Below are 112,435 nucleotides of genomic sequence, written 5' to 3'. Positions count from 1 at the left end.
CTCACATTTTCAGAACCTGCACCAGTTGCATGAGCGATTTCATCAGGTTCAGGGAAGTATAGAAGACCTAAATTAATTGGTTGGTGTGGATCTGTAAACCAACTGATAAGAGTGTCCACGCGATATGTGCTATTCATTTCCGTGAACCAGTAAGCATTAGGAATTATTTTGTTTGGTTTAACGCCCTTCACTTCACCAGTCCCGCATGGCCAGACGATTGAACCTGAAAAACCACCTGCATTTTGATTTGTAACATAAATTGGCTCAGCACCGACGTCATACCAAAACGGATCAACGTTGTCCCGCCTGTTGGTTAATGCAAAATATTCGTTCCATATAGAGTCATAGAATAAATTATGGACAATTCCGTGGCTTTCAGGGTACAATCCAGTTAATATTGAGTAATGGTTTGCGTAAGTGACCGAAGGAAAAACGTTCATGACATATTTAGCTTTAACACCGTTTTTTATCATAAACTGAAAATGTTCGGTTTCTTCCTCTGGTATCAAGTTTAAATAATCATATCTGAATCCGTCCATGGAAATTAGTATCAATTTTGGCAGTGCAACTGCGGATGATAACATATCAAATACAAATATTAAAATAAACCATCTCCAGCCCGATACAAAATGTGCAAATCCCATTTGTTGTTGTGTTGATTGTGCAATTTCTGAAATAAGATGAAAATGTTTCAACAAGAGGGCCATGATGGCCCTGAAATCGCTCACCTGTACATAGGCCCCTTGGCTAATGCCAATTTTAACCCAGGGGCTTTTATTTGAACAAACTTGGTGGAAGATGTTTCATGATAAATATCTAAGCTGTAACTATTTGGGGTTCTTATAAGAAGATTTTTAAGTTTTTACTATATAAATAAAGGAAAAAAACAATGACCCCCACCCCCCCCCCACCCGGAGCGGGGCCAATTTTGATCCCAGGGCATTTATTTGAACAAACTTGGTAGACACCCACTAGAAGATGTCTCATGCTTAATATCTAGGTTCTAGTTATTTGGGATTTTAAAAGAAGATTTTTTAAGTTTTTACTATATACAAATAAGGAAAATCAATGACCCCCCAGTAGGGGCCAATTTTGACCCCAGGGCATTTATTTGACCACACTTATTAGAAACTGACTAGGTTATGTTTCATGCCAAATATTTAAGCTCTAGCTCTTGCGGTTTTCTAAAAAGAAGATATTTTAAGTTTTTTTCTTTCGGTTGCCATGGCAACCAGTTCTGCTTGGAATTAAATTCTTTGAATAAATTTTTAAGTTGACTACCAAATGAACATTCCTGTGAAGTTTGGATGAAGTTGGCTTAGTGGTTTATGAGATGTCGTTTAAAGTAAAAGTTTACGGACAGACGGACGGACGCCGGACGAAAAGCGATCACAAAAGCTCACCATGTCACTTTGTGAAAGGTGAGCTAAAAAGGTTAAATGTCAACTTTCAAGCTAAATTAAGTTATAGGAGCATCTTGATCCTGTCTTTGACAAGAGTGGGTTTTACTAGGCTATTTTTTAATGCGCGTGTAAGCGCCAATTGTGATTCGTTGTGCTAGTAAAACCCACGAAATTGTGGTGTATTTGTGCATGTAATACAGCAGGAAAGATGTAAAAATATATGCATAAGTATATGATAAAGACCGTAAGGCTTTCCGTGAGCTATCCAGATAACTTATTCAAACGATCATGTAGGAATTAAAACCCACACTGGTTAAGGACAAATAATAACATAATATGTAAACGCAACGTTTTGACTTGTCTTTGATAACCGCCATATGAACACATCTGCGGATGTTTCAAAATTGTATTAGTTCATATTAAATGTTGAATTCTGCTTAAGCCGGTGCTAGGGGGCTTGATAGTACCATCCATGAACAGGCTCAATCAAACCGAGCCTGCAACATTTTTAATTGTGACGTGTTGGGCTTTCTTTAGGGATTCTTATTTTCTCTATTTGAAATCGTATGAATATATTTAAAAATTGGAACCCGGACAAAATATATAACCGTTTAAAGATCCTGTAACACAATTTTCTTATGGTTTTATATCATAAATATAATGCTCAAAATGAAGATTTATCAATATTTCAAGTTCCAAAAAACTTTATTTGTAAAGATATTAACGAATTTACATTTTCATGTTAATAAATGGCGGTAATTAGAAAATCTTTACAAAGTCTAAGTCAAATTTTGCAATAAGAAATTAATGCATATATTTTAATGATTACATATAATTATAATGTGCACAAATTGAAATATTTGCAGTACATATTTTACATTTTCTTCGATGCTTGAAAATTGTTTTAGAAGCATAATTATATACATATATAACATTTAACAACCTTAATTACAACATACAGGAACTTTAACGGTTACAAGGTCGCTTACTTTGCTTGCATACCCATGTGGGTCAAAGACACCCAGGAAAGTAAAACTCTTTAAAATAAGGAAGCTGTCTGATTAGTTAAGGTACGGCTCAAGATCTTAGCATGTCTGAAATTATGCACGTGGGGCAGCTAGAATCTTAAGTAGTAAATCACGAAAGTATTTTATAAATCAATCAAAACAAGATTAAAACGTATGTAATCAATAGAATGCCGCTATTATCAGGTGATAAACATTAACAAGAGGCTCACCTGTATATAGGCTTTTATTTGAACAAACTTGGAAGACACCCATTAGAAGATGTTTCATGATGTTAAGTTTTTACTACAGCCAATTTTAACCCAAGGGCTTTTATTTGAACAAACTTGGTAGACACCCAAAAGACGATGTTTCATGTTAAACATCTTACCTCTAGCTCCTTGGGTTTTTTAAAAGAAGATTTTTTTTAAGTTTTTACTATACATATATAATTAAAAACAATGACACCTCTGGGGCGGGGCCAGTTTTGACCCTAGTGCTTTTATTTGAACAAACTTTGTAGGCACTTACTAGAAGATGTTTCATGCTTAATATCTAAACTCTAGCTATTTGGGTTTTTTCAAAGAAGATTTTTTAAGCTTTTGCTATACACATATAAGGAAAATCAATGACCCCCGGGGCGGGGCCAGTTTTGACCCCAGGGCTTTTATTTGAACAAACTTTGTAGACACCCATTAGAACATGTTTCATGCTAAATATCTTAGCTCTAGCTCTTTGAGTTCTTTAAAAGAAGATTTTTAAGTTTTTACTATATGCATATAGGGAAAATCAATGACCCCATGGGGCGGGGCCAATTCTGACCCTAGGGCTTTCATTTGAACAAACTTGGTAGACACTCATTAGAAGATGTTTCATGCTAAATATCTTAGCTCTAGCTCTTTGGGTTCTTTAAAAGAAGATTTTTTAAGTTTTTACTACAATGTATATGCATATAGGGAAAATCAATGACCCCCTGGGGCGGGGCCAATTCTGACCCTAGGGCTTTCATTTGAACAAACTTGGTAGACACTCATTAAAAGATGTTTCATGCTAAATATCTTAGCTCTAGCTCTTTGAGTTCTTTAAAAGAAGATTTTTTAAGTTTTTACTATATGCATATAGGGAAAATCAATGACCCCCTGGGGCGGGGCCAATTCTGACCCTAGGGCTTTTATTTGAACAAACTTGGTAGACACTCACTAGAAGATGTTTCATGCCAAATATCTAAGCTCTAGCTCTTTGGGTTTTTTAAAAGAAGATATTTAAAGTTTTTTCTTTCGGTTGCCATGGTAACCAGAGTTCTGCATGGAATTAAATTCTTTGAACAAAATTTAAAGGTGACCACCAAAGGAACATTTCTGTGAAGTTTGGATGAAATTGGCTTAGTAGTTTATGAGGAGATGTCATTTAAAGTAAAAGTTTACGGACGGACGGACGCCGGACGAAAAGCGATCACAAAAGCTCACCCTGTCACTTTGTGACAGGTGAGCTAAAAATCGTCAGTATTATCTATTATTATTATAACTTTGATAAGAGATAAGTTCTAGCTGTTTGTTTTAAATTTAAGAAATATATCAACGGAAGAAAATTTAATTTCGGTTTCATTTTTTTCTTCACTTTTGTAAAGAACGTCGATTGCAATCACATTCACATGTGGCCGGTATATTGTAAAAAACGTAGTACCTAGAGCTTTATAAAAATCAAGTTAAAGGCTCTGATAATTTTACATTAACAAAGTGTAGATCTACTGTATACACAAGATAACGTTCACTTCAGGAATAATGTCACCTGGATGTAGTCATTATATACATCAACTTTCTCATTGATTTCAGTTAGAAATAGCAACAGTTTTTTATGTTAGAAACGATAAATGTACGCAGTATATAAATCACCGCAGCATGTCAACTAAAATGTACAAATCAACGTTTAATCATGCTTGTGTGAATTTACCAATATATGTTTGAAATATAATACACTGAAGATCAAGATTCTATATTTAGCAAAATGTTCTTCCTTGTTGATCTTGTTTATCATATTTTTTACTTACATCACATTCATTAAAAGTTTAAACTTTTAAAAAAAATGTGAAAAAGTTAGAATATTATTGCATTTAGAATCTAAATGTTAAAGATAAAAGAATTTATTACCTGTCGATCTTGCACGAATTAATTTTAACCTCAACCTGGCCAACCGTTGATTGTCGCTTGTTTTTACATGTCTGTTTCGAGGCGTTCAATTAAAAAAGGGGAGTAACTATGGCTGTCACGGGTACTACATGGTCATGCAATACATCGTATATTCAATGAATATGTGATTGACAATCCTTACATGTTATCTTGTACGTGACTAGACTCAGGGTGGCATCATGTGTACACATGGGCATGTATGGAAGCTTGAATTGACCCCCCGAGATGCCGTGGTCCGTGATAATTTATATGTGGTCATGTTGATATATATTAGTGCGACATGGCGTGCTGTATCATGGTTTTGATGGAGAAACATAGAATCTGTACAACATCTGTATCAGACCATGTCGACATAACTTATGTCTATTATAAAACAGGACGGGGACCATTTGAACGTCATAATTATTATCCGGAAACTAAATCCCGCCCATCGAGTAATGACTGACGTGTTTTTTAGTTTCCTTTTAATTTCATTTGTACAATACTATAACTCAGAATAATACATTTGGCTGCAAACTGAAATATCATTTTAAAGGTGTCCAAACGTCTTGATAAGTGTATGTATAAACGTATATAAAATACTAGTATATGGTTGCTAACCAAGCACTGACTAGAATAACTGTCACGGTTCGGAACTGTTCACTATTTGGGGGCGATGATGTGTAAGCGGCCGGATAGCTCAGTCGGTAGAGCTGCGGTACGGTATTCCGAGGGTCCTGGGTTTGAGTCCCGGTCAGGCTGCACATTTTTTCACCCTGTGACATAATTTATTTGGTATAACTGCTAGTTAGATAAAAACGCATATACAAAATGCACTGCAGAAACGGACATATACCAAATTTTATATTTAAACACAAATGACCTTTCAAAGTGTCTACCAATATGCTCTTCAAAGGATGAACCATTCAAAGATTTTGGTTTGGTGGGAGGAGTTTACTTTCCGAATATTAATTGGGTCTTTCCGACAGTGCCCATGATGTTAATACGCGGTGATATTCTCCAAGAAGCAGATATAACAAGGCTTGTCGAGATAAAATACGTTGACATAGCTATTATTGATTCCCATTAACTCCATTACTGACAAAAAAACATGTCGACATACCTTGAAACAAACGTTGCCCATACGTCTTTATTATCTCACCAAACAATGATAGAAGACGTCATGTCGCGTAAATATAAGTCGACATGACGACACACGAGTAATCACGAACACGGCATCTAGGGGGTCAATTCAAGCTTCCATAGGCATGAGAGCTATTTGATCAGACTTGACTTGAGATCATATATGAGACAAGACATGACGGGGTGTGCTATCATGAACAAGTTTAACAACAAGTTTATTTATCTTTTCCCAGAAGGTCATAGACCCATGTGGTACAATATGCAAAACATATAATATGGCAAACGTGCAAAACTGACATGATCTCATACATGCATTGCAATAGCACATTTTACATAGGAAATGAAAACATATACAATGTATTTATTAAATGATTTACCTGCTTATAGTAATTCACATTTTCGTCTTATGTGTCAAAAGTATATATGCAACATACGTTTTACGTGTGACAAAAATCAAATTGTACTGACTTTACATATTAGATTGGATCTATCACTAGTAAATAAGATAATTTGATAGATTAAAATCTTTCTCAATTGAATATTGAATTAAATCATGTTGATAACGAAAGTGTGAATTTTACATACATTTTATATACTGCCTATACACCATTGTTGTCAAAGCATTTATTGTGCACGGGAGATAATTGCTATGGTCTTATCGCTCAACTTGTAACATCCACCGCACTATAGCTTTAACAATATATTGATATACAATATAAATTCTTAACATAATAAACTGCAGTTATCTAAAATATGGAACAAATTTGTATCTAAATGTGTATTGTCAAGACAATTTTTCTAATAAACTACTTTGTATGAAGAATAGATTTAAAGCTTAAGGGGTATAATACAAGATTAGCCACTCGGTAAGTTGCTCTATAGTCTAACGATGTATGTTTACTAATGTATTTCCTCATTGCCAGATCTTGCCATCAATGGCAAGATATGAGGAGGTACAATTAGATAACAGCAGTTTCGCTTGTAAAATAACATCTAGATATACATATATTTGAGCTGTGAAATTATATTATATAGGATGTATCACACATTTATATGACTGACATAGAGGAAATATCACACATTCATATGACTAACATATATTGACCAACATGTCAATTGGGAAAATGATATAATAAGAGAAACATACAAGTAGTACTACAATTCTAGCTTTAACAAAAGTATAGACAGATATAAACATCAATAACATACTAATCAGCTCCATATAAAATATCTGAGCGCATCACGAATGCTCTTGAAATATATATTCTCAGTTTTCTAATTAACAATCGATTTTCAGTATTCATTAATTCTATAAATTTAAACATATTTGGAGATCTCCAGTAACAAATTGGAATATATTGTGTTCTTAATTAAGAGTACATTCTACATTGTAATACAAAATGGAATTCATCTTCTAACACATTTGTATTCAATTACAGGTACATTGACAGGTCTTGCGCATCTTCCTGTTTCAATACATAATGTATGCGAGGAGCAACGCAGTTTTGTCATACAGTACATAATTTTCTTATACCTATACATTTTAAATATGGCTGTAGTTGAAATTGTGCAATACATCTGTAAAATAAAGCTCTAGATGAATAATTTAGTCTACCAGTCCAATTTTGAATAATTTGAATTTTAATTCTTTGTTTAACTTAACTAAGAAATACATTTGCGTTTCCGACATTTTGATAAAACCATGCATCATTAAGGCCAAGGTTACATAATAAATCTCTTACCAACGAACACCAGTTTTTCTTATTAGGAAATTGTTCTAAATCATTTTTCAACATTAGATATACCTTTGCTATATATTTGTTTTCATTTTGTTTCTTGGTGCAGGTAAGAACACAAACGTGCGTTTATATATTTTATTAAGCTAGTCACAACTCATTCATACAGAGCTAATACATAGAGCAGACTACGTATATTTACTAAGCATGCACAGTTAACATTATAACTAAAGCACCATGGATAAGTCTGTACTTAGTATGTTAATCAAATACTGTCACATCTTTTCTCTTTTACAAAAATAAGAAGATATTTCCAATGTTATTCAGTTCAGAATACTAAATCATTAAAAAAATGATGACTAAGAAATACTTAAAAAAATTAACAAATCATGACCTCAAAATCACAACTGTCGGAAAAATAAGCTGTTACTGTTAATAAAGTACATTTATACACAGTCTCACAATTGCTACAATTTGCATATTATGTTACATAGTCCTTGTATTTCACTGGCATTCGAATAACTCGACCTGATCTGGTTTTAATTTCGGATTGTCCACCAGTTGATTTAACGGGAGGTTCAACGGGAGGTAACTCATTACTACTAGCATTCGTAGGTAAATCGACAGTTTCTTCCCTTTCCTTTTCATTGAAATGTTCGTAAGTTTTCCGAAGCTGACGTCGATTTCGATTTATCACCGTACCATCCTCCTTTCTTATATCATAAGAACGTGTTTGTGGCTTTCTTACAACAATGCCCTTTTCCCAGGTTTTGTTTCGTTCCTGGGGCTGTATTCTCACAGTTTCCCCGGTTCTTAAACGACCTAACGACTTCGCATTTCTGTCGTAATAACGCTTTTGCCTTTGCTTACTTCTGTCAAGATTCTCTTTAATATTCAATGGTATACTCGGTTTAAAATTCAAAGATCTTTCCGGAAGCAATGTTCTAGTTTTCCTGTTCATGAGTTGCTGAGCTGGACTGTAATTTGTTGATTGCTGGGGTGTGTTCCGGAAGTTCAATATCGCTAGCATTGGGTCCGTGTGAGAATGCTTTGCCTTTTTCATGATACGTTTCGCCGTTTTTACTGCGTTTTCCGCCTTTCCGTTGGACTGCGGATATCTAGCTGATGAAAATATATGATTAAAGTCCCATTTTCTTTCAAACGATTTGAATTTCTCAGATTTAAATACGCTTGCTTGATCGGAGACAAGAAATTCTGGAATTCCATGTCTAGCAAAATGTTGTTTCAGTTTGCCAATGATTTCTTTCGAGTTCGATTCGTATAGCCTGTCAATTTCAAAGAAATTACTAAAATAGTCAACAGTGACCAAATAATCTTTTCCGTCAAACATAAAGACATCAGTTCCAACTTTAACCCATGGCCTATCCGGTATATCATGATTGATCAATGGTTCTTTGGTTTGTTTTCTTTCTAAAGATTGGCAAGTGTCACATTTAGTGATGTAATCTTTTATTTGCGATGTCATATTTGGCCAGTACACACATGATCTTGCTCTTTTCAAACATCCTTCAACTCCAATATGTGAATGAATTTGACCTAGAATTTCTGACCGCATACTTTTAGGTATGACACATCTATCTCCGCGAAATATGATACCATTATCCTCTGATAATTCATCTCTCACTGCAAAGTATGGAGAAACCTCGTTAGGATGGACACCGTCCCAACCATTTTTTATGCATCCGATTAATTTCTGAAGAGTCGAATCTTCAGCAGTTGCTTGTTTAATCCGTGCTTGTCTTTGAGATGACATATTAGTGGATTCGATTTCTTTCTCGTAATCTGAAAGTAATACTTCTTCAAGTGATGTAGCTTTATCTTTGGTCAGATATGCTCTTGATAGTGTATCCGCAATATACATATGTTTGCCTTTCTTATAACGAACCTCATAGTCATATGTTCCTAATTTTAGAAACATTCTTTGTAATCGTTTTGGTGCCTTGTACAAACTTTTCTTGCTAATAATTTCCAATGCTTTATGGTCATTTTCAACAATAACCTTTCTCCCATATGTAAATTGATGAAATTTGGTCATTCCGTACAGGATACTTAATAGTTCCTTTTCAATCATTGCATAATTCCTTTCTGCATTTGTTAAACTACGGCTTGCATATGCTACAGGCTGACCTTTCTGTAGGAGTACACAACCAAGACCGGCTTCTGAGGAATCCGTTTGAAGGGTAACTTCAGACTCTGGGTCAAAATATCGTAGTACAGGAGCATCGCACACTGCCTGTTTGAGTGTGTCAAACGCTTCATCATGGACTTCTGTCCACTGAAATACTGCATCTTTATGCGTCAATTGTCTTAACGGCTCACATAGTTCACTTAGCTTATCCAAGAACTTCGTTAAGTAGTTAACGAGGCCTAAAAAACGTTGTACAGCTTTCTTGTCTGTGGGTCTTGGCATGTTCATAATTGCATCTACTTTAGACGGGTCAGGTTTCACCCCTGTGTCTGTCAGCAAATGTCCTACAAACGACATTTCGGTTTTGTGCAATTGAAATTTTTCTTTATTTAGCTTAATATTTCTCTCTTGGCATCTTTCTAGTAGTTTTACTACGTTGTTGTCATGATCGCGCAATGCTTCTTCGTAAGTTTTACCCTTTCCATAAATGATTATGTCGTCTGCGATCGCTTTTATACCAGGTAACCCTTCCAAATTCCTTTCCAGGTATTGTTGAAAGTACTCTGGTGCTGGTGAAATACCAAATGGCATAACAAGCCAACGATATCGTCCAAATGGCGTTTCAAATGTTGTCAAATAGCTTGACTGTTCATCTAGCTCCACATGATGAAAAGCATTTTTAACATCGCATTTTGAAAATACTTTTGCAGAATTCAGTTCAGACAATACATCTTCAACCACTGGTAGCAGAAAATGATTTCTTTTCAAAGCAGTGTTCAAAATTTTTGGATCTATACATATTCTAAGCGCATTTGATCTTTTCTTCACAATTACTAAACTTGATATCCAGTCTGTTGGAGTGTTAACTTTTGCTATTTTGCCCTTGTTCTCAAGTTTCATTAGTTCTTTTTTAAGTTTTTCTTTCATTGCAATCGGAACCCTTCTGAGTGGCATTTTCACAGGTTTCACTGTATCATCAAATTCCAAGTGTAGTTTTCCCCGAAATCGTCCTTCGCCCTCAAATACCGACGAATATCTCGTTTCAATTTCTTCCATAGTTAATTTACAGTTCTTATCAACACTGACAGGACAAATGTTATGATATTGTATCTTAATTAAATCCATTTTCTGAATTGCCTCAGATCCTTATAACGGAACAGCCGTATCATTTTCAATTACGATAAACCGCACCTCGTATCGTTTTCTTGTCCTGGGATTTTTCAAAACTAATTTGCACGTACCACAAGCTTTCATTTTTGATTTGTCATACATTGATAACGTAATGTTAGTTTTCTCCATTATCTCGTCTGGCACGTACAACCTAGGTAAAATATTTGCCGTAGCTCCGCTGTCTAATTGAAATCTCACAGTTTTGTTTTGATTAGTTAATAACATGTTTGCGAAAATTTTCGTCTGCACCTTTTGATTTTGATTCAACATCAAAACGTCCTCTTCACTTCCTGACGATGAGCTCAAATTTAAATGTCTCACGTGTGGTCTTTCTGACTTCACTTTGTGATGTTTACGCGATTTGCATTCTGAAGCAAAATGATTAAATTTGCCACAAGACCTGCATTTTTGTCCAAAAGCCGGACACTTTCCTTTAGCACAATTTTTTCCACAATATTTGCACTTTTTCTTACTACTTTGATCATTTTTGGCAAGCAGTTGTTTGCGTTTTGGCTTTACGACTTGCACATCTTCGTCTGGAGATGCATGTTTAGACAACGACTTTACTTTTGAGGATGATGCTTCTGCTGCTCTGCACATGTCTATGCATTTATCTAGGGTCAATTTATCATCCTGTAGTAATCGTTTTCGTAACCCATTATCTCGAATTCCCAGTACTAGCCTATCAGTTATTAATTCATTCTCTAAGTCACCATAGCTGCATGTTCTTGCAAATTTCCGTACTTTACTGAGATAAGTATCGAAGGTTTCTGTCTCACCTTGCACGCACGTGTGAAAGACGTAACGTTCGAATGTCACGTTGGTTTTGCCAACACAGAACGTTTCGAATTTATCGATGACAATGTCGATATCATCCTTGTCTGTTTCATTTGCAAAGTCAAACCCGTCGAATATATCCATTGCTTCTGACCCTATGCATGTTAAAAATGTTGCTGCTCTCAGATCCTTTGGTTTCAAATTAAGTCCAGACGCCTTCTCATAATTAATCCAGCCACGTCTGAATTTTTTCCAGTTTGTTGATACATGTCCGTCTAAATCCAATTTCTGCGGGAATGGAATCAACGACGGCACAGCATTTGAAGGGTGTGCAGCGGGTGATGGCGGCTCGGCCTGTTCATCGGCACTCATAATTGTGCTGATATGTTCAAATATTAAACTTTTGCACGTAAATTAAAAGATTAATAAATCCACCACTATACGAATTATGCTTTAAGGGTCGCATTTAGTCCTTTTTGCGTATATGAGCAGTCTTATACTTCTGACACCATGTTTCTTGGTGCAGGTAAGAACACAAACGTGCGTTTATATATTTTATTAAGCTAGTCACAACTCATTCATACAGAGCTAATACATAGAGCAGACTACGTATATTTACTAAGCATGCGCAGTTAACATTATAACTAAAGCATCATGGGAAGGTCTGTACTTAGTATGTAAATCAAATACTGTTACACATTTGTACATATAATTTTTATCCAATATTTAACAATGTTGAAATAACGTAATGACTGAAGTGAAAGTCTGCCCAGTTCACCGTATATGAAATCATTTTGTGTTGATTTTTTAACTCCAAGTAACTGTTTACAAAATGATAAATGAGTTCTTTCTATAGCATTACCGTGCATAAAACCCCACACTTCACTGCTATAATTCAAGATTGGTAATACTAATTTATCAAAAAGTTCTAATCTATGTTGCACAGAGATATTTGTAAATTTATATAAGTACTTGTTCATTTTAAATATAGCCTTTTGTGCTTGACCCGAAAGTGTGTTTTGTGCTTCAGAAAAAGAACCTCCAGTAGTGAATACAATACCTAAGTATGTAAATTTATTGACAACTTCGACAGGACGGTTATTATAATAAAAACATAGTATCAGTAGACAATCGGCCGCCTTTACGAAAAATCATAATTTTAGTTTTATCAGTGTTAACAATTAATTTCCACTTATTACAATATTCATATAACATATCTAGACTATTCTGTAATTCATTTTCAGTGTTTGCAAATAAAACAATATCATCCGCATATAAAATAAGAAAAATTTTAAACATATTGACATCAATACCTTGCATACCACTATGTATATACATGTCTTCAATATCATGTAAAAACATAGCAAATAAAAAAGGTGATAAACATTCACCCTGACGTACCCCTAAAGTACAATTAAATGGTTCACTTAAAGAGTTACAATATTTTACTTTAGATTTAACTGAGTTGTACATAGATCTTATAATATTCAACATTTTGCCACGGACGCCTAATTGTATTAATTTCAGCCATAAGTTGTCTCTTACAACATAATCAAAGGCTTTACTAAAATCAATAAAAGCACAATATAATTTTTTACCGTTATTAATCACATGAGAAATCAAACCATGCAAATCAAATATATTATCTACCGTGCCCATTTTTTTTGTCTGAAACCTGACTGGGCCTCAATATATACACCATAATTTTCTGCCCATTCTACCAGTCTACAAGAAAAGCATTGATGCAAAGCATCAAAGGGCGTCCAAGCAAGAAATTCAGCAAGTGAAGATGAACTAGTACACATATGATGACAAGATATTCTTATAAACTACCAGAAATGTATACCACTTATGAATGAGCGGACGAAAGACATTGTTCATTATGAACTTTGATTGGCATGCTAGAGATTAGAATATTACTTGTTATTTCTTTATGATCGTGGTTATTAATAGCAACGGATATACATGTATGCAATCATTTATAATCCATATGTGTAACGCATGATCAACACGTACCACACATTTGTCCCTTATTATGTACATGTTATCGCTATTAGCGAAGACCCCCTTAAGGTATCTGTTCACACTTTAAGTTAGTAAAAATATGACACTGGTTATATTACCATGTTGATCATGTTGAGCATAATTGTTTATTATACAATAATTGTAATATCTATTAATTTTAATTTTAAAAAAATACAAATTTTATGAATATAGTTTTCTTTTATTCTTTTTTGTGTTTTATGTGCTATTTTAATACTGAGTTTTTACTACTCTTTTTTATTAAAATTGTAAAATAAATTTTAAGAATTCAATTGTCATATTGACCGACGATTATAAGTCAAAGCTTAACTGGAAAAAGTCAGTAAATTATGGTTTATCTTTCAATATATAATATTGTTTATTCTTAAACCATGTACATGTACATTGTATTTTTCTTTATCATTTTTTAAATTATCGATCAATTGAATAATTCATAAAATCTAATTTGTAACTTTGAATAATTCCTCGGCATCTTTACTAAACACGGATAACAAATTGAATAATTAAATAAAATGTTTCAAAGTTGATAATGTCATTTTAATACCATAAAAATGTACCTTTTTCTCAATTATTGTACATATCACGGATTTATATTACATATAAATCCGTGTACATATTTATTGTTTTTATCTCATATAGATAAAATGAAACATGCTATTGTTGTTTTTTTTCTAATTGTAACGATATCAAACATCTACTCCAAAACCGGGAGAGACCGGACAATAAACGTGTGGTACTATTCGCCGGTCACTAGTAAATCCTGGTCAAAATAGACCGGGAGAGACCGGCATTTACCGATAGGAGTGATAAAAAGATATATCTATAAATAGGTTTTTGGAATATTTAGGTCATCAACTGATCATTCTAGGATACATGTACAACAATAACATGCCATGACATGATAACCGACTGTGTACTACAAAATGATAAATAAAAAACCCCGAAGAGCGCGATTTATTGACGGAAAAGGTTATTTCATTTGTAAATGTTTGCATTGCGAAAATTCATTGTAACATATCGCGACATTTCATTCTTATTTAATAATCAAGCACCCTCATACCGATCGGAATTTTCGGCTTTTATTATGACCGACTAAAAGGCTCGAGAAGTTGCTGTCGCCCTTTCACAAAATCTGATCTCATTCCATAAGAGCGCCGCGCTTCGGCGCGGACGCCAATTATTTAAAACACGTGAAAATAATTTACCTAATGTACTCAATAATGTAATTCCTCTATAGTTATTTTCATCATTAATATTGCCTTTTTTATGTAGGGGTATTACAAATCCTTCAGACCAACTTTCTGGGAAGTATCCTACTTCAAATATTTTGTTAAACAAGTTTAACAAAAATGGCATTAAAACATGTTTACCATTAATAAAGAATTCGTTAAGGTATTTATCCGGACCACTACTTCTATTTGTCTGCAGTTGACGAATTGCTTTAAGTAAGCACTGTTCAGTAATAGGGACATTCAATTCATGAAACATTATATTAAAATCATTTTGTTCATACCTCTCTATAAAATACAAAACATCTTCATCAGGCCTAAAAAAGTGCTTCATGTGCTTCACCTTGCTGGACGTGTTACAGTATACAGTGCCATCCATAATTACCTTTACACCCCTTGAAAAAATACATTTTTGTTTATATACAAAGTTTTCATCCATTTCACAAATATTTTTGTATCAATTTAGTACAAATTATTGCAACTATTGTAAATACAGACGAAAGTTACTGAAAATCCAGGAAATAACAGCAATTTATTCATATTTAAATACACTTTTAACGGAAACTGAAATTAGTTAAAATTCATGCGCACAGATGCGACTTTTATCTAATATCCAACGGCTATTACTTTCATTTGCTTGTTCAAGTTTTGCCTTTGACCTAGTGAAACACTATTATCTATTTCTAAGATCACAAATTTATATTTTAAGACCTTGCGGTCCACAAGAGTGTGTGCTTTTCAACTGGAATTTATTGGCATGTCATACGTTTTTGGCAAGGGTTGAGGTCTGGCAACTGAATTTGATATCACACATACAATACATGCTTTTCTTACACTTTGCTATTGTATGGGTCATGTGATACTGCATAACATCATAACTAATGACAACAAAACCAAATTTAATCATTTTAACATGATTGCCCGGTTAAAGCTGTAAAATGTTGCACGAGTCTCTCTTGTTAATGGTTTAAATGTGAACAGGCAACTAACAACCATTAATTACCCAATGATGTGCTGAATGTAATTACTATCTCTCTCTCTCTCTCTCTCTCTCTCTCTCTCTCTCTCTCTCTCTCTCTCTCTCTCTCTCTCTCTCTCTCTCTCTATATATATATATATATATATATATATATATATATATAGATAGATAGATAGATAGATAGATAGATAGATAGATAGATAGATAGATAGATAGATAGATAGATAGATAGTAACTACCACAGCACATCATTGATAGACATTTCTTCCTCAGATGTTTAAAATATGTACACAAACAGTTAAACATTCAGGGTTGCTGTGACCTTGACCTTTATGCAACAGGGCTTTTCTAATCAATGAGTATGAATATTATTTATAGCAAGGCTAAGGGTTGGTTCTCTACTTTGAAACGGTTTTTAAAGTCAATGCCACTATTGCCTCAGACTTAACATATTAATGCAAAGAAACAAACAATAAGGGTGTTTTACTCAATGACATGATCCTATAAAGTTTGAAGGCCATGGTTCTATTGTCCTATTGTTCTCACATTATTGGGAAACAAGTGATGGTTTACACATTCAAAGTCACCGTGGCCTTGACCTTCATGCACCTGCACCAAAAAAAAACAAATATGGTCTTTTACTCAAAGCAGGTGATGATCCTATAAAGTTTAAAGGCTGTGGTGTGGGTCAACTGATTCTATACGGTATTTATTGAGCAGAAACCATTGAAAGGTCATTGTGACCTTGACCTTCATGCATTGGCCTCCATAAACAATAGGGGTATTCTACACAATGAGGGAGATCATCCAATAAAGTTTAAAGGCTGTGATCAAATGATTCTCTAGTTAGTGAGTACGCTCCCTTCGCAGCTCACTGAATACACTCACGTTACTTCAGACAATTGAGCGATAGTGGAACATTCGACCGATGCGCAGGAGAGTAGTTAGTGAGCAGAGGCAGTGGTCTACTGGCCGACTGACAGACATTTGGGATAAAGTATATCCCCTTTTCTCTGAGAAGGGGCATAATAAAGAAAACAAACTATTAAAATATCAATACAATTGTATTACAGTTTTATTCACATGTCAATAAATGTTTTGCACTTATGATATCTTTCATGAAATGAATTAGGTATTCCCTTTTTTAACACAATAAGTTATAACAAATAAATATACTACAATATGAATATATTTCGCTTATTTGCCCATTTAAATTACAAAAATTGTTTATTAAAGCAAAGCTCCAATAGGTTATCAAAATAATGTGCATATTTCACTATGTATATGGAAAATTATGCTTTCAAAAAACTGAAACCTTTTCATTAAAGCCACACTAGTTCTCAAAAACAGTATCATTACATATCAAGACATTAACAGAACATAAACTGATCCAGACACAATATGATACACAATAGACCTCTCCTTTCCAATACTTGTATTCTTGTGCAACTGATAATTGACTTACATCTGATCTATATTTGAGTACGGAAAGTATTCACACAGCAGCATAAGAACATCAACAACATTATATCAAGAGGATGTTTTTTTTATTTGAGTAATCTAGAAGTGCCACTGTCATGGCGTGAATTACCTGCATACCAGTTTGTCAGAATCAACATGTAGTCATTTAGAGCTCAAGGACAACCTCCTTGCCAAATCTGACGATAGTAGGCCAGTTACTTGCTAATTATGTATTCTTCATGTTTTAGTGGCGAAGATCAAAGTGATATTTTCCTTTGACCTACTGACCTCAAAACTGAAACTGCCACTGCATGACTTGAATACCCTAATTAAAGCAGCTTTGCCTGGGGTTGTTTAATGATGAATATATGAACATTATTAAATGCATCAAATGTACAAATGTCAAAATCAATACACTTTGAACAGGCATTCTTAAGCAGTGAACAAACAAGCGTATTGTAGTAGAGGACCCTGTGACCTTGACCTTTGATACAGTCACCTAAAAATCAATAGGGCTCATCAACTAGTCATAACCAACCTCAGTACCAAATATGAAGACTGTCAACTATAGCATTCTTAAGCAATTGAGCGGAAAAGTTTTTTAAACTTAAGGACCTTGTGACCTTGACCTTTGACCCAGTGATCTCAAAATCTATAGGGGTCATCTACTAACCTTGACTAACCTCCATGCCAATTATGAAGACTGTTGGTCAAAGGAATCTTTAGATTTTGGGCAGGCACGCTTTTTTTAATCAAGGCCCTGTGACCTTGACCTTTGACCCAGTGACCTGAAAATCATGACTAGACTCCATGCCAAATATGACGACTGTAAGCCAAAGGAACCTTAAGTTATCGGGCGGACAAGCATTTTTTAGTCAAGGCCCCTGTGACCTTCACCTTTGACCCAGTGACCTCAAAATCAATAGGGGCCATCTACTAATCATGACTAACCTTCATGCCAAATATGAAGACTGTGGGTCAAAGGAATCTTAAGTTATTGGCCTGATGGTCGGACAACAAGCTGATTCCAGTATACCCTCCTTACAACTTAATTGTGCGGGGTATAATTATGGCGTCTATTTTCACGAAATATGATAAAATTCCATATATTTTCAGGAGCCGGAACAACTTTTAAACAGTTTGTTTTTAACAAATATGAAGTATATTTGACTGATATAGCAACATATTTCATGGGTAAAGTTACATAAATTGTCTTTATTCTTCCAAAACAAAATATGAGTGGGACAATTTTTTTATACAGTAAAAAAATTGTAAAAAATAAATACTCCATACATTTGAATAGCTAATAAGTTTAGTAAGAAAATCCTAAATTTCAAATTTTAATAATCTGAAACTGAGCAGTTTAACTAGAATGCCTGTATGTACATGTTGACCTGACACTACACTGGAAACAAAGGGAGGTAATTATGGATAGGAACACAAGTGTGATAATATGTAAGAAGTACTAAGAAAATTCTTCTTTTTTTTCAGAAAAGCTTTAAATGTTTGGTATCTTGTTAGTTTCCAAAAAATACTCATTTGCCATATAGATGGACTTTCTTTGCTTCTTTTGCTATGTTGGCAATTGGTACATGTATAATTATAGTGAATGGAAGTCAAAATATTACTTTGTTTACATTTTGCTGCCTTTACAATACATTACTGCACATTTCGTGCTACTTTTTTCAGCTGTTACTTTCTTCAACTGTTAAACACCTAACATGCTATAAATTCATTTTTTAAAACATTATTAAACATGTTTGACATTTCTAAAGAATTTTATAAATACCAGTATGGATTTCTTGTATAAAATTTTGCACACTGCACTTTTTCAAATTGTAAGTGCAAAGTAATAATTAAAATTATTTACACAATTGTGATAATCATGCCCAATTTAATAATCAGTACTGGTTATTATAATAATAATATCATAAGTCAGAATACAGTGTCAGTTAAACATACCACAATAAAATCACCACAAAAATCACCAGAAATGCCGCAATGTAACATGTATTATTGTTTATTAAACAATTTGTATTACTATTATATATTATATAAACATAGCAGATATCAAACTGCAGCCATCAGTGGCATATATTTACCCCTATGATATGTCTTTGGCCCTTATTTAAAATTCCAGGCTGAAAAATCCAAAAATTCTGTCGAAATATGATGGCTAGTGTTGTGGCATTTGTACAGTGAAATTATTTGATGTATAACAAAGAACAGTATAATATTTCAATCTAACATATCTTGAATAGTTTCTAAAATCAAAGAAAAGTTACGCATAGAAGAGTATTTCTCTATATATTCCATAATTCTCACAAAATTGTTTGCAAAACACCTGCAATTTATGCAAGGACCCTTGATTATGATGCTTCTGTAAAAGTTTAGTAAACGTATTTGAAAAATGTAGCAGGAGTTGAACACAAAAGTGTATTTCTCAGGGGCTTTTTTATTTCGAAAAAACAAAGGGCAATAACTCCACAAAAAAGTTTTGAATCATAAAACCACAACAAAAAGTTTGAATTGTAAAACACTGACAAAATTCACCAGGAAACATGATGACACAGCTTATGTGAATTTTTGGTCAAGATCTGTTGAGAAATGTCGGAGGAATTGTTCATAAAAGAAATTGTTTACACCCGCCCGCCAGCCCCCACTACTGAAGGAAAACTGGTATAACATATTGATTTCAATACATGAGATCAGAAAAATTAATCTTTATCATCATGATAATATCAAAATTCTAACACAATTTTCATAATTTAACAAATAATAATACATCAACTCACCAAAAACAAACATGTTGATAAAAGAATTGACAGCAAAAAATGGCATCAAAAGAAATAAAATCATAAACATTTAAATATGTAGCATTCAATCCTTTTCACATAAGACTTAGTAACACAAACACATCAAAAATAATTTAACATGCATAACATATAAACCAACACTTCACATATAAATCTGCCTTTTTACATATAATCAACACGTCAAGCACATTTAACCCAACATTTTACATATAATCAAATATGTCACATACAATTTAACATGTCACATACCATCAAATATATCACATCCAACATGTCTATAAAACCAAACATTTCTTATATAATGGAACATGTCTAATATGTAACATAAAATACAGCATGCAATAGATAGGTAATAGTTTGGATAAATAGAGCAATGAAAAGAAAGGAAATATTTTTTTAATTTTCAGGTCATATTATCTTAATAATTTATTCCATTTCTGAAACACATACTAATGCACCAGTCCAATAATCCCAGGAAAAGTGTTAGGGAATAATAAGGAGTCAACAATGGTGTATCACCAATCCATTTAACCAGCAAAAAGAACTGGTATATCATAAAGGATTTCTCAGGTTCTAGTATATAAAAATATCAGACTTAAGACTACATTAAACATTTATCACAAAATAAAAAGAACAATAATCTGTTACACAAATGTACAGCAAGAGCGATCAGTATCACATATGTCGCATGATGATAGCAAATTAAGCAGTTGTATTGAGGGGTGACTACATACTTTGTTCCCTATATGTTGCTGTTTTTTGTAGTATGTTGCAGCTTCTGTATAGCTGGCAAAACCAAAAACCACTTACAGACCAAAATGCCTGGTTTATTCAAGGGCCATAACTCAGTTGAAAAACAACCATAATTGTTAAATATGCACAAGTACTTGAGGTAGTGTTCAATCATGTCACTTTTCATCCAAATTGCATTAGAAGTATAAGAGAAATACTGTAGTCCATACAAACTTTAAAAATACAAATCATTTAAGGGCCACAACTCTTGACAAAATCATTGAACTGGATAATGCTGATAACTTGGTGCTGATCATTCCTGTAAAGTTTGGATGAAATTGGACCAATTGTTTTTAAATAATCCAGGCAAGTTTTGTGATTAATGGACAGACAGAGGAATGGAAGCACAGACAGATGACAGAAAAGTGATCCATATATGATAAGGTGATAGAAAAATGATTATAATGTAACATAATGCAATATGTAAAATGACAACATGCAAACATAATTGCTTTCATAATTGAACATAATTGTTTTCATTATGGTTTACATACAATAAGATTACAATAGAAAACATAATATCATATAATTATGACTTCTAATGAACTTAATTTTAGTAAAATCAACAGATACAATAGCTTGCAATAAAGTTTATACCATTATAATGCTGAGTAAATATGGAATGATTTTTAAAAATTTCTTCCTTGACCTATCTATGATCACAATTTCATGTCACATTTCAGGGCTAAAAGTCAAAAAAGTAAAAAAAAGTAAAGAACAAATTCTACTTTTGTTGGCATTTTGGTAACCTTAAGTGTTACTTGTATTCTTTATAGAAGTCAAATAAGTGAGGAAGCTGTTCACCTAGGTTATGTTAAATCAGTGGTTCTTTTCGGGAGTCACTCATGCTTAAAATAATGCAAAGAGAGGCCAACTGAGATCTTTCTCCACTATTTAAGCTGGAATGTCATTATATAATATGATCTTTAAAATGTGTATTATGTTACTTAAAACTCAACAAAAAACGGTCAGTGCCTGGTCCACAATCACCATGGAATTTTTATAAAAAATACATCAAAAACTTTCGTGAAACTTATGTAAAATTATGATAATGGCAATTAATAAGACTGAATATAAAGTGTAAAACTAATAGATCTGTAATAAAGCAACAATATATGCTGGTTTTCCCCTTACAAAAATAAATTTTGATAATAAATGATAACATATGTATTTCCCTTCTTTCTGTCTCACTTGAGAAAGTTGGGTGAAGTCCCTCAAACATAACAATAAAAAAATAAATTTACCTCATTCTGACAAATAATTTATATAACCTATGTTACAAAACTTGTACATAAAACCTACATGCAGGTACTACTTTGAACTACTTAACCATGTTATACTATGCAGATGCTTTACTACTATGAACTACTGGACCATGTTATTCTATAAATTTATAAAGCTAAACCTTCTACACCTATTAAAAGCAGCAAATGAGTATTTTGTTGACATAATTCATGATGTGTTAAAAACAGATATTTTTACATGACTGTACAGTTTTGAACTTTCTTCAGAAAGCCTTCAGTTCCAGGAATCATTCTTACACAAAATTGTTTAAGATAATTTTTGTTTTTAATAGTTTTCTAAAAATTGTAACTTATTTAATATGTTCCCTTGAACTCTTGTTACATTAAAATAATATTCATAGATATATCTAAGGAAAATATAAAACCAATCAATTGATATCTAAACTTAAAATTCATCATCATCATCTTCACTATTGAGCAAATGGTGTGTTGGGGATCTAAGGGAAGTAACTCCTGTAGATCTATTCTTGCCACGAAATACAATTCTTGGCATTTTTCTGGCATTATGACAGGCACAGATGGCAAATATCCCTGCTAGTGTCACACTAAGTCCAACTACGATAAGAACTGAAATAGAAAATAGAATCTGAACTTATACTGCATCTTAGTTGACTCCAAACCAAGGGTTCCACTAGGTATTTTTTTTAGGAAGTCAGGACTTCCTTTTAAGGAATTTTTGAAGTCATGAGGAAAATTTCTGGAAGTCAGTTGTTCTTTCGCGTATAATTTTAATGTTTCAATGTTTGATTTATAGTATGGGATGATACAGGTAACAGCAATTATTTTAATCACAAGCTTCTAAAAATGTCATTCCTTTGTAATGTATTAAGTTCAAGGTACCTTCACATGATTGTTGGGTAACAAACCCTTCTATCAATGAAAGGTATCTCTCTACAAATCCAATATTAAATTTAAGATATCTGTCTATAGATAATGGTCCTAAAGGGATACAAACAAGAGCTGTCAGTAGGACAGCATGCTTGACTATTCTCAGTGCTTGAAAGTAAAGAAAAGCCTGGATATTGTAACAGTCAACAGAGGAAGATTTTATTCCTAAAATACAAATAATGTACATGGCATATTTATTATTCTTGGATAATGACCAAAGAATTTGTGCACAAAGGGCCTTATTTCATTTTAAATTCATGCCTGGAAAATTACCTTGAATTGTAAAAATTAAAAAAAAACCTGAATCAAAATTCAAGTGAATACAATCAGAAGTTTTATGGAAGATTAACATTGCAAGCAAAACTTTATTCCTTATTTACAAAGGGCTATAATTCAGTCAAATCCATGTCAGAGTTAAATATTTTGTTAGATTTTAAGCCATTTTTAAGATTTCTATAACAGATGTTTACCAGTCCTGTGTAGGTAGATTTTCATATTCCTATAGATTTTAATCATCTATTACTATAGTCACAGATTCTGGTTCATGATAAAAGAAAACCTGTACATTGAAAGCTATACTTTTTTTTTTTACCATTTTGCATTACACATTTTTTTTAAATATAATGTTGACAAAATTCTAGGTATGGCTTCAATTGTCACTGTCCCAAAACCGTTAACAAAGATTAGGAAATGACTGATAATAAAATTACTAAGAAGGAATACAAACTTACAAGAAATCCCTGTCATTGAAATGGTGTCCTTGACAGATATTTCTCTCAGTAAACCTTTCACGTTGTCAAGGGAACCATTATTTGGTGCAGGTTCAATACCCAATATATGGCACATCAAAGGGTAAATATCCACCGAGTTAAACTGTTCTGAAACATATCCCTTTTTAAAGGCTGGCCCCATCGCTATGAAGAAAGGTCGCATATTTGGCACTATGTGAGGGTCGTAACCATGGACACCAACTGAAAACAGATATGTAAAAATCAAATTGTTAGGTCCATTATGCCTTAGAAATGCTAACATGTTTATTTCCCAAAAACTTTTTATTTATGGTATCTTGTCACAGTTTCAAAACAAATACTCATTTGCCATACACATAAACTATCTTTTGCTTATTGTGCTCTGTTGGCGTTAGTTTAGTTAATTAGTATATTGTATTGAAGTCAAAATACTACTCATTTTACATTTTGTTACCTTAACCACATACCAATGCATGTTCACCGCTACTTTTTTTAGTTGTTGAATACCTAATATGCTCTAAATGGATTATTAAAACATCTTTAAACACATGTTTAACATTTTTCTAAAGAATTAAGAAAATATGGATTCATGGAACACATTGTATAAAGTAACTTACTGGTGGTATAAAGAAAGCAATAAAGCTCTCCATATGATTTCTGATGGATTCTATTACTTGATAGAATATCTGTGTAGATTTATTATACCCTCCAAATTTTTGAAAAAAACAAACAAAAAACATTGCTGTTTCTTTGTATTTAACATTCAAAGCTACAAAATGTATTGCACTTAAAAGATTTCCATATTCTACATAAAATCATTTACAAATCTGCCTGAATTACATGTATATATGTTGAAAAAATTTGGGCCAAAAATCAAAAATTAAGACTGTAGGTCTAAAACAAAATATTGTTTGTTTCCCTTCCCAATCCATACCCACAAAAAATCTGTCTAAAATATAAAAAGACTCCTTGTATAAACTAAACGTTTCAGGCAAGTTCTAAATAATATTTACAGAAATTTCGTTTTTGATCCGGGGTTATTTATCAATTATATGAAGTAAATTATTAAATTAAAAGGAATAATGGGAATATAAAAACTTTGACTTATTCACTCACTGTATACACTTGAATGGGCATAATGTCACTTTAAGCAAGTGAAGAAATAATAAACTTACAATGAATTGTATCTAGGGAACAATTACAATTTATACAGTGACCAATATTCACACCTTACTGAAACTTTTAATTTTACACTCAGTTTGGAAAGAGAAAGTTTTCACTCACAACTTTCGTAACTATCTTGACTGTTTTTATCAGGAAATATAATAACTCCTTCCTGTGACCCTGTTAGCACAATTGGAGCAATTCTTTCACTTGAGCTGTAGTGTAGCTTTTTCAATTCATCTCCTCCTTTTTTATAAACATTTAAAAAGCTAACATTTTGAAGAGCATTCAAAATATTTTCTTCTTCACCTGAAAATAAAATAAATATTGATATATTGTGTTCTTTTTGTAAAACAAAACAAAAACAAGAATCTGTGTTTGATAAACACAAATGCCCCCGCACTCACTGTTGTCAATAATTTAACTTTAGAGAGTGAAGTAGCTAATTTGTATGTGTCTTCTCATCTGAGCATGTTTTACTCTATCCTTCAGTATCTTTTCCATCTTGATTATTTCTCTCAAAAGCCTTTAGCTATTAAACTTGGTAAGTAAATGCCTTCATTTATTGTTAACACGTTTTTAAATGATAAGAAAGGACAATTTGTTACTAAGAGATGCAAGCAAATTATCGCAGTTCATGAAGAAAACCAATCATGTGTAGATTGGCACCCTTGACCTTGACCAACTGACCCCTACCTCTATCAAAAGGAAGAATATCATGCAACTTATTTTCCTACCAAATATGAAATAAATCCGTCAATAAACAGAGGCTGTATGGGCAAAAGTGTAAAAAATCTATTTTTAGCACTGGTGACCTTGACCCAACTGACCCCTAACTCCATCCAAAGGAAGAATATCATGCAACTTATTTTCCTACCAAATATGAAATAAATCTGTCAATATATAAAGGCTGAATGGGCAAAAGTGTAAAAATCTATTTTTAGCACTGTTGACCTTGACCCAACTGACCCCTAACTCTATCCAAAGGAAGAATATAAAAGTTATCTTCCTACCAATTATAATACAAATCTGTCAGTAAATAAGGGCTGTATGAGCCAAAGTGTAAAAATCTATTTTTAGAACTGGTGACCTTGACCCAACTGACCCCTACCTCCATCCAAATGAGAATACCTCAATTTTATGTTCCTACAAAATATACAAGACATCTGTCGATAGAATAAGGTTAATACACCTGTGAAAGAGTAAAAAATCTATTTTTGACATTGGTGACCTTGACCCAAATGACCCCTTACTAAAGAAAAAGGAAGAGGACCTCCCTTGGTATGACTATTATAAACATGAAAGACATTAACTTAAAAATAAAGGCTGTATGAGCAGAAATGTTTAGATTTATTTTTTTACACAAGTGACGTTGACCTTGACCTAGAGACGCCTAACGCCACAAAAAATTAGAGGACTGTTAAAGGTATCCACCTACCAAATATGAAAGATATCATTAAATAAATTAAGTAATTAGGTGAAAATTTTTGATAAATCCAACTTGGCGGAATAGGTTAACCATACAAGGCCCTATTTTCAAAGTGATAAGAAGGGAAATTTAATACTGGGAAAATGGATGGCACATTTATATACCTTGGCAATATCATGTAAATTGTATTGATATGTAAGTGTGAAAATTATTAAGCCATTAGTTCAGATAGAACATAAGATATTTCCAACTTGCCAGTTTAGGTTAACCATTATTCATTTTCTAAGTGCTGAAAAGGGCCATAACTTGGTGCAAATGGAAGCCATAGTTATGTAACTTGCCCAGATAATATACTTTGTATGGATTAGTAAGTGTGTAAATTATGAAGCCATTGGTACAGGTAGAACTTAAGAAAAATCCAACTTGCCGTTCTAGGTTAACCTCGTACGGACGGACGGACGTCTGGCCGAATTGGAATATTGTTATTTTCTATTGTTTAACAGAGGGCCAATGACCCCCTATTCTATTGTTACGGAATGAACTCTTTTGTTCTGTTTACAGTTAGATGGCCCTCTAACCCTTTTCGGTAGTGCGGACAGACGGACGGACTGTTCAATTACTATATGCCTGGGGGCATAAAAATTGTTTTTCAATTATTTCTATTTATAAAGCAACACAAAAACTATTAAAGCAATAATATAACAGATATTACATGTTACTAATAGAACATTAACAGACACTTCAAACACTAGAGCTTCTGAAGGGTACTCTGCTGGTTTTGGTCAGGACACAAATTTTCTACCCTTGTGACATTCAACATGGTATCATGAGGGTATAATACTTGGAGTCAGTGCAAATTTGTCCAATGCACCAATTTAAAATCAGACGTCAAGTTTTAATATAATGGGGTAGTTTGTCAATCACCATATAGAATACTAGCCTTAATTAGGCAAAAGATAGTAGCTCAGTCAGTAGAGCTGTGGAATAGTGTTTTACAAGTTGGTTTGAGTCCTGAAAAAGGTTCATCAAGTTATTTACTTAAGTACATGTTTAGAATTTTGTAAACCTGCAAAAGATTAATTTATGTTGTACATCTTACAAATTATGCATTTCTTATATTTAAAAGTTCAAAGCATGTTCTTACCTTCCTCTGGAAATATATTCACTGTCATGTGATTTCCATTTCCCCCAAAATTTTCAGCCCCAGTTTTATACCAGGATGCATTTAGATACTTATCTAGCAACACTGTTTTGTCACTTGACTTATTTGTAAATCCATGATCTGCTGTCAAAATAATATTAATATCATCAAGTAAATGTACTTCTTTCAATCTCTTAAAAAGGTAGTCTAAAACTTCATTCAATTCTCCCTTTATAAAATCCAAGACTTTTTCAGAGCCAGCACCATATTTATGAGCAATTTCATCAGGCTCAGGAAAATATAAAAGTCCTAAATTTATAGGAGCTTCTTCATCTGTGAACCATTCAATCAGTTTATCTACACGCACATGAAAACTAATATTACTAAAGGCATTAGCGTATGGAATTACCCTGTCAGGTCCTATTCCTTTCACTTTTCCTATTCCAGCTGGCCAAACAACTGACCCAGAATTTCTCGAATTACCTGCCTTTTTATTTGTAACATAAATTGGTTCAGCACCAACATCATACCAGAATGGATCAACATTGTCTCGAGCATTATCATACAGATAATATTCTTTCCAAAAAGCATCATAAAATCTGTTGTGGACAATGCCATGAGTTTCTGGATACAGTCCTGTAATCAAGGTGTAATGATTCGGGTATGTCACAGTGGGGAAAACATTCATAATAGATTTTGCTTTCACACCATTATTAATCATATACTGAAAATTCTTAGTTTCATTCACTGGAATCAGATCAAGGTAGTTGTACCTAAATCCATCCATCGATATCAACAGAAGTTTTGGCAGCTTCGTAAAACTTGATGCGCCGCCAAGCATAAATATTATGTGACAAATGCAAGGTATTAACACTTTTGTTAGATCCATGGTCTCTAAATTAGATTTCAAGTATTTCCTTAAGTCTTTAACGGTCTTTATATTTTCATATTATAGTGAATACAGTACACATAAATTTCTATATCTGTTTTCGGTTCCACTTGTCATTTAAAATTAAGTGTCATGACTTTTCGCGACATTTCGTTTATACACATTATTTCCTACCAGTGTAATTATTGGAGATTGTCAAGTCTATCACGACATTTTGATAGAGCCAATTTATACTTCTCCACCTCTCAAAAGAGAAAAAAATTGGAAAAAAGAATGAAATCAATATGTTTCTAATTTTCTACTCTGGCCGGTTTATTTACGGAAGTGACGTCTCAATTATCTACTTATAGTAACCTAAAGAATTAGAATTCTCGCAGGAAGCGACAAATTGAATGGAATGGAATGGAATAGAATAACTTTTTATTTAAACCAATTAAGGGCCATGTTGAAGGCCGACTTTGCCCCAAAATGCATTTGTTTTTATTTCTCGAAAGTATTTTAATTTTGGTGTCCTGTTATAGCTTCCAAAAATTTTGATCGAGGACCTGACTGATCGAGGACGTGTCCAATCACTCTACATGAACCCCATCGTTTGCTTTTCCTGCTTTTTGCAACAGTGATTTAGTATACGTTGACTACATGTATTTAACCCATTGTCTTCTTCTCTCACTATAAACATTTTAACCATGACTAGAATGTTCTTACAGTCTCACCTTCCTGGCATATTAAAATACGTACCTGGACTATATTTTGCTTTTTGTCACCTTTTACTAGTAACAATCCGACGCTCATTTAATTCCTATCTATAACACTCGCGAGAGGAATTGACATAATTCTACGGTGGCACAAATAAAGGCAACATGTGTGTATTTTTATTTATCTCGTGCGCACGAGATAGCTTAAAGTCGTGGGAACGAGATACTATGTCGTGGCCACGCGTTACTAATTAAGTCGTGGCCACGTGATAGCTAAGTCGTGGGCACGAGATACTATGCCGTGACCACAAGTTACTAAGTCGTGGCCACGAGAGGAACATGATACTATGTCGTGGCAACCAGTTACTAAGTCGTGGCCACGAGATACTAAGTCACGGGAACGAGATAACTTAGTCGTGTGCACGAGATAATAAACCAATCAGATTACACTATATATATTATGATTTTTTTAACTTTAAAAAAATCTGTATTAAGTTTTACATGCAACAGTAACCTGTTAAAATACTGAAGATATTCCCTTTGAACATGTCTTTAGGATCATATTAGAAAGTCACCTTCCAAGGCCCATCAGACATTCATTTTGACTATAGCCCTTTGTGGGGACAATTTTGTGATCGAATTGGTCAGTTTTTACGTACTACGGCCTGTTAATCTTGTTTATACGATAACATGAGTAGGAATAAATCCTGGTTTATTTTCTTTGGTAGGGACATTGCCCGTGGACAGTAGATAGCCTATAAGGATGTTTGAGGTCAAGGTTACCATGACACTTCATGTAAAATCTTTGTCTGATGAATAATTTAGAAGGAATAAGTCATGGTTTATATCACCTAGAAAGATCATTGCACCTGATCAGTAGATCTATTAATTTCGAGGTCATTGAGTCAAATATCAGGGTCACAATGACGCTAAAATGTAAAATTATTGACCATCAATAACTTGTATAAATTGCTTTTAAATACAGGTGAAGTAGGGGCATCCTTGTACTATAGCACATGTCTAATTAATTAGGAAAATTCATATAAATGGTGTAATCTGATTGGTTATTTATCTCGTGGCCACGACTTAGTAACTCGTGGCCACGACATGGTATCTCGTTCCCACGACTTAGTATCTCGTGGCCACGACTTAGTAACTCGTGGCCTCGACTTAGTAACTCGTGGCAACGACTTAGTAACTTGTTAAAGAGGAAGAAGGTTTCAAATTACTAACCATATTTATATTATTTTCTGTGTTATTAACTTGTTTTTGAAGTTTTAATAGTTGGCCAGCGAGTGACTTCAGAACTTTTGCAAAATCCTTTGAAATTGTTGTTGTTTGAACCATGTCGCTCTGAAAGTCTTTGACTATCTGCCCTATGAGTGCCTGTTCGATATTGTAATATAAAAATCATTGAATAAAAGTATCTTACTAACTTACTGTTTGCAAAAGAAAAATGTTTATAATTAAATAATAGATCCTTGTGTATGGAAGATGGATTAATTTACTATGTGAAACGGCATCTTTTTCATTAATATTGGTATCTTAGGTAAAATGAAATTGTACCTTTACTTCATCTAGTTCAAAGGATAACTCTTTCCCATATAATGATGATTTATTGGATACATTTAGCACATGTCTACAACAAGTTTCATTCTTGCACACGCTAGAGAATAGATCTACAGCACGTTGTTCTCGTGCATGACTTTGTTGAAAACCAACGTCCATGGGAAATATAATGGAAGAAAATATCTGATCTTATTCATTCTAACTATACTAAATGAAAAACAAAGTATACAATTCAGTCTAAATGAGAACTGATAGTCGACTTTTATTGTTGTGTCAGAAATTATGTCGGTAAAACAAATGGATATCCGACACCTGTTCATGAAAGATACCATTTGATGTCCTGTGGCAGTAAAGGATAATACTGATATTATACAAAGTTTGTGAGACATGAAAAAAAACTACAAGATAAAAAATAAAGTCAATATAAACATTTTAATAAAAGAACTGATGTAAAACACGACAAGTAAAAGTATATTTAGACATCGTCCAGCGAGTGAATTTTACAGCATAATCTTCATCCTACCATTTAACTTTTAAAGATTAGGTCGTAGTTTAAGATTTCTCTCCTAATACGCTATAGGAACAGTACCATAGAAGAAATTAACACCAGATACTATTATTATTCATCATGATAAGTACAATGTACATAAAATTGGGAAAATTTGATAATCTAGAAATTTGTAGAGTTTGATGGATGGATTTGATATTAATGTTATAATCAGGATATTAACTTTGTTTGTTAAATAAACTTCTTTTTAAGCAGCATTCCCCAAGATTCATGCTAATTTTTGATTGTTTTTAAAAGCACGGATTTATATTGTGATATAAATCCGTGTTAACAGTAAGATATTGTGGAGTGAACATGCAAATTTATAAAACTTTAATTTGTGAACGGCCTTTACAATCCACGATAATTACCAAAAAAGAGGTTTAAATATCCAAAATTAGTCCTTACTGTATACCTAGCTAATGTCGGATAATAATAAAACACCGGTTAATAACTCAACATCGACAAAAACAAGGAAAATAAACGTCCAGCTACCTCGCCTTTGTTATCGGACTATACACGAGTGTTTCGTGCAATAATGTACATGGAAGTAATACGTGTGTAGAGACAAAAACAAGTCAGTCAACAAAAAAACATAGACAGCGGGATGTGCAATGTGAAAGTGACTTAGAAAAGCTACGAAAACTATTCTAATACATATTTGAACAATGGCAATTCCCACCACAACCACCGTTCGCATGGCTCCATACATGACAAAGCCCACCCACTCACAATTTAATGGCGGAGCTTTCAACAATCCCTACCCAAAACCATCTTGGGCGTCTGAACTCCTAGACGAGGTCAAACAAATTAAGCAAAAAAGCTAACAGTCAGTTGGTGACACTGTGAGTACTATAAACTCTAAAATAAACAGCTATGGAATCAAAAATCAACCAATTTGGATTTGCGTGGTCACAGAAACTGAAAAACTTTGTGAATTTACAGCAGATATGAGCGAGAAAAATACTGCAGAATTAAAAAAAAAACCAACTCAGAAATAAAGCAAAATGAAAAATCATGCCAATACTTTAGAAAATGAGAACACTTGAATTGAAATCACAGGAAGGAAAACCTTAACACAAAAACTAGTTGAAAAGAAATGAATCAAATGAGGGAACAATCTTATGTTCTATGGCATTAAAGAAGGCGGAAGTGATGAAAATTGTGTAAATCTATAGTAAAATCAATAATGACAGACAAATTGAAAATGGACCCGGAAGAAGTAGAAAGGAATTACAATCGATAGAGCGTATCGGATGGGCAGAATGACGTCATCAAAAATCCACCAGACAATTGTTGCCAAATTTCACTACCCTAAAGAAAAGGATTAAGATAAGAGCAAGATCGTTTGAATATGCTGGAGATCTTAATTCGGTAAAATTGGGGATTGGCGCACAACTACCAAAACAGCTGCGAGAAGCCAGAAAACCACTTTATCCTGCAATGAAGAAAGCGAAAGGTGCTGGAAAAACACGTTAGATTTGTTGGTGAGAAGTTGTTCATAGATGGAGAAGAATATATTCCGGAAGTGAGTTCTCAACATTAGAAAGGTCAAGAAGAAGAACATTTTAACCATCATATCATGGAACATTAACGGATTAAAGCGTAAAATTAATAGATTGTGACTTTTTGGAATATATATCTGGATATGACATTATTTTTCTTAATGAAACATGGATAATCAATGAATGACACTTCCAAAAATTTAAATTAAAATGATTATTGGTGTAGAACATATCTTTTGGTAATAAGTCCTCAAAACACTAAAAAAGGGAGATTTAGGCGGAGGTATTTCATTTTAATTATAAATCAAATATCAAGAAATTTGTTAAAGTAATAGAAAAAAAAATAATCATGGAATTATTTGGGTTAAGATAAGCGCTGGTTTGTTTAAACTTTGAAGACGATGTTATATATGTCATGTTTATTATACCGCCTGTTGACTCCAAAAGTATCAATGTATGTAAACTTTGATTTTTTTCGAACAATTAGAAATAGACATCTTGAAATATAGCGATCTAGGTAAAGTCTTTGTCTGTGGTGATCTAAATAGTAGAACATCAGACAAACCTGATTTCATAGAATTTGATAAATATTTGGATCATAATTTGACATTTGTAAACACACGTGATATCACAACGCGCGTAAACAAAGATCACGTGATTGATAGTTATGGTAGGCGTTTACTCGATACCTGTGTGTGTGTGTGTTTGGGTTTGTTTACCCTCGCCACCGGAAAGAGACCATATGGGCGAGCATATACTTCATTTATAACCTTTTAAAAAGGGGGAGCTGATGTTTAATTACTTATTGTTATATCCGTACATGTGTTTATGTGCATACCATATCCCCCATGACAGGGTAGTCTCTACGTTACAACGCTCCTGCCATGGAGGAAAGATGGGGCAAATCCCTATGGCATTTTTCCGCAAAAACGTTCTAAAAATTAAATATTAAAAAGCACTTATGATGGTGGGAAAACGGCCTTATCTTATTTATCACTGTCTATGGTCTATAAATTATTATGATTCTAGATATCACAATAATAATTAATCTTCTATACTTAAACAAAATTCATAGAAGAATAAGAAAAAATCTAAGTCCCAAATATGGCTAATAATAATAACTTGGGTTACCCATAATGTGATGAAGATAGTCTTATGTAACATATTTTAAGAAAAATCTCATGCTTGAGTGAACCCTTGATAAACGTATTGCTCCCATATGGGGTCACGGGTATCAAACGTTTACTAGTATTAAGGATACTAGTTTATATATACACAGGAATAAAAAAAGATAGATAATAAATAACCACGGGGCGGGGGGGCAAGGATATAAACAATATGGAGTCTTTTTTGACATTATGGGTAAACTGGTAGCCAGCACCTCCCAATTTTGATAATAACCATGGAACTGTTATGGTAAAAATAGTCCTAGTGGCACAGCCTAATTAAGAAAATTAATTCAATTTAAAATTCAAATATGCAAAATAAAAATTACCCCAAAATAAATAAATAAAAAAATAAACTTCTCCATAGCACCGTTTTTCAAACGGCACTTATTGGGGGCCATTTTTTAAAAAATAAAAACAAATAGGTTTTTGGGTACATTTTACAATCTTGCACTATAAAAATTTAAAAACAAAAAATTTTGGGTGAAAATTAATAAGTTTTGTGTTTTCTTGGAACTCCCCCAAAAAAGAATGTGCGGCTTAACCAATAACAAAAAAGTTTTGTTGTTAACTCCTTGTTTTACGAAAAGTTTCATTTTACCTTTTAAATTATTTTTAGTACACTTTTTTGCTGGAGAAATTGGGCTCCCACACGACTAATAAAATATAAATTTAAGACATAATGGCCAAACCCCCCTAAAATGAGTTAAACAGCAAAATATTTAATTTAAGAAAAAAAAAAGAATAAATTTTATTTACCAAAGTTGGAACCAATCTTTTGTTTATTTTGTTTTTCTTTAATTTAAAATTGTTTTCAATTTTTACATTTTTTAAATTTAGCAAGAGTTTGTTTTAAAAAAATTTTGTAAATTTTGTAAGTTTTTAAAACCGAACACCCGCTTTAATAAAGTTAATTTTGAATTGGTTTAGAGAGGATTGCCTCCTTTGTTTCATTGGCCGAAAATTCTCTGTTTACAAAATAAGGAGGTCAATCCGATTTTGTGATAATTTGCAAATTTTCTTAATTTTTTGGATTGACCCTATTTCGACAAGTTTGTCGCGCGAACGGGATAGAGATTTAGCAGGTGCCCGTTTGCATCCAAATGTATACGTGGGTTTTTACCAAACTTTATTTCAAAATTAAAACAAATATGATAGTTAAAATGTGGTGGAAACGGCCTTATCTATTTATCACTGTCTCATGGTCTATAATTATTATGCATCTAGATATCACACATAATAATTAATCTTCTATTACTTAAACAATTCATAGAAGAATAAGAAAAAATCTAAGTCCCAAATATGGCTAATAATAATAACTTGGTTACCCATAATGTGATGAGATAGTCTTTATGTAACATATTTAAGAAAATCTCATGCTTGAGTGAACCCGTGATAAACGTATTGCTCCATATGGGGGCACGGGTTCACGTTTACTAGTATTAAGGATACTAGTTTATATATACAGGAAATAAAAAAGATAGATAATAAATAACACGGGGCGGGGGGGCAAAGGGATATATACAATATGGAGTCTTTTTTGACATTATGGGTAAACTGTAGCCAGCACCTCCCAATTTTGATAATAACCATGAGACTGTATGGTAAAAATAGTCTAGTGCACAGCCTAATTAAGAAATTATTCAATTAAAATTTTCATAGCAATAAAATTACAAAATAAATAAATAAATAAACTTCTCCATAGCACACCGTTTTCACGGCCACTTATTAGGGCCACTTTTAAAAATAAACACTTAAAATAGGTTTTGTACACTTTATACAATGGCTGTGCACTGACTCAAAAATTTAAAACGTAAAAATATATGGTCGAAACTTACATACAGTATCCTGTCAAACAACTGGTCTATTAATAGCAAACGGCCGTCTGCTAAGCGACAGTAACAGGGGTAACTTTACATTTTGTTCAGGTAGAGGTTTAAGTACCGTTGATTACTTGCTATTGAATTTTACTGATTTTCAATTATTACAACATTTTAAAATTGAAGATTTTAACGAATTCTCTGACCATTCTCCTCTCTCATTTTCTTTTGTAAAAAAGAAAGAATGTACATCTCGAATAGCAGAATCGGGTATTCATCCCAGCGAGGATAAGATTTCGTGGGACGAAGAAAAAATACCCCTGTTTAGATCACAACTTTTAGATAGAAGTGACGATATTTTAAAACTTACTCAAGAGGTCATAGATCAACCAATAGACCACGTGGTACAAAATATTTCACAATTCATATCTGACAATGCATTCGATGTGTTCGGAAACAAAGCGAATTTTTAAATCATAAACGTGGAAAATTAAGCAAAAAATGGTTTGATAAGGATTGCTTCGAGGCAAAAAAGGAATTTAAGAAAGCACGTAATGTTTTTAATAGGCACAATACAGTTGATAATCGCCTCCATTTTATACATACGCGAACGCGTTATAATAAAAATTAAACGATCTGCAAGACATAAGTTCAAAATAAAAGAAGGCTTAAGAATAAATAACTTAGCTAAATCTCAACCCCGGAAATTTTGGCAAAACATAAAAAATACTTATAAAGATGATAAAGAAAAGACTGATACATTAAATGTTGAACAACTATATGACCATTTTAAGGCACTATTCGGCGAGGAAAGCCAAAATGAAAATCAAAACTTTTTATTTAATGATAACTTAATTGATGAAGATCTAGACGCAGAAATTAATGAGTGCGAGTTACGGGAAGCTATATTTTCTCAAAATAATAATAAATCACCAGGCTATGATAAATTAATATGTGAAATTTTTAAAGCAGCCTACGATATCATGTCTCCATTGTTGCTTAAACTCTACAATAGATTGTTTATTAAATAGTGAATATCCTAAAGTTTGGGGGGAGGGTATCATAACGCCTGTTTTCAAAAAAGGAGATGTTAATGATGCTAAAAATTACAGAGGGATTACACTTATTAATATTCTTGCGAAAATTTATTCCCAGATATTGTTAAATAGACTTAGTAAGTGGTCAATAAAACATGATAAAATTTGTAGTGAACAATTTGGTTTCCAAAAAGGAAAATCAGTGTCTGATTGTATTTTTATTTTTCATGCAGTTATATCAAATGTTCTAAATTCGGGTAATAAGTTATATTGTATTTTTGTTGATTACGAAAAATGTTTTGATAAAATAGATAGATCGTTTTTGTGTGGCAAAAGCTTATTGCAGAAAATATTAGCACGCGATTTGTTAAAGCAATGAAATCAATGTACACTACTGTAAAATCATGTGTAAGGTATAATTCTACATATTCAGATTTTTTCAATTCTCATATAGGCTTGAAACAGGGAGATCCGAGCTCACCTCTGATCTTCATGTTCTTCGTAAATGACCTTATAGACAATATTAACACTGATTTAGAAGGTATTTTTTACAATTAACGAACTTAAGCTTTTTCTCATTTTATTTGCAGACGACCAAGTACTTTTTGCTAAATCCCCTGAATCTCTACAGGCAATGCTAACGGATATTGAAACTTATTGTAATACATGGGGTTTGAAAATAAATACATCTAAAACAAAAGCAATGATTTTTGAAAAAGGCAGGCATACACAGCACATTTTTTATATTTACAACACACCAATCGAACTTGTAGAATCATTTAAATACCTTGGAATTACCCTCTTTAAAAATGGCAATTGGTTTAGAACTCAAAATAGAATAGCTCAACATGCCTCATTTGCTTTACATAACCTGTTTAAAGTATTTAAAAATATAGAACTGCCAACATATCAGAAATGTAAATTGTTTGATTCTCTAGTCGGTTCCATTTTAAATTATAATTCGGAGATATGGGGAATGCACGATGCTAAAGATATAGAAGTTATTCATACTAAATTTTTGCGTAGAGTCTTAGGGGTTAAAAAATCAACTAACTTGTCAGCACTTTATGGTGAGCTTGGTCGTTACCCGTTACATATTACTAGAAAACTTAACATGATAAGATATTGGTCAAAAATACTTAAACTTAATGATGCATCACTTGTTAAGCAGACGTATTTACTTCTTAAGTCAGACACAGATGTTGGTCGAAATTATAACGGAAAAAATTGGGCTTCTTTTATCAAAGACACCTTGTCAAGTCTTGGCTTTTCATATATTTGGGACAATCAGTTTGATATAGATATACCATATAATACTATTAAACAAAGATTAATTGACACCTTTCTACAAAGTTGGTATGCATCTATCAATAATTCACCAAAGATTACAAACATATTGTATATTTAAACATTCTTTTGAAATGGAAAAGTATTTAGATTATGTCCAAGAAAGTAAATATAGAACTGCTTTAACTAGATTTCGAACTTCTTCCCATAATTTATTTATAGAAACTGGTAGATACGAAAACATTCCTAGAGAACAGCGATTATGTAAATCATGCAATATGAAGCAAATAGAGAGTGAATACCACTTTCTCCTTGTGTGTCCCAACTACCGAGATCTTCGAACAAAATATCTTAAAAAATACTACTGCCATTGGCCTACTATGAATAAATTAGATAGTATCTTGTCGTCAGACTCAAAGAAAACTATATGTGCCTTAGCTAAATTTTTGTATTGGGCAAATCATAAACGTATATCTTAATCTGATATTTTTTCTGAAAAACTATATTGTTGATAAGTACAAGAATTATTTGTTCCCATATTAACTTGTATTCTTCAGAAAACTTGTGTATAATTGTTAACTGCTATTTTTCTCACTGTACATGTGTATCATTGTAAATTGGCTATAAGCAATGTATTTTGTTTTATGCTTAATAAAATTCGTATTCGTATTCGTATTCGTATGCAGTAGAAATTTATAAAACTTTTATTTGTGAACGGCATTTACAATCCACGATAATTACCAAAAAAAGAGGTCGAAATATCCAAAATTAGCCCTTACTGTATGCAGTAGAAATTTATAAAACTTTTATTTGTGAACGGCATTTACAATCCACGATAATTACCAAAAAAAGAGGTCGAAATTAATATCCAAAATTAGCCCTTACTGTATGCAGTAGAAATTTATAATACTTTTATTTGTGAACGGCATTTACAATCCACGATAATTACCAAAAAAAGAGGTCGAAATTAATATCCAAAATTAGCCCTTACTGTATGCAGTAGAAATTTATAAAACTTTTATTTGTGAACGGCATTTACAATCCACGATAATTACCAAAAAGAGGTCGAAATATCCAAAATTAGCCCTTACTGTATGCAGTAGAAATTTATAAAAACTTTAATTTGTGAACGGCATTTACAATCCACGATAATTACCAAAAAAAGAGGTCGAAATATCCAAAATTAGCCCTTACTGTATGCAGTAGAAATTTATAATACTTTTATTTGTGAACGGCATTTACAATCCACGATAATTACCAAAAAAGAGGTCGAAATATCCAAAATTAGCCCTTACTGTATGCAGTAGAAATTTATAAAACTTTTATTTGTGAACGGCATTTACAATCCACGATAATTACCAAAAAAGAGGTCAAAATATCCAAAATTAGCCCTTACTGTATGCAGTAGAAATATTATGGTGGTAATTATTGCAAAATTGATCATATTAGCGTTATAAAACATCGCACATAGTATGTAAATTATTACTTGAAGCTAGAACCTTTTTTCTTTTCTTAAAATTTCAGTACATTTTTCTCATGAGCTAATTAATTCATTTAATAATTATACGAAGGAAAACGTTGATAGGTGTTCCATGTGTTATCACTGCATTTTATTAAAAGTTTCACAATAGTTTCCTCTGCAAGTTAAGTATGCAGAATAATATGACAATTAAGGGGAGATAAATCAGATAGCATTAATTCTGCTTAGCAAATGTAAATAATTTTACCGTACCCAATTAACAAAGTTTACTTCCGGTTTACTAATGGCTTCCCTAGCGACAGGTGCTCAGGTGTGATAAATAAATTTGAAAACTGAAGTAAAACGTTTTTTATGGGATAATTGAAAAATAATGTAAGTTAAATATTAAAATCTACATTTTTAACGGTACTTTTTAATTTCTAATTATTAACATATCACCAATAAGTTTTGGCTAGAACTGTTTTTGACAACATGAAAAATAACGTCGAGTTATGTATATAAATATACCTTATTGTCATACTAAATACGACTGTAGTAGCTCAAAATTCTTTACTGAAATATTGAAATTATTGTTATTTAATGTCAATAGAAAGAGTATATGTTGCCACTAACATTATCGTTATACATGGAGCTATAGGCTAAAGTGCTATAATCGGTATGTTGAAAATTAAACTTATTGAAACAAAAAAAGGATAATTATAATAAGTATGTAAACAATTTCAATTAATATTATTCAACTGCAACTAAACGCTCTTTTTTCGCCGTCTGGAGATGACAACGATTGATATTCTACTTTCTTAAGCCAACATCGTGATTCATCTCTAAACAATTGCTGTTTCTTGGTTAAAATCCTCGGTTAAAACATAAAATAACATATGCATTTTTAAGTTTCACACAATTTGGAAAAGTGCCGTACGACTAGACAATACAGTGTGTCTCGTCTAGCCGTACGTGACTCACATACGGCTAGAACTGTTGGCGAGCCGTGTGGGCCCGTACGGATAGCCACTTCCTTCTGAGATATGTTTGATCTGGGTCAGTATCTTGGTTCTATTTCCCAAATTTAAATAGCTCATTGCATAGTACAATTAATTGTGCATAGGCTGTTGTATCAAAGAATATACCTTTGAAATTTAATTTTGTTTTTGTTACAGTGAAACAATGACGAGTGCAGTGATAGAACCACGGGGAATCCCCACAATATTTGGGGAAGTTCTCGAGAAAAATGTCACTTTCTGTGTTGACACATCTGGCAGTATGTATAAGGGAATAGAAATGGTAAAAGAACACTTAAATGAAACGCTACTGAAGATGGGAAATTCAGGAAAACCATACATGTTCAACATTATTGAGTTCAATTCAGAAGTTACTCAGTGGTCAGACAAACTAGTTACATGCACGCCACAAACTGTTAGCGTTGCCAAGGAATGGATTAACAAACTTCAAGCTAAAACTGGTACAAACACTAAAGAGGCTTTACTAACAGCTCTTAATGACCCACTTTGTGATGCTGTTTATCTTGTTACTGATGGACTGCCTGACCATCACCCAGCTGACATTCTGGACCATGTTGCCAGTATCGGAGGCTATAGAGCTGTTCACTGTGTATATTTATCAACTGAAGAAACCACAGAATCAGCTGCTATTGAATTTCTTGAGGACTTAGCTATTGAATCTTATGGTTCATTTCATATTGTTGCTTTGACAACCCATGGATGTGTTGAAAGAATAACACCAATTTACAGAGCAGAGCATGCAGCTGAGAGAGTCATACGCACCATTAATGGAACTGTTCGACCAAATTTACAAAAATGTAGTGTTGCAACAACATTACAAGTTGACCCTGATGACAGTGTTTCCCTTGCACCTAGAGTTATGCACGGAAGATATCCCCCCTGTTATGGTCCACCTTTAGGTCCCTGGTGTGACTGGCTTAGCACCCCATATAGATATTACTACCCATATGCCTGGAGTAGATACAGGCCTGCAAGAGGTTGGTTAAAGTCCCAGGAGCAGATGATTGAGAGTATAGAAACATCAGGCCTCTCACCTGCTGCTGGTTCCCTGCTGATCAACAAAGCTGTCCTTGCAAGACGTTTAGATGATGGGTACTTCTATAAAGCTACTGTCAAAAGTCAGGTCAGTATTTTAATTATCTGTAAGGCTAATAAATGTGTCTTTGAATATCTATGCGGTTTAAACACTAAAAATATGTTAACAGTGTATGAGTTTGAAGATAATTCTTTGTATATCTTTTCAAATGCACATTTTGAATAATTTATCTTAATATTAGAATTTAAGATTTTCTCTTAAGATTTCTGAACAATAAAATGATACTTGTTCACTTTACAATACAGAGCAAATTTGATGAAAATGTAAGTCAATATATTGTATGTATATGTAAAAGTTTGTGTCAGATATTCTGGAAAAAAAAACTTATGATGCTAAATTTTCTCTACAGATTTCTTAATTACTACACCTAAAATGATATTATCTCATCTATATATTTATAAGTATAATCATTCATTTGATGTTGTCTAACATTTGTTTTGTTGTTGTTGTTTTTTTTCTCTTTGAATTCTGACATCATACTTTTGTGAAATGACATACTAGTGACCTCAATTCACTTTTTGCTGAATAACTCTGATTCTCTGTCTGTTAACTTTCATAGATTTCATTCAAATGTTTTCTTTTTCTTTCATTTCTAAATAATGTAGCTATTATCATTTATATATTGTTATTATTACTAATGATACTGATAATGCCATTCTATATCAGTGGAATCTTTAATAATCTTTTGATGACATATCATAATACAAAACCTGTTCAAGACAGCAGTATTATTGCTGTTGGGGTTTGGGTTTTTTTTAATCTAGTGCAAGTATTGCTTTAAGCTAGGCCCCCAGGCTCTAGAGTATTACCTAATACAACAATAACCATCAATTCTTAGTGCAAATTGAAAATTTAGACTTCATGTAAATGAAGACAAAGTTTCCTGTTTCTTAATACTAAATATACATTTATAAAATACAGGTTTGACTGTATGCATGATTTATTTTTTTAGTTAATCTTATATAACATTGCCCTTGTTATCTTGTGGTATGAAAATTATAATACACTTGTAGCCACTTATTAAATGTCTTGTATAATGTTTAATTCTCAGTATTAATCTCATAGACTTGGCCACAAATGGTAATAAAATATTTTTATACGATGATATTATTTTCCATGTATATAACACAAATTATTTCACTAATCCAGCAGCTACATATTATATATTGTTAAACATATGATGTTTATTCGATTATCCTAGGCAAAGCAGGATATAGAGGGTAATTGTATATTATAACATAAAATTTCTAAATTTTTAAAAATTATATTTAACTTACATATACATATTGGGGGTTGACTGTAAGACTGTTGTAAGTCCTTCTTTATTTCATATAAGTTACTGCAGTTTTGCTGTCAACCCTTCAGGCTTGATATATGAAACAGCATTGAGTTGCTTTATGCACTTTTCTAGGACTAGATTATGAAGCACTCTAAAAGTAACAACTCTAAGCTTTCTGTCTTTTAAATAATATAGAATCTACAGACAATATATTAAAATCACGCTGTTACAATGTACTGCTTTTTGAATATTTGTAATTTTTATATTATATATAAGCTTTTATTTTATTTTCCTTATTTTTGTATATGATGTAGATAAAATATAAGTGATTCTTTTTACCTTTTACATTTTAAATACATTTTTAGAACAGAAAATTTGATTTGTCCAGGTTATTTGAAAAAGTTTTTTTGTTTATACTTAAACCTGTAGAATACTTTAACTGGTAGTTTCAAGGAGTATATAAATTAACTTGTATTCTTAGAAATATATATCTAGATTACTAATGAAATGTTAATGACACAGAGTTGAACGACATCAACTGGTTTTCAAATGAAATATGAGTGAACTGCCATATCTGAGCTCTATATTAAACAACATGTAATTCAGTGACAGATTTTCTGATTTAAAGTATAACAAGTCAGTTGTTTCTTTACAGAAATGTTGATCAACTGGTATTTTTAATTATACATTATTAGTAGTATCTTAAATGAATGTAAATCATTGCATTTATTACATCTTATGAGATTGCGAAACTGTCTGCATTTTCTGATTTATTAATTTAGTTAGTTTTCTTGTCAAATTTAAAATTGACTGGATAAATGGAAAATTTACTGAAAATTGACTGCTTTTCTAGTTAATTGTAACTTAATTTGACTGGTTTTCTAGTTAATTGGAAATTTGACTGGTTTTCTACTTAAATGGAAATTTGACTGGTTTTCTAGTTACTAGGAAATTTACCTGTTTTACTTGTTAATTGTAAGATTGACTGGTTTTCTAAATACTACATTAAGGTAACACAGGCATTAGATATCAGACAATCAATGTCCATCATCAATGTTAGTTTTATTTAGACATCTTTCAAGAGTATTTACTCTCTCATTGATTATCTATGGTGATAAGTGGCAAGGTATTGATCACATGTTCTCAGATTTAAAGCTTAGTAACATTATATCCACTTGTCTTTGTAATTACCCACTGTCATCAAATATTCATGTGTCTTAAATACAGTGACATAGTTGCTATGTCAGAAAAAAAGCCATAGGTGTATTAACTAATTATATTTTGTTGTTATGGTAAATATTATATAATTGTTGCTAAGGAACTTCTGTTTATTTGTAACTGGTTCACACCGTGCATCATTTGACAATTTATTTGATGAAATAATATTTTGTATTGTACAGTACAATCATATTTAGAAAAATATCTCAAAAGTAAAATTGTAGATTATAACCAGATTTGTAAATAAAGAAATTTACTATAATCACTTTCATATCAAAGACTTGTGCCTTAGTATAATCATCATCTGCCAATTTGTCCAGCTTACACAGTTCATAATGTTGAAATTGTAGGGGATATGTTTATTCATTAATGAATACCCTGGACCAGGCCTGCATTGTATTTCTAGCCCATTCAACTGAGCATTCAATTTTAAAATATCTTAACTAATTTACCTTTTGTTACATTATTTTACTATAACAATTAGATACTTTGTGACAAGTAAAATTGTTTTTAAAAACATTTGATACACAATTAAATGCTTCAAATTTTAAAAGTTTTTCATTCTTATTGTGGAACCTTTGTGTTGACTACATCAAACAGTGTTATATATTTACAGACTTTTCAAGCAATGTTCTGATATTGACACTTGTATGTGTACACACTACTATTGTTTGTATTGTCAATTAATACAAGTATTGTGCTATCGAGCCTTTTCAAGTGGTGTTGAAACTGTAATACACAGCTAAAACCTGACCGACTGTTTAAACTTCTTATTCCTGATCATACTGTAGACTTTACTGTAGAGATATATTGATTTTATCTGGTCATTTTATCAAGTCAAGTGCGTTTTTTTTCTTATAAATTTACATCTAGAATTTATGATGTTTGCATGTTTGAAATATAAATACACTTTGGGTTCATATCTTATCTAGAAAACTTGAAAATTGTAGAGCTTTGATTTCAGTTTCTGTAATTTAAATCAAATTAAATGATGATAAATTTTTCTTTGAAGTCGTGAAATGTTGTAAAAGTCTTTTAGTTTTTTTATGCTTTCTAACTTGAATCAATTAATTTCCAATTCACAGCACTTTATTCACACAAAATACCATGTTATTTTGTTACAATGATTTATTAATTGCAAGTGTTTAATAAATTACAGCTAGATAATAAGATAACTTAAGTCTATCATATACAAATTTTTTAATTTTTTTTTTGTATTTTTCAAGGCCTTTTTATGAAAGAAAACATAAATTATGATAGTGAAGGATATTGAATTGGATTTCATTATTAGAACATTGCACCTTTGTATTACATACACCTGCATATAACATTAATCAAACCACTTACATTAAGTGGTTTTTACTTAAATGATAAATGATGGTAAAAAATAATTTCACCTGTAAATTTCATAGGTTTTAGTGTTTGAAATTATTCTTTGTCCAATAGAATTGCAGTATTTCAAATGAATCGGAACACATTTACTTTGGTAAAACAGCAACCTGTTAATCAGTCTAGTATATAGACTGTTAATAAAAATAATTTAAAACACTCAGCTGGTTAAAATTTATTAGTATGTATGTATCCATGGAAACTGACCAGACTCTTTTTGCATAGCTTGTCCATTAATCATTTATATCCGATTGTAACAAAGGTGAGACACAGAAACCAAAATACCAGGGCATCAGGACAAACGCAAAAAAGTCACCAAATATATAACAAATTCAATATCATAAGCATTTTATTCAGGTTTCTTTTTAAGAGAATTTAAAACAACCCAATTTCATCCACACTTATAGGGCAATCAGATTTATGCAACTTTAGATGCATAGGTCATGTAATGAAGTTAAATTTTTTGCATGCTAATTTTTTTAATGTTTTTTTTTTACTTTTAAGATTATATTTATCATTAATTCAGGTTTTATCAGACAAGTTTTTGGTTGGTTTTGGTCCATGTAAACATGGCAAGTTTACAGAAACAGCGTACCAGGACACTCATGTATTTGATATCATTGACTATGATGATGCAAGAAGACATACAATCTTGACAGGGGATAAGGTGTTAGCCCCCTGGGAGCCCGAGGGTGAGAGATATGGACCCGGAACTGTACTAGAAGGTCATGAGAAACGTCAAGCTGAAGGTAGGTGTTCAAATGTATACATTATATAGAAATTCATAGAAAGGACACAGTTATGATATTAAAGCAATTCACTATTAAAATATGATAAAACAATTTTAATATTTTAAAATCTTTCACAAACTTCACAAAACAGTTTTTTTTTTTTAATTTTGATTATTATTATTCTAACTTATTCCAGCCAAAGGTCACAATGATCATCTCAAAATGATTGTAATGTAGCCAATTTTGTTATTTGTAACCCTAATAAATACACACAGTTTATTACATAGAATAATATGTTAAAGGGACTCCACTGAGGTTTTTTAACATGACTGGACTGGAAATAATTTTTTGGGATTAATGTTGAGTTTGACGTAGGTTTAGATCAGTAACTATTATGAAAATTTCAGGTGATTTGTTCACTTCATTTTTCCCAGGATAATTATTATGCCCCCCTTCGAAGAAGAGAGGGTATATTGTTTTGCTAATGTCGGTCTGTCTGTCGGTCTGTCTGTCTGTCGGTCTGTCTGTCGGTCCGTCGGTCTGTCCGTCGGTAGACCACATGGTTTCCGCTGATTATCTTGAACAGTATTTATCACAAAGTCTTCATATTTCACATAGTGATTGGTCATCACTAGTAGATGACCCCTATTGATTTTGGGGTCACTAGATCAAAGGTCAAGGTCACAGGGGCCTTAAATGTCAAAAGGGTTTCCGTTGATTATCTTGAAAAGTATTCATCACAAAGTCTTCATATTTCACCTAGTTATTGGTCATAAGTAGTAGATGACCTCTATTGATTTAGGGGTCATTAGGTCAAAGATCAATGTCACATGGGCCTTAAATGTCAAAATGGTTTCCGTTGATTTTTCCATAATTGAACACTTCCATGTACCCATTTTTGGCAAGTTTCTGTAATAAAATTACCAATTATGTGAGTCAATGGTTAGAAAGGGGGGTATATGTGTCGTTCGACATTCTTGTTCTAATTGTGACAAATGGCCAAAAATTAAAAAGCATTGCAAGTCAAATAGGCTAAGAATATATTTTCAATTTATTTCTGAGTACATGTATTTTCCTTAGTTATCTTCTGTATATCTTATTGTTTTATGTGCCCCAGCTCATATATGTAAGAAATTTATGATTTAAGGCTTTGGACCTCAGTTGAGTTCCTTTAATATTCACAAAGAAAGATGTTGGCAAATGCAGTAATGATTTTGATGAAAATAAAGTAGTATGCAATAATGGACATATCTATTACTTTTTGGCATAAAATCCATTCCTTTTTTGCATAAAATCTGTTACTTTTTGGCCAAAAAATCATAACTTTTATGATTAAGTTCTGTGTTTTTAACTAGACTATAGTATTCTGTGGTAGTTTCCATCATCTATTAGTTGATATTTATTTGAAAATTTGCTTTATGCAATGTGATGGGCATAATCATGTTTATTATATTGCTTTAGGGATTTTATTTGTCTTTATTATAGTTGAAAAAGAAACTGTCATAGGTAAAATATGGCGCAAGAAAATATACTTGTTGATTTTTTGATTTTTTTTTGCTACAAAATAGGTAATGGTAAACAGGGCAGTAAAAATGTAATGTTGTGTAAATTAGCTTCTGTACATTGGGGGAGAATCAAATTTGTGTTGATTTTTGTCATTCTTTTACAATCATGTTTTTCATATAAAATTTAGTTTGTTTTTATTATTTTTGATTTTTTTTAGATTTTTATGCTTTATAAAAGGATAATTACAAACAGTTTCCATCAAACACATAAATACAGTAAACATATTTTGAATGGCATACTATACCAAATAAAAGTTTAGATTTTAGTGATATATTCTTGGAAACTTTGGTTCTGAATTGCTTGTTAGTTATCTACTCCTGTCACTCAGCTAATATTTTATTGTATGGATGAAAATATGTCACCAAACATTGCTTATTATTTATTGTGTTTATCAATATTTTATTGGATTTATTTGGCTGTGTATGTTTTATATATAGTTTGTGAATGCATTGTAAATCATATCTTCAGGAAGGGGGGGGGGGGGGGCTACACAGCTCTGGTATATTCATTTTAATGAACATGACAAACAAGATTTAGTATATTATAGTGTTTACTTGATCCTTTCCTTGTATGATAAGGAAAGAAATAAAATACCTCATTTTATTGTATAATGTTTATTTTTTATATTTATTTTTTTTATTACTCTGAATGTTTCATTATTGATACCACTATATACATGTATTGTATATTATATTTAGATATTTATTTCACCATTTTTACAGCCAGATACAACATTGCAATAAGATGTGGTAAACTCATTTTCTCATTATATATAAGGCTTAAGATGGCCAGTTTCATGTTGTTGTGTGTTTCCTTAGTTACCATAGCAACCAGAGTTTTTGTTCAATTTTTTAGATTACCATAGCAACCAGAGTTTTTGTTCAAAATTTTAAGCTATGGACCTATGGATAATAATGCATTAATAATAAAACACCTTCCATATACATAATTGCTTCATATAACTGTAGACAGTAAACACTTTGACATAGTTGCTATGGCAACTTCAAAAGTTAAATAGGTATTACAAAAATAATGTCAATTGATTTTGGCAAAATCTCTGGTTTTTGATATAATCATTCAAATCCCAGTTAAACATGTAATGTTTTATTGTATCAGTCTTTTAGTTTAATTATGTAGTAATGGTCACAGTTTTCAGTGCAGTCTCACGTTAATTGTGTCTTTTGTTTGAGGTCAAGGTTATGTCATTTAAGATTGTACATTACAGTGTAGCCGATAATAAAGATTCAGTAGTCTGTTCTTAACAAAAATTTAAATTGAGTTTTTACTAAAAAAATGTTCACATGTTCATAATAAATTTATAGCCGTTTCTGTAAGATTTTTAGCCTTGACCTTAGTGCATAATTGATAGAATAAATGTTTACATATTAATGAATGTATAACAAGGTTTACATTTTGGTTATCCAAATATAACATGTGGTTCAGTGTTTAATTACTTTAACAGTCTATTCATAAAGAAGTATGGGAAAATGATATATACCCCTTAGTTACAAATACTCTAGGTTTCTTAAATTGGCAGTCATGCCAACATAGAGTCAGGCCGATGTTCAAACTTAAGACTCAGCACTGTTCAAAATATATTGCTCAATTCTAGGTTAATGGCAGACATGGCATTTATTTTGTCAAAGGGGATAGAGCCAGAACGCAGATGTTCAATATTTTTCAAGCTCCCCGTCTTTTTCCGAATAAAAATTGCCAGTTTTAAAAAATTTTCTCTGTTTTTAATTTACAAATTTAATTCAAGTGAGGTGCAATGATGATTTACCCCAAAATGTAATCAAAAAGAAAACTGTTTTATTTATTATCTGAAATAGTCCATTTTCTATTTATCAAGTAATTTAAGGTCTATTTTTGATCATTCAATTTTGTATGTGCTCTATATACTTATGGTCTTTCGATTCTTACTGTAAATCAAACTAATATCTAAAAGAAAACATTGACCAAATTGACCCTATGTGAAATCTGATTGTATAATTATATATTTTAATTGGGCTTTTCAATTTAGTTTAAAAAAATATTTTTATTTCAATATAGCCAGAGATTTACATTTATATTGTTACATAATAAGGTTACACATTTCATATGCACATGAAACTGGCCAGGGCTTGTTACAAATTTTATTTAGCAAATCAGAGCATTTTCATTTTAACACAGATTTTCATTTTTGCTTTCTGAACCCCTCTAGTTTCTAACTGTAGAAGGTAGAATAGATATGGACACATATTTTTGTTGGCTTCATTGGCTAATTAATATAAAAAAATGTTTGCATGTAATATATTAGCCAGATGGGTCTTCAAGGTCGGAGAGTATTTCTCTTAATGGAAACCTTTCATTGGTTAGGTCTGTGATTGAGTTTAGAATGAAATATAAGATATCTTTCATTGGCTGTTTTGCTTTAGCCAATCAAAAAGTCAGTCCAATCTTGAGCATATGATTGGTTAACTCAAAGTTCAAATCAACCAATGAAAGGGTAGGGTTTTGTTTATAGTGCTGTCTTCAAATGTGATTGGCTGGATTCTCTTGACTCTATCTGTATGGCTGGTCATCTTGAAAAAGAAAATAACAGAAGCTATAAATCTACCTTTATACTATTACTAATACGTTTGTTCTTGGGTACATTTTATGTCTTTAGCTGAATGGTAAAGAAATAAAAAATGTTAGTTGTGACACCAAACAGGGGTTCCATTTGTTTACTGACAACTATGTGTTTACAATGTTTTAATATGGTCTAGGTCATAATATAACATTTATTTAAAGACAAGGAACTACCAACAGTTGAACTTGATAAGCTGTCTATGTTGGTGTCCAATTGATAATTGATAGATTCATAAGTATTCTGTTGAAATCATATATTAATGCTGTTACAACAAAACACATTACGTCATGTTCAAAACCCTTTCACAATTATCAACATGAACAAAATGGTGTCATGTGCACCTGATCGGACAAAGACATGATGCCACACAAATCTCAAGTTATTGTTGCTAAAAAATGTTCCGTTATATTATGTTCCAGATATGGTTAAACTGTAAGGATGGCATTATGTAAAATATCATTTTACTTGACCTTCTGGAACTTAAAGTGATTAACTTTTGCCATCAGTTTTAAGAGCCGGGGATCTTGTGTAAACTTTTGTGCAATCTGACAAGGCTCTAAATATGATGGCTAACCCAACCTTAATTTTCATCATGTAATCCCCAAAATTGATCATGGACAGTTTCAAAAATGGAAGCTGGACAAGTTTATTTCGAAATACAGCAGACGGAGGGTTAAGACTACCACATTTTCATTTCAACTTTGAGTTTTGACATGCCAAGTAATCAATAACCAGTTGTCATAGTTATATACATGTATACTCCTATGAATGATAGAATGCAAAGTAAGGCCGGGGTTAAAAATTGCCTGCCCTTGAGGGAAATTTTTTTTATATTAAATAAAATTAAATCTTCTTTTAAAAAAACCCAAAGAGCTAGAGTTTAGATACTAAGCATGAAATATCTTCTAAGTGAGTGTCTACCAAGTTTGTTCAAATAAAAGCCCTGGGGTCAAAATTGTCCCCACCCAGGGGGAAGGTCCTTGTTTTTCACTATATGTGTATGGTAAAAACTTTAAAAAATCTTCTTTTAAAAACCCCAAAGAGCTAGAGCATAGATATTTATCATGTCTATCTTCATCTTTTAATGGGTGTTTTACAAGTTTGTTCAAATAAAAGTCCTTGGGTTAAAATTGGCCCCGCCCTTTGGGACTATAAAAAGGTGAGCGATTTCAGGGCCATTATGGCCCTCTTGTTTAATTATGTCTGGTCTGGAACTGTTAACATTGTGAGTATAATAAAAGCGTGTCAGAAAAATATTTAATTATGTTCTAAGACAACAAGGTTATAAGGATATGACCCCGTATAACTTATTTTGATTTTTTTATATGCTTAGAAAGATTTTAATAAATTTTCTTACAAAAAGAGCTTTACAAGTTTGCTGTTACTGAAAAATGACTTGAATATCTTAAATGGACTTGTCTAGCTTCTATATATGGGACTGTCCATTATCAAATTTGGGGATTAAGATGAAAAATTTACAAGTTGCATCTAACAGCATGGATGGCTTATGGCTCTATGCTGGCAGCATTTAGGGCTAATTAGATTGGTTTCATGTAGGTCAAGGCTGTATATAATTTTTTTGTTATATTAGTAGAATTATTACACAGTATCATAACAGAAATCAGCCTATATTTTCTGAGGGTTTTATATTATAAAATATTCAACAAGATCTTGAGATAATCTTGTCAGCAAGTACTTGAAAGATATAGGCTCTGATAAACATGGTTGCTAAAATAGAAATGTTTAATAGTAGGCGGAAAAAAAGTTCCTCTAGTATTCATACACCATTAATAGAAAAAAGTTCTTTTTTATTATCAGTAATACAAAATAGATTGATATGTATTCTCCTTTTTATTTTATTTATTTATTTATTTTTTTTTGATATTTCTTGATTAAGCAAAATCATAATTAATCGTATTCCTACACCTTGTATATAGTCCTGTATTTTCTATTCATGATATAAGCATATCAAACTGAAAGACGTAAATCTACATGGCAGTTTTTGTTTGTTCAATTGGAAATATGACAGATCGGAATGATTAAAACTATTGTAAACAAAGATCTCAGTCAACTTAACACAAAATACAAATAGTGATTTAAGAATTCATAGCTAGGCACAGTTTAAGTTGTGCAGGTTTTTTTCAACATTTTACTGTATAATTAGATTTTATATATCTTTTATATTTGAAAATTACAGTAAAGTAAACTTAATTTCTTTGTACAAATAAAGATTTAAGTTTTTATACAGAGTCTAAAATATTGACATTATACTTTTCACACCCTATATTACCTGATAAAGGTAATGAAATATATACCAAATCGCCACCTATAATAATTCCTGTATTCATTTCTCTATTTCTTTATATTTTCCTATGAAATAAGATTTATAATTCTAGATTTCCTCCAATTTATTAATTGATTGAAAATTGCATGGCACCATTTGAAAGAAATTTAACCCTTAATTAGCCTGGAACCAAAAGTGACCACTGACCAGCCCTTGCTAACCAGTTTAAAGCCAGGCCCAGTCTGCATGTCCGTATAGTCTGATCAGGTTCTATACTTTGGATGCTTTAATTTTGTATCCCTTAAACTTCAAATAGACTGTTCCACTTTCAAAACAGGGCAAATCCATTATAAAAATACAGCAAGTGAAAGGTTAATACTGTATCACATCCATATAAAGAAAATTGACTAGTTATTGAATTATATGGCACGTTATTTTTCTACTTTTCTCAACTAAATGGTATTACGTCCAAAATAAGAAAAAGTCCTTGTCTTATTTTTTAACAGATTCTAATTGATAATTTCATTGTTTTTTTTTTCTTGTAAGTTATTCACTTTTTGAATTATTCTTTTTTAATCAATACATTTTACCTATAGGTGATGCCGTACAGGAGGTAAAGTTTAATACTTCTTCCGTTGTTTTAAATAAAAATTGTTTAATTAAACAGTTTGCAAAAAGATTGTTAAAGTTGCTTATCCCAGTTTTAAAAACGAGAAATTTTGTTTTATTACAGGTCCAGAGGATAAGTCAATCACAGTTAGTTTTACTAATGGGAAGGTTGAAAAGGTAAAGATAGACACAGCAATTTGGATACCAAAGGAGGTTTATGAGAGGTTGGCACTAGAGCTTAAGATGCCCAAAGATGCTAGAATGGCCCTGTCATCTGAGGAAAGTTATCCTGAACAGTCCTTTGAAGGTATTTGGGAGCATCTTTGTATAGCAAATATTGAATTGATCATGTTGTAATTCTAAAAGATTGACATAGCATGCTGGTTGTACTATCTTTCCATATTGCTCTTAAGAATTTTTTTTACTATAGTCACTTTACTATAGTCTGGTTCATTCTTTAAATATTATAATTTTATGAATAATTTTGTAACATTATTTATACATGTCTAATATAGAGTGCATTTTGTATAATAATTACTAAGTGAATCTTATTTCTCAGAGAAAGTTATCAGATAGAAATAAACTTTGTTTCCCAGGTTATCCAACGTCTGGTCCTGAAGCAACGCCTCAAGAATACGAGCTTGCTGATCCGATGTTCTTTGATTACGATCCGATGGTAGTTGAGAGACGAGGGCCATGGCGATACCCATTTCATCCACCATATCCTCTTGTCATGAAATCTGGGTCAGAATGTAGAAGGTCAAGGTCACAAACAAGAGAGACAGCTGAAGAAACACTAGAAAATATTGTACCAGGTATTGAAATTTATTTACTTCTCAATGTTTCATTGCGATTGTGATGTTATAGCTTATATTTTATGCATTCTTTATATTATACGTAACCTTTGACAGTTCTGAAACCTTTTTCATCTAGGTTTATTTTTGTTAACCTTAACTCGATGGCAATCTATTTGTGCACCAAATATTTACAGTATGACAGGGCAGACTTTGTTCATATTGATCTTCAAATTTTTTCATTTTGTGAAACTCGTAACTAATTCTTAAGTGAGGAATGTCTTTTTTGTATTAACTTTTGAAGAAAATTAAGCTTTTCTTAATGAAATTTTTTATTTCATCGTTCAGGTACAGATTTGACCCAGAAGGAGTTAGATGAACGTATTACCTCTCAACTCATGGAGCATAAGCTTTTGCTAGATGAGCGGGAAACTGAACACGGTACAAAGAAACAGACTGTGGAACTAACTAAAGAACAGCCAAAACCTGTGATTAAAACTGAAACTAGGAGATATGAAGAATCACGGAGGTCGGAGGTTATGGAGGGTGAGGAGGACAGAGAGTTACAGGAGAGGCTGGCAATGAGGAGACGAGAGTTGGAGGAGGAATGGAGGCTTGAACAGGAAGTTATACACAGACAGCTGGAGAGAGAACGTCTGCTGAAACGAGAAAAACAGGAGGAAAATACACTTAGAAAATCTGTCAGCTTTCAAGATGAAAAAGTTAGAGAAGATTTAAAAGTAAGCATTTTTATCAGCTCAATTATGTCAGTGATGACTGTTGTAGCACTTATAGATTTTGTTAATAGTTTGCTTACATCTTCATCACTCATTAACCACTGAATGTATCCCAATGTTTGCATGCAAATTCTACATTTAAGATAAAATAGAGAAAATAAGATTTCCTAAAGAACATCCAAAATGGCAGAATTGAAAATAAGTGAGTCAGCCTTCATGGACAGTGCTGGAAAGTGCAAGCTACTGTCCATGCCTCCTAGCACTTGCTTGAGCAGAATTCAACTTTTAACATGAAACAGTCTAAATTTTGAATTTTTGAAAAATCCACAGATGTGTTCATACAGCTATCGTCATATGTTTAAAGGGTCACAAAACCCATTTCTCTAATATTGATTTTAATGAATTATTTCCCTGTATATATTTAACTACTGTATATCTGCATGACCCATACTTTAACAAGCACATGCACTGAGAGATACTAGTAGTTGAGCTTGCTATTTCTCTGACAGTTCTTCTTTATTTTCATATTTATCATTATCAATACAGAAGGGTTAAGTATTTTGGTAAATGTTATTGTTATTATAATGACCATTAAAATTGGGTCTTGCAATAAAAGGAAATCATGTTAAAGACTCCATACATTTAATGTGATCATGTCAGTGTTATCTTTTAAGATACATAGATCAATCTTTATGTGTAATTAATGATTTGAGACTTTAGTTATGTATATTTTATTCACCATTTACTGTATTTATATTTACAGTTAGAGGAGATAGAAACTGCCACTATGACTGAGGACAGTGGTTTTAAATCTGCTAGCCTAACAACGTCCCGCTCTGAAGATTTAGGTAAGATCTTGATTCCTTACCACCTTCAATTTTTGTAATATTTTTATTTTCTGAATATGGAACATTCCATTAAGTTATTCCCTGTCAGAATCCTAAAAGGTCGAATGTGCTGACAAAATTTTAAAATCACCACTTTTGCTTAAAGAATTAAGATCAATTTATCAATAAGTAAGGTGGCTGACTTAGTATTATCTTGGGCCTTACAGTTTTCACCTGAGATTTGATTATTTTGAGCTAGTAGCTTAGGCTTACAGAATATTGTTGCCTGAAATAATGCATAAAGGGACATCTGAGGTTTACCTCCACTAGTAAAACTCACAGTAGATTTGACTTTTACTGTACATTTTTTCATGAAACTTAAAGCTGACTAAGAAGTTTAAGATTATAGTAAAATCTAATTATTGTTTTAGCTAGGTATACAGTAGGTACTCCTGCTGGTAGTTACCAAGTTTCCGTTTTTTGAATCCTTCGCAAAGTGTGACATAGGGTAGTTTGTTGCTAAGCAATCACCATGTGTAATTTGTTTCTATAGATACATACTTCAGTGACCCTGAAGATACTTCTAAATCACTGCGTGAGCGAGGGGTCAACACAGATTCTAGTCTACTGTATAAATCACGAAGTAAACTGGTCAGTCGTCGACCACCGTGGAAGAATTATTGGAGAGCTGATCCGGCATTGCCTATAACAAACAGTTCACATGGTCCATTCAGAGAAACTGCCCTACAAGCACCACTAGAGGCCAGAAATACAAACCCTTCACCTTATATATGTAAGTTATGTCTTGTCCGGATAATATTTTACACAAGTACTTGTTACACTGTTATAATATACCATTTTACTTTACCTAACACATTTTTACGATGTTAAGTAAATTCCATTAATGTCAATCTTTTAATATTTGTTTAAAACAAATTGGTTTCAAAGCTTTGTATAGTTCCAGAGAGAAAATACATATATTTTGAGTCACAATTGATAAAAAAGATTTTTTTATGATTAATTTTGTGTTATTCAGGTGAATGGACAAGCCCTGTATACAAGTTTGTTGATCCCATGGCAAAGGGTAACTACACAGACTCGGTGGAGAAGTTAATGAGGGTACCGTCAGCCCCGCTAACAAGTAATAACAAGGCTATACCACGCCCAATACCACATAGACCAATGTCGGCTGATACTAAAGAACAAATGAGGAAAGATTTCAAGTAGGCTTTTATTTTGATATTTTATGTGCATATTTACGAGTATAATATTATTGATGATATAACTCAGTTATAATAAATGGTAAAGATTTGTTTTACTGAAATCCACCTCTGGTTATAAATTATAATGAATTAAGTTTAGATTCAATGGTAAATTATGTTTGTTTCTTCTTGCAAAACTAGTAAACATCTCACTACCATCCCTTATATTAATTGATCAAATTTTAGATTCTTTAATCCTTTTTGTTATTTGTTTGTTGTTTTTATTGGAAACTACATGAATAATATAACTGTGGAATAATTTTTTAAATGTTTTGATATTAAATTAAATTGATATCAAAACAATAGTGTTATTATAGAAGCATCTAGATCTAGAATGAGAAGGTCATGCTAGGGTAGGATCCAATTTGTAGTAAAATTCAGGAGAATAAAAACATTCAATATATCAAGATACTTGTGTTATAACCCTTTCATTATATACCTTGCTGAATTTAAACTATAATTATATTCAAACATAACATAATTTGTATAATGCCAGCAACATCATTCTAGATCACAATTGAGTGAAATACATGTACAGTTTTTTTTCTGTTATGTGATGCATGCATTAAATACAAATGTATAGAAAAAATATAAACAAGTTTATAATAAAATTTGTTCTCAAACCATGTATATATTGTTACAGACGCAGGAGGGAGGAGCAAAGAGAGAAGGCGTGGCAAATGAGGATGAATAATTATGATCACATGAATCAATTAATGCAAGACCAACATAAAGATAGAGTGATGGTAAGTCATCTTTAACAGTCAGAAGAAACTTTAAATAAACCAGGAATTCTTCAGTATCAGCATGCATATAATCTATATAAAGTTCATGCCAAAACTGTTAGAGTCCTTGTGAAACAAAAATTTTTGGGCTTAAAAATGAAAAATGATAATGTTTAAAAAGTATTCCCGGATGCAATAATTATGAATCACATGATCATTAATGCAAACCAACATAAAGAAGAGTTATGGTAATCATAGTAAATAATACCGGAATTCTTAAAGCATAGCATGTTTATCTTAATATAGAATTGAAAATGAAAAATTGTTAGTTTTGGTGAGATACCACAAATTTTGAAACTGTTAAAATGAAATTATTAATTATGTTAAAAAGTAATTTTTGTCATTAAACATTTAATAAAAATCTTTATGAATTTTTTCTATAAAATTACAAGTCCTTATTTTTGGAACTGGTTTTATGAGAACTGTAAAGATAATTTGAAGAATTTGATATTCATTATGATAGGCCCAGATACAGAGAGAAAAAGATCGTCAGGTAAAAGAGCAGCGACAGATTGAGATATCTAGAGAACAGAAGAAGTATGTCAGTAAGGAAACTGCGGGAAAAGATTGAAGCGAGTCAAAAGAGAGAAATAGACAAGGAACAACAGAGAATTGCAGCGATGCAGAGGAGACGAGAACATCGTGAAGATATACAGCGAAAAAGCGAGAAAAAAAGGATCCGAAGACTCAACGCAGAGCTGGTCTGGTCCCTACTTCGAAAATTTTACATGAGCGTAATTTTAAAAAGCGATGGAAAAACAGTATTGCAATTGTTCAGAATGAAATTGAAGCTATATTAGTAAACTGCTGCAAAAATTATTGTTTCAATTTTGAAAAAAAGAGTACTTCAAAAAAGCCTGTATAACAGAAAAATGAATCTTCCTTAACTAATTCTGTCTTATTGGGACCATTGGCGTGGACTGTATCCTTTACCTCACCTTTGCCAATTATGGTAGCTAAGGTTGCATGTACAAAATAATACCTGAATGTTAAAAACCCTACTTAAAATAGCAGCATGTATTGATCTGGAACATTTAATTCTAATTACGTACAATATTCACAATGTTAAATAACAGAGACAGTCTATGTTAAAACTCTTTTTAGAATGAGATTATGGAAACAATATAATATTTAACTGTTAATACATTTTATAAAAAAAATATTTTTTCGCAAAGATATAACTTTATATGCTTTAAATACTTGAAGTTCTGCATAAGCCTAGGTGCTACAGTGCACGTGATGGACAGTAACTCCATGCATATACCACTTCTGTCTATGGACATAATCTTACAACTTTTTTAAAAAAACTTTGAAAAGCAACCTTTCTATTTAAGGTCTCTATTTTGTATTTGTTTTTATTATTTGTCTATATAGGAGGTTAAAGCTCAGAGGTCACAGGAGCGTTGGGACAACGTCACACGTCGTCTAGACCAGGAAGATGCTGAAAACGCCCGTCGTAACATACAACATCATAACGCAAAGCTCAATCGTATACAACATTTTCAAAAACTAGAGGAAGAGGGTCAGCAAAGGAAAGATGTTCGTATAGGAGTGACAGATAGACACCTGTCAATGTTTCAGTCCGTCCCATTGTGTTAATTGGTTGTTTAATTAATTGACTGAAAGATCTGTTTATAATTGATATTCTTTTACATGTAGATTAATGCTTATTTATTTTCTATGAATTTTAAATGTGAGTTTATTATTATTTTAAGTAAAAATGTTATTTTATTATGAATATAATTTTTGTTATGAACATTTTATAGTTTTGAGGATGAAGATTACATTTTTTTTTTCAATTCATTAAATCACGAAGTTTGTTTTAAAACAAAAAAAGTCTCAACTTATTCAGTGTGCCTTGACTTTAATTGTGAACTATTTTAAGCAATATTTCATTGGAGATAGGAAGATCATAGCTCAAAACATTGGAAAAACTAAAATCATTATTCTGATAGATGGACGTTTGTGTTTTTTGTAGAAGTATGTACATGGTGTAAAGTGTTAGAAATGCATGACTAGTGCAGAATTAGGATTTATACAAATTTTGAAGGAGTAAATGCAATAGTGATTTATCAGTTTAGATTTATTTTATTGCGTTCACTTCTCCATAATCAATAGGGTAATGGGTTTTACAAGTAGCTTCGGTTTTGTTACAGCTTTTGAATACTGTGCTATGTTTAGTCAGACTTAGTTAGCTATAATTTTATAATAATATTTTGTCATCTGACTTTATTCTCCTAAAAGTTTTAATATTTTAAAACTATATTTTTTACATTCAAATTGAAACAATAGTTTTAGCTCAGCATGAATTGTTTGTAACTGCATATATAGATAAATAATGTTTATTTATATACCAATTTACACTGTGTAAATAGCTTGAATAATCCCAAGGTGAGAGAAATATAAGGCAGTTGTGCTCAGAGATAATTATTCAGTATATATCTTTTATTTAATGAATTTCAAATTGACAACAGTATTGATATTTTAGTAGGAAATTCAACACAAATTGTTGAAAAGTTCTGAAAATGTAGTACTCTACAAGATACTGTAATATAAATGTCAATGTATTGTTTCAGTCAGGGACGTTCAAATAGACTGACCCTGTTTCAGTTTATAAATTTTACTGCTGGAAAAAAAAATCAAAATATTATATTTTTATATAATCCTAAATGCCTCAAATTAATACAAGCTTATATGCTATAATTGCTTTTTTAAAAATGCTCAATTCTGCTTAGAATTCTTGTATTTCAGAAATTCTCTTAAAGTTGAAGGATTTATCCAAACCTCACATAAGAAATACTGGAATTCTTGAGTGGTTTTATTAGGTGGTGTTTTGCTTTGCTGTAGTGAATTGTCTAGTCGTAGTTTATGCTTTATTGTAGTTTTGCTGATCATGTTATTTATCTTTCTTTAATACTGTATAATATTTAACATCAATCCTCATTGGACTGTCATGATGTTTATATTATCTATATTAACCTGGCTTCAGCAAATTTATGATTTAATTCTATATTTTAATCAAAGAAGGCAATTTTGCAGTGTTATAAATTTATTATAAAGAACTTTCACAGGTTATATATTTATACATGTATATCAACAGTTGTTTGCTATATAACCATTACCTAGTAGCTTCGGTTATATAGGCTTACAGCCATTTATATTGGGTCATATAACTTAATGAAAATCTTAATTATAACCAATCAAATTTCATAGTATCTGATCATGTTTTACAATTTAATGTACATAAATGAAAATAGACTATTAAATTGGCCTGTTTAATTTCAATATATCATGGTACATTTTGATATATCATGGTTTACATTTTGATATATCATGGTTTATATTTTGATATATCATGGTTTATATTTTGATATATCATGGTTTACATTTTGATATATCATGGTTTATATTTTGATATATCATGGTTTATATTTTGATATATCATGGTTTATATTTTGATATATCATATCATGGGTTCTTATCATCATATATATCTTATATACCATGTAAAAAACTGGAAATCTATCTGAAGCTGCAAACTGGCCGTCTGCTTGAATTAAGATAGCATGGGCATTAAATACCTGATCAAGATATGTTGATTCAGAACATGATTTCCGTGTGTTTCAGAATATTTTTTTTCATTCTTTAATAAATAGTAGAGAATAGTAAAAAAGAGAATGAATTTTAAAATTCACTTGTAATTATGTTTGCTTGCACTAGTGATATACCGGTATACAAAATATAGCACTTAAGAGCAATTCCTTGATTTTCATACATTGTATGTTTAGATATAAGGGTTAAAATTGCTATGTAAACATATTATATATATATGTTTCATGCACATGTTGTTGTTTTTGTTGTTGGTTTCTACTGACATATAACTTGACACATTGTATGGACTTTACTACACACTTATCTATGACCAATTCTGTTGATTATTGTGAGGGTCAAATGTTAAAGTTTTAATAGACCTGACCATTTTAATTTTACTGTGTGCAGATCTAATTTTTGCAAGTCAGCAACATTTCTTTCCAATTGTTGAAGTGAATTATGGCAAATCATTTAATAAATGAACACTATATTTTTTTTATCTCCATTTGGTAACAGAAATATTAGCACCTGTTGAACCATGTTACATCTTTTATCATTTAAACTATTCAAAACCTCATTTGTAACGTTACATGTTCTTTTGTATTATCATACATAATAGCACATTTCTGTTGTTTTTTTATGTTGTTTGACAAATAATGCTTTTAATTTAGAAGGCACTGCCAAAATATTTTGTTTGCTTGGTTCTTTATAGGCAAAATTATCTTGAAATCTTTTCGCTAATTCTCACTATTTTAAAGAGTTTCGCCTGTTATAAGATGTCTTTTGCATGTGTAATAACTATGTAAGAAAAATACATTTAAATGAAAAATATTTGAACTATCCAGCTTTAATGATAAATGTCCTCTCTTTGATTTAAATTAATTGTGGGACAAAGTTTATAAAAGATATGTATAATTATCGTAAGCAACTAAAAAAGGTTTAAAAAAGGTGCAAACATTTTCGTTTTATTTCCTCATGTTTTACTTTCGAACTTTATGAGGTTAGAATAGAAAATCTTTCTCAATCTTTAGAAGCACCATGTTACTGATGAAATGTTTATATTTGTTTGTTTAGCTATACATGTATTGCTGACTCTAATTTTGTGGTCATATCTTGGCCGTCGGTCCACGCTAACCCGCTTTCTTTGAGAACTTGGCAGTAACAACTTATTATTCCACAGGTAAAATGTATGTTGCCAGGTAATTTTATTAGTATTTCTTTTATTTGGTCATATTTACCATTATTTTATAGAATTAGAATTGGAAACATTTTGCGTGTAAATTATTTAATATTGTATAATACTGTGATAGAATCTACATTTTGTTAAACGTTGACCAATCACTACACCTTATGAAGAATAAAACCAGTTTATTTTACAAATGTTTTTTATCTCACAATGTTACCATGGTAACATAAATCTGTGATATTTTGTTGATCTATATGTACATATTTTTGTTGTTTGTTTGTTATTATGTGTATATGTTTTACATGTGATAAATGTGATTTAAGCTAAAGAAAAAACGGCTTAACACTTCCCTCAATCATTTTAATTAATACACACAAATCTTTAATTTTTCAAAAATTATTAATTTGTTGACATAGCAGATATCTGCTATATCCTACAATGTTCTATTGATGTCATATTTTAACCATTTAAACCATTTTTAAAGTTATATAATATAATATGGTTCTGCCTGAAATTTCAGAATGTATATCATTTGTTTATTTCACCATCTTCCAGATCAGAATAGTAAAATTGTGCGGCAATTGGTTATATTATGTTTATACTTAGAAGTCGAAGATATCCTTGTTAACATAGCTCTAGCTTTTTACAAATGGAATACATTTACCTATTATAACTACTGCTGTAGTTAAAGTAAAAAGAAAACAATTAAGAACTATTAAATTTAATAAACATTAAGCTAATTAACAGATTATACTGATTCAATTATTTCACTTATTTGTTCATTAATATGTAATAAAATATTTGAACTTTAGTATCGTAGTAGACCATTTTAGAAAATAATGTCCATCCAGTAAAGTAAAAAAAAAAAATCATGTTCTGAAAAGGTATATTACATTATGTTCATTTATTTTTCGCTCAAATCAATTTTAATTTTCTCATTATTTTAACATTTTATAATCTAACATTTTATTTGCAGAGACATGTTTGAAAGTAGGCATACATGTATTTGTAGGATTTGTAAATTTGCTCTGATTTAGGTAACTTCTCCTTTTTTTCCACATTGTAGCGTAACATGTTTACGGTGTATTTATAGATGCAATAAAAAACAAACAAAAATGACGATATGACTTTGTTGTTTTGTATATACTATAATATATATACATGTACATATGTAAGTTACAAAACTTAAAATGCTTTTCTTGACATTGCTTCATCTTAACTAAGCATTCTTAATACATTTAAAAAGTTAATGTTTCTGTAATGAACATTTTCTCTCTCAAATAAAAACATCATAAACTGCAATAAATGTGCTCCAAAGCCAGCTTGAAAGCTAATGACATAATGACCTGACTATAAGAAAAGGAAAGACAATCTATTCTTAGCCTGTGACAAATAACCTTGACCTGAAACCCTATCTACAGGTCATAGGATGATACCATACACCTAATACCAACAGTCCATAAACAGTTCATACAGGTATTGGTGATATAAGGGCCCAATTCACACAGGTATCAGTCAATAAACGAAGGTGTACAAACCTTTAATTCACATGGGCATTGGTCAATAAATAAAGGTGCCAATAGAACCACTAATTCACTCACAAGTATTAGTTAATAAATGACAATACCACAAGGACTACCAGTTAACACAGGTATTGTTCAATTAGTGAAAGTGCTATAACAGGCCTCGACATTAGCGTTGGTCCGAGACCATCTGATTTTGGCAAGGACCACCTAATTTTAAAATGCACTGGTCCGTCGGACCACTTGAATTTTCTGGTTTGTGCAAGGCTCATTTGGAAGAAGGCGATTTGGTCAAAAACATGTTATATATATTTTGTTTAAAACCATTTTTCCTATAAACATGTATATGGTTCATTAATAGATTAATCTGATAAGTTAAAGAAGGTCTTAAATCGTCAATAACTTTCATTTTAAGTCGCTAAAATTTTGTCTATGCATGTTGAGTTAAGAATTTGTGATATTAAGCTAGGTACAAATTGCATTCAAATGATGCTAGTAATGATGCATTGTCAGATTACCATGGTGGAACCTTTAACATTTATGTTATGTTACATGTTAATCACACGTAGGTATCCGACAATGGTAATTATGATATTGTATGGGATATTGAAAGTTCATATACATGAATAATGGCAGCAAACTAAAGGAACTTGAGAAATACATCAAGTTATTTGCTAGTTATCTTTATTTTAACTTTTTAACGCTAAGAGATCCATTTCTTCCAGAGTTAAAATTACTTTTTTTTAAATTTTTGATAAAAGGTCAAAAATACTCAATGTAAAAAATAAATATCAACCAACAAGCAACGGGGCGGTAAAAATTCTGTATTCATAATAAATCTGTGAGAAAAATAAGCTAGTTTTTATTAAATTGTTAATCTATAAAAGATACATGTAATTATCATGATTATAAGACATACCACGTATCAGCAATGTATATTTGAATAACAGTAAGGAAAAAACCCAGACGCAAATGGTTTCACTATTCCCTAACTTGAGTTGAGACAGAAATCACTTCAATATATAAGTTAACACAAATAAGAGCCCTGTTGTGTATTTTTGAATGAGCTATGAAAAAAAAAACAACAAATAACTTCACGACAGAATACCTACTAACTTGCTCTCAGATAAAAATATATATCTAAAATGTCTGTTTTCTTTAATGGTTAATAATACATCTTTGTCATCAATTTTAAGCATACTTTTTTCTAAACTTACAGTAAACTGATATAATAATAATAATTGACCACTTGACTTCTGGAAGGACCACCTTAATTTCAAATCTAGTGGTCCGGCTTACCACCTGATAAAAAAGTTAGTGTCGAGGCCTGTATAAGAACCAATAAATTAATGCAGGTATCGGTAAACAAATGAAAGTGCTACAAGAACCAATAAATTCATGCAGGTATCGATCGGCAAATGAAAGTGCTACAAGAACCAATAAATTCATGCAGGTATCGATTGGCAAATGAAAGTGCTATGAGAACCAATAAATTCATGCAGGTATCGGTTGGGAAATGAAAGTGCTACAAGAACCAATAAATTCATGCAGGTATCGATTGGCAAATGAAGGTGCTATGAGAACCTTTAACTCACATAAGCATTGGCCAATAAATGAAGGTGCCATAAGGTCCACCAGTTCAGACAGGTATCAGTCAATAAATGAAAGTGCAATGGGGACCACAAGTTCACACAGGTATCGGTCAATAAATGTAGGTGCAATGAATACCATTAAGGAAAGAATGAAAAGAATGATGTGTAATAAAGGTACTTTTATAACTAATTGATAAGAATTTATAATGAAATGCCACAAATCATTATCAAATCACCAATATTTGTTTAACAAACACAAAATGAGGAGAGAAATTTCCTTTTTGCCTTTTTTATCAGTGTTGAATGCAAATTTCCATTTAATAATTGCAAGATATGTTGAAAAATTAACAACTTAAAAATGTTTTCTTCACAGATTAAAAAGGTTCAGCATGACCATGAATAAAAGGCTTTAAGATTATATACACTGTAAATGTATTTCTTCCTACATTTTTTACTTAAACAACTTCAAAAATCTTTCTTGCTGTGTCAATATTTGCTTCAAAAATTGAAAAATAAAATTTGGCTTGCTGATTTATCTCCCTTGCTTCAGAATCTCTCAGACACAATTCAAATAATTCACCGAGAATATTCTGATACTCTGCTGGTCGTCTACAAAATAATTTCACTCCCGTTAGTAACAACTGACTTTTCACCTCCATCTCAAGGTCATCAAACTGTTCAATAAATTCTTCTATGACGTACAAAGATTCTGAAGAACAGTTATCCATCTGAGCAATCAGATAGAGGGCAGCACATCTACCGTTCTTGTCTGACAACTTCCTCACTATTATACACAACTGATCCTCCAACTCATTTACTACACCAACATTCTTCTCTGACAATGTCACCAATACCTGCAATGTGTTTGACACCACATGATCTCTACCACTCTGTAAAAGTTTCTTAAAAGCTTTCAGTAATTTCTCTGCTATGTCAGGAAAGTCTGTAACTATCTTACCTAAACACTGTATGGCACATAATGACACTTCTGCAGATGCATTGCTACAATTTGTTACTATTTCTTCAAGTATGTCCTTAAAGTTCTCAACATTTATCATATTAGTTATCAATGTCAACTTCTCCACTTTCAAGTGTGGTGGATCTTTGTGCTTACAGAAAACACTTTTATAATTTAATGCCAACATTTTTGAGGTTTGTGGAAATTGCTTGCAAAACTCAATGGCAGTTGAAATGAGTTCTGGATTTCCTGATGAGAATATTGAAAGAAACACATTTAGCGACCTTTGAAAAACTTCCTCGTGTAAATGTGGCATGTCTTTTAACACATGAAGAAAGAGTTGTAAAGTGTTCAATGACAGTGTTGCGCTGTTGTGTGCTAGATAAGGGTCTAAAATATTCATTAAATCAAAAATTTCATCTTCCGTTTTGGGAGAATATTTCTGCAACAACTTGCTCACATACACCATACCCCATGGAGTAAACTCTTCAACTCTTGTCAGTAAATAACCAACCATCTTTTTATTTAAAACTATTCCACCTTCAGTTTTCAGGATTTCCTCTAATGCTAGCAGGCAGTTTACTGTAACGATAGGATCAGAGTCACGAATCATCTCGTAAAGTTTGTTAATAATTCCCGACTCCTGAAAACCTTCTGTGTGAGTTTTAAACACAGTAATAGCAGCCATTACAGCTGTTCTTCTTACATAAGAACTTGTATCTTTTAGTCCTTCCTTAACACATTTAATACGGTGTTCCACAAACGCTTCATGTTTCACAGCACATAATGTACGTATAGCAAGAGCTCGTATAACTGGATTACTTTCCTGTAAGTCCTTTAACAATGTATTGACAGCAAGTAAAAGAGACTCTGACTGAACACCTGAAATAGTAAATATAGGTTATTACATATTAAAATATGAAAAGAAAAAACAAAGCACACAAAAACATAATCATGTCTGGTTCACTTATAATGACTGTACATGTATAAGCATAAATAAATAATAAATACATTAATCTGATAAATATAAATAATTAAATTTCCTGTGTCTGTTATATTACCTGTAGTGTTTTACTATCATATCATAAATACAGTTGTACACCAAATCATTCAACCTTTCATTATTAACCTAACAATTAGTGAAATTTTTTTTTGGGGGTGGGGGTGGGGTTTTGGTTGGTTTTTAAGTCACACGAGCACAGTAAAGGTCAGCGGCCAACTTTACTGATGTAGGAAGACCTCAGGTGCCTCTCTACATTATTTAAGGCACAAGAAGGCAACAGACAGAGTAGTGCCACCAAAACTCTGTAAGCTTTGACTGAATATTTTCCTCACATGAAGGAATACAAAGTCAATGGCAAGATTCGGACTCAAAGCTGTGACGGGCAAGTGGCTTGAAGTCAACAACCTTAATCACTCAGCCAAGGACATCTCCTCTATGTTACTATCTTAACTAGACTTCTAATGAAAATACTTACCAGAAATTTTTGTCAGTAGTTGACAGGCAGATTTTTTTATCAGAAGGTCAGAATGGGCCATCAGATTGACAACTGCAGGTAGAAATGCAGCAACATCTACTGTTTTTGCAGAGGTAAACTGTAGTACCTGTATAATAAAATCATAACAAATTGTTATTAACAAATTAAAATAAAACCATGAGATTAGCTAAATCATATTAAGTCACAAATGTTTCAATATTTAGGCCGTTTAGGTCATGGTATAACATTTTATGTATGAATTCCAGATCAAATCTATTTCTAAACAAAGGCCTCACACTATCTACCAAAGTGGTTACAATTAAAAGCAATTATTTTATGAAAGTATATTTGAAGCATGTGCCCATTATCAGGTTTGCATTGTTAATTAAAGGCATTTCAATAATGACATACATTTTTTTTCAAGAACACTTTAGCCATATTAAAGAATACAGGTGCAAATCAAGGACTGGGGAGAATGACAAGTCTATTATCAAAGGAGTTATTGTCTGAATAACAAGAGCTGTCACAGGAGACAGCGAAGCTCGACTAATAAAATACTGGACGCAGTAAGGAGGACAAAACTATGAAAGAAAAATCAATTATGTATAATTATGTATAATTATGTATTAAGTTATAGTAAAAAAATAACATTTGTTAACATTAATTCCAAGATCAAGGGGAATAATTTTAGAAATAGTCATGCTAGAGTTATGGACCTTGTCACACTACATTTGTGTAAATGATAAGAAATATATATTTGAAGTTTGAAGTAGATACCTTAAAAAGTAAAGAAGTTATTATATTTCTTAAAGAAAATCCTAAGTTCAAAGAGAGATAAATCTGTAAATATTGCTTCAAGAGTTATGAACATTGTCACATAAAATGTATTTGATGATTAGGAATAAGTATTTGAAGTTTGAGGAAGATACCTTTAAAAATAAAAAAATTATAATAAAAAAAAACATTTTTCTAGTTAAAAAATCTAAGTTCATGGGGAGATAATTCTTGCAATATTGGTGCTAGAGTTATGAACCTTGTCACATAAGATGTGGATGATGATAACGTAAATATATTTGAAGTATGAAGTTGATCCCTTTAGAAATAAATAAGTAACAGTAAAAAAAAAATATTTTTTATGGAAAATTCTAAGTTCAAAGGGAGATAAATCTGAAAATATTGGTGCTAGAGTTATGAACCTTGCCACATAAGATGGGGAGGATGATAACGCAAATATATTTGAAGTATGAGGTTGATCCCTAAAGAAATAAAGAAGAAACAGTAAGAAATAGCATTTTTTTAGGAAAATTCTAAGTTCAAGGGAGATAAATCTGAAAATATTGGTGCTAGAGTTATGAACCTTATCACATAAGATGGGGATGATGATAAGGTACAAACATTTGAAGTATGAGGTTGATCCCTTAAGAAATAAAGAAGTAACAGTAAAAAATAGTATTTTTTAAAGAAAATTCTAAGTTCAAGGGGAGATAAATCTGAAAATATTGGTGCTAGAGTTATGAACCTTGTCATATAAGATGTGGTTGATGATAAGGAACATATATTTGAAGTTTGAAGTTGATACCTTAAGAAATGACAAAGTTATAGTGAAAAATATTTTACTGCACCAAAACTTTAATCTAATATCTGGACGCGGACGCCGACGCCGGGGCGAGTAGGACAGCTCTCCATATACTTCGTATAGTCGAGCTAAAAATGTAAACAGATCTTCAATATGTGACAGACACAGAGAGAGCACTTTAAGAAGCTGTCCACAGCAAAATTCATGTGTTATAATCCTAACCAATAACACTAACCCTAACCAATAACACTAACCCTAACCAATAACACTAACCCTAACCAATAACACTAATCCTAACCAATAACACTAACCCTAACCAATAACACTAACCCTAACCCATAACACTAACCCTAACCCATAACACTAACCAATAACACTAACCCTAACCAATAACACTAACCCTAACCCATAACACTAACCACTAACACTTACCCTAACCCATAACCCTAACCAATAACACTAACCTAACCAATAACACTAACCCTAACCAATAACACTAACCCTAACCAATAACACTAACCCTAACCAATAACACTAACCCTAACCAATAACACTAACCAATAACACTAACCCTAACCAATAACACTAACCCTAACCAATAACACTAACCCTAACCCATAACACTAACCCTAACCAATAACACTAACCCTAACCCATAACACTAACCAATAACACTAACCCTAACCTAACCCTAACCAATAACACTAACCCATAACCCTAACCAATAACACTAACACTAACCAATAACACTAACCCATAACACTAACCAATAACACTAAAAGTGATCTCAGTGATGTTAAGAGAAACATAAACTGATAAATATTGAAGAAATAATTTTGTGTAAAATGTTAAAATAGCTACAGACATATTCTAAAGTCTAGCCACAGAGAGTGATTCTAAAACATACAGCTTTCTCTGCTAGCAATATGTGCTACATGAACTAAATACACATCTTAAGTATGCACAATCAATCTCAATATAAAAGTTTTCTAAACCATCTTATAATCTGTAAAGTTTCTTGGAAAAGCAATATACATGAAAGAATCTGGCCTTTTATGACCGATTAACAATATGGCATGCTCACTGTGATATATAGACTCTTGTTTGCCCAGAAGTGGTTGTACAAAAAACATATAGTGCATGTGTTCAATGCTGAGTATTTATCAAATTTTAAATGAAGTGCATGGCAAAAATTACATAATATAGCAGTAAATGTAGTTATGTTTATGTTATTTCTTTATAAATGTATGTTATAAATAACATATAGATTATAACATACATTTATAAAGAAATGCTTATGCCGCACAAGTAAAATCCAAAGATACCCTGTGCTTATATATCGCTTGCTTTTAATGATGGCTAATTAGTTAGTTTTTTTCTTGATTTGTTATTTTAATCTTTATTATTATCATATCAACTGCTCTAGCTCTAAGTAGCCATGTTTTAAATGATTTTATTCTAATAAACAAATTTATGTTGTTGCTGTAAAGTGGTCTTTGAGGAGGTAGGTAAGTTTCTGCTGGCCTATGCACTGTTCACCTGTCAGGCTGTAGAAGTGAAGGAAAAAAAGTCGGAAGAAACTTAAGCAATTTATAAACATAACTGTGGTCCTGATATGCATGTTACATATAAGGTGGTGCTCAACCTTTTCAATATAGTGATGTTCAACCTATAGGATACTGAAAAATAGTTTTCAGGTTGGATACTGAAAAATAGTTTTCATTGAAAATTTCAAGTGTAGTCCTATACCTTTTTTAAACAAAATCGACAGTGAGCCAAGTCACTTAATTTGTTAACATTTTTCAATGAAGATAGGACAAAATCTGGTGAATAGGTATCCATTTCGGATAATAAAATCTGTGGGTGTTGCTGGTTTGATCCCGGAAGTTGTATACTGTGCAATTTCCGAATATCCGTGCAAAATATTATTCGGATTACCTCGCTAGTTATCGGAAATCGATCGCAACTACTCGGTCTTTTCCGTCAAACTTCGACCTAAAAACTTAACCTTAACCTTAATCTCGAGATGTTCCGGTTAATCCGTAGTTAGGCGGAAAATGCCGAGAAGTTGCATTTAGCAAAAAAAGAAAAAAAAAAATACCACAAAGAATTGCAATACTCACAAACCAAGATACAAAAAATGTGCACATAGCAGATTATTAGTATTCAGTATATACTGTCCTTGTGTCAATATACTGGATGAGACATAAAACCTGGGACTAAAATAGGTATCTTTCTGTCCCAGTTAAAATGATTCAGTTACCTACATCTAGCACAAAATTTTCATTCTGAAATGAGAAATGTTTGTATTAGTCTATCTATATACTGCAACACCCTCTTTCGAGCATTATGTGCAGGTGCGTGTCTGCCCGAGAGTTTAAAAGAAGAAATGTAAAGGAGGATAAAAGTAATACTCTACATATATTTGTGAGAGTAGAAATAAAAAGTTGATAGTGTTAGTTATAAAGAGAAAGTATACAGCTAAAACAGATAAAAACAATATTTTCATTTTAAACACGGTGGGGAAGAGTGGTCACTCCCTGTTTTAACTGGTCCATGGTCGGGACCTTCACAAGTTCATCTGGCAGTGAGTTCAAGAGGACTATAGTTGTTGGAAAAATAATAATATTTGTAGTAGTTACATGGAGTGGGAATCTGCCTGAAAAAAAGAGTGTCGGGTGAGATGGAGTGAGGGCTGAACATAATGAGGTATGGGCACTGCAACCAGTCCATGCACAATCTTGTAAAACATTAGGAGTCTGGCATCAAATCTCCTTTTTTCCAGGGAACGCCAACCAAACTGATATAACATAAGCATGGTTCTCGGTGACGCTTATTTCGCCCCTTATTACTATGTAGTTCAGAGTTTGTTTTGAATAACTATAAACTTTGAAAGTCTCTTGAAGATTTAAGATATCGGCAATGCTATTGTGAGCATTAAATGACTAAGCTGTAAACATATTAATTGCGTTGCGCTTTTGGACTCCAACTTTTTCAGGCTTGGGAGTCCATGGATTCCATGTTTTAAAGTCCTAGTGTGAACCCTGTCATAAGGGAGATACTGCTGTATGTAGAATAGTCCTTAGCCCATCTTGCAGCTCTGCGCTGGACCATTTCAACTTTGTAGATGTTCTGCTGCTGTGTCTATTACTAGTTATCTTTTAAAAAAAATAAGCATACCAAAACTCTGCAGGCGCTGTTGTTTATATTGGTACCAGCGACAACAATGAATTGTCAGGCAAATTTAGAAAAGAAAATGATAGATCATCAGATCAGAGTCCCGATCTTTGAACCTAGTCAATAAGGCCGAGGCTTTATCCACCCACTCATTTTTCTAGTCAGAACTTGGCGAATGCAGGATCCAACGGGCACACACTTTCTTTAACTTTAACTTTTCTTTCAAAATAGAAAACAAATTTGACACACTGAGGCCCTATATGTCACTTATCTCCTCCATAGCAACTTCATCAACTATGGTTTTTACTATGCCGATATCGTTTTCAAAGGTTGTGGAAATTGGCCGCCCAGGGAGGGGTTCATCCTAAACATTATTGCTACCTTCCCTAATCATTGACACCCACCTGGCAATTACTATATGGAAGGGAGTTTTCTCCATAAAATAAATCTAGATCCGTTTTATTTCTCATGCCCATTTACCCAATAACGCACGAATTTTGCAATAAGCTTTTGCTCCTCTCTCAAATCACAATGCAACTCAGCCATGTTTACATCAAGACTAGTATACAAACCACATGTATTTAGATGACCTGCTAAAATTTCAAACGTGCAAATCGTGTGAAAATAGACTGTTGGTTAGAAAAATCAATAATCTTTCCAACGGTATAATGTGTACTTTCACATGCAAATCATGGTTAAATTGAGATGTTGCCACTGTTAAAATATGCCCCTCGTATTTTTTTCCTAGGCATTGCTATGGATTCACTTTACTGTATGTCACTTAACTTTGTTTTGTAATGTATTGTTTTCTCAAATGCCCAGTTGAGCCTTGTAGTATCAATAAAAACTTAAATTGAAACAAGATTTTTCAAGAATTCAAGATTTTATTCAATACTGTCATGGTTCATAAGAAAATATGACATGAAATACAAAACTGTAAACATGTAACAACCGGAACACAGAAAAATATACTTACAAATATACATAAAAACAGGAGAATGAGTGACAATTATATTGTTCTGTACTCATAATATAAAATAAAGATATGACTAGATTCTTAACAATAACCGAAATATATGCTTCATAAAAAAAATTTTCCAGGAGACTAATGATACAATACTATACTTATTATTAGTTACTGTTTATTATTACTATACTTATTATTATTTCTAAAATAAAGCAAGTTTTTTTTAAATTTGATTTGTTTTTACTATTCAGATCTTCAAATTTCAATTTAACTGAACTTTTTTTTCTTCACGCATATTACTTATCTTAGGGTTCATATTAAACGTGTCACCAAAGTTCCCGGATGCTGTCATTCGCCATGTTGATGAACATGGATTTTAAACAGAATATTTCCAGAGAATGAATGAATGAATGGCTAATGAGTTTCTTTATAAAAATTCTTAGTGTAGTCTTCTTATACCAGGTTTGTATATATTTCAATTCCATGAATAGCTCTTTAGTTATGGTACTGTTAATTATTTTTTTAAAATCGAAACTTTGCATCGAAGAAAATCATCAGTCTCTGACACATCTCTCGTTGACGAAGACGTGCCCTGCCATTTAAACAGAAGGCTACAAGACTGTCATTACTTGCTTTCACCTACGGTTCATGCATGTCATAAATAGAAACAGGGAGGGTATTGTACAGCACTGTACAAGATTTGGACTTTGCCTTACCAAGGGCAAGGACATGCTGACACTCACATGTTTAGATGCGAGCACTGTTTCTGTTGATAGGGGGCAGATCCTTGAGATCAAATCCAAAGATACTCAACATAATGTTGGGACAGTATAAAATATTAATTCTAGAAAAAAAATATATACTGTACAATATAGTTTTAGACAAGGGGTTGAACTCCCCACTAGTCCAGCGGTCCCCTAGTCCAGTATAAGTCAAAATACACCTGTAAACACTTTCAATATGATCTACATAAATAACCGAGGTATATCGAGTGAAAAACACGAGTTGCTTCCCTTATCTTCGAATAAAATCTATGCTGCTTATGCTAAAAGAATACAAATTAAGCCGTTTTTAAGCCGCTAGTTTGTTGTGGTTAAATGTCCGATTTTGAAATTTATCACACCAATAGAAAGCTTTGGATCTTGGCTTCATCACAGTATAAACTTCAACACATCTTTTGACTACTGTTAAACCTATGATATGTCAGACCATTTTACATACGATTTATACAGTGAGATACGCAACCCGTTATCTTTACTCGAAATACTACTGATCAGAATAGTCGTCTGCTAGTTCTGAAAGTGTTTATCGTTGTATTGCAAAGTCATTCATATCGTATTTTTGCTAGGTCGGACACAACCCAGGTCAGCTTCGTATTTTAATCAACCAATGAAATAATCTGTTTCAAATCAGTCACATGATAGCCAATGGATGCCGATTAACTCAAAAACAAGAATGGTGTCCCCAATTTTTTTTTCGCTTCAAATGTTTCTGTTATCATATTTTTACAAAATGCCAAGTTTAAAGAAATTCTATAGAACAGTTTAAATTTTGCCTATATGTCTATATGAAAACTCCAGAAAACATCCTAAATTAGAAAACAATAGTCGGAGATAAGGATCTGTCAAAATATGTCTTGTCCTGGACTGTCTTTCTGTTGGTCAGTTGTCGGAAATGGTTTTAGAGTTGTCACTAAAAGATTTGTAGAGCCTGAACTACACTGAACAAAGAGTAAATGTATATTACAGATATTGACAGACCAAATCAATGAGAGTTCTTGAGAAGGAAGTAGTATCAACGTACAGTATGGGAAAGAAGAATAAGCACAAGCTTAGGAAAAGCAAGGAAAATGAAAATTCTGATTCATCAGAAGAAGTTTCGGGTAAGTTCTGTCGAGATACACGTAGATTCATTCTCTGATCCTTTATTTGAATAACAATAGATTTAACCATGACCACTGATACTTGTGTTCTTTTGTTAAGAAATATTTTGTGGTTAAATTCTTATTGTAATACACAAATCTTATTATTCAAATTGAAAAGATTAGGGCAATGTAGGGATCTATGTAATTTTTTCTCTCCAGTTTTCAAAGTTGTGAAAGGGCTTCTTACTCTATGAAAAGTTGGGAGAAATTTCCATATTGGCTGAATGGCTTTAATTTATTAATATCTGTGTTTGATTCTTGATGTTAATATTGTTAATACATGAACAAATATTTTATAACTTAATGGTTTGTTATTGTTCCGTTATTTGTTATTGTAACAGATAATGATTATGGTTGGTACATGAATTGTTAGAAGTATACAAGTTTAATACTGGTTGATTGATAATGAAACATAATTTGACAAATCTTTTATTACAGGTAAAGGATGTATGCATGTTAGTAAGGCTATTAACTTCAGTGCAATGAAGAAAAGTCTTGGTAAACAACCATTTGGAGAATGTGCTGTAAGTATAATTATTAAAGTTATAATACCGTTCAACGATGATATTTTACCCTACAACTTAGTTTTCAGAAATTATCACCTAAATCATAAGTATATCCTCATTAATGATGAACTGCTATACAATTTTAATCTTATTTCGCCGAAACACTCGGATGCAACTGGATATAATATCGCCAGTTTTTGAAATCCCCGCCATTTGTAAAAGCTCTCGGGCCCGATCGGTTTCATTCGGAATTAACTCATTTGCATACGGAAAAGTTCGGAAATGCTATAATTAGAAACAAGTTCGGAAATGCTATAATTAGAAACGTCAACAAACTTGCGACCCCGATATTAGGAGATATAATATAAATGACGGATGCAATTTTATTTTATGTTTTGTAATTAATAAACGATATGAAAAGCTATTTATTAGCTAAGGAATGTAGCTTATATCCTCGTAACGCGTTACAAAACAATAGGAAAAAGAACAAAGTCTGAGACTCTCACTAGATCTACAGTAAACAAGAAGATGGAGCGTTGGTCATGTCTATGTCGAACGGTTGCTGTGGTTATTTGAAATCGGTAAATTAGCCGTTCTTTATGATCTGTTCGTACCAGAAATAATACGTACCTATTGCCAAGCTTCCATCGTAGTAATATGGCATACAGTAGTGTGCGTTATGTAAATATTATGAAACACAGACACTTGGGCTTTGGTGCTCAATCTGTATTATATTATATAGATGTTGAAATATGATTTTTTTTTCAAAACGGCTTATATTAAGTTGTTTTTTTTTGTGGATTTTAAAGGCGTTTTGAGCTCCAAACCAAAGTGTCTGTGTTAGAAAATTATAATGAAAAGAAATATAATTTGGCAATCTGGTGTAATAACCTGTATAGGGTGTTACCAGATTAAATAACCAGTCAACTGCATGCAAAAGCCAATACATATTTAACATCTACAGACTCAACCGTTTGATATATGATAATGTATAATTATACTTCAATTTATAAGCAAACAAGAATGGAAAAAGGACCAAGTTAAAGTTCTGATGCCTATAATTATGAAAATGATCACTCAAGACCTGATTTTTATGTTAGCCTTTTGTAAAAGTGCACATTATGGAAAATAATGTACTAATGAGAATTTCATTCCAATACAAACACAGTGCAACCTGTGTAAATAATATTCTGTTAACAATGAACAGTTGCATTCCACTGAAAATAAGATTGCCAAGAATTAAATCCTAATCTCTGGATTATGTACACCGGTATGGCATAAAACCATAAATTTCACCACTTTATGTTCAAATGTTGAATTCTGCTAAAGCTGGTGCTAGGGGGCATGGAAGGTAACTTGCACTTTCCAACAGGCTCACCAAATAGAGCCTGCAACAGTTTCAATTTTGTCATTTTGGGCTTTCTTTATTTCTCTATTTTCTGATGTCAAATGTACTTTTTTAAAATTCAAATAAGATCACAGATTGTAACAATGTTTTACAAATACCTTTCAATGTTAATTTACACTACACTTCTTTTAGCACGTTCAGGACACATTTTGGAATGTTGTTAAAATAACAAAAACACAGATAAATTTAAACATGTATTTGAACATTGGCAGTAAAACAACAATAAAATGTTCAAATGAACAGCATATCTTCTTTTTCTTACTCTTAAAATTGTACACCAGTGACTTCTTTACAGTTAAAGTTTTATTTTTTTATTCAATCCATGCTGTCTTAACAGGAAGAGAAAGTGTGAAGATGGCCAATATTGTAGAAGGAAATAAATAATATCTTAATTCCAACCAAATTGTATGAACTTGAGCTAACCCCTTATGGGTTTCTGGTGATGAAGGATATTATGCTTAAGCCATTGTGACCTTAGACCTTATTAACTCCAAACTAATGCTTAATTACTAATCTAAGCAATGTCCCTGGAAATGTTCAAAACCTTGGGACAATGAGTTTACATGTCACTGAGACCTTGAACGTATAATCAAATGGACAAATCTTAAAACTAATGGCAATCAGAATTTTTCCTTCTGAGTTACATAAACTATACCTTACAATGTTACACATATTTAAAGGAAGTTAAACTTTATGCCATCTTGAGCTTTAAATGTAATTACCTCAAAATCAGTTGGTGCCATTATCTGGGGAAGGGCAATGTTCCTACCAAGCCTAAAAACTTAGGCTTACCCCTGAATGTAAAATATTGTTTGTTCCCCACTCCCGCGACCTACCCACAAATAGCACAGCTACCTAAAAATATCTCATTGCCCAGGATTTGTTTACTAAAATGAAATCAGAGTGTCAATGAGAATGACATTTCTTTAACTGTCTCGTGATTTTTTAATTGTAAATATACAAATGTTGGGATATTTGTTGATTGAAACTGAAAATATGGTTCTAAATTTTCAAGTAAAACAGATGCTTTCATGCATTCACAATTTGTTTGAACTACATATAATTTTAATGAAAAATAAAACAAGACAAACATTTTGAATAACTAGGAATGTGTCCATAGGACACGGTTCCCACCTACGCGCCACTGTTCTGTCAATCTTATGACTCTAGGTCAAATATTTTTTGAAAACTAAAAATCTTTTACTAAGTAAAGGGCAAGAACTTTACAAATACTGAATAAATTCACAAGTAAACCCCAAGGTGCATAAGTACACATGCTGACCAACATTCTTTTAAACATTCAGGCCTACAAGTGATATACTTTTTGAGCTATGCATGAACAAGTTGAAAATTGTAAATTATTCGATAAATTAAAGTGAACCTGTAGTAGCCACTCCTATATTGTCTTTCTTATTTATATTTTATCCCTGTAGGATATTAATTATGGAGTTAAATGATAAATTATTTATGTTTGGCTGAATGAAATGAAAGAAAACATAAATATTTTTTTTAGCTATGCATGAACAAGTTAAAAATTGTAAATTTATACTACTGTAAGTCAAGGGCAATAACTCTAACAAAACTGAAAAAAATCCACATAAAAGTCCCAGGTTCATAGCTTCACAGTGATGTAAATCATTATTCCTGTAATTAAGTGATGTTGATCATTATTCCTGTAAAGTTGGTTGATTCTCACTCAAGCACTCAAGGAACAAATAACAACATAATTAAACGTTTTTTACTAAGTCAAGGGAAATAACTCTACAAATACTGGATAAATCCACAAGCCAAACCCCAGGTGCAAACTACACATGCTGATCAACATTCCTGTAAAGTTTCATGGCTCTAAGTCAAATACTTTTTGAGTTACATGCGACACAAGTTGAAAATTGCAAAATTTTACTAAGTCAAGGGCCATAGCTCTCAAAATACTAAATCCAGACGAAAATACCCAGGTGCACATCTACACATAATGTTCAACATTCCTGTAAAGTTTCATTGCTCTAGGTCAAATACTTCCTGAGAAGCATGCGACACAAGTTGAAAATTGCAAAAATTCAATGGCAGTAACTCTGAAAATACTAAAAATATCCAGATGAAAATACCAAGGTGAACAACTACACTTGCTGATCAACATTACAGTAAAGTTTCATGACTCTAGGTGAAATACGGACAGACGGACAAGGGTAAATTTTAAATGCCCGCCAATAAAGTGGGGGCACAAAAATAAATATTTTATCAGCCCACCTAACCTATCTAAACTGGAATGGGATGAGGGAGTAAATACAAAGATAATTTTAAGGCTTGCCTTGTTTGATTGAACAAGGATTTTATATAAAATGCCCCTATGCATTGGTCTAATAAACTAGATTGGACTACAAACAATTCATGGACTAATAACAACTAGATTCTTCGCGAGTCGGATGTTGTTGCCTTGTTAAACAATATAGTTTAGGAGAAATGGCCAAGACAAAAATAAAATATGAAAAATTAACACAGGGCAATAAAGTTAAAACCCACTAATAGCAAATAACAAGCAAAGCCAAAATTTAGACATTTAACCTTGAAGGTCAAGGTCAATTATGAATGAAGGCCAAGGTTAGACAATACACCAAGAACTTTAAAAGTTATGAACAAGGTTCAAGTTAGCAGAAGGCAAGGGCAGCAACCTCTATTTCTTTTTTCAAAAAAAAAAAAAAAAAAGAAGAAAAGCTGAGCTAAAGTGAATGACATAGTACATGTATACCAAAAGATAAAATTGAATAATACTTTAAACTTTGTTACTACATTAAAGCTCATAGCAGCACTTATAGTTTAATAGATTGGATAAATATTTTGCACTTGTATAAAAAGTAGTCATTTTTCTGACAAAATATTAAAAACAGACCTTGAGTCATGACAAATGAATCAAGAGAATTTTTTTCGAAACAAGATAGATACAGTGCCATATCTAAAAAGATATTTCATAAAAACTATCATGAATACCAGGTGTTCAATGTCAGCTTAAATATGTTTGAATAGTTGGGCAATCAGTGTAACACACTATTTGTCATTCTTTTCCATAAAAAGTCAATCATATCTTGATTTATGTTCCATCATGAATGGCTCGGGTAGGCTTCGGGCTAAATTGGGCCAAATATTTTTGAAAGTCTGTGGGGGGTCATCTTCCTCTAACTTTCTATTTATATATCCCCTCCATGTCACTAATTCTCAGAGTTATAGCATCATGAAAAATGGTATAATGATACTTTTTCTTCTTTTCTTTAATTCATCCAGACTCGCTGAAGTCTGAAATGAGAAATTAACAAAGCCTGTTATAACAAAAAATCATAAGTGTATACAATTCTCAAAATGCATTACATGTAATTATGTCCTCAAAATTTATTAGTCAGGTTATTCAGAGACTGCAAAATCTCTTTTTGATTGAAATTAATATTATATAGGCAATATAAATGCATAGTGATCACACTTTCAATAAAAATATCTTATAATTCATAGAGGCAGGAACATTTAATACTAAGATATGCAGCATTTATATTCATATGCAAAAATGAAAAAACAAATGTTGAGAATCTATATGCCCAAAGAAGATAAAGCACAACATTTTATTTAGGTTTTGCCTCTTTATATGTTTGAAGAACTGAAATCTTTCTATTGAAATAAACAAAGAAACATTGTACATCCATATTAGACTCAGTACAGAGTACATCTATATTGAACATTATTATAGTTCCAAACAATTCACTTTATTAACACAAACTGGACACTGTTTTCTTTCATTCTGTAAAATTGTAAAACATTGCATGTTGGGGTTTTGTAAGTAGCATACCTAACAGATCCCCCTTGTTGGTGATGTATGGTCTATTTGCATGTATATTATAATCTATGGCTGCTAGAAGATTGTGCATCCTATAAACAGGTGGTGTGTAAGCAAATCTTTTTGGGTACAATACATCAAGATGTGCTGGTGAAACCCCTCCATGCCAGCTGTACTTCTAAAAATGAATACAAATAATGGAAAGATATTTTCATTTAAATGATTTCCTTTAACATTAACATATTCATATGCTAGATATATATGTATGTAAATAATCATCTTTGAAAAGATTTTACACAGCTCTATCCTTCAATTGATAAGTGCAATAAAGGTGCCAATTAATTTATACATAGTGGTTGTAGGTCCATTTGCGTTAACATATAAAGATGCTGTAAACATTGAACATTCTATAATCAATAGACATATGAGCTTTGTATTAATCAGGACATAATACTCCTTTCCAGTTAGGAAAATAAATCCTTTTAAAAATTTCACTCCAAACTGCTAGCATATCTTAACAAAGATAGACATATCTCCTTTGCAGAATTAATGGTTCCAACATTGGAGCCATTGGCTTCAACTTTTTTGATTGGCCAATCTGGTGGTGCAAACTAAAATTGCTCCAGGGGGGAACCCTGTCAATATAAATTTCTTTTATTGTACCTGATGAGAACAAAACCTGCAGTTGAGATATTATGTCATCTTATTCAGAACACCAGCCAGATCTTTCAGACTATGTGCATCTTATTTCCTTTGCACCATGGTTTGTTCTGGTTTCTAATGGGCCATGATTGTACTAGGCATTGGTGTATTCCATCATCTGAAAACAGAATCCATTCATGCTCAATAGCTATAAGATTGATGCAGACACTAAAATATATTATTCCCTGAAATAAAATATCAAGAAAAATAAGCATGCATTAAAAAATGGCAAAGAAGTCAGCCTTCAAACAAGTTTCATGAAACATTACTAAGCATTTCACATTTATTTTACATATTAAATGCTTACCATAAACTTATGAAGTATTCCACATTATGCATCAAAAACATCTTGCATGCATTAATTTTCTTGCAACAAATGACAATTATGTATTGCTATCTAGAATTTTATCTAAATATTTCTTGAGCAACAGAATAATCATATAAAATATCAAACATTCAAACAAAATCAAATATATAATAATTGTTTACTTACCATGAATAGTTTATAGTCTGTAGCAGTTTTATAACTAAACCAGAAATGAATGGTTGTGTCTCAATTCAACTCCAAAAGGATTTTATTGGCTTTCTTTAGTGCTACCTGAAGATTAAACCATAACTTGCTTAAGATTTAGAAGAAAAAAAATCAATTGTGGAAATTCCTTTTCATTTTAGCGAAAAATATTCTACATAAGAATTGTATATATTCAGTCTTCACCAACATTTACTATAGGACATGAATCTGCCCTTGTTATTAACAAAAAATACAGCAGTATTGCATGCAGTGATAACACCAGTCTATTAAAAATTCTTAGTTTAAAAGGGATATAACTTAAAAAAATATTGCTTTCACAGTCATTGAATTTAAGATTTTGAGTTCACTGGCCCCAATTCCCATTTTTAGCTCGACTTTTCTATGAAAAGGGGAGCTATCCTACTCGCCCCGGCGTCGGCGTCGGCGTTGGCGTCACACCTTGGTTAAGTTTTTCGTACCACCCCACTTTATTTCAGAAGTATTACAAGTATGGCTTTGAAACTTACCATACTTGTTCACCATCATAACCTCCATCTACAGACAAGAGTACATAACTCTGTCAAGGTTTTTGACAGAATTATGGCCCTTTTTTGACTTAGAAAGTGTATTGAGCTTGGTTAAGTTTTTTTGTACCACCTCACTTTATTTCAAAACCATTGGAGGTATTGCTTTGAAACTGACCATACTTGTTTACCATCACGACCTTCATCAACAGACAAGAGGACATAACTCTGTCAAGGTTTTTGACAGAATTATGCCCTTTTTGACTTAGAAAATACATTGAATATGGGTAAAATCCACTTATTGCCTTAACCCTTTGAGATATTGCTTTGAAACTTTTAATGCTATTTCACATCATTACCCCCATCTGTACGCAAGAGAAGGTAACTCTGTCAAGGATTTGTTTTAAAAATTAAGGCCTTTTATCGACTTAGAATCTTGGTTAAGTTTTTAGTACCAGTCCACTTTTTGACTGAACTGTTTGAGATATTAATTTGAAAGTTGGAATACTTGTTTACAATCATGATTCCCAAACATGTCCAGGAGAAGGTAATTCTGTCAAAGATTTTATTTGAATTATGGCCCTTAACTGTCAATGATTTGTATTATAGGCAAGCACTAAAAAACTTAAAAAATCTAAAAAAATTCATGACCATTAAATAATGAATTGAACTTCCTTCATGTAATTCAAATATCAGTTTACAACGCATTATCTACATAGTGGACCCACGAAAAGTAACCAGTCACCCACAGCCTGTGTGAAAGAGATCCACTTGTGACCAACTGACAACATCTAAAAAAGCTTGATAAAATTTATCTATTACTTGTATTATAAGGTAACTATAATACTTTCACATACAAAGTCAAATCTATATATTATGCTGATTGTACAAAAATATACTGCTTCCTTGGCATAGATTTCTTGAAAAATTATGTTATTATGTCATTTACCAAGGTGTTCTGAGTGACGTAAAAATACCTTATTCTCTCAAAGTGGGTTTAATACTATTAAATTTATTTAAGGCTCAACTCAGTTTTTTTTCTTTCTTACCAGCCCTCTTTTGACTTAAACATTTCAAACTTTGCTGCAGTGTTCAAGGGTATCACACAATTCAGTAAAATAATTCTTCACTAAATATCTTAATGCTCATGGCCATTGTTCACTTTAAAAATACAGAGATTCTTGTATTGCCTTTTACTGCAAAAACTTTTTTTATTGGCAAGCAATAAAAAAGTCGAGCGCGCTGTCTTACGGACAGCTCTTGTTTAATTTATTCTACTATATATTTAACTACATTTTCTTAAAATTTACACTGGCCCAAACTAATTTTCACTGGCCATGGGCCACCAGGCCAGTGCTATATTCAATGACTGCTTTCATAAGAACATGTATGCTCCCCTGTTTAACAATTACACTTTGTCCTGATAAGCAAGTCTTTCAAGTTTCATGTTGATACATTTCAAAATATTTAAATAATGCAATTGTATGCCATCATAGCAATCTGACATAGAATGTAATAGCTTTGAAAAAAAAAGCTAGAAATTAGTAATTTATGATGTTTGATTGTAACTAAGAAAGTATACTCCACTTTTGAGGAATCTGTAACTATTTTGTTGTATGGTCTGAGAATTGACTATATAACAGAATCCTTTCCAAAAACCATTTATGAGCCGCGTCACGACAAAACCAACATAGTGCGTTTGCGACCAGCATGGATCCAGACCAGCCTGCGCATCCGCGCAGTCTGATCAGGATCCATGCTGTTCGCTATCAGTTTCTCTACTTGTTATAGGGTTTGTAAGCGAACAACATGGATCCTGATCAGACTGCGCAGATGCGCAGGCTGGTCTGGATCCATGCTGGTCGCAAAACCATTATGTTGGTTTTGTCATGACGCTGCTCATATATATTTTTTCACAAGTGGATTTAAGACCTACAGTATAATGACCCTCTATTATTTTTTCACCTCAGTGAACAATTACCTATAATAATATTATGGAGTCATACAAATATCAACTCATCATTTAAGATGACACCAAAATCTTTCAATTGGACCAAAATTACCATGTAATGCATGTTTTTTTTTCTTCTTCTAATACAGTATTATATGCCACTTAAAAAATGTCATAATTGTTTAATATTTAAATCATATGAATATCTGATCATGATATATATGGATCACATGTTGACATGTATATATCCATTAATTGGTTCAATAAACTAATAAAAAAACATGAATTCAGCAGTATATAAGATTCCGTGGCCGAGTGGTTAAGGTTGTTGACTTCAAACCACTTGCCCCTCACCGCTGTGGTTCGAATCCCAACAGGGACTTTGGATTCTTTCATGTGAGGAAGCTATCCAGCTAGCTTACGGAACGTCGGTGGTTCTACTCAGGTGCCCGTTCGTGCCTGAAATAATGCACGGAAGGGCATCTGAGGTCTTCCTCCACCAGTAAAGCTGGAACGTCGCGATATGACCTATACTGTGTCGATGTGACGTAAAACCCAAAACAAACAAAATATAAGATTAATCAGTTTTTATATGAATTATATAAGTAAATTAGTTATGCAAGTATATAGTTATATAGCAGTTTTGAAAGGTATTATTATAACCTGTCACTTTCGACAAAAATGGTGTACTTACTCTCCTCTGCATATGCACTGAAGTCCAGGTCATCTTTGATGTCCCTGGTAGTGGTATTGCAACACATGATGATGATGAAATTGACTAATTTCTGTAATTGAAAATATAGCATACTAGTACCATGGCCTAAAATCTTGACTATTCAAACCAATTACAATACATGAATTGCTGCACTGCTTTATAAGGAAGAAGGGTTGTCAATAAGAATTATCTAACGTTTCCAGCACAATTATGGTTATTGTCCATGATTATTTTTCAAAATTGTGAAATGCTGAAATTTTACTGCAAAAATGATTCAAATGAGACAAAAATATTGATTTTTGTGCGATTTTCCAGACAACATTTTATTTTTTCTACTTTATTTCTTTGAAGATTCAACAACCCTGGATAGTAGATCAATATATCAGACTTACGGGCTTGTTATTGCTTAAATGTCGGTCAAGGTTGCCCAAAAGCAAAAAATATCTCAAAATCAAAGGACGTCACATTTATAGGACTACCCTTGATAGTTGAACATGCTTTGAAGAAATGCCTGTTCTGCTAGTCAATAGTTCTAACCCTTTTTGAGACACATGTGGCTAATCTATTTCACAGCATTGTAGTTACTACAGGCTTACAGTAAAAAACAATAATGTGATTGGAAAATAAAATTTATTTTAAATATAATTTTGTTGTGTCTTAAATGATTCTTAAAAGATAGTGATTGGTCATCTTAAACGATATTACAATGGTTACAATGAACATACGCCATAAAATTGTAAAGAATTAGGCTCAGCCGATCTTTTATTTAACCTGTTATTGTTAACAATTTATTGGTACGAAAATTACAGTGAACGAAAACTTGATACACAGACGTGGATCGGCAAGCTTAATTTCTTTATCATAAGTCAAAACCATCGTAAAAACTATACCACAATATCTGTGTTTATATATTCGTAGGTGAAATTTTTCTATAAGTAGATCTAAGACAAAGAAAAAATTAAATGCAAACAAAAACGATGATCACCTCACCTGTCAATCAGATAACAACTTCACGGTCGCTTTTGGTTTTAATTACCCTTTTTAGAACTTTTCATCGCTTTGAATCACTACCGGAGTATATCCTTGATTGAATTAAATCACAGTTTCTTCCCACTTTTCGCTTTTTCCTTTTCCAATCTCAAAATTTATTTCTCGTATAGGTGACACACCTTTCGTATTGTCCGCCATTATTTTGGTTTGGTAAATCATATCACGTGACTCAGATCTGAACATTTACGGAAATAATCGAAGGGCTTCCCGCCAAAATATAAATCTTATTTGACTGAACCCAGTCAAATAAGAAAATGCATTTTTTAGAATGGTCAGAAATGTTACAGAGAGCGTTTCTAAGTTGGAAAATTTTGTCAATACTAATTAAATAATGCATTTGATAACAATAAGGCGTTAATTTGACAATCTGTTTTGATGAATTTGACCAGGAATATAACTTTAAGGAATAATGTAACTTGGTGTCAATTTTAGTTCACAACATGTAATTACATATTCTTTTTCTCATGTTAAATATTATCTGCCAAGACTGCCATTGCCATTATTTTTCAGTGTTTGTGGTTTGAATGCTTAGAATATTAAAACAATTTCACAGTTTCCCTGGTGAGAAACAAAATCTCAGATATTTCTAGAAATTTAATCTTAAGAATTTATACTTTTGAATAAGTCTTACTCTGGAAAAAGGATATCTGAAAACAGATTCTTTCTGATAAATAAATACTGCTTCATTGATAGAGCTGTGCTAAGGATGTAACTAAGAAAGAGCCAAAGACATTGATGGATCATTTAGAAGGCGCTACAAGTAGTGACTTTGTAGCGGAGGAGGAGCCAACATTGTGGGTGTGTCTACAGTGTGGTCACCAGGTAGGCGGAGTTTTATCCTTGCTATGTGTATTTATTGTGAGGATTGAGCCTTAAACTTACAGTTTTCCAAGTTGTTCTATGTTTATTGGTTGATCAAATAGGTTTTAAAAACTAAAAAAATGTATTCCATTATTGTAATGTATGCTAAGGAAGTCACTAAATGTATTAGGTGTACGTCCACACAATTTGCCGAGGCTTTATACTGTAGGTAGCTCAGATTTTTAAATTTGATACTGAAATCCCTTGAAATTCAAATGGACTGTTCCAAAATTCCAATCAGGACAAATCTACTACACAAATTTTGCAGGCTAAAGTTTTTATGTATATTTCAGGGGTGTGGTAGAACTAGCCCAGAAAAACACGCCCTCAAACATTTTCAGACTCCTAGATCTTCCCAACATAATATAGTTATAAACACGTCAACATGGACAGCTTGGTGTTACGATTGTGATGATGAGCTGCTACCTGAGAAATACAAGAAAGTAGCCGAGTGTATGGAACATATAAAAAAGATTGCTTGTGTGCCTTCTACAGATACATCACATGGTAAACTATTTATTACTATTTTAACTATTTATCTGTTACTAATAGACATGTACAGGTATGACAAAACATCAAAGATCTTTTGAACATTAAGTCAGTCATTAAGTTTAGTTGTATAACATGACATATTGTGTACAGGAACACTAATAAATGTTTACCTTCAGCTGATGACAGCATATTGATACAGTAATTTATCAGCTAATAATATATTGTACCTGTAATGATTTATATAACAGTGATATTAAAAAAGAGGGAAAGTGAAATTATGTGTTGTTGGTCTTTATATAACTGTATTCAAAAATGTTTGATTGTGGAAGCCTTGTTCATGTGAAAACTTTGCCATTTATTGTTGGAAAATGAGTCTTGTCAATGTATAATGTATAATAATAATAATCTACATGTACATGTACCTTTCTTCAGCAACAGATTATGACTATAAAACTAAGTTTATCCTTATCTGACTATTCTGACATTATATATTACAGGTAAGAACAGTAATGGAGGTACATCTACAGGATCAGATTCTGTTCTCAACAAAGGTCGACCTCTGTCCGGAAAAGGGGCAGCAGCTGGCTGCCAGAAGGTCAAGGTTAGGTTCTTGTCCACTAAATTCTAATAATAATATGGCACAAGTATGGCCAGCCTTGACTTTCACTGTCTTAAGTCTGACATGACTCTGTCTCTATATGCACTCGGTTTTATTATTTTAATATTGTTCTTACTTCCACTTAATTTAGAATAGGAGAAGTCTATCACACATTTCTTTGACAACTTATTAAACATTTTCTTATATTAAAACAAGAAAATTTCTGATATAATGAAAATAAACTGGTATTGTTTTATCAGGTATTATCAAATTAAATGAAAATGATAGCTTTTATAGTTTAATTTGTCTAGTGATGATGACATTAAATATCGTCAATTTATCAATATTCATGGCATGTGGGTAGTCTTATAATGCAGTATGTGTTAGAAATCTTGTTACCGTGTATCTATATAATAAAACAATTGAATGTGTGTTTTCTTATCATCAGGGATTGAGTAACCTAGGCAACACTTGTTTCTTCAATGCTGTGATGCAGGTAAGCTTATACAGTATTATCAGCAGCAACGTTAATGTGATTTTATCTCCTTGTATAAATTCTGGCCTTAATTTGATACTGAAAATAGCTTTTGTCCTTCAAAATAGTTCCACTAAGTTCATCTACTGCAAAATCATTACTATTTGTGGGGAACTAATTTTCATGCTTTAAGTGGATAGGTCAGTCAGTCAACGCAATTTCATTTCGTCTGCTGTAAGAATATTTTGCACCACATTATTTACATTCTACCTTTCGGAAAATAAACAGTTGATGAATTCAAGAACCCACAAATATGTTCTTTGTGTCAAAACCACTAAATTTCAACTTGATTTGATGATAATTGTAACAAATAAAGATAATAAAAATAGTTAAGAAATTGGTATATATAACATTGAATGATGTGAATTTTGTTTTGTAGAATTTGGTACAGACATACAGTTTGGAGAATTTACTGGGAGAGAGAAAGAAAGGTCATCCACTGAGGTTACAAGGTGATCTATTTATAGACCCAGAATCTTGTAGTTCTAGTGATGAATGCGACGAGAAAAATCAGAAAAATACATTAAAAGAGTTGGTAAGATTTTACACTTTTATATTGAGGGAGGATGGATGGGAGTAATTGTATTTTTGTTTTTATCAGATATTTTTTATCATGTTAGAAGAATAATCACTTGTCTCTAATTGGCCTAAAAAGTGATAAATATTTATCAAGGTTCAGTACTTGAATAAAAAAACAGAGGGTTTTCTACACAAAGATAACCTCATGCTTTTGACAATGCTTTTAAAGACTTTACTTTAATGTTAGAGACTTTAATTTACACCTGTTACTTACTATTAAGATTATGCTTACTGTAATTTTTTACCACCATCCATTTCTTACTGGTATTACTCAATGATGCTTGAATATTTGCAAATATAAAAACTAACATTTTCAGCACATTTTTCTGTTGGTCTGAAAAAAAAATGTTTTGAGCTAACTTTTCAAACTTGTGTTAAATTTGAATTATTTTACTGTTTTTACAGCCTGCCATAGAAGTAAGTATAAATGACCCAGGTCCTCTCACACATGCCCTGGTTGTATTTCTACATGACATCAACACTACGTCAAGATCAGGATGTATAAATCCCACAGCTCTGTTTGGACAAGTCTGCAAAAAGTAAGTCTTGATATATATTTTTAAGTATTTCTTGATTGCCCATTAGGCTCCCAAAAATTATATTGCTTATATTCTAAAAACTGTCTTTATTTTTTGTGCACTGTTACAATTTCCGAAACATTATTCATTGACCATAAAGCTGAACCATCTTTTTCTTATACATTTTAGAATTTAAGAAAGTTTTAATGTTTTGTATGGAAGTAAAAAATACTACTCATTTTAGTCCGATTCTTTTACAAGATACTTAGCAATACAGTATGGAAATAAGGTTTATTAGCTTCAGTGAAAGAATCAGTTTTAGAAATTAAAGTTATGAAATAGTTTTATCCTCCAATATGTTAGCAGTGACAGTATTGTCAGCTAAGGCCCCCACGGTTAAACTTTTAAACGGATTCGTTTCGATTTTCATTCCTAAACGTTTACAATATTTTTTACCGTTTAATCGAAATGGCCATATTGTCTTACGAAATATCTTAATCATTGCCTGTAATCACGGCTTTTATCAATTCCAATTGGTTTATTCCAAAGTAATAATGGAAAATGTGTGTTAACAATCCTCCGCACAATAATCGCTTGTGGCATAATACATGTTTGGTAAAGTTGATTTTCCTTTGATCTTTCAAAAGAGCGAAATGGGGATACAATGCAGAAAATGTGTGCCGACACAATCGTGATGAGCCCTGGACATTATTTATTTGTACATGTATTAAAAAATAGAAAGTATGTCATCATTTACCAACTCGAATACATGGTGTGGTATAGTACATAGAAGTACCACCGTTTAAACGGTATCGTTTCGGTTCTTAGCAATCGTGTAAACGTTTACAAAAATTTGTAAACGTGGGAGCCTTATTGTCAGCCAATGTAGAGGTAGAACAGATTAAACAGACATGATGTTTATCTTTGCTGTACACTTTTAGCTGTTGGTGTTAAAAAGTATATATATATATATCTGAAAATATCTGCAATGAATATCATTAAAGCATGTAAAGTCCTGTTAACATATTTTAATTAGAGTTAGGATAACAAGTCCATGTAAAAAAACATTTGAGCATATGTTGCTTGTTGTTGTGTTCAATTAAAATTGACTTAACAACATTTAATGGTCCAATCATTTTAATGTATAGTTATTTACCCAGGTTACATGAATAACCATTTATGCAATCATATGCTATTTTACAGAACTGATAAGATAATTTATAGACCTGATATGATAATTTATAGATAATTTATAGAACTGATATGATAATTTATGGAACTGATATGATAATTTAAGGAACTAATATGATAATTTATAGCACTGATATGATAATTTATGTTACAGGGCACCAAGATTTAAAAGTATGCAGCAACAAGATAGTCACGAGTTACTACGATATCTGATGGATAATATGAAAACTGAGGAAATTAAGGTTTGTTCTACTTTATAATACTTGTTTGTTTCTACAACAGTTAACAAAAAATGTAATATCTTATGTTGGACATTTACAAAACTAAAGATTATGTGTAATACTGAAGTTTGATCAGTGAAAAGGGTAGTATATGCAGTTGCTGCTGTGTGAAAAGGGTAGTACATACAGTCGTTGCCAGGTGCATATAGATTATACAGATGGTCCTGTACTAAATAAAATACAACACTTGCAAGTTCTGTATATCATTTCAGGACTTTTTCGCCTTCTATAGCAGGGACCATTTTAGGGCTGCCTCAGGAAATTCTTTAAAATCATGCAGTTTTTACTTAAAATTCAATTAACAAGTTTTTTTTCTTCCTCATTTGCAAAAATAGTGTGTTATTTTTACACAGCCTGTGACAAAAGCCCTGGATTTCTCCACTTAGAATTACAAATTACAAAAAGACAAAAACAAACCCCCAAACTAATCTGTTTTTATTTACAGTATTCCCATTTATTAAAGTTAAGGAATCTATGGATAGCTAAAAGTATTTTCATTATACGTTGTTGTTTTTTCAGAGAGGTCAGAGTGGTATTCTAAAATATTTTAAATTGTCTGAAAACACAAATCCTAAAAAGGTGGATGAGGAAGTTCGACTAAAAGTAAAAGGTAGATCTAGATATATATATAATATTTCAATATTCTGTTAATTAATGCTGTCAATTTGTACTTGTTATAACAATAATATAATTAACATTATAAGGGGTTTGTCAACATATAGTATTTATTTTTTATCGACCTGTGTGTAGAATACATATTCAATTATCAATTATTTTTGTGCTATATTTCTTCAGTGATAAAGGTGGCATGGAAAATGACTAGTTACTGATACATTGTATTGCAAAAGTTTTATTTGAGCAGAATAAACACACTTTAACCTTATGAGGCCAAGTTGATATAAATTATTTGTGTATGACAAACAGTTCTTTGATTTGAGAGGCCTGCATGACCAAATGGTCTCTCAGACATTTAATCACTTGACCCTCAATGCTTGTGGTTTGAATCCCTTAAGGAACTTTGCATACTTTCATGTATGGAAGCTATCCAGCTAGCTTTGAGCAGGTTGTTTTTTCTACTTTGTTGCTCACATCATGAACAATGCTTGAAGGGTACTTAAAAGTATTCCTCAATAACAGCCATTGAACTGCTACAATGTCTGTGGGACTTATAGCCTGACTACAGAAATATATGTTGATTGATTTATATCATATTATTTAGTGTGGAAATTATTATTGTTACAGCATACGGACATCAGATAAAGCATACGTTTGTAGAATGTTTGTTTGGAGGGCAGCTGATCAGCACTGTAGTCTGTGAGGAATGTAAATATGTAAGTTTTAATCTTTGATTTTGTACAGAATTTTGTTTTTACACATAACATACTAAATGTTAGCCATAATGGAAATGAGAGACATTAAGTGTTGTGTCTAGTTTTTAACTTCATTTAGATTAATTTTAATGTAGCACATTAATTTTGCAATTTATAATATGTCTTCAAATTGGTTAGAGTGAAGACTTTTAAATTCAGTATCATTTTGTTTATTTCAACCATACATATAATTATTAAAGCATTAATTAAATCATTATAGGTATCAATGTGATGATAATGTTATAAGTAAAAGTGTGTTATAAAGAAATTATCATTATGTATTTTCAGATATCTCAGATTTTAGAACCTTTCCTAGATCTTTCTCTGCCAGTAACTGAGGAAAAGGTAAAGTTAGATTGCATTTTTAATCTTTGTTAAATGGTCGAAAATTCACATTTTAAATCTTTGTTAAATGGTCGAAAATTCAATTTTAATTACAAAAATTACAAATGTACAATTATTTGTTATGATTATTAAATAGAAATAATTAAGATGCTGTTTAAAGAGCCAATTAACAGTCCATCTGAAAGAACTCGAAACATATAATTAATCAAATACTTGAGATTTTAAACAAGACATTTTAATTTAATTTATTTTTTCTTGTCATTTAAATTATTAAAGTTATATGTAAACAGTCATGTGAATCAAGTACTTAAATGTTTACCAGCATTTCCTAAATAACCATATGTAGTCTTGTATGTATTTTATATGTATTTTGTATGTATTTTATATGTATGTTGTATTTTATATGTATCTTGTATCCATTCCGCTAAACGCTGCCTAGATCTATATACATTTACGTTTTTTTTTACAAATATAAACTTTTTGTCTTTAGAGTGGACTTATTTAACCAGAATGAAATTTGATTTGGTATAAAAGTGGGAAAAAAAACAAACAAACGATCTCCATGTGTTGATGCATTATAATGAAATAATTTCATAATAAATATCGACAACAAAACAATAATTATACTATGTAGTTCAGAGTTTCTTTTGAATAACTATAAACTTTGAAATATCAGCAATGCTATTGTGAGCATTGAATGACTAATCTGTAAACATATTAATTGCGACGCACTTTTGGACTCCAACTTTTTCAGGGTTGGGAGTCCATGGACTCCATGTTTTAAAGTCCTAGTGAGAACCCTGTGTATGTATTTTATATGTATCTTGTATTTTATATATGTATCTTGTATGTATTTTATATGTATCTTGTATTTTATATATGTATCTTGTATGTATTTTATATGTATCTTGTATTTTATATATGTATCTTGTATGTATTTTATATGTATCTTGTATTTTATATATGTATCTTGTATGTATTTTATATGTATCTTGTATTTTATATATGTATCTTGTATGTATTTTATATGTATCTTGTATTTTATATATGTATCTTGTATGTATTTTATATGTATCTTGTATTTTATATATGTATCTTGTATGTATTTTATATGTATCTTGTATTTTATATATGTATCTTGTATGTATTTTGTATGATTCAGCCACAGAGACCAAACCAGCTTCATGGTGCTAGAAAGAAAGAATCTGGTACAGATATAAAGGAAGAGACAAGTGTAGTGAAAGGTGTGGAAGGTTTGGCAGTGAAAGATGAAAAGATGTCTAAACATCAGTCCAAAAAAATGAAGAAACGACAGAAAAGAGATGCTAGGGTAATAATTATAGCTGATTATTTTGTACATAAATTCTTGTTAGATACTACATGTTTGTAAGTAATCCAAAATGAATTAGTTTCGTTATTCATAAAAAGATGAAATTGATTAAATGAGTAATTATTTTGATTTGTGTTGGAAGGTGTAAGCTTATTGAAACATTCCCGAATCTATTCCTGGAACCGACCAGTACTAAATAATGATTGTAAAGTTTCTAGCTCAAGAAAACAAAGGTTTTTCCCTGATTAGGTTTGAACCCATATGGCCAGAAATCCTTAGATTACTAGTTAGACACATTAACCACTAGGCCATGCCGCTACTTGCAATTTAACTAACAGTTGCAAGTGCATTGACATGCATGTAATTGTTAAAATATTATACATTGTTTATGTTTATGTTTCACGGCATGTTACTGATCATAATGTCCCTAGCATTATGATTGTAAACATATGATTATTAACCTAAAGTGAGTTTGTAAAAGGTTTGAAAATGAGTAAGTTCAATCTAAGGATACATTGAAAGTAATATGCAACCTCATTTTGCAGGGAGAAATTGAGATCAATATTTTGTAGGAAAATCACATGAAAAGGGCTTAATTTTCAAATGTATATTCTAGTAATTGAAGTAAAGTAACATTTTATCAAAGAATGTCTGTTTTAAATATGATTATCAGAATATTGAATGGGTTTCAAAATCAAATGAATATACATTGTAAGACTATTATATAAAAGTAAATCATTTATCATATTGTTTTACCATTCATGAACTTGCTATATAGTGAGAATTTATTATAATAATACAGCGTTCAGGGAAGAATAAAGGTAGTGTTGATGATGGAGAGAAGGATGAAGATGATAATGATGATAAAGAAGAAGAAACAGAAGAAAAAGGTGATGGAGAGACTGAGAAAAGTACAGAACAAGAAGAAAAATATGATGCTTCAGGTAATATAAGTTTTAATTGTATTTTATTTTATTAGTTTAACATAGAGATTATGGAAGAAAAAATATGATTATACGGCTAACCTCATTGACTTAAAATGCTCTTTATTGTTTGTAAGGAATATTTAAGAAGTTTTTGTGCTGAAATTTATGCATTTTATAAGTTTATTATGATGTTAATAACAACAGGGATATTTTTTCCATACTTTAAGCTAAAAGTCTGGCATCTAATCATTATGATTGACAATTTTCTGTACAGAGTTAAATAACTGTACATATAGAGTTAAATAATGCAAATGAGCGTAATATATGCAGTTAATTTGTTTTTTTAGATTCTTCATTAAATTGTTGTGTGTGTTAGCCTAAGATATGTGTGATAAAGTGCTTGTAAATCAAGGTTCACATTGATTTTGATAGAAAATTTTCTGTTTATCATTTTTCTTTAAGCATTTCTTGCGAACACACAACAGAGGTGTTATTGCTTTGGTTTTATAGACTGATAATTAGGTCATAAAAGTTCACACTGATTTTGATAGTAAATTTTCTGTTTATAATTATAGATGCTGATGTTGAAGATAATTTAGAAAGTGACACATCAAGATGTTACAATAAAACATTGAGTGACAGTATTGTAGGAAGTCTGGATGAAACTATTGTAGAAACTCCAGAAGATAGGCCAACCATTAGTCAGGAAATGGATATCTCTGCTTATAGACTGGATACCACTCCATGTAACACTAGTATTGAAGTAGACATGAAAATTGAGAACCAGTCTCTGTCACCTGACCAATCTATTGAAAATAGTTCTTTTATACAAGCATCAGGATTGGATAATTCAAAATTGACTGAACCAATGGGTGATGTTGTTACAAATGGTTGTGATAAAGAAGATGTAAATGTTAGTTATACTTTAACAAATGGGTGTCTAGAAGAAAATAATGTTAGGTCGAAGTCGAATGAAGATACTGTAGATGCTAGTTTCACATTTACATGCAGCACAGTTACAAATGGTTTATGCAATGGTGATATTAACACTGAAAGTGAAAACCCCGATATAAAACTAGTCAATTGTAAAGAAAACATTAAAAAATCTGAAAATAACTCAAAAACTACACAACAAACAAATGGTGATATAGCAACGGAAGTTAATATAGGTAGTAAAGAATTAGACAATGATGATGTGAAAAGTAAATCAGATAAATCTGTGACTGATTTAACATCAAGTGTAAGTACATTGAGTATAGGAGATATATCCAGTAGTTTACCCAGTGATTTAAGTCAAATGACTCTCAAAGATGCTACAGAAGATGATAGAGAAGATAATAAACACAAAGTAGAAAGTGTTGATAATAAAGGTCTATATATAAACACAGACAACTCTACGAATAGTGCTGAGCAGACCATAGTTAATGGTGAAATAAATAACAGTATGCAGTATAAATATGTAGTGAGTTTATCACCCACATCAAAACACCATAAACTGAAGGAAATCCAGAAAGAAGGGCAAAGAAAATCTGTTAATACACTTGCAGAAAGGTAGGCTTTATTTTTTTTCCGAGTCAGTTTTCTTGCTTAGTCAGCTCTATAGGTTAGTCTACATAGTCTGATTTACTTCTGTAGCGAGGTTGTTACCTTAAATAAATGAAAGAAATTTTTATATAGATTTTATGTCCCATTTTGTAAATTGGGTTTGTGTTCGGTTGATATGGTTACTGCCCAAATTATAATGTAACTATACCCCAAGCACAATTTTACTTGAAAGTAATCTTCTGAGATTTGATGTGACATTTTGATATATTACAGCAACATTTTCTTATGACTATGAGTTATTGTAATCACTTTGACAAACCTTAAGGCTTAAGCCTTTAACAGTAAAAAGAAGGAAATCAAATGCAATGAAACAGTTACAAATTTCTGATACCACTGGCTAATTTCAAATGTTATTGATATTATATTTAAAATTTGACTTTTACATTTTGTTTAAATTCAGATGTGCTTATTTGAGTTAAGTAATTCTGTAATGAAGTTTAGGATAAATTGTTATACTAATATATTGTTACTGTAGGTATCATCCAACGTCTGGGGAATGTTCCCTTGAGTCGTGCCTGAATCAATTTACTGCAGCAGAACTCCTGACTGGAAACAACAAGTTTGGATGTAAAAATTGTACCAAACTTAAATATAAAAATAACCCAAACAAAGGTAAATTCTTTATTTCACATAAATTTAACACTAAATGATATTATCAAGAGTGAATTAAAAGTCTTCATCACATGCACGCAACATTTCTATTACAAACAACACAATTGGACTGGCATTTCACTCATTTTAAAGTAATAATTTGTTACAATAGTTGTCTTAAATTTAACATTTTATGATAATTCAGATCTCTATTGAAATCTTGTACATGATTTTTTTACGATCTTAAGTAATAACATTAGCAAAGTGAATAGATTTACTAAGAATATTAGACATCATAAAAGTTTAATCAGGTAGAATACAAATGGTTCAGGTTTTCCTGATGTTCAGGTTTGTTCTAAATGTAATCTTTATAAATTCTTGATTCAAAATTTTAGTACCGGTATTTAACTATTTGTTTACAGAGAAAAAAGAGACAGTGTATTCAAATGCCAACAAGCAATATTTGATCTTCCAACCTCCAGCAGTACTGACCTTACACCTTAAACGATTTGAACAGGTACATTAAACTAAAATAAATATGAATGTACATGTATTGTGAGAAGTTTTTTTATCGTAAAATTTTTGTTTCTTTTAACATACATATTGAATGTATTGTGGATGATAATTTTTTTCAAGAAGATATTTTACTATATAGTTTTATATTGTGAGTATGGTATTCTGTAGATAACATTTTAAATGATTTCTATTAAGTTGAAATACAGACTTGATAGGTCATCATATATGACTGAAAGTAAATCTGTTGTTTTAAAAAAAAATCATTATTATAGAGTTTTTACTATTTATTTTTTTTATTGAATAATGCACAGTTATGTAGGTAAAATATGCATTTTAATAAAATCACAAAGGCAAATATGCATGAGTGATTTAAAAGATAGAACATGCATTATTTGCTTGATTTAAAAGATAGAACATGCATTATTTGCTTTACATTGAAAGAAACGTTGAGACCTGCTTTCAAATTAACATGCTAAAAGAAAAAGAAAATTGATGAAAGTTTTGTTGAAGTTCATTAAACTCACAAACATGTAAGCATTTCTTCTCATATACCATGCATATAGTATAATTTTGTAATAACAACTGCCCATTGTTTAGTAGGAGAAGGTGAAATGTGTTAGAATTGAAGTTATAGTCTCCTGAAATTCATCATACTTTTATTGATTACAGGTTGGATTTAGCTCAAGGAAAGTCAATCGTCATGTAGATTTCCCATTTATACTCGACATAGCACCATATTGTAGCTCCCTTACACAGGTATCTACACATTTCCTCATATACAATTTGTTATAAAATATTGTGAGCCGAATTTGAAATTCTGATATAAAAATATATTGCCAGCTTACAGAAGATAAATGGTTCTACTCAGATGCCCCCCTCATGCCTGAAGTAGTGTACAAAGGGCACCTGGAGCCTTTCTTCACCAGAAAAGCTGAAAATACACTATTTAATCTTATTGTCCCCCGCCTTTTCGAAGAAAAAAGGGGGATATAGAAATAGGCTCCGTCCGTCTGTCCGTCTGTCCGTCCGTCCGTCTGTCCGTCCGTCACACTTTCGTGTCCGGTCCATAACTTTGTCATTTATGAAAGGAATTTGAAATAACTTGGCACAAATGTTTATTATAATAAGACGATGTGTCATGCTCAACAACCAGACCCCTACCTCCAGGGTCAAGGTCACACTTGCTCATTCAAGGTCAAAATTACCTATTTGAGGGTATATGTCGTGTCCGGTCCATAACTTTCTTATCTATGAAGGGATTCTGTAAATACTTGCCATAATTGTTCACAATAATCAGACGATGTGTCATGCGCAAAAACCAGTCACCTACCTTCAAGGTCAAGGTCACACTCGGAGGTCAAATATTAACATAGTCTGTTACAGGGTATATTTCGTGTCCGGTCCATAACTTTCTTATCTATGAAGGGATTTTGAAAATACTTGCCATAATTGTTCAACAATTATCAGACGATGTGTCATGCGGAAAAAGCAGTCACCTACCTTCAAGGTCAAGGTCACACTTGGAGGTCAAATATTAACATAGTCTGTTACAGGGTATATTTCGTGTCCCGGTCCATAACTTTCTTATCTATGAAGGGTTTTTGTAAATACTTGCCATAATTGTTCATAATAATCAGACGATGTGTCATGCGATAAAACCAGTTGCCTACCTTCAACGTCAAGGTCACACTTGGAGGTCAAATATTAACATAGTCTGTTACAGGGTATATTTCGTGTCCGGTCCATAACTTTGTCATTTATCAAAGGAATTTGAGATAACTTGGCACAAATGTTTGTTATAATAAGACGATGTGTCATGCGCAACAACCAGACCCGTACCTTCAGGGTCAAGGTCGTACTTGTTCATTCAAGGTCAACATTGTCTATTTGAAGGTATATGTGGTGTCCAGTCCATAACTGTCTTATCTATGAAGGACTTTTGTAAATACTTGCCATAATTGTGAACAATAATCAGATGATGTGTCATGCGCAAAAACCGGTCACCTACCTCCAAGGTCAAGGTCACACTTGGAGGTCAAATACTTACATAGTCTGTTACAGGGTATATTTTGTGTCAGGTCTATAATTTTTTCATAGATCAAAGGATTGTGAAAATACTTCGCACAAATAGTCACTATAATAAGAGGATGTGTCATGCGCAACACCTGCATCCCTACCTCCAAGGTCAAGGTCACACTTAGAGGTCAAAAATTAACATAGTCTGTTATAGGGTATATTTTGTGTTGAATCTAGAACTTCTTCATAGTTCAAGGGATTTTGAAATAACTTGGCACAAATAGTCACAATAATAAGATGTTATGTCATGCACAACACCTGCTCCCCTACCTCCAAGGTCAAGTTCACACTTAGAGGTCAAAGCTTAACATGATAGATTTTTAAATTCCGTGTTTCATTTTATTTTTTTTTAACAAATTTATTGTTACATTTGCAGATCTAGCATTGATCATGATTTTGGACTGAATGTCCTGAGATCCATACCTCAATCTTTTGAAATAGCACAATTTTATGCTTCATATAAAACTCCCGGGGCGGGGGACGTTGGTAACTCTGTTACAAATTCTTGTTAGTGTTGATGTGACTTAAAATCCAATAACAAATTAGAAAGTTTGTATAAATGGCATTTAAACTTCCTTCTTATATTTAAAGTGCAAATAAAAGTTTTATTTGTAAATGGCACTGAAACCTCTTAAGATACACATTTTGAAAACTTGTGTCAAAATAATTTTAACAACTGTTTGACCGATACTCAAAGTTTAGATTGAGAATAAGTGGGAGTTTAGTAGTTCATATCTTCTGGATCTGATTATGATTTACAAAAAAATAGGAGCTTTGTAAACTATTTTTTATGTATTTAAAAAAAAAAATTATTGATGTTTTGGAAGTTGGATGTTATTGACAGAAGTATTTTTGTTTTATTTTGTTTATATACTATACTATGCTGGTTATATTTTAGGGGATAAAAAGGGGTCAGAAGAAGATCTTGTACTCCTTATATGGAGTAGTAGAACACAGTGGCCGGCTTACATCTGGTCATTATACGGCCTATGTCAAAGTACGACCTAACATAGGAACACTCAACAATTTCCTAAACAAACATAATGTGACTTTAAAAGAATATTTGCATACTTACGCCCAGCATGTAGTGAATGGTGACCGGCTGGAGGAAGATTGCAGTGATGGTATAAATTTAGAAGGGCTGGTTCCCCCAGGACGCTGGTACCACATTAGTGACTCGCGTGTCAACGAAGTTACAGAAGCATCTGTAGAAAGAGCTCAGGCCTATATTCTTTTCTATGAAAGGATTTACTAAGTAAAACTACTTTTTAAAATTAAAAAAAAAAGAAAACATTTATATAAATATATATTATAACAGGTTGTTTTATATGCTAATGACCACAATAACTTTTTTTAATACAATATTTAAATAATGGAAAACTTGACAATTTCTTAAATGATATTTGTTATTGTTGTTATATACTTGGATATAAAAGCTGGTATGTCTGATAGGATGAGTTTTTTTTTATTATTAAGGACATTTAAATTAGATCCTGAATATATTGTGAAAATATTTACAATTTTTTCAAAGTATGAACCAATGCTAACTTGGACATCATAGTAAATGAAATTTCTAATATTCACTGTTTTAGTAATGAATACACTATTTTTCATGTCTTCCAAAATTTTATGTGCCTCCATTTTACAATAATTTATTTTCTTTAAATTTTCATAAATTGAAGACATGTATTTAAGTAAAGATCAATTTTTTTATGCAATAAAACTTTAGTATATTGAATTGACAGACTGGTTAAAATACATTTGATTTTATTTCAGTTGACTTTAAAAAATTGTTTTGTTGAACTTGTATGTTGTTTAATATTGAGCAAATTTTTCATATTTCTAAGACTTAATTTTTACTGCAGGTTTACAAAAATAAAAAGTTGAGCTTTTTTAGAGATGAATAAAAGGGTAAATAGTAGGGACCATAAGTTGGGCAAGTTAAATTAGGATCAGAAATGAAACAAATATTAAATCAAGGTAATTAAACAAGTTGACAACAACAAATGACTGTAAGGTTAGTTTGTAGGCAACAAAAACATTTTAAACATATTGTTTATATTTGAATGAAAATAAAAGTGCAATAAATCAAATGGGATATCTGTATTTAACAGATTATGTCACATGTTAAAAGCTAATTAATTTTAGGGTCTGAGGCTACAAGCAAATCTCCTAATCTCAAAACCGCCTCCGTGGTCGAGGGGTTAGAGTCGATGACTTCTAATCCAGTTACCTCTCTGGCGTGGGTTCGATCCTTGGGAGATGCTTTGGTAGTTTAGCATGGAGGAAGGTAGTCTAGAACTGGTGTAACTCTCCAGGAACGATGGTTAGGAAACAACCTGAAATACTGTTTGGAAAAGGCGTAAAATGAAAGAAACATAATCTCAAACTAAGATCTCGGGGAATTTGATTGGCAGAAACTTGCATAGGAATTTCACTTGTCAATGAAATCCTGATATTAGAGGTGGAGCTCAGAATTAAAAATTATAACCTTGAGGCCAAAGAGAGTGTACATTGTATGGTCTCGTAAACCTCTCAGGTGGAACAACAACAACATTACCTCCTGATATACAAGTGCATGTTGCTATGGAAACAGAAATAAGTGATGGATTTATCTTTATTTTAGTGTCATGTCATGTTCACAATCACTTTTTTATTAAAAAAAAAATCAGGACAATTTTTATTCTCACATTTTGTCAGATTTTTTTTGGTTTTAACACATTTCATTTGTCATAATACAAACAAGTTTTACATGGATGGTTGTTGTGTTTTGGACAATCTAGGTAGATTGTTTTATTAGTTAATGAATCACTGCTTCTGTATATATTTGCTCATGTTTATATTTGTAATTTTATAGAGCAAAAGTGTTGAAAACTTGTATTTGTGAATACTATTTATCAAAAAGGGCAAATAGTTTTATATAGTTAATAATTGTCAAATTATCCAAATTATGCAAATTAATGAAATGATATATGGAGAAAAAACAATCAGTAAATTTATATCATTGTTATATTATAATGGTTGTTATAAACATGGTATGCATGTTAATGCCATTGTGTGCAATAGTTTCTTATATGATGTCTGCTTGATTGTAAAATATGACAGTTATGCTTGATTGATTAAATCTAAGTTGTGCTTGATTTATTTAATATTAAATCTAAGTTATGCTTGATTTATTAAATTTGTAAACTATGTTTTGCTTGATTTCCTGTTAAATCTTGAAATGAAGATGTACTTGTTATTAAGCATTTGACTTGAAATGTGTTTGCTTTATTGTTGAGCATAGCAGTTAGTTGTTCTTGATTAATTGTTGAAATTAAGTTATACTATTTATTATTCAATGATAAAATGTTGCTTGTGCTTTCATAAAAAAGATAGTGAAATTAATGTGTGCTTAATTTGCTCTTCAATTCTGGAGAAAATTAAAGTATCTATCTATTTGCCTTGTATATTTATGTAATAATTACAACTTGGAATTCATTAGTATGAATGTTATGAACTTGTGCAGACATCTAGAATTCATCACAGTTTATGATGTAAAAAAGTTTAGGAATGGGAGGTCCCTTGAGAACAATGGAAAAAAGTAGTATTCAATATTAAATGTATTTCAATCAGTGATTCTGCAGGAGCATGAAATATAGCAGTATTTAGATGCTTTAAATTCATCAAAGAAATTTTGTGCAAATTATCATGTAATGAATAGTAAAACATAATTTCAACAAGACTTTGTATAACTTTATAACTCACCGGAGTACACAGTACTCCTGATAGAGTTGTTAGGATCAATAACTGTTTGTTGTCAGTGAAATGTATGTTGCCATAGTAAATAAAAGGAAAACCTTGTTTTGATCTAGTTCTAATGAAGTTTGCTCATAGTTCTTGCTTACATCAGTTGTAGGTCAAATTCAAATATAGGTCATCTGGGTTATTAAATGTTTTATAATAAAAACATCTGGTTTCTTTTGAAGTTCACAATGAAGTCACAATGTTTGTGTTGGTAGTGTCTTTCTCAAGAATCGGAATGAATTAATTGGGGTCAAAAACTAGTTCATTGACTTTTCACAAGACAGTGAAAACAGTTTATTTTTCCTTTATTTTATGGCGTTAACTCTGATAGAGGAAAAATCTGTCATTGTAATGTTTCCGAGTTCATTGAACATTCCTGTAGAGGTTGGTTATGAGACAAGACGCCCCTGTATTAGGACAACATGTTGGTTTAACAGCATGGCATGGTTACAGAATGACACACAAACGGACACTTGAAAGCCTTTTAAAAGAAAACATTATTTACATTTCATCATGAAAATATTTTAACTCTACCAAAAAGTAATTGTAGGCTTCACTAAGTTCACCACAATGAGTGAAAAAAAAGAGGCCGTATTAACTGATTTGTTTACTCTTGTTTTTGTTGTTATTGTTGTTACCGCTTTGCTTTCAGGTTTATTAGTATAACAGTATGTATGCATGTATAGTTGATATATACAAAATGTTTCTAAATATTACAGCCTCAGTGTTTTAATTTGTGAATTAAATGCAATAATTTTGTATATGAAATGAAGGACCATATTATATTTTTGGCTACACTTGAAACTGGGCAGGGTAAAATTTGTTTCAATTTCATTCTGAATAATTTAGGATAATGAAGACCTATACATGTAATAGTAAAATGTTCAAGCAGTAGACAACATTATGATGGTGTCATGATGTTGATATGGTTAAATATACTGAACTCACATCACCGCCACCTCCCTTGTCTGGATTTTAATACTCCAAGGGTGATTGAATTCTTGTTAGTAAGGACGCTATCCAACTAGCTTATTAAAAAATGGTTGGTTTTAGGTAACCTCGGAAATAAAAGACGGCTACAAGAGTTCTTTCTATGATTAGAAGCATAGTAGAAAATTTACAAAAAGGTCACAACCTTAAAAATAACATGAGACAGTGTAAAAATGGTAATAATTAAGTTTTATAAAGAAAAAAAAAATCTGTTTTTACGTTCTTAACTTGATCTTTTGAAAATTATGTACTCGAGACTAAGGTACACAACAATAGTTTCACTATAATCCATAAGTTTATTGCCAATGGTATGTTTTACATTAGTTCTTCATTTGTCACAGTTTTGCTCTAAAAAATTTTAAAACAATATATAAAAGATTGGAGACAGGTGTTAGTCAAAACATTTTTCTATTGGTCCATTTCAAATTTGTAGTATAAGTCTACCAATGAGATCCGATCAGTTTCTTAGTCTGGTTTTCTATTGGTCAATTTTGAATTTCGCTGTTTGAATGAACCAATCGGAGTTGGTCCAGAAGTTGTAGAACCTTGAGCAACATAAAATGTTACTTCTGTGAAGTAAAGCATTCCACATGATAGTATAGACCAATTATAGAACTCTGTATCTGAAGCATTATAGATTATTATATTTTTATAGCAAATATTTCTGTGCCCAAATGCCCTTTAGTATCAATATATGCTAAAATCAGACTCTGGAATTATATTATATATTGATGGTATTTAGCATCACAATGAAAGCAAATTTGTTTATAATTGTTGAATTGCCATTTATATAGAATACAAAAAAGCTTTATTTCAAGATAATTACAAGCTGGAAAGTGGCATCAAATAAAATTACAGGCATTAATTAATATAATATGTATTGTATGAAAACAAAAGCAAAACTTTATTATATTTTGAAAAACAAATGGCATAGTTTAATATAGTAATAGCTGCACTGGATGGCAGAATAAATTTTCTACTTATAAAATTAAGAATGTAGATCATTTTGTTTCTTTACTTTTATTTAGTCTTAAAATGACATTATGCTCATTCAAAGGTATATAGTGAGTGAACAGGTGAAAGTCAAAATAAGTTTACATTTTGCCATTATTCCTTTTATAATTTACTTCTCATGAATGATAAATAACTCAGATGGCCCAAGGAAATGTCTGTTAATATCCAGCAGAATATACCTGTAATGTTCAGTTTATAAAAAAGAGTGGGGCAGTCTTTTTATGTCTTAGGCAGATTTATTTTTTATCCTAAAGATTTTTCCAGTAAACTGTTGATCAGTCACCATTATAATAGTCAAATCTTTTGAAATATGTAGTCAATTCAGCTCAACTTTACATTGAAATAATGAACATAATGTCACTTTAAAATTAGATGTTTGATAATATGCTACAGATGTGTCAATAACATTTATGGAATAGATGAAAAAGCTATAAGATTGTTATTGAATAAAAGTACGATAGTTTTTTTAGCTCACCTGTCACAAAGTGACAGGGTGAGCTTTTGTGATTGCTTTTCGTCCGGCGTCCGTCCGTCGTCCGTCCGTCGTCCGTCCGTAAACTTTTGCTTTAAATGACATCTCCTCATAAACCACTGAGCCAATTTCATCCAAACTTCACAGGAATGTTCCTTTGGTGGTCACCTTTAAAAATTGTTCAAAGAATTTAATTCCATGCAGAACTCTGGTTGCCATGGCAACCGAAAGAAAAATCTTTAAATATCTTCTTTTAAACAACCCTAAGAGCTAGAGCTTAGATATTTGGCATGAAACATCTTCTAATGAGTGTCTACCAAGTTTGTTCAAATAAAAGCCCTGGGTCAAAATTGGCCCCGCCCCCGGGGGGTCATTGATTTTCCCTATATGCATATAGTAAAAACTTAAAAGATCTTCTTTTAAAGAACTGTAAGAGCTAGAGCTAAGATTTTTTGGCATGGAACATCTTCTAGTGAGTGTCTACCAAGTTTGTTCAAAAAAAAAGCCCTGGGGTCAAAATTGGCCCCGCCCCGCGGGGTCATTGATTTTCCCTATATGCATATAGTAAACACTTAAAAAATCTTCCTTTAAAGAACTGTAAGAGCTAGAGCTTAGATATTTGGCATGAAACATCTTCTAGTGAATGTCTACCAAGTTTGTTCAAATAAAAGCCCTGGGGTCAAAATTGGCCCCGCCCCAGGGGGTCATTGATTTTCCCTATATGCATAAAGTAAAAACTTAAAAAATCTTCTTTTAAAGAACCCAAAGAGCTAGAGCTTAGATATTTGGCATGAAACATCTTCTAGTGAATGTCTACCAAGTTTGTTCAAATAAAAGCCCTGGGGTCAAAATTGGCCCCGCCCTGGGGGTAATTGATTTTCCCTATATGCATATAGTTTAAACTTAAAAAATCTTCTTTTAAAGAACTGTAAGAGCTAGAGCTTAGATATTTGGCATAAAACATCTTCTAGTAAATGTCTACCAAGTTTGTTCAAATAAAAGCCCTGGGGTCAAAATTGGCCCCGCCCCAGGGGGTCATTGATTTTCCCTATATGCATATAGTAAAAACTTAAAAAATCTTCTTTTAAAGAACTGTAAGAGCTAAAGCTTATATATTTGGCATGAAACATCTTCTAGTGAATGTCTACCAAGTTTGTTCAAATAAAACCCCTGGGGTCCAAATTGGCCCCTCCCCAGGGGTCATTGATTTTCCTTATATGCATATAGTAAAAACTTATAAAATCTTCTTTTAAAGAACCCAAAGAGCTAGAGCTAAGATATTTAGCATGAGGCATGTTCTAATGGGTGTCTACCAAGTATGTTCAAATAAAAGCCCTGGGGTAAAAACTGGCCCCGCCCCGGGGGTCATTGATTTTCCTTATATACATAGCAAAAACTTAAAAATCTTCTTTGAAAAAACCCAAATAACTAGAGTTTAGATATTAAGCATGAAACATCTTTAAGTAAATATCTACAAAGTTTGTTCAAATAAAAGCCCAGGGGTCAAAACTGGCCCTGCCCGAGGGGTGTCATTGTTTTTTACTCTATGTGTATAGTAAAAACTTAAAAAATCTTCTTTTAAAAAACCCAATGAGCTAGAACTTAGATGTTTTGCATGAAACATCTTCTTATGGGTGTCTACCAAGTCTGTTCAAATAAACAAATAAAAGCCCTTGGGTAAAAATTGGGCCGGGGGGGGGGGGGCTATATACAGGTGAGCGACCTCAGGGCCATCATGGCCCTCTTGTTTAATAAAAGTACAATAGTTTTTGTTGAATATATTTTCCCTGTCTTTCTTTTTTTTAATGAAAACTTGTTATTAGCAGCATGGCATGTATTTGACTGTAGAAGACGCTTTAGAATTTATACTGCAATTTATTTCATTCCGAATGTTTTTATGATTGTCATACAATTTATGGAGAGTAAATTTATTGAATTTATTATCTTTTGTTGTTTATACTTACAGACCTAGAAATATTTAATAAACTTTACAACATAATTATATGGTATGACATAGAGTTGTTATATAGGAATTGACCTCTGTAACAACGTTGGTAGAACGTCATAATACCCATAATGAGCATTACAATATGCAAAAACTAAAGGTGGTGAATTAACATACAGGAAAGTATCCAATATATAAGGGCATAAATCACTCGGCAGTGAGCACAGGGTTTGTGTGCCGTACACCTTTATAAATACTTCCAGTGAGAACTGTTAACTTGAGCATTCTGTTTATTTGCTTGTGAGCTGGTGGTCGCAATTCAAATCCCATGCAGTGAGGAACTTTCTTGATGTATGTGCATGTTTCTGTTACAAATAGTGGTGTATATGCAAGTGGTGTTAACTGTGAGATTGAAGTTATAATGCTTCACCTTGGTTCCAGGGTCAGAACTGGTTTGCTTATACTGATTAATCATCTGTTTAATCTTTTGAGGATATTCAAATAACTATCAAAATATAAGGATCTTGAACTAGCTGCAAGTACAGACCGGAATATCTAGCTTGAGGGAAACTATGCACACTGGCTGTCGGTACAGACCAGAATATCTTGCTTGAGGGAAACTACACTAACTATCTACAGTGGCTGCCAGTACAAACCGGAATATCTAGCCGAGGGTAACTGTCTACACTGGCTGCCAGTACAGACCGGAATATCTAGCTTGAGGGAAACTTTGTACACTGGCTGTCGGTACAGACCAGAATATCTAGCTTGAGGGAAACTATGTACACTGGCTGTCGGTACAGACCAGAATATCTAGCCGAGGGTAACTGTTTACACTACCTTCACTGGCTGCCGGTACAAACCAGAATATCTAGCCGAGGGTAACTGTTTACACTAACTATCTACACTGGCTGCCAGTACAAACCAGAATATCTAGCCGAGGGTAACTGTTTACACTACACTGGCTGCCAGTACAAACCAGAATATCTAGCCGAGGGTAACTGTCTACACTGGCTGCCAGTACAAACCGGAATATCTAGCCGAGGGTAACTGTTTACACTGGCTGCCAGTACAAACCCGAATATCTAGCCGAGGGTAACTATCTACACTGGCTGCCAGTACAAACCAGAATATCTAGCAGAGGGTAACTGTTTACAGCGGTAATGAGATACATTACTAGTGTTTTTGTATTTACCAAGTTGTAATGTAAGTTTGTATTGTACTCCGGCTTAGACGAGTGAAAAACCCATGTTTGCCAATTTTACGAGTATCTCTATGAACTATAGGGCTATATGTAATCAGACAACGTATTTGGTCACCGGACTGGACACAGCAGCATTGTTGCTGTTCTTGTAATTTTTATATAAACAAAAGAAGAATAAAATAAATATTTTATTAGAAAACTCTTTTAAAAAGTACTCCATAAAACGGAGTGGAACATACTGCAGTAACAAAGATAAAATAAACAAAAAGCACTAAAACCCTTTAAACTTACAATTATTGAAACAAGTCTGAGCAAGACACTTGAAAATAAAACATAATAAAATTGAAGCACATCATTAATTTTATATCTTATATACTAACAAAAATAATTGATGCAGTTATATCTATACAATTTTTTCTTTGATTTTTGTCAATTCTCATTCATATTACATTGTAATTTTCTTTTGTAACAGATTTTAAATTTTGATCTTCTTAAAATGAATTTAAGTCAACTTATTTGTTACATGATGATCATTTGACAATTATGACTATTATACCTGTATATACACAATCAACTGCGGCAATATTATGATTTATTTCCAATTTTAATCTGAAAAAATAATTTTTTGAAGTATCAAAATATTTGATATAAAAATTACAGGTTATATGGTAATTTATAAATGGTTGTTAGTTATATGACCCTAATAGCCTGTGTCATATGAGCTACATGTAGGGCAGATTGCATATCATACCCCCCCCCACCCCTTATTTACGACCAGTCAATAAGATCTTGAAAAACTCCTAGAGATACAGGGTAGATAAAATCAATACAGTAGAACAGAAATTGGTTTAACATTAAGGGATAAACGTTAGATGAGTTAAACTTGGTTATATAACCTGTCAAAATAAAATATATAAGCCATTTTTCTTTTTTCAGCTAATGATAACAAAGTACAATATTTAGTTGTAAAAGTGCTTGCATATTTAACTTACTGAATATAACTTAATTGTGGTAAAATAACTAGGTTTGTGGAAAGATACCTGTAGTTTAGCAGGTATTAAACAACTGTAAAATATCTAAAAATACATTATTCGAACCCTGAGCCATGAAGTTATTTTTACAAAACATCCCAACATGGGAGACAATATCCAAGATTTTCTACACTATTACTTGCTTATCATTTATGAAATAACTTATTTCAGAAATGAAATATTTTAGAAAAACTTAACTTGAGAAATAATATTTGAGAGTTTTGATGAAATATGATCTATATAATACAGGAAATGGGTCCTGTAATGCACCTTTGGGGATACCTTTCACTGCAGGTCAAAACAATTTAAGCACTTTAACTCATAAATTAAAAAACAAATGAATAGTTAACACTTTATTATATTTCTAAAAAGGTTATTATTTATATAGGTGCATATTCTCAATATTATTTTAAAGAGAAAAAATGTGTTTATTTAAGCATTTAAAGACAAAATTAATACAAGCAAATTATCTTACATGATAAAAGGTGTTTTTATTAGCAGTTTGATACGGTGTGGAAAGGCATTTACATGAAGTAATGGAATTTTAATATTGAATGAAAAACAACTTTTGCCATTTCAAACATAAAGTCTTAGGCAAGGTCAAATATCATTTGTAACACTCCTTGACATGGCTAAATTATATACAGTCGACTCTCGTTATCTCGAAGTCATCGGGACCGTCCAAAAAATATCGAGATAACGAAATGTCGAGATAAACATATTAGGGTTTGAATAAGGCAGAAACCGATTTTTACAAAAGACATGTGCAAACCTTATGTCAAATAAACTATGATATCCCCAAGTCTTATTTTCATAGGCCTAGCCAATATTTAACACAGTAACATTAGCGGATGTTTACCAGCGGAAATACGGGTGTCTGTGATAAAAACACATAGTGAGGTTTACTCAGTAATACACCAATATAGTGAAAACATTGTTTTCAGGGTGGTTGATCCGGATATCCTCCCGGGTTATTTATCGGGGATTTCTCGAGATTGTTCGACCGCTGATTGATTTGGTCGTGATATTGCAAAACAATATTGCAACGATAGCGTTTCTATACTTTCACTTTTTCATTTACATTTAAAGTCATAATGAATTAATACAGTGTTCGAATATTTATAAAGAACGTAAAATTCACTCATTTTGGACATAAGTCAATCAACACGCTAAATAGATTAACTTATATAAAAACAGCTAAACTTGTTACAAACATTATCATCATTATGACACACGCCATTGAGCAATTATCGTCTAGTTTGTGTTTTTCACACGTCTG

General features: G+C 32.0%; 6 protein-coding genes and 1 long non-coding RNA gene across 7 annotated transcripts; 2 read left to right on the top strand and 5 right to left on the bottom strand.

Annotated features, from left to right (window-relative positions):
- Nucleotides 1-5: 5 nt before the first annotated feature.
- Nucleotides 6-4,699, bottom strand: LOC132751008 (ectonucleotide pyrophosphatase/phosphodiesterase family member 5-like; the record flags this gene model as incomplete). Its single annotated transcript, XM_060741105.1, is given in 2 exon segments — nucleotides 6-670; nucleotides 4,555-4,699. A coding segment is annotated over 1 exon segment (639 nt), but the record flags the coding sequence as incomplete, so codon positions are not given.
- Nucleotides 4,700-10,746: 6,047 nt separating this feature from the next.
- On the bottom strand, nucleotides 10,747-11,919 carry LOC132751006 (uncharacterized). The gene has a single exon (XM_060741103.1). The coding sequence runs from the start codon at nucleotides 11,917-11,919 to the stop codon at nucleotides 10,747-10,749; it is 1,173 nt and encodes a 390-aa protein (XP_060597086.1).
- Nucleotides 11,920-22,376: 10,457 nt separating this feature from the next.
- Nucleotides 22,377-28,764, bottom strand: LOC132751005 (ectonucleotide pyrophosphatase/phosphodiesterase family member 5-like). Its single transcript, XM_060741102.1, has 4 exons — nucleotides 27,546-28,764; nucleotides 25,093-25,281; nucleotides 23,791-24,030; nucleotides 22,377-22,738 (listed from the first exon to the last, which is right to left on the bottom strand). The coding sequence occupies exons 1-4, from the start codon at nucleotides 28,429-28,431 to the stop codon at nucleotides 22,557-22,559; spliced, it is 1,497 nt and encodes a 498-aa protein (XP_060597085.1). The 5' UTR covers nucleotides 28,432-28,764; the 3' UTR covers nucleotides 22,377-22,556.
- An 11,024-nt stretch (nucleotides 28,765-39,788) lies between these two features.
- LOC132751004 (uncharacterized) lies at nucleotides 39,789-60,994 on the top strand. Its single transcript, XM_060741101.1, is given in 13 exon segments — nucleotides 39,789-39,909; nucleotides 40,692-41,676; nucleotides 46,062-46,284; nucleotides 53,464-53,646; nucleotides 53,936-54,154; nucleotides 54,482-54,873; nucleotides 55,634-55,718; nucleotides 56,251-56,490; nucleotides 56,734-56,920; nucleotides 57,603-57,705; nucleotides 58,208-58,297; nucleotides 58,299-58,445; nucleotides 59,119-60,994. Coding segments are annotated over 12 exon segments (3,072 nt in total). The 5' UTR covers nucleotides 39,789-39,909; nucleotides 40,692-40,698; the 3' UTR covers nucleotides 59,344-60,994.
- A 4,811-nt stretch (nucleotides 60,995-65,805) lies between these two features.
- Nucleotides 65,806-71,589, bottom strand: LOC132751003 (AP-4 complex subunit beta-1-like). Its single transcript, XM_060741100.1, has 3 exons — nucleotides 71,398-71,589; nucleotides 68,073-68,199; nucleotides 65,806-67,476 (listed from the first exon to the last, which is right to left on the bottom strand). The coding sequence occupies exons 1-3, from the start codon at nucleotides 71,488-71,490 to the stop codon at nucleotides 66,092-66,094; spliced, it is 1,605 nt and encodes a 534-aa protein (XP_060597083.1). The 5' UTR covers nucleotides 71,491-71,589; the 3' UTR covers nucleotides 65,806-66,091.
- A 2,528-nt stretch (nucleotides 71,590-74,117) lies between these two features.
- LOC132751000 (ubiquitin carboxyl-terminal hydrolase 45-like) lies at nucleotides 74,118-103,050 on the top strand. Its single transcript, XM_060741099.1, has 20 exons — nucleotides 74,118-74,254; nucleotides 75,541-75,674; nucleotides 76,155-76,240; nucleotides 87,594-87,722; nucleotides 88,055-88,268; nucleotides 88,751-88,854; nucleotides 89,300-89,347; nucleotides 89,766-89,921; nucleotides 90,371-90,504; nucleotides 91,829-91,916; nucleotides 92,475-92,565; nucleotides 93,198-93,286; nucleotides 93,614-93,670; nucleotides 94,833-95,000; nucleotides 95,803-95,944; nucleotides 96,502-97,477; nucleotides 98,007-98,143; nucleotides 98,545-98,639; nucleotides 99,308-99,394; nucleotides 101,613-103,050. The coding sequence occupies exons 2-20, from the start codon at nucleotides 75,560-75,562 to the stop codon at nucleotides 101,967-101,969; spliced, it is 3,273 nt and encodes a 1,090-aa protein (XP_060597082.1). The 5' UTR covers nucleotides 74,118-74,254; nucleotides 75,541-75,559; the 3' UTR covers nucleotides 101,970-103,050.
- LOC132751001 (uncharacterized) lies at nucleotides 81,466-85,954 on the bottom strand. Its single transcript, XR_009628627.1, has 4 exons — nucleotides 85,830-85,954; nucleotides 82,643-82,747; nucleotides 82,127-82,267; nucleotides 81,466-81,625 (listed from the first exon to the last, which is right to left on the bottom strand). It is a non-coding gene; the product is annotated as an uncharacterized LOC132751001 (long non-coding RNA).
- Nucleotides 103,051-112,435: the final 9,385 nt, after the last annotated feature.

Source organism: Ruditapes philippinarum, unplaced genomic scaffold (assembly GCF_026571515.1).
Source record: "Ruditapes philippinarum isolate M1 unplaced genomic scaffold, ASM2657151v2 ctg3346_1_1_1_1, whole genome shotgun sequence".
Taxonomy (NCBI): Eukaryota; Metazoa; Mollusca; class Bivalvia; order Venerida; family Veneridae; genus Ruditapes; species Ruditapes philippinarum.
Note: the sequence above shows the minus strand (reverse complement) of the source record. Positions and strands in the feature narration are given on the sequence as shown.

Bases quoted from the DNA above. Each gene is read 5' to 3' on its own strand.
- LOC132751006 (XM_060741103.1), bottom strand. From the start codon at position 11,919: ATGAGTGCCGATGAACAGGCCGAGCCGCCATCACCCGCTGCACACCCT.
- LOC132751000 (XM_060741099.1), top strand. From the start codon at position 75,560: ATGAGAGTTCTTGAGAAGGAAGTAGTATCAACGTACAGTATGGGAAAG. The intron at 75,675-76,154 runs GTAAGTTCTGTC...CTTTTATTACAG, and splicing joins TTCATCAGAAGAAGTTTCGG to GTAAAGGATGTATGCATGTT. The intron at 93,287-93,613 runs GTAAGTTTTAAT...ATGTATTTTCAG, and splicing joins TCTGTGAGGAATGTAAATAT to ATATCTCAGATTTTAGAACC.
- LOC132751003 (XM_060741100.1), bottom strand. From the start codon at position 71,490: ATGGATACCTATTCACCAGATTTTGTCCTATCTTCATTGAAAAATGTT. The intron at 68,200-71,397 runs GTATAGGACTAC...TTTATTATACAG, and splicing joins GTCGATTTTGTTTAAAAAAG to GTACTACAGTTTACCTCTGC. The intron at 67,477-68,072 runs GTAAGTATTTTC...TTACTATTTCAG, and splicing joins ACTACTGACAAAAATTTCTG to GTGTTCAGTCAGAGTCTCTT.
- LOC132751005 (XM_060741102.1), bottom strand. From the start codon at position 28,431: ATGGATCTAACAAAAGTGTTAATACCTTGCATTTGTCACATAATATTT. The intron at 24,031-25,092 runs GTGAGTGAAAAC...ATCTGTTTTCAG, and splicing joins TCAAGATAGTTACGAAAGTT to TTGGTGTCCATGGTTACGAC. The intron at 22,739-23,790 runs GTAAGTTTGTAT...TTTCTATTTCAG, and splicing joins TTCAATGACAGGGATTTCTT to TTCTTATCGTAGTTGGACTT.